This window comes from Oncorhynchus keta, unplaced genomic scaffold (genome assembly GCF_023373465.1).
Source record: "Oncorhynchus keta strain PuntledgeMale-10-30-2019 unplaced genomic scaffold, Oket_V2 Un_scaffold_6846_pilon_pilon, whole genome shotgun sequence".
NCBI lineage: Eukaryota > Metazoa > Chordata > Actinopteri > Salmoniformes > Salmonidae > Oncorhynchus > Oncorhynchus keta.
In genome coordinates this window covers 44,658-188,836 of record NW_026290990.1, presented here as the reverse complement: position 1 = coordinate 188,836, position 144,179 = coordinate 44,658, and the positions used below count along the sequence as shown (strand labels likewise).

The window sequence follows — 144,179 nt, the reverse complement described above, 5'->3', positions numbered from 1 at the left end:
ACATTACTATTACTATAATCTACTGTACCACCTCCATGACATTACTATAATCTACTGTACCACCTCCATGACATTACTATAATCTACTGTACCACCTCCATGACATTACTATAATCTACAGTACCACCTCCATGACATTACGTTGCTATAATCTACAGTACCACCTCCATGACATTACTATAATCTACAGTACCACCTCCATGACATTACTATAATCTACTGTACCACCTCCATGACATTACTATAATCTACTGTACCACCTCCATGACATTACTATAATCTACAGTACCACCTCCATGACATTACTATAATCTACTGTACCACCTCCATGACATTACTATAATCTACTGTACCACCTCCATGACATTACTATAATCTACTGTACCATCTCCATGACATTACTATTACTATAATCTACTGTACCACCTCCATGACATTACTATAATCTACTGTACCACCTCCATGACATTACTATAATCTACTGTACCACCTCCATGACATTACTATAATCTACAATACCACCTCCATGACATTACTATTACTATAATACACTATACCACCTCCATGACATTACTATTACTATAAACTACTATACCACCCCCATGACATTACTATTACTATAAACTACTATACCATCTCCATGACATTACTATTACTATAATCTACAGTACCACCTCCATGACATTACTATAATCTACTGTACCACCTCCATGACATTACTATAATCTACTGTACCATCTCCATGACATTACTATAATCTACAGTACCACCTCCATGACATTACTATAATCTACTGTACCACCTCCATGACATTACTATAATCTACTGTACCACCTCCATGACATTACTATAATCTACTGTACCACCTCCATGACATTACTATTACTATAATCTACAGTACCACCTCCATGACATTACTATAATCTACTGTACCACCTCCATGACATTACTATAATCTACTGTACCACCTCCATGACATTACTATAATCTACTGTACCACCTCCATGACATTACTATAATCTACTGTACCACCTCCATGACATTACTATAATCTACTGTACCACCTCCATGACATTACTATAATCTACTGTACCACCTCCATGACATTACTATAATCTACTGTACCACCTCCATGACATTACTATAATCTACAGTACCACCTCCATGACATTACTATAATCTACAGTACCACCTCCATGACATTACTATAATCTACTGTACCACCTCCATGACATTACTATAATCTACTGTACCACCTCCATGACATTACTATTACTATAATCTACTGTACCACCTCCATGACATTACTATAATCTACAGTACCACCTCCATGACATTACTATAATCTACTGTACCACCTCCATGACATTACTATAATCTACTGTACCACCTCCATGACATTACTATAATCTACTGTACCACCTCCATGACATTACTATAATCTACTGTACCACCTCCATGACATTACTATAATCTACTGTACCACCTCCATGACATTACTATAATCTACAGTACCACCTCCATGACATTACTATAATCTACTGTACCACCTCCATGACATTACTATTACTATAATCTACTGTACCACCTCCATGACATTACTATAATCTACAGTACCACCTCCATGACATTACTATAATCTACAGTACCACCTCCATGACATTACTATAATCTACTGTACCACCTCCATGACATTACTATTACTATAATCTACAGTACCACCTCCATGACATTACTATAATCTACAGTACCACCTCCATGACATTACTATAATCTACAGTACCACCTCCATGACATTACTATAATCTACAGTACCACCTCCATGACATTACTATAATCTACAGTACCACCTCCATGACATTACTATAATCTACAGTACCACCTCCATGACATTACTATAATCTACTGTACCACCTCCATGACATTACTATAATCTACTACCACCTAACATTACTATAATCTACTGTACCACCTCCATGACATTACTATAATCTACAGTACCACCTCCATGACATTACTATAATCTACTGTACCACCTCCATGACATTACTATAATCTACTGTACCACCTCCATGACATTACTATAATCTACTGTACCACCTCCATGACATTACTATAATCTACAGTACCACCTCCATGACATTACTATAATCTACTATACCACCTCCATGACATTACTATAATCTACAGACCATCTCCATGACATTACTATAATCTACAGTACCACCTCCATGACATTACTATAATCTACTGTACCACCTCCATGACATTACTATAATCTACTGTACCACCTCCATGACATTACTATAATCTACTGTACCACCTCCATGACATTACTATAATCTACAGTACCACCTCCATGACATTACTATAATCTACTGTACCACCTCCATGACATTACTATAATCTACTGTACCACCTCCATGACATTACTATAATCTACAGTACCACCTCCATGACATTACTATAATCTACTGTACCACCTCCATGACATTACTATAATCTACTGTACCACCTCCATGACATTACTATAATCTACTGTACCACCTCCATGACATTACTATAATCTACTGTACCACCTCCATGACATTACTATAATCTACTGTACCACCTCCATGACATTACTATAATCTACTGTACCACCTCCATGACATTACTATAATCTACTGTACCACCTCCATGACATTACTATAATCTACTATACCACCTCCATGACATTACTATAATCTACAGTACCACCTCCATGACATTACTATAATCTACAGTACCACCTCCATGACATTACTATAATCTACTGTACCACCTCCATGACATTACTATAATCTACAGTACCACCTCCATGACATTACTATAATCTACAGTACCACCTCCATGACATTACTATAATCTACAGTACCACCTCCATGACATTACTATAATCTACTGTACCACCTCCATGACATTACTATAATCTACTGTACCACCTCCATGACATTACTATAATCTACTGTACCACCTCCATGACATTACTATAATCTACTGTACCACCTCCATGACATTACTATAATCTACTGTACCACCTCCATGACATTACTATAATCTACTGTACCACCTCCATGACATTACTATAATCTACTGTACCATCTCCATGACATTACTATAATCTACAGTACCACCTCCATGACATTACTATAATCTACAGTACCACCTCCATGACATTACTATAATCTACAGTACCACCTCCATGACATTACTATAATCTACTATACCACCTCCATGACATTACTATAATCTACAGTACCACCTCCATGACATTACTATAATCTACAGTACCACCTCCATGACATTACTATAATCTACAGTACCACCTCCATGACATTACTATAATCTACAGTACCACCTCCATGACATTACTATAATCTACTGTACCACCTCCATGACATTACTATAATCTACTGTACCACCTCCATGACATTACTATAATCTACAGTACCACCTCCATGACATTACTATAATCTACTGTACCACCTCCATGACATTACTATTACTATAATCTACAGTACCACCTCCATGACATTACTATAATCTACTGTACCACCTCCATGACATTACTATAATCTACTGTACCACCTCCATGACATTACTATAATCTACTGTACCACCTCCATGACATTACTATAATCTACTGTACCACCTCCATGACATTACTATAATCTACTGTACCACCTCCATGACATTACTATAATCTACTGTACCACCTCCATGACATTACTATAATCTACTGTACCACCTCCATGACATTACTATAATCTACTGTACCACCTCCATGACATTACTATAATCTACTGTACCACCTCCATGACATTACTATAATCTACAGTACCACCTCCATGACATTACTATAATCTACTGTACCACCTCCATGACATTACTATAATCTACTGTACCACCTCCATGACATTACTATAATCTACTGTACCACCTCCATGACATTACTATAATCTACAGTACCACCTCCATGACATTACTATAATCTACTATACCACCTCCATGACATTACTATAATATACAGTACCACCTCCATGACATTACTATTACTATAATCTACTGTACCACCTCCATGACATTACTATAATCTACTGTACCACCTCCATGACATTACTATAATCTACTGTACCACCTCCATGACATTACTATAATCTACAGTACCACCTCCATGACATTACTATAATCTACTGTACCACCTCCATGACATTACTATAATCTACAGTACCACCTCCATGACATTACTATAATCTACAGTACCACCTCCATGACATTACTATAATCTACTGTACCACCTCCATGACATTACTATAATATACAGTACCACCTCCATGACATTACTATAATCTGCTATACCACCTCCATAACATTACTATAATCTACTGTACCACCTCCATGACATTACTGTAATCTACTGTACCACCTCCATGACATTACTATAATCTACTGTACCACCTCCATGACATTACTATAATCTACTGTACCACCTCCATGACATTACTATAATCTACTGTACCACCTCCATGACATTACTATAATCTACTATACCACCTCCATGACATTACTATAATCTACAGTACCACCTCCATGACATTACTATAATCTACTGTACCACCTCCATGACATTACTATAATCTACTGTACCACCTCCATGACATTACTATAATCTACTGTACCACCTCCATGACATTACTATAATCTACTGTACCACCTCCATGACATTACTATAATCTACTGTACCACCTCCATGACATTACTATAATCTACAGTACCACCTCCATGACATTACTATAATCTACAGTACCACCTCCATGACATTACTATAATCTACTGTACCACCTCCATGACATTACTATAATCTACAGTACCACCTCCATGACATTACTATAATCTACTGTACCACCTCCATGACATTACTATAATCTACTGTACCACCTCCATGACATTACTATAATCTACTGTACCACCTCCATGACATTACTATAATCTACTGTACCACCTCCATGACATTACTATAATCTACTGTACCACCTCCATGACATTACTGTAATCTACTGTACCACCTCCATGACATTACTATAATCTACTGTACCACCTCCATGACATTACTATAATCTACTATACCACCTCCATGACATTACTATAATCTACAGTACCACCTCCATGACATTACTATAATCTACTGTACCACCTCCATGACATTACTATAATCTACTGTACCACCTCCATGACATTACTATAATCTACAGTACCAGACTATCAACTCATAAACCAGATGTTCAGTAGCACCTGGTCTGCAGTGCACTACCTGCGACAGTGTTTATTCACCAAGATCTGACTCCTATTAATGATCTATTACATTGGGCGTACCTGTAATGCAGTACAACAATCCATATCACTGTGTTGCCTAAAGATCTGCCCCTGACTGTATTGTGGGTGCAATTCATTATCAGGTAGAACAGAAAAGCAGCAGTAGTCCAGACCTCGTAGGGCCAGATCTGTGTTCCCCTGGACTAGATTATAACTGTAGTTGAGGCTAATGCTGATGCTTCACAAAAGACTAGAAATTGGGTCAGAAATCCATTCATTGGGAACAAGAAGCATCAGCCTCCAGTCTATTGCATGCTGATGCAATGAAGTGTCTGCAACAACGTATCCTCACCAACTCAGACCTGGCAGACCTACATTATCCGTTTCAAAGTAGCCTAACCATTCCTCCATGGTCGTACCAAATGTATCCACCAGCACAAAAAAAAACATCGGGACTCGTTTCAATTGGTTGGTCATTATTAGCCTCTGAACACGCGCTGTATCTTTAAATGGGCCGATAACTTGACAGGAAAACTAAGTTGAAGAAAGACAGGTTCTGGACGGGCCTACTAAAGATAGGTTCGTGCATGGAGGGCTCAGCTCTGACATGGGGATACCTAGTGTGGCCTCGCTACTCGTTTATGGGTCTCTTTCACACTCCCTCCATCCCCCCTCACGACGCCATCGGTTTGTGGCATGGGACATGGAATGTGGAAGTCAAATAAAAGACGACATTTTGGCTACATAGTGGCTGACGTAGACGGGCTTTTTGTTTACAAGCCGATGTTAACCGCCATGAAGAAACAACCGCGTAAACAAGCACATTACACACTGGCGATACACTGAGAGCCATTTCCAAACCGAGGGAAAAGGAAAGAGATAAATGACGCTCGACTAGAAACACTGTCGCCTCTCCGGTCGGTCTACTCTATTCGCTCTGTTGTTTCCTTCCTTTATGTCACCAATTAACAGATATTCAACTCACCTGGTTCCAAAAGAGGTTTATGGTGGCGAAGTGATTGTGGTGGGTGTTAATATGAGAAACCAGTTTGAACGTGGTGTCCCCCGTTGACGTTGTATGTAGAGCAGGACGGAAGGAGGAAGGGATTGAAAGAGGGGTGACGTAAATGAAGAAACAACAGAGACCTCCTCCTCCTCCTCGCTGGCAGACAGGAGAGAAGTGCTGATAAACTGACATGGAGAATAGACACCTCGTTAGTATTGCCATTTCTACTAAGATATAATACATTTATCACCTTTACTTTCTTTTTAGTCATAGAACACATTTCGGTAGGCCAATAGGCTCCAACTCAAGGTCTGCCCCTAGCGGACTAAACCTCATTCCACGGTGAAGGAAGTTTATGGTGAACTTCACCAACAGAGTGGAGCAGAGACCAGGCTTTGCGGAATCTCGCTCCGACTTCATCGATTCGCTCAAGGTCAATAAGTAAAGGGATGACATGACGTGTGCCTTTGTGTCCAATCAAATCACACGCTCTAACAGCTGGTGACAACCATTCAAATGTAGATCATTACAGGCGCCAGTAAACAATACATTTGTTCCATAACTTTATTGACTTGGCACATTTCTGTCCAGACTCGTGTGCTGAGTTGCCACCTTCGAGAAACGTCTATTTATAACTGATAATAATGAATAATATCTCATTAAGTCCTTATTGGGCGTTGGGCCACCAGAGGGCGCTCTAGCACAATATACCCTGCAGACAGGCTTGGTGCAGACCATAGAGAATAATTGAGGCCCTAGTCGCCAAAAGGTTCTATTAATATAGGTTGTATTTAATATAGTTAACTGGGTGGGACTTCCAACTTTATTGGCTGATCCATCCCGATAACCCTGTTGGAGTCATGTCCTATCTGGATCAGCCAATCATGAAGAAAAATTACTACTTCAATATGGAGATTGCCTCAATGGCGCTGCCCATGCTGTTATACTATAATGGGAGAGATTTGATTTGATGCTATAATGGCAACAGATATAAAGATGAGTCCTCTGTCTATCTCTATGGCGCAGGCCCAGACCTGCCTTGTATTTTTGAAGGAGAGTAATTCCTTCATGTTTAAGGTTCAGTTGGATTCAGTTATGACAGATCTATTAGAATTCTTTAGATATTCAGCAGCTATGATTGTTGTGACTGAACACTGAACTCTTGATGTGCATACAGTAGTCTAAAGGCCATTCTATAATGAACTTGATTTAATTTTTTAAAAACATTTATTTATTCAAGGTTTCCCAATTGAGACCAGGGTCTCATTCCCAATGGTGCTCTGATAACAAACACCAGAGTCCTAAACTGCCCTTGTGGTACCAGGGAAACATTTGTTGAGATCGGTGTGGAATAACTTGACTGGCCTGCACAGAGCCCTGACCTCAACCGAATCGAACACCTTTGGAATGAATTGGAATGCCGACTGCGAGCCAGTCATTTCGCCTCACCCGCAATAACATCTGCTAAACACGTTATGTGACCAATAAAAATGTATTTGAATCAAGATGCAAGGAATTTTGTAGGTTATTCCAACTAAGGGCGGCACTAAAACGAATGGATGAATTACCTAAATATGTTGAGACCAGAGGGACCTCAAGAGTTAACCAATCCTGCGAGCAGGTTTCGTAGCTCATTCTTTTATACATTAGCAATGAAGTTCGGTAAGTTGGAAGCTTGTAGTAGGCCTTGGTTAACAAAAAGGGAGTAATTCATGGGACAAGAGTAGTGGCTGCTTCCACTGCTCCAGAGTCCAATGGCGGCGCGCTTTACACCACTCTAGCCGACGCTTGGCATTGCGCATGGTGGTCTTAGGCTTGTGTGTGGCTGCTTGGCCATTGAAACGCATTTCACAAAGCCCCTGACAAACAGTTATTGTGCTGACGTTGCTTCCAGAGGCAGTTTGGAACTCGGTAGTGAGTGTTGCAACCGAGGACAGATGATTTTTATGCTGTACACGCTTCAGCACTTGGAGGTCCCGTTCTGTGAGCTTGTATGGCCTACCACTTCTCGGCTGAGCCGTTGTTGCTCATAGACGTTTCCACTTCACAATAACAGCACATACACGGAACCCAAACCGTCTGCGCACGGCATCATGCATACATTTACTTTGTCCCCCTACACAAAATACGATCATGACACGCAGGTTACAATATCAAAACAAACTCTGAACCAATTACATTAATTATGTTATTATGTTATTCTATAGACCATACTGTATTAATATGATACCAGGGTAGGTTACTGTATGTTATTCTATAGACCATACTGTATTAATGATACCAGGGTAGGTTACTTTATGTTATTCTATAGACCATACTGTATTAATGATACCAGGGTAGGTTACTTTATGTTATTCTATAGACCATACTGTATGATACCAGGGTAGGTTACTGTATGTTATTCTATAGACCATACTGTATTAATGATACCAGGGTAGGTTACTTTATGTTATTCTATAGACCATACTGTATTAATGATACCAGGGTAGGTTACTTTATGTTATTCTATAGACCATACTGTATTAATATGATACCAGGGTAGGTTACTTTATGTTATTCTATAGACCATACTGTATTAATGATACCAGGGTGGGTTACTTTATGTTATTCTATAGACCATACTGTATTAATGATACCAGGGTAGGTTACTTTATGTTATTCTATAGACCATACTGTATTAATGATACCAGGGTGGGTTACTTTATGTTATTCTATAGACCATACTGTATTAATGATACCAGGGTAGGTTACTTTATGTTATTCTATAGACCATACTGTATTAATATGATACCAGGGTAGGTTACTTTATGTTATTCTATAGACCATACTGTATTAATGATACCAGGGTAGGTTACTTTATGTTATTCTATAGACCATACTGTATTAATATGACACCAGGGTAGGTTACTGTATGTTATTCTATAGACCATACTGTATTAATGATACCAGGGTAGGTTACTTTATGTTATTTTATAGACCATACTGTATTAATATGATACCAGGGTAGGTTACTTTATGTTATTCTATAGACCATACTGTATTAATATGACACCAGGGTAGGTTACTGTATGTTATTCTATAGACCATACTGTATTAATGATACCAGGGTAGGTTACTTTATGTTATTTTATAGACCATACTGTATTAATATGATACCAGGGTAGGTTACTTTATGTTATTCTATAGACCATACTGTATTAATGATACCAGGGTAGGTTACTTTATGTTATTCTATAGACCATACTGTATTAATGATACCAGGGTAGGTTACTTTATGTTATTCTATAGACCATACTGTATTAATGATACCAGGGTAGGTTACTTTATGTTATTCTATAGACCATACTGTATTAATGATACCAGGGTGGGTTACTTTATGTTTTTCTATAGACCATACTGTATTAATAATACCAGGGTAGGTTACTTTATGTTATTCTATAGACCATACTGTATTAATGATACAAGGGTAGGTTACTTTATGTTATTCTATAGACCATACTGTATTAATGATACCAGGGTAGGTTACTTTATGTTATTCTATAGACCATACTGTATTAATATGATACCAGGGTAGGTTACTTTATGTTATTCTATAGACCATACTGTATTAATGATACCAGGGTAGGTTACTTTATGTTATTCTATAGACCATACTGTATTAATGATACCAGGGTAGGTTACTGTATGTTATTCTATAGACCATACTGTATTAATGATACCAGGGTAGGTTACTTTATGTTATTCTATAGACCATACTGTATTAATGATACCAGGGTAGGTTACTGTATGTTATTCTATAGACCATACTGTATTAATGATACCAGGGTAGGTTACTGTATGTTATTCTATAGACCATACTGTATTAATAATACCAGGGTAGGTTACTTTATGTTATTCTATAGACCATACTGTATTAATAATACCAGGGTAGGTTACTTTATGTTATTCTATAGACCATACTGTATTAATGATACCAGGGTAGGTTACTTTATGTTATTCTATAGACCATACTGTATTAATGATACCAGGGTAGGTTACTTTGTTATTCTATAGACCATACTGTATTAATAATACCAGGGTAGGTTACTTTATGTTATTCTATAGACCATACTGTATTAATGATACCAGGGTAGGTTCCTTTATGTTATTCTATAGACCATACTGTATTAATATGATACCAGGGTAGGTTACTTTATGTTATTCTATAGACCATACTGTATTAATGATACCAGGGTAGGTTACTTTATGTTATTCTATAGACCATACTGTATTAATGATACCAGGGTAGGTTACTTTATGTTATTCTATAGACCATACTGTATTAATGATACCAGGGTAGGTTACTTTATGTTATTCTATAGACCATACTGTATTAATGATACCAGGGTAGGTTACTGTATGTTATTCTATAGACCATACTGTATTAATGATACCAGGGTGGGTTACTTTATGTTATTCTATAGACCATACTGTATTAATGATACCAGGGTAGGTTACTTTATGTTATTCTATAGACCATACTGTATTAATGATACCAGGGTAGGTTACTTTATGTTATTCTATAGACCATACTGTATTAATGATACCAGGGTGGGTTACTTTATGTTATTCTATAGAACATACTGTATTAATATGATACCAGGGTAGGTTACTTTATGTTATTCTATAGACCATACTGTATTAATGATACCAGGGTAGGTTACTGTATGTTATTCTATAGACCATACTGTATTAATGATACCAGGGTAGGTTACTTTATGTTATTATATAGACCATACTGTATTAATAATACCAGGGTAGGTTACTTTATGTTATTCTATAGACCATACTGTATTAATGATACCAGGGTAGGTTACTTTATGTTATTCTATAGACCATACTGTATTAATGATACCAGGGTAGGTTACTTTATGTTATTCTATAGACCATACTGTATTAATGATACCAGGGTAGGTTACTTTATGTTATTCTATAGACCATACTGTATTAATGATACCAGGGTAGGTTACTTTATGTTATTCTATAGACCATACTGTATTAATATGATACCAGGGTAGGTTACTTTATGTTATTCTATAGACCATACTGTATTAATGATACCAGGGTAGGTTACTTTATGTTATTCTATAGACCATACTGTATTAATATGATACCAGGGTAGGTTACTTTATGTTATTCTATAGACCATACTGTATTAATATGATACCAGGGTAGGTTACTTTGTTATTCTATAGACCATACTGTATTAATGATACCAGGGTAGGTTACTTTGTTATTCTATAGACCATACTGTATTAATGATACCAGGGTAGGTTACTTTATGTTATTCTATAGACCATACTGTATTAATGATACCAGGGTAGGTTACTTTATGTTATTATCTATAGACCATACTGTATTAATGATACCAGGGTGGGTTACTTTATGTTATTCTATAGACCATACTGTATTAATGATACCAGGGTAGGTTACTGTATGTTATTCTATAGACCATACTGTATTAATGATACCAGGGTAGGTTACTGTATGTTATTCTATAGACCATACTGTATTAATGATACCAGGGTAGGTTACTGTATGTTATTCTATAGACCATACTGTATTAATGATACCAGGGTAGGTTACTGTATGTTATTCTATAGACCATACTGTATTAACGAGGAACGTGACACACTCCAGTGTTAATCTGCTGAATTGTAATTACTTTGCTACTATGGCATATTTATTGCCTTACCACCTCATGCCATTTGCACACACTGTATATAGAATTTTTTTATTGTGTTATTGACTGTCGCAGTTGTAAATGAGAACTTGTTCTCAACTTGCCTACCTGGTTAAATAAAGGTGAAATAAAATAAATAAATAAATGAAAGAGCTTGTGTGGCAACTGCGGAGGAGAGCACAGACCTCGCAAGTGCCCAGCATATAGAAACTAGTGTCACAACTGTGGAGGAGAGCACAGACCTCGCTAGTGCCCAGCATATAGAAACTAGTGTCACAACTGTGGAGGAGAGCACAGACCTCGCTAGTGCCCAGCATATAGAAACTAGTGTCACAACTGTGGAGGAGAGCACAGACCTCGCTAGTGCCCAGCATATAGAAACTAGTGTCACAACTGTGGAGGAGAGCACAGACCTCGCTAGTGCCCAGCATATAGAAACTAGTGTCACAACTGTGGAGGAGAGCACAGATCTCGCTAGTGCCCAGCATATAGAAACTAGTGTCACAACTGTGGAGGAGAGCACAGACCTCGCTAGTGCCCAGCATATAGAAACTAGTGTCACAACTGTGGAGGAGAGCACAGACCTCGCTAGTGCCCAGCATATAGAAACTAGTGTCACAACTGTGGAGGAGAGCACAGACCTCGCTAGTGCCCAGCATATAGAAACTAGTGTCACAACTGTGGAGGAGAGCACAGACCTCGCTAGTGCCCAGCATATAGAAACTAGTGTCACAACTGTGGAGGAGAGCACAGACCTCGCTAGTGCCCAGCATATAGAAACTAGTGTCACAACTGTGGAGGAGAGCACAGACCTCGCTAGTGCCCAGCATATAGAAACTAGTGTCACAACTGTGGAGGAGAGCACAGACCTCGCTAGTGCCCAGCATATAGAAACTAGTGTCACAACTGTGGAGGAGAGCACAGACCACATTACACTGTGTCATGAAGAACCATGCAGGCAGAGGAGGCAACACTGTGTCATGAAGAACCATGCAGGCAGAGGAGGCAACACTGTGTCATGAAGAACCATGCAGGCAGCGGAGACAACACTGTGTCATGAAGAACCATGCAGGCAACACATTACACTGTGTCATGAAGAACCATGCAGGCAGCGGAGACAACACATTACACTGTGTCATGAAGAACCATGCAGGCAGAGGAGACAACACATTACACTGTGTCATGAAGAACCATGCAGGCAGCGGAGGCAACACATTACACTGTGTCATGAAGAACTATGCAGGCAGCGGAGACAACACATTACACTGTGTCATGAAGAACCATGCAGGCAGAGGAGACAACACATTACACTGTGTCATGAAGAACTATGCAGGCAGCGGAGACAACACATTACACTGTGTCATGAAGAACCATGCAGGCAGCGGAGGCAACACTGTGTCATGAAGAACCATGCAGGCAGAGGAGACAACACATTACACTGTGTCATGAAGAACCATGCAGGCAGAGGAGACAACACATTACACTGTGTCATGAAGAACCATGCAGGCAGAGGAGACAACACATTACACTGTGTCATGAAGAACTATGCAGGCAGCGGAGGCAACACATTACACTGTGTCATGAAGAACCATGCAGGCAGAGGAGACAACACATTACACTGTGTCATGAAGAACCATGCAGGCAGAGGAGGCAACACATTACACTGTGTCATGAAGAACCATGCAGGCAGCGGAGGCAACACATTACACTGTGTCATGAAGAACTATGCAGGCAGCGGAGGCAACACATTACACTGTGTCATGAAGAACCATGCAGGCAGCGGAGGCAACACTGTGTCATGAAGAACCATGCAGGCAGCGGAGGCAACACTGTGTCATGAAGAACCATGCAGGCAGAGGAGACAACACATTACACTGTGTCATGAAGAACCATGCAGGCAGCGGAGGCAACACTGTGTCATGAAGAACCATGCAGGCAGCGGAGGCAACACTGTGTCATGAAGAACCATGCAGGCAGAGGAGACAACACATTACACTGTGTCATGAAGAACCATGCAGGCAGAGGAGACAACACATTACACTGTGTCATGAAGAACCATGCAGGCAGCGGAGGCAACACTGTGTCATGAAGAACCATGCAGGCAGAGGAGACAACACATTACACTGTGTCATGAAGAACCATGCAGGCAGCGGAGGCAACACTGTGTCATGAAGAACCATGCAGGCAGCGGAGGCAACACTGTGTCATGAAGAACCATGCAGGCAGAGGAGACAACACATTACACTGTGTCATGAAGAACCATGCAGGCAGAGGAGGCAACACATTACACTGTGTCATGAAGAACTATGCAGGCAGCGGAGGCAACACATTACACTGTGTCATGAAGAACCATGCAGGCAACACATTACACTGTGTCATGAAGAACCATGCAGGCAGCGGAGGCAACACATTACACTGTGTCATGAAGAACTATGCAGGCAGCGGAGGCAACACATTACACTGTGTCATGAAGAACTATGCAGGCAGCGGAGGCAACACATTACACTGTGTCATGAAGAACTATGCAGGCAACACATTACACTGTGTCATGAAGAACTATGCAGGCAGCGGAGGCAACACTGTGTCAATGAGGACCAGGACAACAGCAGCGAGTACAGTGAGGGGGCTTTGGGTGACCTCTTTGTAGGAACAGTCGAGCTAGCAGGACCAGACGAGGGGGCTTTGGGTGACCTCTTTGTAGGAACAGTCGAGCTAGCAGGACCAGACGAGGACTGGACTTCTACAAGACTAATGGAACGCACATTGTGTTCAAACTTGACACTGGATCACAGGTCAACATCATTCCACATTAGTGCTGGAGGTAGATGATCAAGGGTCCTTTAGTCATAGTAATTGGAGAAAAAACACCCATCATTGGGTTCAAGTCATGTAACTTACTGGGTCCAGTGAAACAGGTTCAGGATGCTGATGTTTTTCAGGAAATAGGAAACCTCAAGGTGCAGCACAACATGGAGTTAGAGCAGCCAAACAGACCAGTGATCCATGCACCTAGAAAGGTCTCATTATCACTAAGAGACCAGCTAAAAGCAGAGCTACTGTAGACCAGTGATCCATGCACCTAGAAAGGTCTCATTATCACTAAGAGACCAGCTAAAAGCAGAGCTACTGTAGACCAGTGATCCATGCACCTAGAAAGGTCTCATTATCACTAAGAGACCAGCTAAAAGCAGAGCTACTGTAGACCAGTGATCCATGCACCTAGAAAGGTCTCATTATCACTAAGAGACCAGCTAAAAGCAGAGCTACTGTAGACCAGTGATCCATGCACCTAGAAAGGTCTCATTATCACTAAGAGACCAGCTAAAAGCAGAGCTACTGTAGACCAGTGATCCATGCACCTAGAAAGGTCTCATTATCACTAAGAGACCAGCTAAAAGCAGAGCTACTGTAGACCAGTGATCCATGCACCTAGAAAGGTCTCATTATCACTAAGAGACCAGCTAAAAGCAGAGTTACTGTAGACCAGTGATCCATGCACCTAGAAAGGTCTCATTATCACTAAGAGACCAGCTAAAAGCAGAGCTACTGTAGACCAGTGATCCATGCACCTAGAAAGGTCTCATTATCACTAAGAGACCAGCTAAAAGCAGAGTTACTGTAGACCAGTGATCCATGCACCTAGAAATTATCACTAAGGTAAAAGCCTGTAGACCAGTGATCCATGCAGAAAGGTCTCATTATCACTAAGAGACCAGCTAAAAGCAGAGCTACTGTAGACCAGTGATCCATGCACCTAGAAAGGTCTCATTATCACTAAGAGACCAGCTAAAAGCAGAGTTACTGTAGACCAGTGATCCATGCACCTAGAAAGGTCTCATTATCACTAAGAGACCAGCTAAAAGCAGAGCTACTGTAGACCAGTGATCCATGCACCTAGAAAGGTCTCATTATCACTAAGAGACCAGCTAAAAGCAGAGCTACTGTAGACCAGTGATCCATGCACCTAGAAAGGTCTCATTATCACTAAGAGACCAGCTAAAAGCAGAGCTACTGTAGACCAGTGATCCATGCACCTAGAAAGGTCTCATTATCACTAAGAGACCAGCTAAAAGCAGAGCTACTGTAGACCAGTGATCCATGCACCTAGAAAGGTCTCATTATCACTAAGAGACCAGCTAAAAGCAGAGCTACTGTAGACCAGTGATCCATGCACCTAGAAAGGTCTCATTATCACTAAGAGACCACCAGCTAAAAGCAGAGCTACTGTAGACCAGTGATCCATGCACCTAGAAAGGTCTCATTATCACTAAGAGACCAGCTAAAAGCAGAGCTACTGTAGACCAGTGATCCATGCACCTAGAAAGGTCTCATTATCACTAAGAGACCAGCTAAAAGCAGAGCTACTGTAGACCAGTGATCCATGCACCTAGAAAGGTCTCATTATCACTAAGAGACCAGCTAAAAGCAGAGCCATGCACTGAAAGGTCTCAGACCAGTGATCCATGCACCTAGAAAGGTCTCATTATCACTAAGAGACCAGCTAAAAGCAGAGCTACTGTAGACCAGTGATCCATGCACCTAGAAAGGTCTCATTATCACTAAGAGACCAGCTAAAAGCAGAGCTACTGTAGACCAGTGATCCATGCACCTAGAAAGGTCTCATTATCACTAAGAGACCAGCTAAAAGCAGAGTTACTGTAGACCAGTGATCCATGCACCTAGAAAGGTCTCATTATCACTAAGAGACCAGCTAAAAGCAGAGCTACTCTAGACCAGTGATCCATGCACCTAGAAAAGGTCTCATTATCACTAAGAGACCAGCTAAAAGCAGAGCTACTGTAGACCAGTGATCCATGCACCTAGAAAGGTCTCATTATCACTAAGAGACCAGCTAAAAGCAGAGCTACTCTAGACCAGTGATCCATGCACCTAGAAAGGTCTCATTATCACTAAGAGACCAGCTAAAAGCAGAGTTACTGTAGACCAGTGATCCATGCACCTAGAAAGGTCTCATTATCACTAAGAGACCAGCTAAAAGCAGAGCTACTGTAGACCAGTGATCCATGCACCTAGAAAGGTCTCATTATCACTAAGAGACCAGCTAAAAGCAGAGCTACTGTAGACCAGTGATCCATGCACCTAGAAAGGTCTCATTATCACTAAGAGACCAGCTAAAAGCAGAGCTACTGTAGACCAGTGATCCATGCACCTAGAAAGGTCTCATTATCACTAAGAGACCAGCTAAAAGCAGAGCTACTGTAGACCAGTGATCCATGCACCTAGAAAGGTCTCATTATCACTAAGAGACCAGCTAAAAGCAGAGCTACTGTAGACCAGTGATCCATGATCCCTAGAAAGGTCTCATTATCACTAAGAGACCAGCTAAAAGCAGAGCTACTGTAGACCAGTGATCCATGCACCTAGAAAGGTCTCATTATCACTAAGAGACCAGCTAAAAGCAGAGCTACTGTAGACCAGTGATCCATGCACCTAGAAAGGTCTCATTATCACTAAGAGACCAGCTAAAAGCAGAGCTACTGTAGACCAGTGATCCATGCACCTAGAAAGGTCTCATTATCACTAAGAGACCAGCTAAAAGCAGAGTTACTGTAGACCAGTGATCCATGCACCTAGAAAGGTCTCATTATCACTAAGAGACCAGCTAAAAGCAGAGCTACTGTAGACCAGTGATCCATGCACCTAGAAAGGTCTCATTATCACTAAGAGACCAGCTAAAAGCAGAGTTACTGTAGACCAGTGATCCATGCACCTAGAAAGGTCTCATTATCACTAAGAGACCAGCTAAAAGCAGAGCTACTGTAGACCAGTGATCCATGCACCTAGAAAGGTCTCATTATCACTAAGAGACCAGCTAAAAGCAGAGTTACTGTAGACCAGTGATCCATGCACCTAGAAAGGTCTCATTATCACTAAGAGACCAGCTAAAAGCAGAGCTACTGTAGACCAGTGATCCATGCACCTAGAAAGGTCTCATTATCACTAAGAGACCAGCTAAAAGCAGAGCTACTGTAGACCAGTGATCCATGCACCAGAGCTAGAAAGGTCTCATTATCACTAAGAGACCAGCTAAAAGCAGAGCTACTGTAGACCAGTGATCCATGCACCTAGAAAGGTCTCATTATCACTAAGAGACCAGCTAAAAGCAGAGCTACTGTAGACCAGTGATCCATGCACCTAGAAAGGTCTCATTATCACTAAGAGACCAGCTAAAAGCAGAGCTACTGTAGACCAGTGATCCATGCACCTAGAAAGGTCTCATTATCACTAAGAGACCAGCTAAAAGCAGAGCTCATTACACTGACCACCAGTGATCCATGCACCTAGAAAGGTCTCATTATCACTAAGAGACCAGCTAAAAGCAGAGCTACTGTAGACCAGTGATCCATGCACCTAGAAAGGTCTCATTATCACTAAGAGACCAGCTAAAAGCAGAGCTACTGTAGACCAGTGATCCATGCACCTAGAAAGGTCTCATTATCACTAAGAGACCAGCTAAAAGCAGAGCTACTGTAGACCAGTGATCCATGCACCTAGAAAGGTCTCATTATCACTAAGAGACCAGCTAAAAGCAGAGCTACTGTAGACCAGTGATCCATGTACCTAGAAAGGTCTCATTATCACTAAGAGACCAGCTAAAAGCAGAGCTACTGAGGCTAGACCAGTGATCCATGCAACTAGAAAGACCTCTGAATGGGTCATTATCACTAAGAGACCAGCTAGTTGACCAGAAGCACCTAGAGCTCTTATCAGACTGTGCTAATGCACCTGGTTCATTATCAAAGACCAGCTCAACTATGTAAAATTATCACTAAGGGAAAGCTTCAGACCAGCTATTCTGTAGGGACCATGCAGGGGTTACAGACTTCCAAAGCTAGACGCCTCCTCAGGGGTTACAGACTTCTCAAAGCTAGACCCTCCTCAGGGGTTACAGACTTCTCAAAGCTGACGCATTATCCTCAGGGTTACAGACTTCTCAAAGCTAGCAGAGCGCCAGTCCTCAGGGGTTACAGACTTCCTCAAAAAGCTCAGACGCCAGAGCTCCTCAGGGGTTACAGACTTCTCAAAGCTAGACGCCTCCTCAGGGGTTACAGACTTCTCAAAGCTAGACGCCTCCTCAGGGGTTACAGACTTCTCAAAGCTAGACGCCTCCTCAGGGGTTACAGACTTCTCAAAGCTAGACGCCTCCTCAGGGGTTACAGACTTCTCAAAGCTAGACGCCTCCTCAGGGGTTACAGACTTCTCAAAGCTAGACGCCTCCTCAGGGGTTACAGACTTCTCAAAGCTAGACGCCTCCTCAGGGGTTACAGACTTCTCAAAGCTAGACGACCTCCTCAGGGGTTACAGACTTCTCAAAGCTAGACGCCTCCTCAGGGGTTACAGACTTCTCAAAGCTAGACGCCTCCTCAGGGGTTACAGACTTCTCAAAGCTAGACGCCTCCTCAGGGGTTACAGACTTCTCAAAGCTAGACGCCTCCTCAGGGGTTACAGACTTCTCAAAGCTAGACGCCTCCTCAGGGGTTACAGACTTCTCAAAGCTAGACGCCTCCTCAGGGGTTACAGACTTCTCAAAGCTAGACGCCTCCTCAGGGGTTACAGACTTCTCAAAGCTAGACGCCTCCTCAGGGGTTTGGCAGATCAGACAAGGAGAGTACAAGGCTTTGTACTTTCAATACTCCTTTTGGTAGGTACTCATTTAAAAGGCTCCTGTTTGGTCTCACTTCTGCACCAGGAAGTCTTTCATAAGACAGTCTAACAGATATTTGAGAGTAAGCCTGGCACAAAAGTGTACATTGATGATGTGCTAATATGGGGTTAGACTCTTGAAGAGCACAGCACAAGCTTGAAAGCAGCACTTGATCTAGCCAGAGCTAATGGGCTAAAGCTAAACACAGACAAATGTAAATTCAGAAAGACAGAAATAACTTTATTGGGTGAAAAACAAATATGTGAAGATGTTCAGATAGACCAGAGCAAAGTGACAGCCATAAGGAACCGTCTACCGATCAAGAGGGTATATAAAGGTTCTTAGGTGGGATTAACTAGTTTGTCGCTAAGCTGGCAACTCACATGAGTCAGATGAGACGTCTACTGTGTAAAACTAGAGTGGTGTTGGAACAGTAATCATGCATACACTGAGCATGCAAGCACATCTCACCAGATACCTTGGGCTCCTGAGTGGCGCAGCGGTCTAAGGCACTGCATCTCAGTGCAAGAGGTGTCACTACAGTCCCTGGTACAAATCCAGGCTGTATCACATCTGGCTGTGATTGAGAGTCCCATAGGGCGGCGCACAATTGGCCCAGCGTCGTCCGGGTTTGGCCGGGATGGCCGTCATCGTAAATAAGAATTTGTTCTTAATAACTGACTTGCCTAGTTAAGAAAAGGTGCAATGCTGTTACAGCAGTATGCCACTAGTTGGAGCCCAGTTGCATATGCCTCCAGGGCTCTGACAACGTCTGAGTGTAACTATGCCACTAGTTGGAGCCCAGTTGCCTCCAGGGCTCTGACAACGTCTGAGTGTAACTATGCCACTAGTTGGAGCCCAGTTGCCTCCAGGGCTCTAACCACGTCTGAGTGTAACTATGCCACTAGTTGGAGCCCTGTTGCATATGCCTCCAGGGCTCTGACAACGTCTGAGTGTAACTATGCCACTAGTTGGAGCCCAGTTGCCTCCAGGGCTCTGACAACGTCTGAGTGTAACTATGCCACTAGTTGGAGCCCAGTTGCATATGCCTCCAGGGCTCTGACCACGTCTGAGTGTAACTATGCCACTAGTTGGAGCCCAGTTGCCTCCAGGGCTCTGACAACGTCTGAGTGTAACTATGCCACTAGTTGGAGCCCAGTTGCATATGCCTCCAGGGCTCTAACAACGTCTGAGTGTAACTATGCCACTAGTTGGAGCCCAGTTGCCTATGCCTCCAGGGCTCTGACAACGTCTGAGTGTAACTATGCCACTAGTTGGAGCCCAGTTGCCTCCAGGGCTCTGACAACGTCTGAGTGTAACTATGCCACTAGTTGGTGTCCAGTTGCATATGCCTCCAGGGCTCTGACAACGTCTGAGTGTAACTATGCCACTAGTTGGTGTCCAGTTGCATATGCCTCCAGGGCTCTGACAACGTCTGAGTGTAACTATGCCACTAGTTGGAGCCCAGTTGCATATGCCTCCAGGGCTCTGACAACGTCTGAGTGTAACTATGCCACTAGTTGGTGTCCAGTTGCATATGCCTCCAGGGCTCTGACAACGTCTGAGTGTAACTATGCCACTAGTTGGAGCCCAGTTGCCTCCAGGGCTCTGACAACGTCTGAGTGTAACTATGCCACTAGTTGGAGCCCAGTTGCCTCCAGGGCTCTGACAACGTCTGAGTGTAACTATGCCACTAGTTGGTGCCCAGTTGCCTCCAGGGCTCTAAAGTGACCGTCTACGTCTGACAACGTCTGAGTGTAACTATGCCACTAGTTGGTGTCCAGTTGCATATGCCTCCAGGGCTCTGACAACGTCTGAGTGTAACTATGCCACTAGTTGGTGTCCAGTTGCATATGCCTCCAGGGCTCTGACAACGTCTGAGTGTAACTATGCCACTAGTTGGTGTCCAGTTGCATATGCCTCCAGGGCTCTGACAACGTCAGAGTGTAACTATGCCACTAGTTGGTGTCCAGTTGCATATGCCTCCAGGGCTCTGACCACGTCTGAGTGTAACTATGCCACTAGTTGGTGTCCAGTTGCATATGCCTCCAGGGCTCTGACCACGTCTGAGTGTAACTATGCCACTAGTTGGTGCCAGTTGCCTCCAGGGCTCTGACCACGTCTGAGTGTAACTATGCCACTAGTTGGAGCCCAGTTGCATATGCCTCCAGGGCTCTGACCACGTCTGAGTGTAACTATGCCACTAGTTGGAGCCCAGTTGCATATGCCTCCAGGGCTCTGACAACGTCTGAGTGTAACTATGCCACTAGTTGGTGTCCAGTTGCATATGCCTCCAGGGCTCTGACCACGTCTGAGTGTAACTATGCCACTATATATAGCTCTGACCACGTCTGAGTGTAATATGCCATTTAGCTGACGCTTTTATCCAAAGCGACTTACAGTCATGTGTGCATACATTCTACGTATGGGTGGTCCACTAGTTGGAATCGCCCACTCTGACCCTGAAGCGATGCCTCCAACTGAGCCACAGAACTATGCCACTAGTTGGTGTCCAGTTGCATATGCCTCCAGGGCTCTGACCACGTCTGAGTGTAACTATGCCACTAGTTGGTGTCCAGTTGCCTCCAGGGCTCTGACAACGTCTGAGTGTAACTATGCCACTAGTTGGTGTCCAGTTGCATATGCCTCCAGGGCTCTGACAACGTCTGAGTGTAACTATGCCACTAGTTGGAGCCCAGTTGCATATGCCTCCAGGGCTCTAACAACGTCTGAGTGTAACTATGCCACTAGTTGGAGCCCAGTTGCATATGCCTCCAGGGCTCTGACAACGTCTGAGTGTAACTATGCCACTAGTTGGTGTCCAGTTGCATATGCCTCCAGGGCTCTGACAACGTCTGAGTGTAACTATGCCACTAGTTGGTGTCCAGTTGCATATGCCTCCAGGGCTCTGACAATGTCTGAGTGTAACTATGCCACTAGTTGGAGCCCAGGGCTCTGCATATGCCCACTCCCAGGGCTCTAACAACGTCTGAGTGTAACTATGCCACTAGTTGGAGCCCAGTTGCATATGCCTCCAGGGCTCTGACAACGTCTGAGTGTAACTATGCCACTAGTTGGAGCCCTCAGTTGCATATGCCTCCAGGGCTCTGACAACGTCTGAGTGTAACTATGCCACTAGTTGGAGCCCAGTTGCATATGCCTCCAGGGCTCTGACAACGTCTGAGTGTAACTATGCCACTAGTTGGTGCCCAGTTGCATATGCCTCCAGGGCTCTGACAACGTCTGTCCGAGTGTAACTATGCCACTAGTTGGTGCCCAGTTGCATATGCCTCCAGTGTAACTATGCCACTAGTTGGTGTCCAGTTGCATATGCCTCCAGGGCTCTGACAACGTCTGAGTGTAACTATGCCACTAGTTGGAGCCCAGTTGCATATGCCTCCAGGGCTCTGACAACGTCTGAGTGTAACTATGCCACTAGTTGGTGCCCAGTTGCATATGCCTCCAGGGCTCTGACCACGTCTGAGTGTAACTATGCCACTAGTTGGAGCCCAGTTGCATATGCCTCCAGGGCTCTGACCACGTCTGAGTGTAACTATGCCACTAGTTGGTGCCCAGTTGCCTCCAGGGCTCTGACAACGTCTGAGTGTAACTATGCCACTAGTTGGTGTCCAGTTGCATATGCCTCCAGGGCTCTGACAACGTCTGAGTGTAACTATGCCACTAGTTGGAGCCCAGTTGCATATGCCTCCAGGGCTCTGACAACGTCTGAGTGTAACTATGCCACTAGTTGGTGTCCAGTTGCATATGCCTCCAGGGCTCTAACAACGTCTGAGTGTCTACATTTTCCTCCTCTGTCTCTGCTCCCACTCTCTTCTAAATTCCAAGCAGCCCTAACCCTAGGAAGCTTTTGCCACTATGCCACTAGTTGGAGCCCAGTTGCATATGCCTCCAGGGCTCTGACAACGTCAGAGTGTAACTATGCCACTAGTTGGTGTCCAGTTGCCTCCAGGGCTCTGACCACGTCTGAGTGTAACTATGCCACTAGTTGGTGTCCAGTTGCATATGCCTCCAGGGCTCTGACAACGTCTGAGTGTAACTATGCCACTAGTTGGAGCCCAGTTGCATATGCCTCCAGGGCTCTGACCACGTCTGAGTGTAACTATGCCACTAGTTGGTGCCCAGTTGCATATGCCTCCAGGGCTCTGACCACGTCTGAGTGTAACTATGCCACTAGTTGGTGCCCAGTTGCATATGCCTCCAGGGCTCTGACAACGTCTGAGTGTAACTATGCCACTAGTTGGAGCCCAGTTGCCTCCAGGGCTCTGACAACGTCTGAGTGTAACTATGCCACTAGTTGGAGCCCAGTTGCATATGCCTCCAGGGCTCTGACCACGTCTGAGTGTAACTATGCCACTAGTTGGAGCCCAGTTGCATATGCCTCCAGGGCTCTGACAACGTCTGAGTGTAACTATGCCACTAGTTGGAGCCCAGTTGCCTCCAGGGCTCTGACCACGCCTGAGTGTAACTATGCCACTAGTTGGTGCCCAGTTGCATATGCCTCCAGGGCTCTGACCACGTCTGAGTGTAACTATGCCACTAGTTGGAGCCCAGTTGCCTCCAGGGCTCTGACAACGTCTGAGTGTAACTATGCCACTAGTTGGAGCCCAGTTGCCTCCAGGGCTCTGACCACGTCTGAGTGTAACTATGCCACTAGTTGGTGTCCAGTTGCATATGCCTCCAGGGCTCTGACAACGTCTGAGTGTAACTATGCCACTAGTTGGAGCCCAGTTGCCTCCAGGGCTCTGACAACGTCTGAGTGTAACTATGCCACTAGTTGGAGCCCAGTTGCCTCCAGGGCTCTGACAACGTCAGAGTGTAACTATGCCACTAGTTGGTGCCCAGTTGCATATGCCTCCAGGGCTCTGACCACGTCAGAGTGTAACTATGCCACTAGTTGGTGTCCAGTTGCATATGCCTCCAGGGCTCTGACCACGTCAGAGTGTAACTATGCTCAGATTGAGAAAGAGGCATGTGAGAAATCCGATGTGTTTATGTGGTGAAACACATCATAAACCTTTGGTTAATATTGTAAAGACGGGTCTCACATATACACCACCAAGGGTACAGAGACTGTTTCTAAAACTTCAGAAATATTACTTGCAACTCGAGTACAGGCTAGGGAAAGAATTGTTTTGGCAGACACATTGTCCAGAGCTTTTGACAGCTCAGAACCAAACCAAATATAGGAGCAGGACGAGACCATACATGGAAACCTTATCAGAAAGAGTTGCCCTGTCTCAGATGAAACGTGGGCAGTTATTTAACCTGCTACTGCAAAATATGAGTGTTTGCAAAAGGTGATTTAAGCCATAACATGCGGGTGGTGTGGTCAATACAGGATGAGCCATCTGCTTGATGGAATTCTGTTTAAGGGTTCAAGAATTCTGATACCAAGTGTGTTACAGAAAAACATGCTGATCAAAATACTGTGGCAAGAAAACGTATGTGAACCGTTTGGACCTGGACTTCTGCAGAAATAACCTCAACTAAATGGATCAGACCTGCACAACGGTCAGGAGGGATTTTGGACCATTCCTCTTTACAAAACTGTTTCAGTTCAGCAATATTCTTGGGATGTCTGGTGTGAACCGTTCTCTTGTGGTCATGCCACAGCATCTCAAATCGGGTTGAGGTCAGGACTGTGTCTCAGCAGAAGGTGTATTTTCTTCTGTTGAAGCCATTTTGTTGTTGATTTATTTCTGTGTTTTGGGTCGTTGTCCTGTTGCATCACCCAACTTCTGTTGAGTTTCAATTGGCAGACAGCCTAATATTCTCCTACAAAATGTCTTGATAAACTTGGGAATTCATTTTTCCGTCGACGATAGCAAGCTGTCCAGGCCATGAGGCAGCAAATCAGACCCAAACCATGATGCTTTGCAGGATGGCCAGTCCTAGGAAGAGGAGCAACAGTGCTGAACTTTCTCCATTTATAGACCATTTGTCTTACCGTGGACTGGTGAACTTCAAGGCTTTTAGGGATACTTCTGTAACCCTTTCCAGCTTCATGCAAGTCAACAATTCTTCAACTTGGGTCTTCTGAAATCTCTTTTGTTCGAGACATAGTTCACATCAGGCAATGCTTCTTGCAAATAGCAAACTATTTTTTTTTTTTTTTATAGGGCAAGGCAGCTCCAACCAACATCTCCAATCTCGTCTCAATGATTGGACTCTAGGTTAGCTGACTCCAATGATCTTTTGTAGAAGTCATTAGCCTAGGGGTTCACATACTTTTTCCAACCTACACTGAATGTTTAAATGATGTATTCAATATAGACAAGAAAAATACAATTTGTGTGTTATTAGTTTTAGCAGACTGTTTGTTTGTCTGTTGTTGTGACTTAGATGAAGATCAGATCTAATTTTATGACCAAATTATGCAGAAATCCAGTACATTTCAAGAGGTACTTTTTCTTGCCGCTGTACATGAGGGCCATCTAGGGATTGAAAAGTCCAAATAACGTGCAGAAGCAGTGTTATTCTGGCCCAATATGAATGCTGATATAGAGCATACAGTCAGAGCCTGTGAAACATGCCAGAAATACTTTGAGTCAAATATCTAGCAATGTGCATGAAAGATCTGGTCTAATCAACAATCTAATAAGACTTTACCGTGAGATGCTTCCTTACGAGTCCTTTCCCAACAATACAGAGTTCAAAAGTCTGAACATTTGTATTGGTTTAGCCCAGGCCCTTTACCGCTACCAGTCAATGCCAAGGCAGATGGCACAAACGGGGCAGTTTGATTGGGCAGAGCAAGAGTTCAGTCTGTTTCCATCAATAGCAAGCGCGAGGGGGAGGGGACTGAGCTGGTTTTGAAGTTAGAATGGGTAACTGATTCTGAGATGGTTTGAAGTTAGAATGGGTAACTGATTCTGAGCTGGTTTTGAAGTTAGAATGGATAACTGATTCTGAGCTGGTTTTGAAGTTAGAATGGGTAACTGATTCTGAGCTGGTATGGAAGTTAGAATGGATAACTGATTCTGAGTGGTTTGGAAGTTAGAATGGATAACTGATTCTGAGCTGGTTTTGAAGTTAGAATGTAACTGATTCTGAGATGGTTTTGAGTTAGAATGGATAACTGATTCTGAGCTGGTTTTGAAGTTAGAATGGGTAACTGATTCTGAGCTGGTTTTGAAGTTAGAATGGGTAACTGATTCTGAGCTGGTTTTGAAGTTAGAATGGGTAACTGATTCTGAGCTGGTTTTGAAGTTAGAATGGGTAACTGATTCTGAGCTGGTTTTGAAGTTAGAATGGGTAACTGATTCTGAGCTGGTTTTGAAGTTAGAATGGGTAACTGATTCTGAGCTGGTTTTGAAGTTAGAATGGGTAACTGATTCTGAGCTGGTTTGGAAGTTAGAATGGATAACTGATTCTGAGCTGGTTTTGAAGTTAGAATGGGTAACTGATTCTGAGCTGGTTTTGAGCTGCAGTTAATGGCCAACCCAGGAATGGCAGACAGCTGTGACCATTTGCTGGACTGTAAATTACGTGTATGTGTAGAATATAAACTGTGTGGCTAAGAAGAGTTGATCATCGAGTTTCGAGACCAGATCGCAACTCTTGCCACGTTCAAATCAACTGGGAACTCGAAAAAACTCAGACTGGGAAAAATCTAATTGAACATTGGTCATCCAACTCCTACTTTTTCCAGAGTTCCCAGTTGTTTTGAACAAGGCATCTATATACGGGCAATTCTAGTTTCCTCTGGATCTCTGTTGTATCTTCTTGTCTAAGAAATATTCAAGAAAACTGTTCTTTAAAACACAAGTCCTTCTTTATCCAAGGTCACCGGAGCCGTACAAGTATAGTGCTTTGAGCTGGAATCTCCCTCTGTTCCAACTGCTGTACGCGGGCTGCGTGTCCCCGAGGCCGATTCAAGGCGGTCGGACACAATATAATGTATTATTTTACAGAAACATGGTTGTCAGAGAAAGATGACGTTCCATAGCTAAGTGAATGTGAGAAGAGTAGAGGGATAAACTGAAAATCTGATTTTCCTTGGACACAAAGTGTCATGCTCAGCAGAGCGGACTGTGGCATTACCTTCGATAAGGGGCGAAGACAGGGTTAGGTTTTCTCATAAATAAATAGTCGTATTGGAGACTTCTGAGGCATGATACCTCAGAAGGATGTAGATGTTGGGCTAAGACAGAACACCCTGTCAATATAAGGAACGTTTGTTTGGTGTGAGACACTTGGTTGTGACACTGTATTTACAATTTAGTCTTAATCTCCCAATTTATTGAAAGCCCTATCAAAGCAGGGTCCATTCTTCAGTGGATCTAAGAAAGCAGATGTAAGAACCCATACATTATTGCCTGTAACATATGCTAACATCAAACCTAATCATGTAAAACCTTCCATTACCGCTTTTCCTAAAAGTCAAGATGTCAACCTGGAAGAACACAGGTTAAGCTGAGGGAGATGTAGTATTCAATCCATATATCCTGTAGGTTTTCATGTGTCAGTCTATGTAGTGACAGAAGACATGTGGACGTGGTAATGTCCTGCTTGTGGTGGTTCAGTAAGAGGGGAACAGGGTGGTGGTTCATTAAGAGGGGAACAGGGTGTTGGTTCATTAAGTTGTTGGTTCAGAGGGGAACAGGTGTGTTGGTTCATTAAGGGTGTTGGTTCTGGGGGGAACAGGGTGTTGGTTCAACAGGGGTGTTGGTTCAGTAAGAGGGGAACAGGGTGTTGGTTCATTAAGAGGGTAGGTAACAGGGTGTTGGTTCAGTAAGAGGGGAACAGGGTGTTGGTTCTGTAAGAGGGGAACAGGGTGTTGGTTCTGTAAGAGGGGAACAGGGTGTTGGTTCTGTAAGAGGGGAACAGGGTGTTGGTTCAGTAAGAGGGGAACAGGGTGTTGGTTCTGTAAGAGGGGAACAGGGTGTTGGTTCTGTACAGGGGGTGTTGGTTCTGTAAGAGGGGAACAGGGTGTTGGTTCTGTAAGAGGGGAACAGGGTGTTGGTTCTGTAAGAGGGGAACAGGGTGTTGGTTCTGTAAGAGGGGAACAGGGTGTTGGTTCTGTAAGAGGGTAACAGGGTGTTGTCAGTTCTGTTAGATGGTAACAACTTGTTGTCAGTTCTGTTAGATGGTAACAGCTTGTTGTCAGTTCTGTAAGAGCACCATGGCGGCATGCTCTTGGAGCTGGTTCCATGTCTCAGTCATGACTTTGTTTCTCTCCTCCACAGATTGAACCCTGAAACACAATACAGACAAACACACAAAGCCAGAACAATTACAGTATATACAATAGAATACTGTGGAAATCACCAATTACACAATACACAGACACACAACCAGGACAGTTGTACGCAACAGACTACTGTAGAAATCCCCCAGGACTATTACACACAATACAACAGACTACTGTAGAAAACCCCCAGGACTATTACACACAATACAACAGACTACTGTAGAAAACCCCAGGACTATTACACACAATACAACAGACTACTGTAGAAAACCCCCAGGACTATTACACACAATACAACAGACTACTGTAGAAAACCCCCAGGACTATTACACACAATACAACAGGCTACTGTAGAAAACCCCCAGGACTATTACACACAATACAATGGACTACTGTAGAAAACCCCCAGGACTATTAGTTCACAATACAACAGACTACTGTAGAAAACCCCAGGACTATTACACACAATACAACAGACCACTGTAGAAAACCCCAGGACTATTACACACAATACAACAGACTACTGTAGAAAACCCCAGGACTATTACACACAATACAACAGACTACTGTAGAAAACCCCCAGGACTATTACACACAATACAACAGACTACTGTAAAAAAAAACAGGACTATTACAGACATACAATAGACTACTGTAGAAAAACCCCAGGACTATTACACACAATACAACAGACTACTGTAGAAAACCCCCAGGACTATTACAGACAATACAACAGACTACTGTAGAAAACCCCAGGACTATTACACACAATACAACAGACTACTGTAGAAAACCCCCAGGACTATTACACACAATACAACAGACTACTGTAGAAAACCCCCAGGACTATTACACACAATACAATAGACTACTGTAGAAAACCCCCAGGACTATTACACACAATACAATCGACTACTGTAGAAAACCCCCAGGACTATTACACACAATACAACAGACTACTGTAGAAAACCCCAGGACTATTACACACAATACAACAGACTACTGTAGAAAAACCCAGGACTATTACACACAATACAATCAACTACTGTAGAAAACCCCCAGGACTATTACACACAATACAATAGACTACTGTAGAAAACCCCAGGACTATTACACACAATACAACAGACTACTGTAGAAAACCCCCAGGACTATTACACACAATACAACAGACTACTGTAGAAAACCCCCAGGACTATTACACACAATACAATAGACTACTGTAGAAAACCCCCAGGACTATTACACACAATACAACAGACTACTGTAGAAAACCCCAGGACTATTACACACAATACAATAGACTACTGTAGAAAACCCCAGGACTATTACACACAATACAACAGACTACTGTAGAAAACCCCAGGACTATTACACACAATACAACAGACTACTGTAGAAAAACCCCAGGACTATTACACACAATACAACAGACTACTGTAGAATACCCCCAGGACTATTACACACAATACAACAGACTACTGTAGAAACCCCAGGACTATTACACACAATACAATCAACTACTGTAGAAAACCCCAGGACTATTACACACAATACAACAGACTACTGTAGAAAACCCCAGGACTATTACAGACAATACAATAGACTACTGTAGAAAAACCCCAGGACTATTACACACAATACAACAGACTACTGTATAAAAACCCCAAGACTATTCCACACAATACAATAGACTACTGTAGAAAACCCCAGGACTATTACACACAATACAATAGACTACTGTAGAAAACCCCCAGGACTATTACACACAATACAATAGACTACTGTAGAAAACCCCAGGACTATTACACACAATACAACAGACTACTGTAGAAAACCCCAGGACTATTACACACAATACAACAGACTACTGTAGAAAAACCCCAGGACTATTACACATAATACAACAGGCTACTGTAGAAAACCTCCAGGACTATTACACACAATACAGACTACTGTAGAAAACCCCAGGACTATTACACACAATACAACAGACTACTGTAGAAAACCCACAGGACTATTACACACAATACAACAGACTACTGTAGAAAACCCCCAGGACTATTACACACAATACAACAGACTACTGTAGAAAACCCCAGGACTATTACACACAATACAACAGACTACTGTAGAAAACCCCCAGGACTATTACACACAATACAACAGCCTACTGTAGAAAACCCCAGGACTATTACACACAATACAGACTACTGTAGAAAACCCCAGGACTATTACACACAATACAATCAACTACTGTAGAAAACCCCAGGACTATTACACACAATACAACAGACTACTGTAGAAAACCCCCAGGACTATTACAGACAATACAATAGACTACTGTAGAAAAACCCCAGGACTATTACACACAATACAACAGACTACTGTAGAAAACCCCAGGACTATTACACACAATACAACAGGCTACTGTAGAAACCCCCAGGACTATTACACACAATACAACAGGACTACTGTTCATTAAAACCCCAGGACTATTAGACACAATACAACAGACTACTGTAGAAAACCCCAGGACTATTACACACAATACAGACCACTGTAGAAAACCCCAGGACTATTACACACAATACAGACTACTGTAGAAAAACCCAGGACTATTACACACAATACAATAATCAACTACTGTAGAAAACCCCAGGACTATTACACACAATACAACAGACTACTGTAAAAAAAAAAACAGGACTATTACAGACAATACAATAGACTACTGTAGAAAAACCCCAGGACTATTACACACAATACAACAGACTACTGTAGAAAACCCCAGGACTATTACACACAATACAACAGGCTACTGTAGAAAACCCCAGGACTATTACACACAATACAACAGACTACTGTAGAAAACCCCAGGACTATTACACACAATACAACAGACTACTGTAGAAAACCCCAGGACTATTACACACAATACAATAGACTACTGTAGAAAACCCCAGGACTATTACACACAACACAATCGACTACTGTAGAAAACCCCAGGACTATTACACACAATACAACAGACTACTGTAGAAAACCCCAGGACTATTACACACAATACAACAGACTACTGTAGAAAACCCCCATGACTATTACACACAATACAACAGACTACTGTTCAGAAAACCCAACATGTTTTAAACCAGGACTATTACACACAATACAATAGACTACTGTAGAAAACCCCAGGACTATTACACAAATACAACAGACTACTGTTCTGAAAACCCCCAGGACTATTACACACAATACAACAGACTACTGTTTTAAAACCCCCAGGACTATTACACACAATACAATAGACTACTGTAGAAAACCCCCAGGACTATTACACACAATACAACAGACTACTGTAGAAAACCCCCAGGACTATTACACACAATACAATAGACTACTGTAGAAAACCCCAGGACTATTACACACAATACAACAGACTACTGTAGAAAACCCCAGGACTATTACACACAATACAACAGACTACTGTAGAAAAACCCCAGGACTATTACACACAATACAACAGACTACTGTAGAATACCCCCAGGACTATTACACACAATACAACAGACTACTGTAGAAACCCCCAGGACTATTACACACAATACAACAGACTACTGTAGAAAAACCCCAGGACTATTACACATAATACAACAGGCTACTGTAGAAAACCTCCAGGACTATTACACACAATACAGACTACTGTAGAAAACCCCCAGGACTATTACACAATACAACAGACTACTGTAGAAAACCCACAGGACTATTACACACAATACAACAGACTACTGTAGAAAACCCCCAGGACTATTACACACAATACAACAGACTACTGTAGAAAACCCCAGGACTATTACACACAGTACAACAGACTACTGTAGAAAACCCCCAGGACTATTACACACAATACAACAGCCTACTGTAGAAAACCCCAGGACTATTACACACAATACAGACTACTGTAGAAAAACCCAGGACTATTACACACAATACAATCAACTACTGTAGAAAACCCCAGGACTATTACACACAATACAACAGACTACTGTAGAAAACCCCAGGACTATTACAGACAATACAATAGACTACTGTAGAAAAACCCCAGGACTATTACACACAATACAACAGACTACTGTAGAAAACCCCAGGACTATTACACACAATACAACAGGCTACTGTAGAAACCCCCAGGACTATTACACACAATACAACGGACTACTGTAGAAAACCCCCAGGACTATTAGACACAATACAACAGACTACTGTAGAAAACCCCAGGACTATTACACACAATACAGACCACTGTAGAAAACCCCAGGACTATTACACACAATACAGACTACTGTAGAAAAACCCAGGACTATTACACACAATACAATCAACTACTGTAGAAAACCCCCAGGACTATTACACACAATACAACAGACTACTGTAAAAAAAAACAGGACTATTACAGACAATACAATAGACTACTGTAGAAAAACCCCAGGACTATTACACACAATACAACAGACTACTGTAGAAAACCCCCAGGACTATTACACACAATACAACAGGCTACTGTAGAAAACCCCAGGACTATTACACACAATACAACAGACTACTGTAGAAAACCCCCAGGACTATTACACACAATACAACAGACTACTGTAGAAAACCCCAGGACTATTACACACAATACAATAGACTACTGTAGAAAACCCCCAGGACTATTACACACAACACAATCGACTACTGTAGAAAACCCCAGGACTATTACACACAATACAACAGACTACTGTAGAAAACCCCAGGACTATTACACACAATACAACAGACTACTGTAGAAAACCCCCAGGACTATTACACACAATACAACAGACTACTGTAGAAAACCCCCAGGACTATTACACACAATACAACAGACTACTGTAGAAAACCCCAGGACTATTACACACAATACAACAGACTACTGTAGAAAACCCCCAGGACTATTACACACAATACAACAGACTACTGTAGAAAACCCCCAGGACTATTACACACAATACAATAGACTACTGTAGAAAACCCCCAGGACTATTACACACAATACAACAGACTACTGTAGAAAACCCCCAGGACTATTACACACAATACAACAGACTACTGTAGAAAACCCCCAGGACTATTACACACAATACAACAGACTACTGTAGAAAACCCCAGGACTATTACACACAATACAACAGACTACTGTAGAAAAACCCCAGGACTATTACACACAATACAACAGACTACTGTAGAATACCCCCAGGACTATTACACACAATACAACAGACTACTGTAGAAAAACCCAGGACTATTACACACAATACAATCAACTACTGTAGAAAACCCCCAGGACTATTACACACAATACAACAGACTACTGTAGAAAACCCCCAGGACTATTACAGACAATACAATAGACTACTGTAGAAAAACCCCAGGACTATCACACACAATACAACAGACTACTGTAGAAAACCCCCAAGACTATTCCACACAATACAATAGACTACTGTAGAAAACCCCCAGGACTATTACACACAATACAACAGACTACTGTAGAAAACCCCCAAGACTATTACACACAATACAACAGACTACTGTAGAAAACCCCAGGACTATTACACACAATACAACAGACTACTGTAGAAAACCCCAGGACTATTACACACAATACAACAGACTACTGTAGAAAACCCCCAGGACTATTACACATAATACAATAGACTACTGTAGAAAACCCCAGGACTATTACACACAACACAATCGACTACTGTAGAAAACCCCAGGACTATTACACACAATACAACAGACTACTGTAGAAAACCCCAGGACTATTACACACAATACAACAGACTACTGTAGAAAACCCCCAGGACTATTACACACAATACAACAGGCTACTGTAGAAAACCTCCAGGACTATTACACACAATACAGACTACTGTAGAAAACCCCCAGGACTATTACACACAATACAACAGACTACTGTAGAAAACCCACAGGACTATTACACACAATACAACAGACTACTGTAGAAAACCCCCAGGACTATTACACACAATACAACAGACTACTGTAGAAAACCCCAGGACTATTACACACAATACAACAGACTACTGTAGAAAACCCCCAGGACTATTACACACAATACAGACTACTGTAGAAAACCCCCAGGACTATTACACACAATACAACAGACTACTGTAGAAAACCCCCAGGACTATTACACACAATACAGACTACTGTAGAAAACCCCCAGGACTATTACACACAATACAACAGACTACTGTAGAAAACCCCCAGGACTATTACACACAATACAACAGACTACTGTAGAAAACCCCCAGGACTATTACACACAATACAATAGACTACTGTAGAAAACCTCAGGACTATTACACACAATACAGACTACTGTAGAAAACCCCGTGTTAAAACCACGTTTTAAACCTCTCCTTGGGACCCAATACAACAGGCCAACATGTTTTAAACCTCTCCTTGAGACCCAATACAACAGGCCAACATGTTTTAAACCTCTCCTTAGGACCCAATACAACAGGCCAACATGTTTTAAACCTCTCCTTAGGACCCAATACAACAGGCCAACATGTTTTAAACCTCTCCTTAGGACCCAATACAACAGGCCAACATGTTTTAAACCTCTCCTTGGGACCCAATACAACAGGCCAACATGTTTTAAACCTCTCCTTAGGACCCAATACAACAGACTACTGTAGAAAACCCCAGGACTATTACACACAATACAATCGACTACTGTAGAAAACCCCCATGACTATTACACACAATACAACAGACTACTGTAGAAAACCCCAGGACTATTACACACAATACAATCGACTACTGTAGAAAACCCCCAGGACTATTACACACAATACAATAGACTACTGTAGAAAACCCCAGGACTATTACACACAATACAGACTACTGTAGAAAACCCCGTGTTAAAACCACGTTTTAAACCTCTCCTTGAGACCCAATACAACAGGCCAACATGTTTTAAACCTCTCCTTGAGACCCAATACAACAGGCCAACACGTTTTAAACCTCTCCTTAGGACCCAATACAACAGGCCAACATGTTTTAAACCTCTCCTTAGGACCCAATACAACAGGCCAACATGTTTTAAACCTCTCCTTGGGACCCAATACAACAGGCCAAGGCCAACACGTTTTAAACCTCTCCTTGGGAACCAATACAACAGGCCAACATGTTTTAAACCTCTCCTTGGGACCCAATACAACAGGCCAACATGTTTTAAACCTCTCCTTAGGACCCAATACAACAGACTACTGTAGAAAACCCCCAGGACTATTACACACAATACAACAGGCTACTGTAGAAAACCCCAGGACTATTACACACAATACAACAGACTACTGTAGAAAACCCCCAGGACTATTACACACAATACAACAGCCTACTGTAGAAAACCCCCAGGACTATTACACACAATACAATAGACTACTGTAGAAAACCCCCAGGACTATTACACACAATACAATCGACTACTGTAGAGAACCCCAGGACTATTACACACAATACAACAGACTACTGTAGAAAACCCCAGGACTATTACACACAATACAACAGACTACTGTAGAAAACCCCCATGACTATTACACACAATACAACAGACTACTGTAGAAAACCCCCAGGACTATTACACACAATACAATAGACTACTGTAGAAAACCCCAGGACTATTACACACAATACAACAGACTACTGTAGAAAACCCCAGGACTATTACACACAATACAACAGACTACTGTAGAAAACCCCAGGACCATTACACACAATAAAATAGACTACTGTAGAAAACCCCAGGACTATTACACACAATACAACAGACTACTGTAGAAAACCCCAGGACTATTACACACAATACAATAGACTACTGTAGAAAACCCCCAGGACTATTACACACAATACAACAGACTACTGTAGAAAACCCCCAGGACTATTACACACAATACAACAGACTACTGTAGAAAAACCCCAGGACTATTACACACAATACAACAGACTACTGTAGAAAACCCCCAGGACTATTACACACAATACAACAGACTACTGTAGAAAACCCCAGGACTATTACACACAATACAACAGACTACTGTAGAAAAACCCCAGGACTATTACACACAATACAACAGACTACTGTAGAATACCCCCAGGACTATTACACACAATACAACAGACTACTGTAGAAACCCCCAGGACTATTACACACAATACAATCAACTACTGTAGAAAACCCCAGGACTATTACACACAATACAACAGACTACTGTAGAAAACCCCAGGACTATTACAGACAATACAATACACTACTGTAGAAAAACCCCAGGACTATTACACACAATACAACAGACTACTGTATAAAAACCCCAAGACTATTCCACACAATACAATAGACTACTGTAGAAAACCCCAGGACTATTACACACAATACAATAGACTACTGTAGAAAACCCCAGGACTATTACACACAATACAATAGACTACTGTAGAAAACCCCCAGGACTATTACACACAATACAATGAACTACTGTAGAAAACCCCAGGACTATTACACACAATACAACAGACTACTGTAGAAAACCCCAGGACTATTACACACAATACAACAGACTACTGTAGAAAACCCCAAGACTATTACACACAATACAACAGACTACTGTAGAAAACCCCCAGGACTATTACACATAATACAGACTACTGTAGAAAACCCCAGGACTATTACACATAATACAGACTACTGTAGAAAACCCCAGGACTATTACACACAATACAACAGACTACTGTAGAAAACCCCAGGACTATTACACACAATACAACAGGCTACTGTAGAAAACCCCCAGGACTATTACACACAATACAGACTACTGTAGAAAACCCCAGGACTATTACACACAATACAACAGACTACTGTAGAAAACCCACAGGACTATTACACACAATACAACAGACTACTGTAGAAAACCCCCAGGACTATTACACAATACAACAGACTACTGTAGAAAACCCCCAGGACTATTACACACAATACAACAGACTACTGTAGAAAACCCCCAGGACTATTACACACAATACAATCGACCACTGTAGAAAACCCCCAGGACTATTACACACAATACAACAGACTACTGTAGAAAACCCCAGGACTATTACACACAATACAACAGACTACTGTAGAAAACCCCCAGGACTATTACACACAATACAACAGACTACTGTAGAAAAACCCCAGGACTATTACACATAATACAGACTACTGTAGAAAACCCCCAGGACTATTACACACAATACAACAGACTACTGTAGAAAACCCCAGGACTATTACACACAATACAACAGGCTACTGTAGAAAACCTCCAGGACTATTACACACAATACAGACTACTGTAGAAAACCCCCAGGACTATTACACACAATACAACAGACTACTGTAGAAAACCCACAGGACTATTACACACAATACAACAGACTACTGTAGAAAACCCCGAGGACTATTACACACAATACAACAGACTACTGTAGAAAACCCCAGGACTATTACACACAATACAACAGACTACTGTAGAAAACCCCAGGACTATTACACACAATACAACAGCCTACTGTAGAAAACCCCAGGACTATTACACACAATACAGACTACTGTAGAAAACCCCAGGACTATTACACACAATACAATCAACTACTGTAGAAAACCCCAGGACTATTACACACAATACAACAGACTACTGTAGAAAACCCCAGGACTATTACAGACAATACAATAGACTACTGTAGAAAAACCCCAGGACTATTACACACAATACAACAGACTACTGTAGAAAACCCCAGGACTATTACACACAATACAACAGGCTACTGTAGAAACCCCCAGGACTATTACACACAATACAACGGACTACTGTAGAAAACCCCCAGGACTATTAGACACAATACAACAGACTACTGTAGAAAAACCCAGGACTATTACACACAATACAATCAACTACTGTAGAAAACCCCCAGGACTATTACACACAATACAGACTACTGTAGAAAAACCCAGGACTATTACACACAATACAATATACAATCAACTACTGTAGAAAACCCCAGGACTATTACACACAATACAACAGACTACTGTAAAAAAAAAACAGGACTATTACAGACAATACAATAGACTACTGTAGAAAAACCCCAGGACTATTACACACAATACAACAGACTACTGTAGAAAACCCCCAGGACTATTACACACAATACAACAGGCTACTGTAGAAAACCCCAGGACTATTACACACAATACAACAGACTACTGTAGAAACCCCAGGACTATTACACACAATACAACAGACTACTGTAGAAAACCCCAGGACTATTACACACAATACAATAGACTACTGTAGAAAACCCCAGGACTATTACACACAACACAATCGACTACTGTAGAAAACCCCCAGGACTATTACACACAATACAACAGACTACTGTAGAAAACCCCCAGGACTATTACACACAATACAATAGACTACTGTAGAAAACCCCAGGACTATTACACACAATACAACAGACTACTGTAGAAAACCCCCAGGACTATTACACACAATACAACAGTCTACTGTAGAAAAACCCCAGGACTATTACACACAATACAACAGACTACTGTAGAATACCCCCAGGACTATTACACACAATACAACAGACTACTGTAGAAACCCCCAGGACTATTACACACAATACAATCAACTACTGTAGAAAACCCCCAGGACTATTACACACAATACAACAGACTACTGTAGAAAACCCCAGGACTATTACAGACAATACAATAGACTACTGTAGAAAAACCCCAGGACTATTACACACAATACAACAGACTACTGTATAAAAACCCCAAGACTATTCCACACAATACAATAGACTACTGTAGAAAACCCCAGGACTATTACACACAATACAATAGACTACTGTAGAAAACCCCCAGGACTATTACACACAATACAACAGACTACTGTAGAAAACCCCCAAGACTATTACACACAATACAACAGACTACTGTAGAAAACCCCAGGACTATTACACACAATACAACAGACTACTGTACAAAACCCCCAGGACTATTACACACAATACAGACTACTGTAGAAAACCCCCAGGACTATTACACACAATACAACAGACTACTATAGAAAACCCCCAGGACTATTACACACAATACAACAGGCTACTGTAGAAAACCCCCAGGACTATTACACACAATACAGACTACTGTAGAAAACCCCCAGGACTATTACACACAATACAACAGACTACTGTAAAAAACCCCCAGGACTATTACACACAATACAACAGACTACTGTAGAAAACCCCCAGGACTATTACACACAATACAGACTACTGTAGAAAACCCCAGGACTATTACACACAATACAACAGACTACTGTAGAAAACCCCAGGACTATTACACACAATACAATCGACCACTGTAGAAAACCCCCAGGACTATTACACACAATACAACAGACTACTGTAGAAAAACCCCAGGACTATTACACACAATACAATCGACTACTGTAGAAAACCCCATGACTATTACACACAATACAACAGACTACTGTAGAAAACCCCAGGACTATTACACACAATACAATCGACTACTGTAGAAAACCCCAGGACTATTATACACAATACAATAGACTACTGTAGAAAACCCCAGGACTATTACACACAATACAGACTACTGTAGAAAACCCCGTGTTAAAACCAAGTTTTAAACCTCTCCTTGAGACTCAATACAACAGGCCAACACGTTTTAAACCTCTCCTTAGGACCCAATACAACAGGCCAACACGTTTTAAACCTCTCCTTGGGACCCAATACAACAGGCCAACATGTTTTAAACCTCTCCTTGGGACCCAATACAACAGGCCAACATGTTTTAAACCTCTCCTTGGGACCCAATACAACAGGCCAAGGCCAACATGTTTTAAACCTCTCCTTGGGACCCAATACAACAGGCCAACATGTTTTAAACCTCTCCTTAGGACCCAATACAACAGACTACTGTAGAAAACCCCAGGACTATTACACACAATACAATCGACTACTGTAGAAAACCCCATGACTATTACACACAATACAACAGACTACTGTAGAAAACCCCCAGGACTATTACACACAATACAACAGGCTACTGTAGAAACCCCCAGGACTATTACACACAATACAACGGACTACTGTAGAAAACCCCAGGACTATTAGACACAATACAACAGACTACTGTAGAAAAACCCAGGACTATTACACACAATACAATCAACTACTGTAGAAAACCCCAGGACTATTACACACAATACAGACTACTGTAGAAAAACCCAGGACTATTACACACAATACAATCAACTACTGTAGAAAACCCCTAAGGACTATTACACACAATACAACAGACTACTGTAAAAAAAAAAACAGGACTATTACAGACAATACAATAGACTACTGTAGAAAAACCCCAGGACTATTACACACAATACAACAGACTACTGTAGAAAACCCCCAGGACTATTACACACAATACAACAGGCTACTGTAGAAAACCCCAGGACTATTACACACAATACAACAGACTACTGTAGAGAACCCCAGGACTATTACACACAATACAACAGACTACTGTAGAAAACCCCCAGGACTATTACACACAATACAATAGACTACTGTAGAAAACCCCAGGACTATTACACACAACACAATCGACTACTGTAGAAAACCCCAGGACTATTACACACAATACAACAGACTACTGTAGAAAACCCCAGGACTATTACACACAATACAACAGACTACTGTAGAAAACCCCCATGACTATTACACACAATACAACAGACTACTGTAGAAAACCCCAGGACTATTACACACAATACAATAGACTACTGTAGAAAACCCCAGGACTATTACACACAATACAACAGACTACTGTAGAAAACCCCCAGGACTATTACACACAATACAACAGACTACTGTAGAAAACCCCCAGGACTATTACACACAATACAATAGACTACTGTAGAAAACCCCCAGGACTATTACACACAATACAACAGACTACTGTAGAAAACCCCAGGACTATTACACACAATACAACAGACTACTGTAGAAAAACCCAGGACTATTACACACAATACAACAGACTACTGTAGAAAACCCCCAGGACTATTACACACAATACAACAGACTACTGTAGAAACACCCAGGACTATTACACACAATACAATCAACTACTGTAGAAAACCCCCAGGACTATTACACACAATACAACAGACTACTGTAGAAAACCCCCAGGACTATTACAGACAATACAATAGACTACTGTAGAAAAACCCCAGGACTATCACACACAATACAACAGACTACTGTAGAAAACCCCCAAGACTATTCCACACAATACAATAGACTACTGTAGAAAACCCCCAGGACTATTACACACAATACAATAGACTACTGTAGAAAACCCCAGGACTATTACACACAATACAGACTACTGTAGAAAACCCCAGGACTATTACACACAATACAACAGACTACTGTAGAAAACCCCAGGACTATTACACACAATACAACAGACTACTGTAGAAAACCCCAGGACTATTACACATAATACAGACTACTGTAGAAAACCCCAGGACTATTACACACAATACAACAGACTACTATAGAAAACCCCCAGGACTATTACACACAATACAACAGGCTACTGTAGAAAACCCCCAGGACTATTACACACAATACAGACTACTGTAGAAAACCCCCAGGACTATTACACACAATACAACAGACTACTGTAAAAAACCCCCAGGACTATTACACACAATACAACAGACTACTGTAGAAAACCCCAGGACTATTACACACAATACAACAGACTACTGTAGAAAACCCCCAGGACTATTACACACAATACAACAGACTACTGTAGAAAACCCCCAGGACTATTACACACAATACAATCGACCACTGTAGAAAACCCCAGGACTATTACACACAATACAACAGACTACTGTAGAAAAACCCCAGGACTATTACACACAATACAATCGACTACTGTAGAAAACCCCCATGACTATTACACACAATACAACAGACTACTGTAGAAAACCCCCAGGACTATTACACACAATACAATCGACTACTGTAGAAAACCCCAGGACTATTATACACAATACAATAGACTACTGTAGAAAACCCCAGGACTATTACACACAATACAGACTACTGTAGAAAACCCCGTGTTACAACCAAGTTTTAAACCTCTCCTTGAGACTCAATACAACAGGCCAACACGTTTTAAACCTCTCCTTAGGACCCAATACAACAGGCCAACACGTTTTAAACCTCTCCTTGGGACCCAATACAACAGGCCAACATGTTTTAAACCTCTCCTTGGGACCCAATACAACAGGCCAACATGTTTTAAACCTCTCCTTGGGACCCAATACAACAGGCCAAGGCCAACATGTTTTAAACCTCTCCTTGGGACCCAATACAACAGGCCAACATGTTTTAAACCTCTCCTTAGGACCCAATACAACAGACTACTGTAGAAAACCCCCAGGACTATTACACACAATACAATCGACTACTGTAGAAAACCCCATGACTATTACACACAATACAACAGACTACTGTAGAAAACCCCCAGGACTATTACACACAATACAATCGACTACTGTAGAAAACCCCAGGACTATTACACACAATACAATAGACTACTGTAGAAAACCCCAGGACTATTACACACAATACAGACTACTGTAGAAAACCCCGTGTTAAAACCACGTTTTAAACCTCTCCTTGAGACCCAATACAACAGACCAACATGTTTTAAACCTCTCCTTGGGACCCAATACAACAGGCCAACACGTTTTAAACCTCTCCTTAGGAGCCAATACAACAGGCCAACATGTTTTAAACCTCTCCTTAGGACCCAATACAACAGGCCAACATGTTTTAAACCTCTCCTTAGGACCCAATACAACAGGCCAAGGCCAACACGTTTTAAACCTCTCCTTGGGAACCAATACAACAGGCCAACATGTTTTAAACCTCTCCTTGGGACCCAATACAACAGGCCAACATGTTTTAAACCTCTCCTTAGGACCCAATACAACAGACTACTGTAGAAAACCCCAGGACTATTACACACAATACAACAGGCTACTGTAGAAAACCCCAGGACTATTACACACAATACAACAGACTACTGTAGAAAACCCCAGGACTATTACACACAATACAACAGCCTACTGTAGAAAACCCCAGGACTATTACACACAATACAATAGACTACTGTAGAAAACCCCAGGACTATTACACACAATACAATCGACTACTGTAGAGAACCCCCAGGACTATTACACACATACAACAGACTACTGTAGAAAACCCCAGGACTATTACACACAATACAACAGACTACTGTAGAAAACCCCATGACTATTACACACAATACAACAGACTACTGTAGAAAACCCCCAGGACTATTACACACAATACAATAGACTACTGTAGAAAACCCCAGGACTATTACACACAATACAACAGACTACTGTAGAAAACCCCCAGGACTATTACACACAATACAACAGACTACTGTAGAAAACCCCAGGACCATTACACACAATACAATAGACTACTGTAGAAAACCCCAGGACTATTACACACAATACAACAGACTACTGTAGAAAACCCCCAGGACTATTACACACAATACAATAGACTACTGTAGAAAACCCCAGGACTATTACACACAATACAACAGACTACTGTAGAAAACCCCCAGGACTATTACACACAATACAACAGACTACTGTAGAAAAACCCCAGGACTATTACACACAATACAACAGACTACTGTAGAAAACCCCCAGGACTATTACACACAATACAATAGACTACTGTAGAAAACCCCCAGGACTATTACACACAATACAATCGACTACTGTAGAAAACCCCCAGGACTATTACACACAATACAACAGACTACTGTAGAAAACCCCAGGACTATTACACACAATACAACAGACTACTGTAGAAAAACCCAGGACTATTACACACAATACAATCAACTACTGTAGAAAACCCCCAGGACTATTACACACAATACAACAGACTACTGTAGAAAACCCCCAGGACTATTACAGACAATACAATAGACTACTGTAGAAAAACCCCAGGACTATCACACACAATACAACAGACTACTGTAGAAAACCCCCAAGACTATTCCACACAATACAATAGACTACTGTAGAAAACCCCCAGGACTATTACACACAATACAATAGACTACTGTAGAAAACCCCCAGGACTATTACACACAATACAATGAACTACTGTAGAAAACCCCAGGACTATTACACACAATACAACAGACTACTGTAGAAAACCCCAGGACTATTACACACAATACAACAGACTACTGTAGAAAACCCCAAGACTATTACACACAATACAACAGACTACTGTAGAAAACCCCAGGACTATTACACATAATACAGACTACTGTAGAAAACCCCCAGGACTATTACACATAATACAGACTACTGTAGAAAACCCCAGGACTATTACACACAATACAACAGACTACTGTAGAAAACCCCAGGACTATTACACACAATACAACAGGCTACTGTAGAAAACCCCAGGACTATTACACACAATACAGACTACTGTAGAAAACCCCCAGGACTATTACACACAATACAACAGACTACTGTAGAAAACCCACAGGACTATTACACACAATACAACAGACTACTGTAGAAAACCCCCAGGACTATTACACACAATACAACAGACTACTGTAGAAAACCCCAGGACTATTACACACAATACAACAGACTACTGTAGAAAACCCCAGGACTATTACACACAATACAATCGACCACTGTAGAAAACCCCAGGACTATTACACACAATACAACAGACTACTGTAGAAAAACCCCAGGACTATTACACACAATACAATCGACTACTGTAGAAAACCCCCATGACTATTACACACAATACAACAGACTACTGTAGAAAACCCCCAAGACTATTCCACACAATACAATAGACTACTGTAGAAAACCCCCAGGACTATTACACACAATACAATAGACTACTGTAGAAAACCCCAGGACTATTACACACAATACAGACTACTGTAGAAAACCCCGTGTTAAAACCACGTTTTAAACCTCTCCTTGAGACCCAATACAACAGACCAACATGTTTTAAACCTCTCCTTGGGACCCAATACAACAGGCCAACATGTTTTAAACCTCTCCTTAGGACCCAATACAACAGGCCAACATGTTTTAAACCTCTCCTTGGGACCCAATACAACAGGCCAAGGCCAACACGTTTTAAACCTCTCCTTGGGACCCAATACAACAGGCCAACATGTTTTAAACCTCTCCTTGGGACCCAATACAACAGGCCAACATGTTTTAAACCTCTCCTTAGGACCCAATACAACAGACTACTGTAGAAAACCCCAGGACTATTACAGACAATACAATAGACTACTGTAGAAAACCCCAGGACTATTACACACAATACAACAGACTACTGTAGAAAACCCCAGGACTATTACACACAATACAACAGGCTACTGTAGAAACCCCCAGGACTATTACACACAATACAACGGACTACTGTAGAAAACCCCCAGGACTATTAGACACAATACAACAGACTACTGTAGAAAACCCCAGGACTATTACACACAATACAGACTACTGTAGAAAACCCCCAGGACTATTACACACAATACAGACTACTGTAGAAAAACCCAGGACTATTACACACAATACAACAGACTACTGTAGAAAACCCCAGGACTATTACACACAATACAATCGACTACTGTAGAAAACCCCAGGACTATTACACACAATACAATAGACTACTGTAGAAAACCCCAGGACTATTACACACAATACAGACTACTGTAGAAAACCCCGTGTTAAAACCAAGTTTTAAACCTCTCCTTGAGACTCAATACAACAGGCCAACACGTTTTAAACCTCTCCTTGGGACCCAATACAACAGGCCAACATGTTTTAAACCTCTCCTTGGGACCCAATACAACAGGCCAACATGTTTTAAACCTCTCCTTGGGACCCAATACAACAGGCCAAGGCCAACACGTTTTAAACCTCTCCTTGGGACCCAATACAACAGGCCAACATGTTTTAAACCTCTCCTTGGGACCCAATACAACAGGCCAACATGTTTTAAACCTCTCCTTAGGACCCAATACAACAGACTACTGTAGAAAACCCCAGGACTATTACAGACAATACAATAGACTACTGTAGAAAAACCCCAGGACTATTACACACAATACAACAGACTACTGTAGAAAACCCCCAGGACTATTACACACAATACAACAGGCTACTGTAGAAACCCCCAGGACTATTACACACAATACAACGGACTACTGTAGAAAACCCCAGGACTATTAGACACAATACAACAGACTACTGTAGAAAACCCCAGGACTATTACACACAATACAGACTACTGTAGAAAACCCCCAGGACTATTACACACAATACAGACTACTGTAGAAAAACCCAGGACTATTACACACAATACAACAGACTACTGTAGAAAACCCCAGGACTATTACACACAATACAACAGGCTACTGTAGAAAACCCCAGGACTATTACACACAATACAATAGACTACTGTAGAAAACCCCAGGACTATTACACACAATACAACAGACTACTGTAGAAAACCCCCAGGACTATTACACACAATACAATAGACTACTGTAGAAAACCCCAGGACTACACACACAATACAACAGACTACTGTAGAAAACCCCCAGGACTATTACACACAATACAATAGACTACTGTAGAAAACCCCCAGGACTATTACACACAATACAACAGACTACTGTAGAAAACCCCCAGGACTATTACACACAATACAACAGACTACTGTAGAAAACCCCAGGACTATTACACACAATACAACAGACTACTGTAGAAAACCCCCAGGACTATTACACACAATACAACAGACTACTGTAGAAAACCCCCAGGACTATTACACACAATACAATAGACTACTGTAGAAAACCCCCAGGACTATTACACAAATACAATCGACTACTGTAGAAAACCCCAGGACTATTACACACAATACAACAGACTACTGTAGAAAACCCCAGGACTATTACACACAATACAACAGACTACTGTAGAAAACCCCCATGACTATTACACACAATACAACAGACTACTGTAGAAAACCCCAGGACTATTACACACAATACAATAGACTACTGTAGAAAACCCCAGGACTATTACACACAATACAACAGACTACTGTAGAAAACCCCAGGACTATTACACACAATACAACAGACTACTGTAGAAAACCCCCAAGACTATTACACACAATACAACAGGCTACTGTAGAAAACCCCCAGGACTATTACACACAATACAATCGACCACTGTAGAAAACCCCCAGGACTATTACACACAATACAACAGACTACTGTAGAAAAACCCCAGGACTATTACACACAATACAATCGACTACTGTAGAAAACCCCCATGACTATTACACACAATACAACAGACTACTGTAGAAAACCCCAGGACTATTACACACAATACAATCGACTACTGTAGAAAACCCCAGGACTATTACACACAATACAATAGACTACTGTAGAAAACCCCAGGACTATTACACACAATACAGACTACTGTAGAAAACCCCGTGTTAAAACCAAGTTTTAAACCTCTCCTTGAGACTCAATACAACAGGCCAACACGTTTTAAACCTCTCCTTGGGACCCAATACAACAGGCCAACATGTTTTAAACCTCTCCTTGGGACCCAATACAACAGGCCAACATGTTTTAAACCTCTCCTTGGGACCCAATACAACAGGCCAAGGCCAACACGTTTTAAACCTCTCCTTGGGACCCAATACAACAGGCCAACATGTTTTAAACCTCTCCTTGGGACCCAATACAACAGGCCAACATGTTTTAAACCTCTCCTTAGGACCCAATACAACAGACTACTGTAGAAAACCCCAGGACTATTACAGACAATACAATAGACTACTGTAGAAAAACCCCAGGACTATTACACACAATACAACAGACTACTGTAGAAAACCCCAGGACTATTACACACAATACAACAGGCTACTGTAGAAACCCCCAGGACTATTACACACAATACAACGGACTACTGTAGAAAACCCCAGGACTATTAGACACAATACAACAGACTACTGTAGAAAACCCCAGGACTATTACACACAATACAGACTACTGTAGAAAACCCCCAGGACTATTACACACAATACAGACTACTGTAGAAAAACCCAGGACTATTACACACAATACAACAGACTACTGTAGAAAACCCCAGGACTATTACACACAATACAATCGACTACTGTAGAAAACCCCAGGACTATTACACACAATACAATAGACTACTGTAGAAAACCCCAGGACTATTACACACAATACAGACTACTGTAGAAAACCCCGTGTTAAAACCAAGTTTTAAACCTCTCCTTGAGACTCAATACAACAGGCCAACACGTTTTAAACCTCTCCTTGGGACCCAATACAACAGGCCAACATGTTTTAAACCTCTCCTTGGGACCCAATACAACAGGCCAACATGTTTTAAACCTCTCCTTGGGACCCAATACAACAGGCCAAGGCCAACACGTTTTAAACCTCTCCTTGGGACCCAATACAACAGGCCAACATGTTTTAAACCTCTCCTTGGGACCCAATACAACAGGCCAACATGTTTTAAACCTCTCCTTAGGACCCAATACAACAGACTACTGTAGAAAACCCCCAGGACTATTACAGACAATACAATAGACTACTGTAGAAAAACCCCAGGACTATTACACACAATACAACAGACTACTGTAGAAAACCCCAGGACTATTACACACAATACAACAGGCTACTGTAGAAACCCCCAGGACTATTACACACAATACAACGGACTACTGTAGAAAACCCCAGGACTATTAGACACAATACAACAGACTACTGTAGAAAACCCCAGGACTATTACACACAATACAGACTACTGTAGAAAACCCCAGGACTATTACACACAATACAGACTACTGTAGAAAAACCCAGGACTATTACACACAATACAACAGACTACTGTAGAAAACCCCAGGACTATTACACACAATACAACAGGCTACTGTAGAAAACCCCAGGACTATTACACACAATACAATAGACTACTGTAGAAAACCCCAGGACTATTACACACAATACAACAGACTACTGTAGAAAACCCCCAGGACTATTACACACAATACAATAGACTACTGTAGAAAACCCCAGGACTATTACACACAATACAACAGACTACTGTAGAAAACCCCAGGACTATTACACACAATACAATAGACTACTGTAGAAAAACCCCAGGACTATTACACACAATACAACAGACTACTGTAGAAAACCCCCAGGACTATTACACACAATACAACAGGCTACTGTAGAAAACCCCAGGACTATTACACACAATACAACAGACTACTGTAGAAAACCCCCAGGACTATTACACACAATACAACAGACTACTGTAGAAAACCCCAGGACTATTACACACAATACAATAGACTACTGTAGAAAACCCCAGGACTATTACACACAATACAATCGACTACTGTAGAAAACCCCAGGACTATTACACACAATACAACAGACTACTGTAGAAAACCCCAGGACTATTACACACAATACAACAGACTACTGTAGAAAACCCCATGACTATTACACACAATACAACAGACTACTGTAGAAAACCCCAGGACTATTACACACAATACAATAGACTACTGTAGAAAACCCCAGGACTATTACACACAATACAACAGACTACTGTAGAAAACCCCAGGACTATTACACACAATACAACAGACTACTGTAGAAAACCCCCAAGACTATTACACACAATACAACAGACTACTGTAGAAAACCCCAGGACTATTACACACAATACAGACTACTGTAGAAAACCCCCAGGACTATTACACACAATACAACAGACTACTGTAGAAAACCCACAGGACTATTACACACAATACAACAGACTACTGTAGAAAACCCCAGGACTATTACACACAATACAACAGACTACTGTAGAAAACCCCAGGACTATTACACACAATACAACAGACTACTGTAGAAAACCCCCAGGACTATTACACACAATACAATCGACCACTGTAGAAAACCCCCAGGACTATTACACACAATACAACAGACTACTGTAGAAAAACCCCAGGACTATTACACACAATACAATCGACTACTGTAGAAAACCCCCATGACTATTACACACAATACAACAGACTACTGTAGAAAACCCCAGGACTATTACACACAATACAATCGACTACTGTAGAAAACCCCAGGACTATTACACACAATACAATAGACTACTGTAGAAAACCCCAGGACTATTACACACAATACAGACTACTGTAGAAAACCCCGTGTTAAAACCAAGTTTTAAACCTCTCCTTGAGACTCAATACAACAGGCCAACACGTTTTAAACCTCTCCTTAGGACCCAATACAACAGGCCAACACGTTTTAAACCTCTCCTTGGGACCCAATACAACAGGCCAACATGTTTTAAACCTCTCCTTGGGACCCAATACAACAGGCCAACATGTTTTAAACCCCTCCTTGGGACCCAATACAACAGGCCAAGGCCAACACGTTTTAAACCTCTCCTTGGGACCCAATACAACAGGCCAACATGTTTTAAACCTCTCCTTGTGACCCAATACAACAGGCCAACATGTTTTAAACCTCTCCTTGGGACCCAATACAACAGGCCAACATGTTTTAAACCTCTCCTTAGGACCCAATACAACAGGCCAACATGTTTTAAACCTCTCCTTAGGAACCAATACAACAGGCCAACATGTTTTAAACCTCTCCTTGGGACCCAATACAACAGGCCAAAGCCAACATGTTTTAAACCTCTCCTTAGGACCCAATACAACAGGCCAACATGTTTTAAACCTCTCCTTAGGACCCAATACAACAGGCCAACACGTTTTAAACCTCTCCTTAGGACCCAATACAACAGGCCAAGGCCAACATGTTTTAAACCTCTCCTTGGGACCCAATACAACAGACCAACATGTTTTAAACCTCTCCTTGGGACCCAATACAACAGGCCAAGGCCAACATGTTTTAAACCTCTCCTTGGGACCCAATACAACAGGCCAACATGTTTTAAACCTCTCCTTGGGACCCAATACAACAGGCCAACATGTTTTAAACCTCTCCTTAGGACCCAATACAACAGGCCAACATGTTTTAAACCTCTCCTTGGGACCCAATACAACAGGCCAACACGTTTTAAACCTCTCCTTAGGACCCAATACAACAGGCCAACACGTTTTAAACCTCTCCTTGGGACCCAATACAACAGGCCAACATGTTTTAAACCTCTCCTTGGGACCCAATATAACAGGCCAACATGTTTTAAACCTCTCCTTGGGACCCAATACAACAGGCCAAGGCCAACACGTTTTAAACCTCTCCTTGGGACCCAATACAACAGGCCAACATGTTTTAAACCTCTCCTTGTGACCCAATACAACAGGCCAACATGTTTTAAACCTCTCCTTGGGACCCAATACAACAGGCCAACATGTTTTAAACCTCTCCTTAGGACCCAATACAACAGGCCAACATGTTTTAAACCTCTCCTTAGGAACCAATACAACAGGCCAACATGTTTTAAACCTCTCCTTGGGACCCAATACAACAGGCCAAAGCCAACATGTTTTAAACCTCTCCTTAGGACCCAATACAACAGGCCAACATGTTTTAAACCTCTCCTTAGGACCCAATACAACAGGCCAACACGTTTTAAACCTCTCCTTAGGACCCAATACAACAGGCCAAGGACAACATGTTTTAAACCTCTCCTTGGGACCCAATACAACAGGCCAACATGTTTTAAACCTCTCCTTGGGACCCAATACAACAGGCCAAGGCCAACATGTTTTAAACCTCTCCTTGGGACCCAATACAACAGGCCAACATGTTTTAAACCTCTCCTTGGGACCCAATACAACAGGCCAACATGTTTTAAACCTCTCCTTGGGACCCAATACAACAGGCCAACATGTTTTAAACCTCTCCTTGGGACCCAATACAACAGGCCAACATGTTTTAAACCTCTCCTTGGGACCCAATACAACAGGCCAAGGCCAACATGTTTTAAACCTCTCCTTGGGACCCAATACAACAGGCCAACATGTTTTAAACCTCTCCTTGGGACCCAATACAACAGGCCAACATGTTTTAAACCTCTCCTTGGGACCCAATACAACAGGCCAACATGTTTTAAACCTCTCCTTAGGACCCAATACAACAGGCCAACATGTTTTAAACCTCTCCTTGGGACCCAATACAACAGGCCAAGGCCAACATGTTTTAAACCTCTCCTTGGGACCCAATACAACAGGCCAACATGTTTTAAACCTCTCCTTGGGACCCAATACAACAGGCCAACATGTTTTAAATCTCTCCTTGGGACCAAATACAACAGGCCAAGGCCAACATGTTTTAAACCTCTCCTTAGGACCCAATACAAAAGGCCAACACATTTTAAACCTCTCCTTAGGACCCAATACAACAGGCCAACATGTTTTAAACCTCTCCTTGAGACCCAATACAACAGGCCAACACGTTTTAAACCTCTCCTTGGGACCCAATACAACAGGCCAACATGTTTTAAACCTCTCCTTGGGACCCAATACAACAGGCCAACATGTTTTAAACCTCTCCTTGGGACCCAATACAACAGGCCAACATGTTTTAAACCTCTCCTTGGGACCCAATACAACAGGCCAACATGTTTTAAACCTCTCCTTGGGACCCAATACAACAGGCCAAGGCCAACATGTTTTAAACCTCTCCTTAGGACCCAATACAACAGGCCAACATGTTTTAAACCTCTCCTTGAGACCCAATACAACAGGCCAACACGTTTTAAACCTCTCCTTGGGACCCAATACAACAGGCCAACATGTTTTAAACCTCTCCTTGGGACCCAATACAACAGGCCAACACGTTTTAAACCTCTCCTTGGGACCCAATACAACAGGCCAACACGTTTTAAACCTCTCCTTGGGACCCAATACAACAGGCCAACATGTTTTAAACCTCTCCTTGGGACCCAATACAACAGGCCAACACGGCCAACATTTTAAACCTCTCCTTGGGACCCAATACAACAGGCCAACATGTTTTAAACCTCTCCTTAGGACCCAATACAACAGGCCAACATGTTTTAAACCTCTCCTTGGGACCCAATACAACAGGCCAACATGTTTTAAACCTCTCCTTGGGACCCAATACAACAGGCCAACATGTTTTAAACCTCTCCTTAGGACCCAATACAACAGGCCAACATGTTTTAAACCTCTCCCAATACAACAGGCCAACATGTTTTAAACCTCTCCTTGGGACCCAATACAACAGGCCAACATGTTTTAAACCTCTCCTTGGGACCCAATACAACAGGCCAACATGTTTTAAACCTCTCCTTGGGACCCAATACAACAGGCCAACACGTTTTAAACCTCTCCTTAGGACCCAATACAACAGGCCAACATGTTTTAAACCTCTCCTTGGAACCCAATACAACAGGCCAACATGTTTTAAACCTCTCCTTGGGACCCAATACAACAGGCCAACATGTTTTAAACCTCTCCTTGGGACCCAATACAACAGGCCAACATGTTTTAAACCTCTCCTTGGGACCCAATACAACAGGCCAACATGTTTTAAACCTCTCCTTGGGACCCAATACAACAGGCCAACAAGTTTTAAACCTCTCCTTGGGACCCAATACAACAGGCCAACATGTTTTAAACCTCTCCTTGGGACCCAATACAACAGGCCAAGGCCAACATGTTTTAAACCTCTCCCTGGGACCCAATACAACAGGCCAACACGTTTTAAACCTCTACTTGGGACCCAATACAACAGGCCAACACGTTTTAAACCTCTCCTTGGGACCCAATACAACAGGCCAACATGTTTTAAACCTCTCCTTGGGACCCAATACAACAGGCCAAGGCCAACATGTTTTAAACCTCTCCTTGGGACCCAATACAACAGGCCAAGGCCAACATGTTTTAAACCTCTCCTTGGGACCCAATACAACAGGCCAACATGTTTTAAACCTCTCCTTGGGACCCAATACAACAGGCCAACATGTTTTAAACCTCTCCTTGGGACCCAATACAACAGGCCAACATGTTTTAAACCTCTCCTTGGGACCCAATACAACAGGCCAACATGTTTTAAACCTCTCCTTGGGACCCAATACAACAGGCCAACATGTTTTAAACCTCTCCTTGGGACCCAATACAACAGGCCAACATTTTTAAACCTCTCCTTAGGACCCAATACAACAGGCCAACACGTTTTAAACCTCTCCTTGGGACCCAATACAACAGGCCAACATGTTTTAAACCTCTCCTTGGGACCCAATACAACAGGCCAACATGTTTTAAACCTCTCCTTGGGACGCAATACAACAGGCCAACATGTTTTAAACCTCTCCTTGGGACCCAATACAACAGGCCAACATGTTTTAAACCTCTCCTTGGGACCCAATACAACAGGCCAACATGTTTTAAACCTCTCCTTGGGACCCAATACAACAGGCCAACATGTTTTAAACCTCTCCTTAGGACCCAATACAACAGGCCAACATGTTTTAAACCTCTCCTTAGGACCCAATACAACAGGCCAAGGCCAACATGTTTTAAACCTCTCCTTAGGACCCAATACAACAGGCCAACATGTTTTAAACCTCTCCTTGGGACCCAATACAACAGGCCAACATGTTTTAAACCTCTCCTTGGGACCCAATACAACAGGCCAACATGTTTTAAACCTCTCCTTGGGACCCAATACAACAGGCCAACATGTTTTAAACCTCTCCTTAGGACCCAATACAACAGGCCAACATGTTTTAAACCTCTCCTTGGGACCCAATACAACAGGCCAACATGTTTTAAACCTCTCCTTGTGACCCAATACAACAGGCCAAGGTCAACATGTTTTAAACCTCTCCTTGGGACCCAATACAACAGGCCAACATGTTTTAAACCTCTCCTTGGGACCCAATACAACAGGCCAACATGTTTTAAACCTCTCCTTGGGACCCAATACAACAGGCCAACATGTTTTAAACCTCTCCTTGGGACCCAATACAACAGGCCAACATGTTTTAAACCTCTCCTTAGGACCCAATACAACAGGCCAAGGCCAACATGTTTTAAACCTCTCCTTGGGACCCAATACAACAGGCCAACACGTTTTAAACCTCTCCTTAGGACCCAATACAACAGGCCAACATGTTTTAAACCTCTCCTTGGGACCCAATACAACAGGCCAACATGTTTTAAACCTCTCCTTGAGACCCAATACAACAGACCAACATGTTTTAAACCTCTCCTTGGGACCCAATACAACAGGCCAACATGTTTTAAACCTCTCCTTGTGACCCAATACAACAGGCCAAGGCCAACATGTTTTAAACCTCTCCTTGTGACCCAATACAACAGGCCAACATGTTTTAAACCTCTCCTTAGGACCCAATACAACAGGCCAACATGTTTTAAACCTCTCCTTGGGACCCAATACAACAGGCCAAGGCCAACATGTTTTAAACCTCTCCTTAGGACCCAATACAACAGGCCAACATGTTTTAAACCTCTCCTTGGGACCCAATACAACAGGCCAACATGTTTTAAACCTCTCCTTGGGACCCAATACAACAGGCCAACATGTTTTAAACCTCTCCTTGGGACCCAATACAACAGGCCAACATGTTTTAAACCTCTCCTTGGACCCAATACAACAGGCCAACATGTTTTAAACCTCTCCTTGGGACCCAATACAACAGGCCAACATCCTCTCCTTGGGACCCAATACAACAGGCCAACATGTTTTAAACCTCTCCTTGGGACCCAATACAACAGGCCAACATGTTTTAAACCTCTCCTTGGGACCCAATACAACAGGCCAACATGTTTTAAACCTCTCCTTGGGACCCAATACAACAGGCCAACATGTTTTAAACCTCTCCTTGGGACCCAATACAACAGGCCAACATGTTTTAAACCTCTCCTTGGGACCCAATACAACAGGCCAACAAGTTTTAAACCTCTCCTTGGGACCCAATACAACAGGCCAACATGTTTTAAACCTCTCCTTGGGACCCAATACAACAGGCCAAGGCCAACATGTTTTAAACCTCTCCCTGGGACCCAACCCAATACAACAGGCCAACACGTTTTAAACCTCTCTTGGGACCCAATACAACAGGCCAACATGTTTTAAACCTCTCCTTGGGACCCAATACAACAGGCCAACATGTTTTAAACCTCTCCTTGGGACCCAATACAACAGGCCAAGGCCAACATGTTTTAAACCTCTCCTTGGGACCCAATACAACAGGCCAACATGTTTTAAACCTCTCCTTGGGACCCAATACAACAGGCCAACATGTTTTAAACCTCTCCTTGGGACCCAATACAACAGGCCAACATGTTTTAAACCTCTCCTTGGGACCCAATACAACAGGCCAACATGTTTTAAACCTCTCCTTGGGACCCAATACAACAGGCCAACATGTTTTAAACCTCTCCTTGGGACCCAATACAACAGGCCAACATTTTTAAACCTCTCCTTAGGACCCAATACAACAGGCCAACACGTTTTAAACCTCTCCTTGGGACCCAATACAACAGGCCAACATGTTTTAAACCTCTCCTTGGGACCCAATACAACAGGCCAACATGTTTTAAACCTCTCCTTGGGACGCAATACAACAGGCCAACATGTTTTAAACCTCTCCTTAGGACCCAATACAACAGGCCAACATGTTTTAAACCTCTCCTTGGGACCCAATACAACAGGCCAACATGTTTTAAACCTCTCCTTGGGACCCAATACAACAGGCCAACATGTTTTAAACCTCTCCTTAGGACCCAATACAACAGGCCAACATGTTTTAAACCTCTCCTTGGGACCCAATACAACAGGCCAAGGCCAACATGTTTTAAACCTCTCCTTAGGACCCAATACAACAGGCCAACATGTTTTAAACCTCTCCTTGGGACCCAATACAACAGGCCAACATGTTTTAAACCTCTCCTTGGGACCCAATACAACAGGCCAACATGTTTTAAACCTCTCCTTGGGACCCAATACAACAGGCCAACATGTTTTAAACCTCTCCTTAGGACCCAATACAACAGGCCAACATGTTTTAAACCTCTCCTTGGGACCCAATACAACAGGCCAACATGTTTTAAACCTCTCCTTGTGACCCAATACAACAGGCCAAGGTCAACATGTTTTAAACCTCTCCTTGGGACCCAATACAACAACATGTTTTAAACCTCTCCTTGCCCAATACAACAGGCCAACATGTTTTAAACCTCTCCTTGGGACCCAATACAACAGGCCAACATGTTTTAAACCTCTCCTTGGGACCCAATACAACAGGCCAACATGTTTTAAACCTCTCCTTAGGACCCAATACAACAGGCCAACAACATGTTTTAAACCTCTCCTTGGGACCCAATACAACAGGCCAACATGTTTTAAACCTCTCCTTAGGACCCAATACAACAGGCCAACATGTTTTAAACCTCTCCTTGGGACCCAATACAACAGGCCAACATGTTTTAAACCTCTCCTTGAGACCCAATACAACAGACCAACATGTTTTAAACCTCTCCTTGGGACCCAATACAACAGGCCAACATGTTTTAAACCTCTCCTTGTGACCCAATACAACAGGCCAAGGCCAACATGTTTTAAACCTCTCCTTGTGACCCAATACAACAGGCCAACATGTTTTAAACCTCTCCTTAGGACCCAATACAACAGGCCAACATGTTTTAAACCTCTCCTTGGGACCCAATACAACAGGCCAAGGCCAACATGTTTTAAACCTCTCCTTAGGACCCAATACAACAGGCCAACATGTTTTAAACCTCTCCTTGGGACCCAATACAACAGGCCAACACGTTTTAAACCTCTCCTTGGGACCCAATACAACAGGCCAACATGTTTTAAACCTCTCCTTAGGACCCAATACAACAGGCCAACATGTTTTAAACCTCTCCTTAGGACCCAATACAACAGGCCAACATGTTTTAAACCTCTCCTTGGGACCCAATACAACAGGCCAACATGTTTTAAACCTCTCCTTAGGACCCAATACAACAGGCCAAGGCCAACATGTTTTAAACCTCTCCTTGGGACCCAATACAACAGGCCAACACGTTTTAAACCTCTCCTTAGGACCCAATACAACAGGCCAACATGTTTTAAACCTCTCCTTGAGACCCAATACAACAGGCCAACATGTTTTAAACCTCTCCTTGGGACCCAATACAACAGGCCAACATGTTTTAAACCTCTCCTTGTGACCCAATACAACAGGCCAACATGTTTTAAACCTCTCCTTAGGACCCAATACAACAGGCCAAGGCCAACATGTTTTAAACCTCCTCCCAATACAACAGGCCAACATGGACCCAATACAACAGGCCAAGGCCAACATGTTTTAAACCTCTCCTTGTGACCCAATACAACAGGCCAACATGTTTTAAACCTCTCCTTAGGACCCAATACATGTTTTAAACCTCTCCTTGGGACCCAATACAACAGGCCAACCATGTTTTAAACCTCTCCTTGGGACCCAATACAACAGGCCAACATGTTTTAAACCTCTCCTTGGGACCCAATACAACAGGCCAACATGTTTTAAACCTCTCCTTGGGACCCAATACAACAGGCCAACATGTTTTAAACCTCTCCTTGGGACCCAATACAACAGGCCAACATGTTTTAAACCTCTCCTTGGGACCCAATACAACAGGCCAACATGTTTTAAACCTCTCCTTGGGACCCAATACAACAGGCCAACATGTTTTAAACCTCTCCTTGGGACCCAATACAACAGGCCAACATGTTTTAAACCTCTCCTTGGGACCCAATACAACAGGCCAACATGTTTTAAACCTCTCCTTGGGACCCAATACAACAGGCCAACATGTTTTAAACCTCTCCTTGGGACCCAATACAACAGGCCAACATGTTTTAAACCTCTCCTTGGGACCCAATACAACAGGCCAACATGTTTTAAACCTCTCCTTGGGACCCAATACAACAGGCCAACATGTTTTAAACCTCTCCTTAGGACCCAATACAACAGGCCAACATGTTTTAAACCTCTCCTTGGGACCCAATACAACAGGCCAAGGACAACATGTTTTAAACCTCTCCTTAGGACCCAATACAACAGGCCAACATGTTTTAAACCTCTCCTTGGGACCCAATACAACAGGCCAACATGTTTTAAACCTCTCCTTGGGACCCAATACAACAGGCCAACATGTTTTAAACCTCTCCTTGGGACCCAATACAACAGGCCAACATGTTTTAAACCTCTCCTTAGGACCCAATACAACAGGCCAACATGTTTTAAACCTCTCCTTGGGACCCAATACAACAGGCCAACATGTTTTAAACCTCTCCTTGTGACCCAATACAACAGGCCAAGGTCAACATGTTTTAAACCTCTCCTTGGGACCCAATACAACAGGCCAACATGTTTTAAACCTCTCCTTGGGACCCAATACAACAGGCCAACATGTTTTAAACCTCTCCTTGGGACCCAATACAACAGGCCAACATGTTTTAAACCTCTCCTTGGGACCCAATACAACAGGCCAACATGTTTTAAACCTCTCCTTAGGACCCAATACAACAGGCCAAGGCCAACATGTTTTAAACCTCTCCTTGGGACCCAATACAACAGGCCAACACGTTTTAAACCTCTCCTTAGGACCCAATACAACAGGCCAACATGTTTTAAACCTCTCCTTGGGACCCAATACAACAGGCCAACATGTTTTAAACCTCTCCTTGAGACCCAATACAACAGACCAACATGTTTTAAACCTCTCCTTGGGACCCAATACAACAGGCCAACATGTTTTAAACCTCTCCTTGTGACCCAATACAACAGGCCAAGGCCAACATGTTTTAAACCTCTCCTTGTGACCCAATACAACAGGCCAACATGTTTTAAACCTCTCCTTAGGACCCAATACAACAGGCCAACATGTTTTAAACCTCTCCTTGGGACCCAATACAACAGGCCAAGGCCAACATGTTTTAAACCTCTCCTTAGGACCCAATACAACAGGCCAACATGTTTTAAACCTCTCCTTGGGACCCAATACAACAGGCCAACACGTTTTAAACCTCTCCTTGGGACCCAATACAACAGGCCAACATGTTTTAAACCTCTCCTTGGGACCCAATACAACAGGCCAACATGTTTTAAACCTCTCCTTAGGACCCAATACAACAGGCCAACATGTTTTAAACCTCTCCTTGGGACCCAATACAACAGGCCAACATGTTTTAAACCTCTCCTTAGGACCCAATACAACAGGCCAAGGCCAACATGTTTTAAACCTCTCCTTGGGACCCAATACAACAGGCCAACACGTTTTAAACCTCTCCTTAGGACCCAATACAACAGGCCAACATGTTTTAAACCTCTCCTTGAGACCCAATACAACAGACCAACATGTTTTAAACCTCTCCTTGGGACCCAATACAACAGGCCAACATGTTTTAAACCTCTCCTTGTGACCCAATACAACAGGCCAACATGTTTTAAACCTCTCCTTAGGACCCAATACAACAGGCCAAGGCCAACATGTTTTAAACCTCTCCTTAGGACCCAATACAACAGGCCAACATGTTTTAAACCTCTCCTTAGGACCCAATACAACAGGCCAAGGCCAACATGTTTTAAACCTCTCCTTGGGACCCAATACAACAGGCCAACATGTTTTAAACCTCTCCTTAGGACCCAATACAACAGACCAACATGTTTTAAACCTCTCCTTGGGACCCAATACAACAGGCCAACATGTTTTAAACCTCTCCTTGGGACCCAATACAACAGGCCAACATGTTTTAAACCTCTCCTTGGGACCCAATACAACAGGCCAACATGTTTTAAACCTCTCCTTGAGACCCAATACAACAGGCCAACATGTTTTAAACCTCTCCTTGGGACCCAATACAACAGGCCAACATGTTTTAAACCTCTCCTTGGGACCCAATACAACAGGCCAACATGTTTTAAACCTCTCCTTGGGACCCAATACAACAGGCCAACATGTTTTAAACCTCTCCTTAGGACCCAATACAACAGGCCAACATGTTTTAAACCTCTCCTTGAGACCCAATACAACAGGCCAACATGTTTTAAACCTCTCCTTGGGACCCAATACAACAGGCCAACATGTTTTAAACCTCTCCTTGTGACCCAATACAACAGGCCAACATGTTTTAAACCTCTCCTTGAGACCCAATACAACAGGCCAACATGTTTTAAACCTCTCCTTGGGACCCAATACAACAGGCCAAGGCCAACATGTTTTAAACCTCTCCTTGGGACCCAATACAACAGGTCAACATGTTTTAAACCTCTCCTTGGGACCCAATACAACAGGTCAACATGTTTTAAACCTCTCCTTAGGACCCAATACAACAGGCCAACATGTTTTAAACCTCTCCTTAGGACCCAATACAACAGGCCAACATGTTTTAAACCTCTCCTTGGGACCCAATACAACAGGCCAAGGCCAACATGTTTTAAACCTCTCCTTGGGACCCAATACAACAGGCCAACATGTTTTAAACCTCTCCTTGGGACCCAATACAACAGGCCAACATGTTTTAAACCTCTCCTTGGGACCCAATACAACAGGCCAACATGTTTTAAACCTCTCCTTGGGACCCAATACAACAGGCCAACAAGTTTTAAACCTCTCCTTGGGACCCAATACAACAGGCCAACATGTTTTAAACCTCTCCTTAGGACCCAATACAACAGGCCAACATGTTTTAAACCTCTCCTTAGGACCCAATACAACAGGCCAACATGTTTTAAACCTCTCCTTGGGACCCAATACAACAGGCCAACATGTTTTAAACCTCTCCTTGAGACCCAATACAACAGACCAACATGTTTTAAACCTCTCCTTAGGACCCAATACAACAGGCCAAGGCCAACATGTTTTAAACCTCTCCTTGTGACCCAATACAACAGGCCAACATGTTTTAAACCTCTCCTTGTGACCCAATACAACAGGCCAACATGTTTTAAACCTCTCCTTGGGACCCAATACAACAGGCCAACATGTTTTAAACCTCTCCTTGTGACCCAATACAACAGGCCAACATGTTTTAAACCTCTCCTTAGGACCCAATACAACAGGCCAACATGTTTTAAACCTCTCCTTAGGACCCAATACAACAGGCCAAGGCCAACATGTTTTAAACCTCTCCTTGTGACCCAATACAACAGGCCAACATGTTTTAAACCTCTCCTTAGGACCCAATACAACAGACCAACATGTTTTAAACCTCTCCTTGGGACCCAATACAACAGGCCAACATGTTTTAAACCTCTCCTTGGGACCCAATACAACAGGCCAACATGTTTTAAACCTCTCCTTGGGACCCAATACAACAGGCCAACATGTTTTAAACCTCTCCTTGGGACCCAATACAACAGGCCAACATGTTTTAAACCTCTCCTTGGGACCCAATACAACAGGCCAACATGTTTTAAACCTCTCCTTGGGACCCAATACAACAGGCCAACATGTTTTAAACCTCTCCTTGGGACCCAATACAACAGGCCAACATGTTTTAAACCTCTCCTTGGGACCCAATACAACAGGCCAACATGTTTTAAACCTCTCCTTGGGACCCAATACAACAGGCCAACATGTTTTAAACCTCTCCTTAGGACCCAATACAACAGGCCAACATGTTTTAAACCTCTCCTTGTGACCCAATACAACAGGCCAAGGCCAACATGTTTTAAACCTCTCCTTGTGACCCAATACAACAGGCCAACATGTTTTAAACCTCTCCTTGGGACCCAATACAACAGGCCAACATGTTTTAAACCTCTCCTTGAGACCCAATACAACAGGTCAACATGTTTTAAACCTCTCCTTGGGACCCAATACAACAGGCCAAGGCCAACATGTTTTAAACCTCTCCTTGGGACCCAATACAACAGGTCAACATGTTTTAAACCTCTCCTTGGGACCCAATACAACAGGTCAACATGTTTTAAACCTCTCCTTAGGACCCAATACAACAGGCCAACATGTTTTAAACCTCTCCTTAGGACCCAATACAACAGGCCAACATGTTTTAAACCTCTCCTTGGGACCCAATACAACAGGCCAAGGCCAACATGTTTTAAACCTCTCCTTGGGACCCAATACAACAGGCCAACATGTTTTAAACCTCTCCTTGGGACCCAATACAACAGGCCAACATGTTTTAAACCTCTCCTTGGGACCCAATACAACAGGCCAACATGTTTTAAACCTCTCCTTGGGACCCAATACAACAGGCCAACAAGTTTTAAACCTCTCCTTGGGACCCAATACAACAGGCCAACATGTTTTAAACCTCTCCTTAGGACCCAATACAACAGGCCAACATGTTTTAAACCTCTCCTTGGGACCCAATACAACAGGCCAACATGTTTTAAACCTCTCCTTGGGACCCAATACAACAGGCCAACATGTTTTAAACCTCTCCTTGAGACCCAATACAACAGACCAACATGTTTTAAACCTCTCCTTAGGACCCAATACAACAGGCCAAGGCCAACATGTTTTAAACCTCTCCTTGTGACCCAATACAACAGGCCAACATGTTTTAAACCTCTCCTTGTGACCCAATACAACAGGCCAACATGTTTTAAACCTCTCCTTGGGACCCAATACAACAGGCCAACATGTTTTAAACCTCTCCTTGTGACCCAATACAACAGGCCAACATGTTTTAAACCTCTCCTTAGGACCCAATACAACAGGCCAACATGTTTTAAACCTCTCCTTAGGACCCAATACAACAGGCCAAGGCCAACATGTTTTAAACCTCTCCTTGTGACCCAATACAACAGGCCAACATGTTTTAAACCTCTCCTTAGGACCCAATACAACAGACCAACATGTTTTAAACCTCTCCTTGGGACCCAATACAACAGGCCAACATGTTTTAAACCTCTCCTTGGGACCCAATACAACAGGCCAACATGTTTTAAACCTCTCCTTGGGACCCAATACAACAGGCCAACATGTTTTAAACCTCTCCTTGGGACCCAATACAACAGGCCAACACGTTTTAAACCTCTCCTTGGGACCCAATACAACAGGCCAACACGTTTTAAACCTCTCCTTGGGACCCAATACAACAGGCCAACATGTTTTAAACCTCTCCTTGGGACCCAATACAACAGGCCAACATGTTTTAAACCTCTCCTTGGGACCCAATACAACAGGCCAACATGTTTTAAACCTCTCCTTGGGACCCAATACAACAGGCCAACATGTTTTAAACCTCTCCTTGGGACCCAATACAACAGGCCAAGGCCAACATGTTTTAAACCTCTCCTTGAGACCCAATACAACAGGCCAACATGTTTTAAACCTCTCCTTAGGACCCAATACAACAGGCCAACATGTTTTAAACCTCTCCTTAGGACCCAATACAACAGGCCAACATGTTTTAAACCTCTCCTTAGGACCCAATACAACAGGCCAACATGTTTTAAACCTCTCCTTGGGACCCAATACAACAGGCCAACATGTTTTAAACCTCTCCTTGGGACCCAATACAACAGGCCAACATTTTTAAACCTCTCCTTAGGACCCAATACAACAGGCCAACACGTTTTAAACCTCTCCTTGGGACCCAATACAACAGGCCAACATGTTTTAAACCTCTCCTTGGGACCCAATACAACAGGCCAACATGTTTTAAACCTCTCCTTGGGACGCAATACAACAGGCCAACATGTTTTAAACCTCTCCTTGGGACCCAATACAACAGGCCAACATGTTTTAAACCTCTCCTTGGGACCCAATACAACAGGCCAACATGTTTTAAACCTCTCCTTAGGACCCAATACAACAGGCCAACATGTTTTAAACCTCTCCTTGGGACCCAATACAACAGGCCAACATGTTTTAAACCTCTCCTTGGGACCCAATACAACAGGCCAACATGTTTTAAACCTCTCCTTGGGACCCAATACAACAGGCCAACATGTTTTAAACCTCTCCTTAGGACCCAATACAACAGGCCAACATGTTTTAAACCTCTCCTTGGGACCCAATACAACAGGCCAACATGTTTTAAACCTCTCCTTGGGACCCAATACAACAGGCCAACATGTTTTAAACCTCTCCTTGGGACCCAATACAACAGGCCAAGGCCAACATGTTTTAAACCTCTCCTTAGGACCCAATACAACAGGCCAACATGTTTTAAACCTCTCCTTGGGACCCAATACAACAGGCCAACATGTTTTAAACCTCTCCTTGGGACCCAATACAACAGGCCAACATGTTTTAAACCTCTCCTTGGGACCCAATACAACAGGCCAACATGTTTTAAACCTCTCCTTGGGACCCAATACAACAGGCCAACATGTTTTAAACCTCTCCTTGGGACCCAATACAACAGGCCAACATGTTTTAAACCTCTCCTTGGGACCCAATACAACAGGCCAACATGTTTTAAACCTCTCCTTGGGACCCAATACAACAGGCCAACATGTTTTAAACCTCTCCTTGGGACCCAATACAACAGGCCAACACGTTTTAAACCTCTCCTTGGGACCCAATACAACAGGCCAACATGTTTTAAACCTCTCCTTGGGACCCAATACAACAGGCCAACACGTTTTAAACCTCTCCTTAGGACCCAATACAACAGGCCAAGGACAACATGTTTTAAACCTCTCCTTGGGACCCAATACAACAGGCCAACATGTTTTAAACCTCTCCTTGGGACCCAATACAACAGGCCAACATGTTTTAAACCTCTCCTTGGGACCCAATACAACAGGCCAAGGCCAACATGTTTTAAACCTCTCCTTGGGACCCAATACAACAGGCCAACATGTTTTAAACCTCTCCTTGAGACCCAATACAACAGGCCAACATGTTTTAAACCTCTCCTTGGGACCCAATACAACAGGCCAACATGTTTTAAACCTCTCCTTGGGACCCAATACAACAGGCCAACATGTTTTAAACCTCTCCTTAGGACCCAATACAACAGGCCAACATGTTTTAAACCTCTCCTTGTGACCCAATACAACAGGCCAAGGCCAACATGTTTTAAACCTCTCCTTGTGACCCAATACAACAGGCCAACATGTTTTAAACCTCTCCTTAGGACCCAATACAACAGGCCAACATGTTTTAAACCTCTCCTTGTGACCCAATACAACAGGCCAACATGTTTTAAACCTCTCCTTAGGACCCAATACAACAGGCCAACATGTTTTAAACCTCTCCTTAGGACCCAATACAACAGGCCAACATGTTTTAAACCTCTCCTTGGGACCCAATACAACAGGCCAACATGTTTTAAACCTCTCCTTGGGACCCAATACAACAGGCCAACATGTTTTAAACCTCTCCTTGGGACCCAATACAACAGGCCAACATTTTTAAACCTCTCCTTGGGACCCAATACAACAGGCCAACACGTTTTAAACCTCTCCTTGGGACCCAATACAACAGGCCAACATGTTTTAAACCTCTCCTTGGGACCCAATACAACAGGCCAACATGTTTTAAACCTCTCCTTGGGACGCAATACAACAGGCCAACATGTTTTAAACCTCTCCTTGGGACCCAATACAACAGGCCAACATGTTTTAAACCTCTCCTTGGGACCCAATACAACAGGCCAAGGCCAACATGTTTTAAACCTCTCCTTGAGACCCAATACAACAGGCCAACATGTTTTAAACCTCTCCTTAGGACCCAATACAACAGGCCAACATGTTTTAAACCTCTCCTTAGGACCCAATACAACAGGCCAACATGTTTTAAACCTCTCCTTGGGACCCAATACAACAGGCCAACATGTTTTAAACCTCTCCTTGGGACCCAATACAACAGGCCAACATGTTTTAAACCTCTCCTTGGGACCCAATACAACAGGCCAACATGTTTTAAACCTCTCCTTGGGACCCAATACAACAGGCCAACATTTTTAAACATCTCCTTAGGACCCAATACAACAGGCCAACACGTTTTAAACCTCTCCTTGGGACCCAATACAACAGGCCAACATGTTTTAAACCTCTCCTTGGGACCCAATACAACAGGCCAACATGTTTTAAACCTCTCCTTGGGACCCAATACAACAGGCCAACATGTTTTAAACCTCTCCTTGGGACCCAATACAACAGGCCAACATGTTTTAAACCTCTCCTTGGGACCCAATACAACAGGCCAACATGTTTTAAACCTCTCCTTAGGACCCAATACAACAGGCCAACATGTTTTAAACCTCTCCTTGGGACCCAATACAACAGGCCAACATGTTTTAAACCTCTCCTTGGGACCCAATACAACAGGCCAACATGTTTTAAACCTCTCCTTGGGACCCAATACAACAGGCCAACATGTTTTAAACCTCTCCTTAGGACCCAATACAACAGGCCAACATGTTTTAAACCTCTCCTTGGGACCCAATACAACAGGCCAACATGTTTTAAACCTCTCCTTGGGACCCAATACAACAGGCCAACATGTTTTAAACCTCTCCTTGGGACCCAATACAACAGGCCAAGGCCAACATGTTTTAAACCTCTCCTTAGGACCCAATACAACAGGCCAACATGTTTTAAACCTCTCCTTGGGACCCAATACAACAGGCCAACATGTTTTAAACCTCTCCTTGGGACCCAATACAACAGGCCAACATGTTTTAAACCTCTCCTTGGGACCCAATACAACAGGCCAACATGTTTTAAACCTCTCCTTGGGACCCAATACAACAGGCCAACATGTTTTAAACCTCTCCTTGGGACCCAATACAACAGGCCAACATGTTTTAAACCTCTCCTTGGGACCCAATACAACAGGCCAACATGTTTTAAACCTCTCCTTGGGACCCAATACAACAGGCCAACATGTTTTAAACCTCTCCTTGGGACCCAATACAACAGGCCAACACGTTTTAAACCTCTCCTTGGGACCCAATACAACAGGCCAACATGTTTTAAACCTCTCCTTGGGACCCAATACAACAGGCCAACATGTTTTAAACCTCTCCTTAGGACCCAATACAACAGGCCAAGGCCAACATGTTTTAAACCTCTCCTTGGGACCCAATACAACAGGCCAACACGTTTTAAACCTCTCCTTAGGACCCAATACAACAGGCCAACATGTTTTAAACCTCTCCTTGAGACCCAATACAACAGGCCAAGGCCAACATGTTTTAAACCTCTCCTTGGGACCCAATACAACAGGCCAACATGTTTTAAACCTCTCCTTGAGACCCAATACAACAGGCCAACACGTTTTAAACCTCTCCTTGGGACCCAATACAACAGGCCAACATGTTTTAAACCTCTCCTTGGGACCCAATACAACAGGCCAACATGTTTTAAACCTCTCCTTAGGACCCAATACAACAGGCCAACATGTTTTAAACCTCTCCTTGGGACCCAATACAACAGGCCAAGGCCAACATGTTTTAAACCTCTCCTTGAGACCCAATACAACAGGCCAACATGTTTTAAACCTCTCCTTAGGACCCAATACAACAGGCCAACATGTTTTAAACCTCTCCTTGGGACCCAATACAACAGGCCAACATGTTTTAAACCTCTCCTTAGGACCCAATACAACAGGCCAACATGTTTTAAACCTCTCCTTAGGACCCAATACAACAGGCCAACATGTTTTAAACCTCTCCTTGGGACCCAATACAACAGGCCAACATGTTTTAAACCTCTCCTTGGGACCCAATACAACAGGCCAACATGTTTTAAACCTCTCCTTGGGACCCAATACAACAGGCCAACATTTTTAAACCTCTCCTTGGGACCCAATACAACAGGCCAACACGTTTTAAACCTCTCCTTGGGACCCAATACAACAGGCCAACATGTTTTAAACCTCTCCTTGGGACCCAATACAACAGACCAACATGTTTTAAACCTCTCCTTGGGACCCAATACAACAGGCCAACACGTTTTAAACCTCTCCTTGGGACCCAATACAACAGGCCAACACGTTTTAAACCTCTCCTTGGGACCCAATACAACAGGCCAACATGTTTTAAACCTCTCCTTGGGACCCAATACAACAGGCCAACACGTTTTAAACCTCTCCTTGGGACCCAATACAACAGGCCAACATGTTTTAAACCTCTCCTTGGGACCCAATACAACAGGCCAAGGCCAACATGTTTTAAACCTCTCCTTGGGACCCAATACAACAGGCCAAGGCCAACATGTTTTAAACCTCTCCTTGTGACCCAATACAACAGACCAACATGTTTTAAACCTCTCCTTGGGACCCAATACAACAGGCCAACATGTTTTAAACCTCTCCTTGGGACCCAATACAACAGGCCAACATGTTTTAAACCTCTCCTTAGGACCCAATACAACAGGCCAACATGTTTTAAACCTCTCCTTGGGACCCAATACAACAGGCCAACATGTTTTAAACCTCTCCTTGGGACCCAATACAACAGGCCAACATGTTTTAAACCTCTCCTTGGGACCCAATACAACAGGCCAAGGCCAACATGTTTTAAACCTCTCCTTGGGACCCAATACAACAGGCCAACATGTTTTAAACCTCTCCTTGGGACCCAATACAACAGGCCAAGGCCAACATGTTTTAAACCTCTCCTTGGGACCCAATACAACAGGCCAACATGTTTTAAACCTCTCCTTAGGACCCAATACAACAGGCCAACATGTTTTAAACCTCTCCTTGGGACCCAATACAACAGGCCAAGGCCAACATGTTTTAAACCTCTCCTTGTGACCCAATACAACAGGCCAACACGTTTTAAACCTCTCCTTAGGACCCAATACAACAGGCCAACATGTTTTAAACCTCTCCTTGGGACCCAATACAACAGGCCAACATGTTTTAAACCTCTCCTTGGGACCCAATACAACAGGTCAACATGTTTTAAACCTCTCCTTGGGACCCAATACAACAGGCCAACATGTTTTAAACCTCTCCTTGGGACCCAATACAACAGGCCAACATGTTTTAAACCTCTCCTTGGGACCCAATACAACAGGCCAACATGTTTTAAACCTCTCCTTGGGACCCAATACAACAGGCCAACACGTTTTAAACCTCTCCTTGGGACCCAATACAACAGGCCAACACGTTTTAAACCTCTCCTTGGGACCCAATACAACAGGCCAACATGTTTTAAACCTCTCCTTGGGACCCAATACAACAGGCCAACATGTTTTAAACCTCTCCTTGAGACCCAATACAACAGACCAACATGTTTTAAACCTCTCCTTGGGACCCAATACAACAGGCCAACATGTTTTAAACCTCTCCTTGTGACCCAATACAACAGGCCAAGGCCAACATGTTTTAAACCTCTCCTTGTGACCCAATACAACAGGCCAACATGTTTTAAACCTCTCCTTAGGACCCAATACAACAGGCCAACATGTTTTAAACCTCTCCTTAGGACCCAATACAACAGGCCAAGGCCAACATGTTTTAAACCTCTCCTTGTGACCCAATACAACAGGCCAACATGTTTTAAACCTCTCCTTGTGACCCAATACAACAGGCCAACATGTTTTAAACCTCTCCTTGTGACCCAATACAACAGGCCAACATGTTTTAAACCTCTCCTTGTGACCCAATACAACAGGCCAACATGTTTTAAACCTCTCCTTAGGACCCAATACAACAGACCAACATGTTTTAAACCTCTCCTTGGGACCCAATACAACAGACCAACATGTTTTAAACCTCTCCTTGGGACCCAATACAACAGGCCAACACGTTTTAAACCTCTCCTTGGGACCCAATACAACAGGTCAACATGTTTTAAACCTCTCCTTAGGACCCAATACAACAGGCCAAGGCCAACATGTTTTAAACCTCTCCTTGGGACCCAATACAACAGGCCAAGGCCAACATGTTTTAAACCTCTCCTTGGGACCCAATACAACAGGCCAACATGTTTTAAACCTCTCCTTGGGACCCAATACAACAGGCCAAGGCCAACATGTTTTAAACCTCTCCTTGGGACCCAATACAACAGGCCAACATGTTTTAAACCTCTCCTTGGGACCCAATACAACAGGCCAACATGTTTTAAACCTCTCCTTGGGACCCAATACAACAGGCCAACATGTTTTAAACCTCTCCTTGGGCCCCAATACAACAGGCCAACACGTTTTAAACCTCTCCTTGAGACCCAATACAACAGGCCAACATGTTTTAAACCTCTCCTTGGGACCCAATACAACAGGCCAACATGTTTTAAACCTCTCCTTGGGACCCAATACAACAGGCCAACATGTTTTAAACCTCTCCTTAGGACCCAATACAACAGGCCAACATGTTTTAAACCTCTCCTTGGGACCCAATACAACAGGCCAACATGTTTTAAACCTCTCCTTGGGACCCAATACAACAGGCCAACATGTTTTAAACCTCTCCTTGGGACCCAATACAACAGGCCAACACGTTTTAAACCTCTCCTTGGGACCCAATACAACAGGCCAACATGTTTTAAACCTCTCCTTGGGACCCAATACAACAGGCCAACATGTTTTAAACCTCTCCTTAGGACCCAATACAACAGGCCAACATGTTTTAAACCTCTCCTTGGGACCCAATACAACAGGCCAACATGTTTTAAACCTCTCCTTAGGACCCAATACAACAGGCCAACACGTTTTAAACCTCTCCTTGGGACCCAATACAACAGGCCAACATGTTTTAAACCTCTCCTTACCTCTCAGCCATTCAAGGTATTTGGACTATTCCAGAGCTAATACAGCTGATTTAACTTGAGTTAACTTGTCAACTAATCATCAAGCCCTTGACTAGGTCAATCATTGAGTTAACTTGTCAACTAATCATCAAGCCCTTGACTAGGTCAATCATTGAGTTAACTTGGCAACTAATCATCAAGCCCTTGACTAGGTCAATCATCGAGTTAACTTGTAAACTAATAATCAAGCCCTTGACTAGGTCAATCATTGAGTTAACTTGTAAACTAATAATCAAGCCCTTGACTAGGTCAATCATTGAGTTAACTTGTCAACTAATAATCAAGCCCTTGACTAGGTCAATCATTGAGTTAACTTGTCAACTAATCATCAAGCCCTTGACTAGGTCAATCATTGAGTTAACTTGTTAACTAATCATCAAGCCCTTGACTAGGTCAATCATTGAGTTAACTTGTCAACTAATCATCAAGCCCTTGACTAGGTCAATCATTGAGTTAACTTGTCAACTAATCATCAAGCCCTTGACTAGGTCAATCATTGAGTTAACTTGTCAACTAATCATCAAGCCCTTGACTAGGTCAATCATTGAGTTAACTTGTCAACTAATCATCAAGCCCTTGACTAGGTCAATCATTGAGTTAACTTGTCAACTAATCATCAAGCCCTTGACTAGGTCAATCATTGAGTTAACTTGTCAACTAATCATCAAGCCCTTGACTAGGTCAATCATTGAGTTAACTTGTCAACTAATCATCAAGCCCTTGACTCGGTCAATCATTGAGCTAGTTCAGGTCTACAACAACATTGTGAAATAACCCTAACCACCGAGGAGCTTTGAAAAACACTGACCCAAGTCATACTGGTAAAAGCAGTGTGTGTGCCTCTCTATTCATTAGACTTTCTGATTATTCCCCAAGTCATACTGGTAAAAGCAGTGTGTGTGGCTCTCTATTCATTAGACTTTCTGATTATTCCCCAAGTCATACTGGTTAAAGCAGTGTGTTTCTGGCTCTCTATTCATTAGACTTTCTGATTATTCCCCAAGTCATACTGGTAAAAGCAGTGTGTGTGGCTCTCTTTTCATTAGACTTTCTGATTATTCCCCAAGTCATACTGGTAAAAGCAGTGTGTGTGGCTCTCTTTTCATTAGACTTTCTGATTATTCCCCAAGTCATACTGGTAAAAGCAGTGTGTTTCTGGCTCTCTATTCATTAGACTTTCTGATTATTCCCCAAGTCATACTGGTAAAAGCAGTGTGTTTCTGGCTCTCTATTCATTAGACTTTCTGATTATTCCCCAAGTCATACTGGTAAAAGCAGTGTGTTTCTGGCTCTCTATTCATTAGACTTTCTGATTATTCCCCAAGTCATACTGGTAAAAGCAGTGTGTGTGGCTCTCTATTCATTAGACTTTCTGATTATTCCCCAAGTCATACTGGTAAAAGCAGTGTGTTTCTGGCTCTCTATTCATTAGACTTTCTGATTATTCCCCAAGTCATACTGGTAAAAGCAGTGTGTTTCTGGCTCTCTATTCATTAGACTTTCTGATTATTCCCCAAGTCATACTGGTAAAAGCAGTGTGTGTGGGTCTCTTTTCATTAGACTTTCTGATTATTCCCCAAGTCATACTGGTAAAAGCAGTGTGTGTGCCTCTCTATTCATTAGACTTTCTGATTATTCCCCAAGTCATACTGGTAAAAGCAGTGTGTGTGGCTCTCTATTCATTAGACTTTCTGATTATCCCCCAAGTCATACTGGTAAAAGCAGTGTGTTTCTGGCTCTCTATTCATTGGACTTTCTGATTATCCCCCAAGTCATACTGGTAAAAGCAGTGTGTGTGCCTCTCTATTCATTAGACTTTCTGATTATTCCCCAAGTCATACTGGTAAAAGCAGTGTGTTTCTGGCTCTCTATTCATTAGACTTTCTGATTATTCCCCAAGTCATACTGGTAAAAGCAGTGTGTGTGGCTCTCTATTCATTAGACTTTCTGATTATCCCCCAGGCACCTGCAACAAGCCCATTCAGATGTGCCACAGCTTTTCCTAGTTTCATGTTATATCAGACCAATTCCATATGACGCCACCATGTTATAACTAGACCACTGACATACTGTTGATGGGTTCTGACTTCAAAACTTGAAATATGCTTCCACATGTTACTGGGGGAGAGAGAGGGGGGAATGCAGAACATTGCTTCCACATGTTACTGGGGGAGAGAGAGGGGGAATGCAGAACATTGCTTCCACATGTTACTGGGGGAGAGAGAGAGGGGGAATGCAGAACATTGCTTCCACATGTTACTGGGGGAGAGAGAGGGGGAATGCAGAACATTGCTTCCACATGTTACTGGGGGAGAGAGAGGGGGAATGCAGAACATTGCTTCCACATGTTACTGGGGGAGAGAGAGGGGGAATGCAGAACATTGCTTCCACATGTTACTGGGGAGAGAGAGGGGGAATGCAGAACATTGCTTCCACATGTTACTGGGGAGAGAGAGGGGGAATGCAGAACATTGCTTCCACATGTTACTGGGGGAGAGAGAGGGGGAATGCAGAACATTGCTTCCACATGTTACTGGGGGAGAGAGAGGGGGAATGCAGAACATTGCTTCCACATGTTACTGGGGGAGAGAGAGGGGGGAATGCAGAACATTGCTTCCACATGTTACTGGGGGAGAGAGAGGGGGAATGCAGAACATTGCTTCCACATGTTACTGGGGGAGAGAGAGGGGGAATGCAGAACATTGCTTCCACATGTTACTGGGGGAGAGAGAGGGGGAATGCAGAACATTGCTTCCACATGTTACTGGGGGAGAGAGAGGGGGAATGCAGAACATTGCTTCCACATGTTACTGGGGGAGAGAGGGGGGAATGCAGAACATTGCTTCCACATGTTACTGGGGGAGAGAGGGGGAATGCAGAACATTGCTTCCACATGTTACTGGGGGAGAGAGAGGGGGAATGCAGAACATTGCTTCCACATGTTACTGGGAGAGAGAGAGGGGGGAATGCAGAACATTGCTTCCACATGTTACTGGGGGAGAGAGAGGGGGGGAATGCAGAACATTGCTTCCACATGTTACTGGGGGAGAGAGAGGGGGAATGCAGAACATTGCTTCCACATGTTACTGGGGGGGGGAATGCAGAACATTACTTCCAGTTAGGGGGAGAGGGGGAATGCAGAACATTGCTTCCACATGTTACTGGGGGAGAGAGAGGGGGAATGCAGAACATTGCTTCCACATGTTACTGGGGGAGAGAGGGGGAATGCAGAACATTGCTTCCACATGTTACTGGGGGAGAGAGAGGGGAATGCAGAACATTGCTTCCACATGTTACTGGGGAGAGAGAGGGGGAATGCAGAACATTGCTTCCACATGTTACTGGGGAGAGAGAGGGGAATGCAGAACATTGCTTCCACATGTTACTGGGGGAGAGAGAGGGGGAATGCAGAACATTGCTTCCACATGTTACTGGGGGAGAGAGGGGGGAATGCAGAACATTGCTTCCACATGTTACTGGGGGAGAGAGAGGGGGAATGCAGAACATTGCTTCCACATGTTACTGGGGGAGAGAGAGGGGGAATGCAGAACATTGCTTCCACATGTTACTGGGGGAGAGAGAGGGGGGAATGCAGAACATTGCTTCCACATGTTACTGGGGGAGAGAGGGGGAATGCAGAACATTGCTTCCACATGTTACTGGGGAGAGAGAGGGGGAATGCAGAACATTGCTTCCACATGTTACTGGGGGAGAGAGGGGGAATGCAGAACATTGCTTCCACATGTTACTGGGGGAGAGAGAGGGGAATGCAGAACATTGCTTCCACATGTTACTGGGGAGAGAGGGGAGAGGGGGGAATGCAGAACATTGCTTCCACATGTTACTGGGGGAGAGAGAGGGGGAATGCAGAACATTGCTTCCACATGTTACTGGGGAGAGAGAGGGGGAATGCAGAACATTGCTTCCACATGTTACTGGGGGAGAGAGAGGGGAATGCAGAACATTGCTTCCACATGTTACTGGGGGAGAGAGAGGGGGAATGCAGAACATTGCTTCCACATGTTACTGGGGAGAGAGAGGGGGAATGCAGAACATTGCTTCCACATGTTACTGGGGGAGAGAGAGGGGGAATGCAGAACATTGCTTCCACATGTTACTGGGGGAGAGAGAGGGGAATGCAGAACATTGCTTCCACATGTTACTGGGGAGAGAGAGGGGGAATGCAGAACATTGCTTCCACATGTTACTGGGGAGAGAGGGGGAATGCAGAACATTGCTTCCACATGTTACTGGGGGAGAGAGAGGGGAATGCAGAACATTGCTTCCACATGTTACTGGGGGAGAGAGAGGGGGAATGCAGAACATTGCTTCCACATGTTACTGGGGGAGAGAGAGGGGGAATGCAGAACATTGCTTCCACATGTTACTGGGGGAGAGAGAGGGGGAATGCAGAACATTGCTTCCACATGTTACTGGGGGAGAGAGGGGGGAATGCAGAACATTACTTCCACATGTTACTGGGGGAGAGAGAGGGGGGAATGCAGAACATTGCTTCCACATGTTACTGGGGGAGAGAGGGGGGGGAATGCAGAACATTGCTTCCACATGTTACTGGGGGAGAGAGGGGGGAATGCAGAACATTGCTTCCACATGTTACTGGGGGAGAGAGAGGGGGAATGCAGAACATTGCTTCCACATGTTACTGGGGGAGAGAGAGGGGAATGCAGAACATTTACATTCTGTCATAACATGTTCTTGTTAGACACCAGGAATACTATGGAAATGAGAAGGGCCTCAGTCTGGGACGAGTCAACAGGACGGCCGTGAGTTGGGGAGGAGTGAGGGATTTGGGCCGAGGTCAGATGAAGTGAGAAAGAACAGGCATCACTAAAGTCCTGTCCAGCAACAGAGATGTTTTGGCTGTCCAGATGTGCAAGGAGGAGACTCAGCATAGGAGGAAGGGTAAATTCCAGTGCTTGTTTAAATACGTTTTTGTCTGTTCAGCTGTCTGACCCATTGGGTGAATACATTTGGTTTGAGCTTTTCCTACCGTTAGTTTGTACTCTGTTTATTTAGAACCGAACACAGTATTAAATAGCGGTTGTTTCACACTCGGATGTCATCAACTCTGTTTCAGCAACTAGTGTTTAACAGGAACAAACTATCAGAGATTCATTTTGCCGTGTCTGGATGAGTCCAAACTGATCTGGGAAGACAACATATTATTGTGATAATGGCGTTTAGCTGTAGGTACAGTAATAGCAGTTGGACTGACAGTTGTTCCTGCACCTAGAAAGGCTAAATGAATCAGTTCTTAAACAGAGCTGAGCCTGTAAACAAACCTTTGTTGGAAATAGAGGTTGCATGTTTCCTCCAAGTTAGAGGTGGCTGTCCCTGATTGGCCCTGGGGTGATGATGCCCTGCCAACATATTCGTGTCTGTACGGCTTGACGACAGCAGCATCTCGGAGACGGAACACAAAGAGTCGACTCCCTCTGTCCTCCCCCTCCTCCCCACTGTCAGGACCGGGACGCTGATCACCTGGGGGGGAAGGAATTGCTTAATATCCCACCATTAAAACTGAATTGAGTTATTTTATATAATAGTTAAAGGCTATGTTGATATCCTGTAGGTCAGTAACTACCAGCAACATTACTAACTACCAGCAACTTTACTAACTACCAGCAACATTACTAACTACCAGAGCTGTTACTATCTACCAGCAACATTACTAACTACCAGCAATATTACTATCTACCAGCAACATTACTAACTACCAGCAACATTACTATCTACCAGCAACATTACTAACTACCAGCAACATTACTAACTACCAGAGCCGTTACTATCTACCAGCAACATTACTTTCTACCAGAGCCGTTACTATCTACCAGCAACATTACTAACTACCAGAGCCGTTACTATCTACCAGCAACATTACTAACTACCAGAGCCTTTACTATCTACCAGCAACATTACTAACTACCAGCAACATTACTAACTACCAGCAACATTACTATCTACCAGAGCCTTTACTATCTACCAGCAACATTACTAACTACCAGCAACATTACTAACTACCAGCAACATTACTAACTACCAGCAACATTACTAACTACCAGAGCATTACTATCTACCAGCAACATTACTATCTACCAGCAACATTACTAACTACCAGAGCTGTTACTATCTACCAGCAACATTACTAACTACCAGCAATATTACTATCTACCAGCAACATTACTAACTACCAGCAACATTACTATCTACCAGCAACATTACTAACTACCAGCAACATTACTAACTACCAGAGCCGTTACTATCTACCAGCAACATTACTTTCTACCAGAGCCGTTACTATCTACCAGCAACATTACTAACTACCAGCAACATTACTAACTACCAGCAACATTACTAACTACCAGAGCCTTTACTATCTACCAGCAACATTACTAACTACCAGCAACATTACTAACTACCAGCAACATTACTATCTACCAGAGCCTTACTATCTACCAGCAACATTACTAACTACCAGCAACATTACTAACTACCAGCAACATTACTAACTACCAGCAACATTACTATCTACCAGAGCCGTTACTATCTACCAGCAACATTACTATCTACCAGCAACATTACTAACTACCAGCAACATTACTATCTACCAGCAACATTACTATGTACCAGCAACATTACTATCTACCAGCAACATTACTATCTACCAGAGCCGTTACTATCTACCAGCAACATTACTATCTACCAGAGCCGTTACTATCTACCAGCAACATTACTATCTACCAGAGCCGTTACTATCTACCACCAACATTACTATGTACCAGCAACATTACTATATATCAGCAACATTACTATCTACCAGCAACATTACTATCTACCACCAACATTGCTAACTACCAGAAACATTACTAACTACCAGCAACATTACTATCTACCAGAGCAGTTACTATCTACCAGAGCCTTTACTATCTACCACCAACATTGCTAACTACCAGCAACATTACTATCTACCAGCAACAGTACTATGTACCAGCAACATTACTATGTACCAGCAACTTTACTATCTACCAGCAGCATTACTATCTACCAGAGCCGTTACTATCTACCAGCAACATTACTAACTACCAGCAACATTACTATCTACCAGAGCTGTTACTATCTACCAGAGCTGTTACTATCTACCAGCAACATTACTAACTACCAGAGCTGTTACTATCTACCAGAGCCGTTACTATCTACCAGAGCCGTTACTATCTACCAGCAACATTACTATCTACCAGCAACATTACTATCTACCATAGCTGTTACTATCTACCTGCAACAATACTATCTACCAGAGCCGTTACTATCTACCAGCAACATTACTAACTACCAGAGCTGTTACTATCTACTAGCAACTTTACTATCTACCAGAGCTGTTACTATGTACCAGCAACATTACTATCTACCAGCAACATTACTATCTACCATAGCTGTTACTATCTACCTGCAACAATACTATCTACCAGAGCCGTTACTATCTACCAGCAACATTACTATCTACCAGAGCCGTTACTATCTACCAGCAACATTACTATCTACCAGCAACATTACTATCTACCAGAGCCGTTACTATCTACCACCAACATTACTATGTACCAGCAACATTACTATCTATCAGCAACATTACTATCTACCATCAACATTACTATCTACCACCAACATTGCTAACTACCAGCAACATTACTATCTACCAGAGCAGTTACTATCTACCAGAGCCTTTACTATCTACCACCAACATTGCTAACTACCAGCAACATTACTATCTACCAGCAACAGTACTATGTACCAGCAACATTACTATGTACCAGCAACTTTACTATCTACCAGCAGCATTACTATCTACCAGAGCCGTTACTATCTACCAGCAACATTACTAACTACCAGCAACATTACTATCTACCAGAGCTGTTACTATCTACCAGAGCTGTTACTATTTACCAGCAACATTACTAACTACCAGAGCTGTTACTATCTACCAGAGCCGTTACTATCTACCAGAGCCGTTACTATCTACCAGCAACATTACTATCTACCATAGCTGTTACTATCTACCTGCAACAATACTATCTACCAGAGCCGTTACTATCTACCAGCAACATTACTAACTACCAGAGCTGTTACTATCTACTAGCAACTTTACTATCTACCAGAGCTGTTACTATGTACCAGCAACATTACTAACTACCAGCAACATTACTATCTACCAGCAACATTACTATCTACCAGAGCTGTTACTATGTACCAGCAACATTGCTATCTACCAGCAACATTACTATCTACCAGAGCTGTTACTATCTACCAGCAACATTACTAACTACCAGCAACATTACTATCTACCAGAGCCGTTACTATCTACCAGCAACATTACTAACTACCAGCAACATTACTATCTACCAGAGCCGTTACTATCTACCAGCAACTTTACTAACTACCAGCAACATTACTATCTACCAGCAACATTACTATCTACAGAGCCGTTACTATCTACCAGCAACATTACTATCTACCAGAGCTGTTACTATGTACCAGCAACATTACTATCTACCAGCAACATTACTATCTACCAGAGCTGTTACTATCTACCAGAGCCGTTACTATCTACCAGCAACATTACTATGTACCAGAGCCGTTACTATCTACCAGCAACATTACTATGTACCAGAGCCGTTACTATCTACCAGAGCTGTTACTATGTACCAGCAACATTGCTATCTACCAGCAACATTACTATCTACCAGCAACATTACTATCTACCAGAGCTGTTACTATCTACCAGCAACATTACTAACTACCAGCAACATTACTATCTACCAGAGCCGTTACTATCTACCAGCAACTTTACTAACTACCAGCAACTTTACTAACTACCAGCAACATTACTATCTACCAGCAACATTACTATCTACAGAGCCGTTACTATCTACCAGCAACATTACTATCTACCAGAGCTGTTACTATGTACCAGCAACATTACTATCTACCAGCAACATTACTATCTACCAGAGCTGTTACTATCTACCAGAGCCGTTACTATCTACCAGCAACATTACTATGTACCAGAGCCGTTACTATCTACCAGCAACATTACTATGTACCAGAGCCGTTACTATCTACCAGCAACATTACTATCTACCAGCAACATTACTATCTACCAGAGCCGTTACTATCTACCAGAGCCGTTACTATCCACCAGAGCCGTTACTATCTACCAGCAACATTACTATCTACCAGCAACATTACTAACTACCAGAGCCGTTACTATCTACCAGAGCCGTTACTATCTACCAGCAACATTACTATCTACCAGCAACATTACTAACTACCAGCAACATTACTATCTACCAGCAACATTACTAACTACCAGCAACATTACTATCTACCAGCAACATTACTAACTACCAGCAACATTACTATCTACCAGAGCCGTTACTATCTACCAGAACCGTTACTATCTACCAGCAACATGACTATCTACCAGCAACATTACTATATACCAGCAACATTACTATCTACCAGCAACATTACTAACTACCAGAGCCGTTACTATCTACCAGAGCCGTTACTATCTACCAGCAACATTACTAACTACCAGAGCCGTTACTATCTACCAGCAACATTACTATCTACCAGAGCCGTTACTATCTACCAGAGCCGTTACTATCTACCAGCAACATTACTATCTACCAGAGCCTACCAGAGCCGTTACTATCTACCAGAGCCGTTACTATCTACCAGAGCCGTTACTATCTACCAGCAACATTACTATCTACCAGAGCCGTTACTATCTACCACCAACATTGCTAACTACCAGCAACATTACTATCTACCAGCAACAATACTAACTACAGAGCCACTACTAACTACCAGCAACATGACTAACTACCACCAACATTGCTAACTATCAGCAACATTACTATCTACAGAGCCACTACTAACTACCAGCAACATTACTAAATAGCAGCAACATTACTAACTACAGAGCCACTACTAACTACCAGCAACATTACTAACTACAGAGCCACTACTAACTACCAGCAACATTACTAACTACAGAGCCACTACTAACTACCAGCAACATTACTAACTACCAGCAACATTACTAACTACCATCAACATTACTAACTACAGAGCCATTACTATCTACCAGCAACATTACTAACTACCAGCAACATTACTAACTACCAGCAACATTACTAACAACCAGCAACATTACTAACTACCAGCAACATTACTAACTACCAGCAACATTACTAACTACCAGTCACATTACTATCTACCAGCAACATTACTAACTATCAGCAACATTACTAACTACCAGCAACATAACTTACTACCATAACTGATCATATTGTTGCAAAGAGTTCTGGGATATTAGAATCCTGTTGTCTTAAACGTTGTCATCCTCAACTCAGCACTAAACTAAATCCAGAAATAATCTAGATTAAAATATGTATAAAATATGCTTTCAAGATACACTATTGGCCATTGTTCCAGAACCTCTTATGAACAGAGGCTTCAGAACCATGCAACACGAACGTTGGTTTAGTATAATTGGTCCATGTCATATAAATCTAAGCAGAGTATGAAATTAAATGTTTATCTTTTTTGTCTTGCAAGACGTTCCAGTACCTGGTATGAGCAGAGACTGCTGTGTGGGGTCCAGTAGAAACACAGGATTCCAGGGATTGGCCAGGAGATGAGTGTCTGGGAGGGAGAAGCAGCACACTACTCTCCTGTCTACCATGTCTTGGAGGAGGATCTTCCCATTCCTCTGCATGATCAGAGCCTGTTAACCAGGGACCATCAGAAACATGATCAGAGCCTGTTAACCAGGGACCATCAGAAACATGATCAGAGCCTGTTAACCAGGGACCATCAGAAACACGATCAGAGCCTGTTAACCAGGGACCATCAGAAACACGATCAGAGCCTGTTAACCAGGGACCATCAGAAACACGATCAGAGCCTGTTAACCAGGGACCATCAGAAACATGATCAGAGCCTGTTAACCAGGGACCATCAGAAACATGATCAGAGCCTGTTAACCAGGGACCATCAGAAACACGATCAGAGCCTGTTAACCAGGGACCATCAGAAACATGATCAGAGCCTGTTAACCAGGGACCATCAGAAACATGATCAGAGCCTGTTAACCAGGGACCATCAGAAACATGATCAGAGCCTGTTAACCAGGGACCATCAGAAACATGATCAGAGCCTGTTAACCAGGGACCATCAGAAACATGATCAGAGCCTGTTAACCAGGGACCATCAGAAACATGATCAGAGCCTGTTAACCAGGGACCATCAGAAACATGATCAGAGCCTGTTAACCAGGGACCATCAGAAACATGATCAGAGCCTGTTAACCAGGGACCATCAGAAACATGATCAGAGCCTGTTAACCAGGGACCATCAGAAACATGATCAGAGCCTGTTAACCAGGGACCATCAGAAACATGATCAGAGCCTGTTAACCAGGGACCATCAGAAACATGATCAGAGCCTGTTAACCAGGGACCATCAGAAACATGATCAGAGCCTGTTAACCAGGGACCATCAGAAACATGATCAGAGCCTGTTAACCAGGGACCATCAGAAACACGATCAGAGCCTGTTAACCAGGGACCATCAGAAACATGATCAGAGCCTGTTAACCAGGGACCATCAGAAACATGATCAGAGCCTGTTAACCAGGGACCATCAGAAACATGATCAGAGCCTGTTAACCAGGGACCATCAGAAACATGATCAGAGCCTGTTAACCAGGGACCATCAGAAACATGATCAGAGCCTGTTAACCAGGGACCATCAGAAACATGATCAGAGCCTGTTAACCAGGGACCATCAGAAACATGATCAGAGCCTGTTAACCAGGGACCATCAGAAACATGATCAGAGCCTGTTAACCAGGGACCATCAGAAACATGATCAGAGCCTGTTAACCAGGGACCATCAGAAACATGATCAGAGCCTGTTAACCAGGGACCATCAGAAACATGATCAGAGCCTGTTAACCAGGGACCATCAGAAACATGATCAGAGCCTGTTAACCAGGGACCATCAGAAACATGATCAGAGCCTGTTAACCAGGGACCATCAGAAACATGATCAGAGCCTGTTAACCAGGGACCATCAGAAACATGATCAGAGCCTGTTAACCAGGGACCATCAGAAACATGATCAGAGCCTGTTAACCAGGGACCATCAGAAACACGATCAGAGCCTGTTAACCAGGGACCATCAGAAACATGATCAGAGCCTGTTAACCAGGGACCATCAGAAACATGATCAGAGCCTGTTAACCAGGGACCATCAGAAACATGATCAGAGCCTGTTAACCAGGGACCATCAGAAACATGATCAGAGCCTGTTAACCAGGGACCATCAGAAACTGATCAGAGCCTGTTAACCAGGGACCATCAGAAACATGATCAGAGCCTGTTAACCAGGGACCATCAGAAACATGATCAGAGCCTGTTAACCAGGGACCATCAGAAACATGATCAGAGCCTGTTAACCAGGGACCATCAGAAACATGATCAGAGCCTGTTAACCAGGGACCATCAGAAACATGATCAGAGCCTGTTAACCAGGGACCATCAGAAACATGATCAGAGCCTGTTAACCAGGGACCATCAGAAACATGATCAGAGCCTGTTAACCAGGGACCATCAGAAACATGATCAGACCATCAGCCTGTTAACCAGGGACCATCAGAAACATGATCAGAGCCTGTTAACCAGGGACCATCAGAAACATGATCAGAGCCTGTTAACCAGGGACCATCAGAAACATGATCAGAGCCTGTTAACCAGGGACCATCAGAAACACGATCAGAGCCTGTTAACCAGGGACCATCAGAAACATGATCAGAGCCTGTTAACCAGGGACCATCAGAAACATGATCAGAGCCTGTTAACCAGGGACCATCAGAAACATGATCAGAGCCTGTTAACCAGGGACCATCAGAAACATGATCAGAGCCTGTTAACCAGGGACCATCAGAAACATGATCAGAGCCTGTTAACCAGGGACCATCAGAAACACGATCAGAGCCTGTTAACCAGGGACCATCAGAAACATGATCAGAGCCTGTTAACCAGGGACCATCAGAAACAACAGCAGTCAGATCTGTTCTGTCAGATAGAGGAATGTATTTAAGTGTCACTCCACAATGATCCAAACCCCAGATGTTTTGTCTCCACATTGTGGACCACTAACAGGGAGTTATGAGACTGTAAAAGTCGCTCCAGTTCCATATCAGAAGATTATTCTAGAAGATGCAGAATAAGTGGACCTATTAGGACACGTACCCATTAAGCCCACTTCAAACTTTGGATAACAAAATTATCATAAATCATTCTGCTGTTGAAATGCAACTTAATTACTTAAAAATCATACAATGTGATTTTCTGGATTTTTGTTTTAGATTCCGTCTCTGACAGATGAAGTGCACCTCTGATAAAAATTACAGACCTCTACATGCTTTGTAAGTAGGAAAACCTGCAAAATCATCAGTGTATCAAATACTTGTTCTTCCCACTGTAGTCTCCACATTGACTCTGTACCGGTACCCCCTGTATATAGTCTCCACATTGACTCTGTACCGGTACCCCCTGTATATAGCCTCCACATTGACTCTGTACCGGTACACCCTGTATATAGTCTCCACATTGACTCTGTACCGGTGCCCCCTGTATATAGCCTCCACATTGACTCTGTACTGGTACCCCCTGTATATAGCCTCCACATTGACTCTGTACCGGTACCCCCTGTATATAGCCTCCACATTGACTCTGTACCGGTACACCCTGTATATAGCCTCCACATTGACTCTGTACCGGTATCCCCTGTATATAGCCTCCACATTGACTCTGTACTCCCCCCCCACCCTGTATATAGCCTCCACATTGACTCTGTACTCCCCCCCCACCCTGTATATAGTCTCCACATTGACTCTGTACCGGTACCCCCTGTATATAGTCTCCACATTGACTCTGTACCGGTACACCCTGTATATAGTCTCCACATTGACTCTGTACCGGTACACCCTGTATATAGCCTCCACATTGACTCTGTACCGGTATCCCCTGTATATAGCCTCCACATTGACTCTGTACTCCCCCCCCCACCCTGTATATAGCCTCCACATTGACTCTGTACTCCCCCCACCCTGTATATAGCCTCCACATTGACTCTGTACTGGTACCCCCTGTATATAGTCTCCACATTGACTCTGTACCGGTACCCCCTGTATATAGTCTCCACATTGACTCTGTACCGGTACCCCCTGTATATAGCCTCCACATTGACTCTGTACCGGTATATAGCCTCCACATTTACTCCGTAACGGTACCCCCTGTATATAGCCTCCACATTGACTCTGTACCGGTACCCCCTGTATATAGCCTCCACATTGACGCTGTACCGGTACCCCCTGTATATAGACTCCACATTGACTCTGTACTCCCCCCCCCATGGATAGACAACAGCGAAACAGAGAAACACACTAGTCCAGCATCACAACATCTAATGAGACTGAGAGATGGACCTGGTGGCCAGAGAGAGTAATAATATCATAACATGATAAAGCTGGTTTACCAGGCGCTGGAGGAACGGAACAGCAGCAGTCACCACAGGGAAACAGCCTGGATCTGATGGTCTGAAACATAGTAGACAGGAAGTTATAGAGGGAGGGGAAACAGCCTGGATCTGATGGTCTGAAAGATAGTAGACAGGAAGTTATAGAGGGAGGGAAACAGCCTGGATCTGATGGTCTGAAAGATAGTAGACAGGAAGTTATAGAGGGAGGGGAAACAGCCTGGATCTGATGGTCTGAAACATAGTAGACAGGAAGTTATAGAGGGAGGGGAAACAGCCTGGATCTGATGGTCTGACAGGAGAGACAGGAAGTTATAGAGGGAGGGGAAACAGCCTGGATCTGATGGTCTGAAACATAGTAGACAGGAAGTTATAGAGGGAGGGGAAACAGCCTGGATCTGATGGTCTGACAGGAGAGACAGGAAGTTATAGAGGGAGGGGAAACAGCCTGGACCTGATGGTCTGAAAGATAGTAGACAGGAAGTTATAGAGGGAGAGGAAACAGCCTGGATCTGATGGTCTGACAGGAGAGACAGGAAGTTATAGAGGGAGGGGAAACAGCCTGGATCTGATGGTCTGACAGGAGAGACAGGAAGTTATAGAGGGAGGGGAAACAGCCTGGATCTGATGGTCTGAAACATAGTAGACAGGAAGTTATAGAGGGAGAGGAAACAGCCTGGATCTGATGGTCTGACAGGAGAGACAGGAAGTTATAGAGGGAGGGGAAACAGCCTGGATCTGATGGTCTGAAACATAGTAGACAGGAAGTTATAGAGGGAGGGGAAACAGCCTGGATCTGATGGTCTGAAACATAGTAGACAGGAAGTTATAAACCCCACCTCTTTAAGGAATACCTAGGATAGGATAAGTAATCCTTCTCACCCCCCCTCCTTTTAAGATTTAGATGCACTATTGTAAAGTGACTGTTCCACTGGATCTCATAAGGTGAATGCACCAATTTGTAAGTCGCTCTGGATAAGAGCGTCTGCTAAATGACTTAAATGTAAATGTAGGAGAAACAGCCTGGATCTGATGGTCTGAAACATAGTAGACAGGAAGTTATAGAGGGAGGAGAAACAGCCTGGATCTGATGGTCTGAAAGATAGTAGACAGGAAGTTATAGAGGGAGGAGAAACAGCCTGGATCTGATGGTCTGAAACATAGTAGACAGGAAGTTATAGAGGGAGAGGAAACAGACTGGATCTGATGGTCTGAAAGGAGAGACAGGAAGTTATAGAGGGAGGGGAAACAGCCTGGATCTGATGGTCTGACAGATAGTAGACAGGAAGTTATAGAGGGAGGGGAAACAGCCTGGATCTGATGGTCTGAAAGATAGTAGACAGGAAGTTATAGAGGGAGGGGAAACAGCCTGGATCTGATGGTCTGAAACATAGTAGACAGGAAGTTATAGAGGGAGGAGAAACAGCCTGGATCTGATGGTCTGACAGGAGAGACAGGAAGTTATAGAGGGAGGGGAAACAGCCTGGATCTGAGGGTCTGAAACATAGTAGACAGGAAGTTATAGAGGGAGGGGAAACAGCCTGGATCTGATGGTCTGAAAGATAGTAGACAGGAAGTTATAGAGGGAGGGGAAACAGCCTGGATCTGATGGTCTGAAAGATAGTAGACAGGAAGTTATAGAGGGAGGGGAAACAGCCTGGATCTGATGGTCTGAAAGATAGTAGACAGGAAGTTATAGAGCTCTGCATCATGTTTCTATCAATGCTTATGTAATGTAACTTGGTATGGGTTATTCAAGTTAACCTTGTGTAGAACAGAATACTGTAAACCTTTCTGATAGTTGTGTGACATTATGAGAGTCCAGTCCTCTTCCTGCGTCGACTCGATGACATGCTCCACTCTTACAGGTGACCAGTAGATGGACCTGTGTGCTGCTGTGGTTCGGAGCCTGGCTGTGTAGGGTATCCTCAGTAGCCGTACTAGGCCAGTAATCCACAAATATTATGCTGCTGAACACACTGTCTGCTTCCACTGAGACAACAGACAGAGGTAGACCTACATAATGGAGGAGAGAGATGAGAGACTTACTGCACATAGTCATTCACTTAATCCAATTAGGAAATAAATCCATACAGCGCAGCTAGGTCCTTACACAGATAACAAATAGGCTCCAGGGTCTGTACATATTAAATGGAAACTTATAACTGAGGTAAACAAAACAAAGAAATAAGAAAACATTTACTTTGAAATATTATGGTTGTGTGGTTTTTACCAAGGGCCTCATTTATAAACGTTGCGTATGCATCAACATGACATTTACATTTAAGTCATTTAGCAGACGCTCTTATCCAGAGCGACTTACAAATTGGTGCATTCATCAAAATATATCCCAAAACATGCACTGGTTCAGGCACAAGTTGGCATTCATAAAAACTGAACTTGATATTAAATAAAGGTTCAATAAAAAATAAAATATGAGAATGTGCTTATCCTCACGCAAACTTTAGACCAATGGTCACCAACCGGTCAATCGACTGGCCGATCTTCAAGGCATTCCTAGTCGACCACCAAACATTTCAGTAGAAAAGCCAACGATAAAGACTGGCACTCCTTTTTGTTTTTATTCATATAGGTGCACTTGATTCATAAGCCCTGTTGACGGTAGGTGCACTTGATTCAGAAGCCCTGTTGACGGTAGGTGCACTTGATTCAGAAGCCCTGTTGACGGTAGGTGCACTTGATTCAGAAGCCCTGTTGACGGTAGGTGCACTTGATTCAGAAGCCCTGTTGACGGTAGGTGCACTTGATTCAGAAGCCCTGTTGACGGTAGGTGCACTTGATTCAGAAGCCCTGTTGACGGTAGGTGCACTTGATTCAGAAGCCCTGTTGACGGTAGGTGCACTTGATTCAGAAGTCCTGTTGACGGTAGGTGCACTTGATTCAGAAGTCCTGTTGACGGTAGGTGCACTTGATTCAGAAGTCCTGTTGACGGTAGGTGCACTTGATTCAGAAGCCCTGTTGACGGTAGGTGCACTTGATTCAGAAGCCCTGTTGGAGGTAGGTGCACTTGATTCAGAAGTCCTGTTGACGGTAGGTGCACTTGATTCAGAAGTCCTGTTGACGGTAGGTGCACTTGATTCAGAAGCCCTGTTGACGGTAGGTGCACTTGATTCAGAAGTCCTGTTGACGGTAGGTGCACTTGATTCAGAAGCCCTGTTGAAGGTAGGTGCACTTGATTCAGAAGCTCTGTTGACGGTAGGTGCACTTGATTCAGAAGTCCTGTTGACGGTAGTGCACTTGATTCAGAAGCCCTGTTGACGGTAGGTGCACTTGATTCAGAAGCCCTGTTGACGGTAGGTGCACTTGATTCAGAAGCCCTGTTGACGGTAGGTGCACTTGATTCAGAAGTCCTGTTGACGGTAGGTGCACTTGATTCAGAAGTCCTGTTGACGGTAGGTGCACTTGATTCAGAAGCCCTGTTGACGGTAGGTGCACTTGATTCAGAAGTCCTGTTGACGGTAGGTGCACTTGATTCAGAAGTCCTGTTGACGGTAGGTGCACTTGATTCAGAAGCCCTGTTGACGGTAGGTGCACTTGATTCAGAAGTCCTGTTGACGGTAGGTGCACTTGATTCAGAAGCCCTGTTGACGGTAGGTGCACTTGATTCAGAAGCCCTGTTGACGGTAGGTGCACTTGATTCAGAAGCCCTGTTGACGGTAGGTGCACTTGATTCAGAAGTCCTGTTGACGGTAGGTGCACTTGATTCAGAAGTCCTGTTGACGGTAGGTGCACTTGATTCAGAAGCCCTGTTGACGGTAGGTGCACTTGATTCAGAAGTCCTGTTGACGGTAGGTGCACTTGATTCAGAAGCCCTGTTGACGGTAGGTGCACTTGATTCAGAAGCTCTGTTGACGGTAGGTCTGTAGCTAAATTGAGTGCCGCTGGCCAATCGGATAGCTCAAATCACTGTGTGATACTAGCCTACAGCTTCCACGATCCCTGCCACAGCAAGGTTTGATACTAGCCTACAGCTTCCACGATCTCGGCCACAGCAAGGTTTGATACTAGCCTACAGCTTCCACGATCCCTGCCACAGCAAAGTTTGATACTAGCCTACAGCTTCCACGATCCCTGCCACAGCAAGGTTTGATACTAGCCTAAAGCTTCCACGATCCCTGCCACAGCAAGGTCTGATACCAGCCTACAGCTTCCACGATCCCTGCCACAGCAAGGTCTGATACCAGCCTAAAGCTTCCACGATCCCAGGCCACAGCAAGGTTTGATACTAGCCTACAGCTTCCACGATCCCGGCCACAGCAAGGTTTGATACTAGCCTACAGCTTCCACGATCCCTGCCACAGCAAGGTTTGATACTAGCCTACATAAGATCTCATAACTTTTAAACCATGATCAGAGAACGGACTACAGCAAAGAGCTGCTGTTTTTATGAGTGAATTCATGTTTAAGTTTTTATTCACTACTGTCAACACTGTTTTAATTCATTACTGTCAACACTGTTTTTATTCACTACTGTCAACACTGTTTATATTCATTACTGTCAACACTGTTTTATATTCACTACTGTCAACACTGTTTTTATTCACTACTGTCAACACTGTTTTTATTCACTACTGTCAACACTGTTTTTATTCACTACTGTCAACACTGTTTTTATTCACTACTGTTTTTATTCACTACTGTCAACACTGTTTTTATTCACTACTGTCAACACTGTTTTTATTCACTACTGTCAACACTGTTTTTATTCACTACTGTCAACACTGTTTTTATTCACTACTGTCAACACTGTTTTTATTCACTACTGTCAACACTGTTTTTATTCACTACTGTCAACACTGTTTTAATTCACTACTGTCAACACTGTTTTTATTCACTACTGTCAACACTGTTTTTATTCACTACTGTCAACACTGTTTTTATTCACTACTGTCAACACTGTTTTTATTCACTACTGTCAACACTGTTTTTATTCATTACTGTCAACACTGTTTTTATTCATTACTGTCAACACTGTTTTTATTCACTACTGTCAACACTGTTTTTATTCACTACTGTCAACACTGTTTTTATTCACTACTGTCAACACTGTTTTAATTCACTACTGTCAACACTGTTTTTATTCACTACTGTCAACACTGTTTTTATTCACTACTGTCAACACTGTTTTTATTCACTACTGTCAACACTGTTTTTATTCATTACTGTCAACACTGTTTTTATTCACTACTGTCAACACTGTTTTTATTCACTACTGTCAACACTGTTTTTATTCACTACTGTCAACACTGTTTTTATTCACTACTGTCAACACTGTTTTTATTCACTACTGTCAACACTGTTTTTATTCACTACTGTCAACACTGTTTTTATTCACTACTGTCAACACTGTTTTTATTCACTACTGTCAACACTGTTTTTATTCACTACTGTCAACACTGTTTTTCACTACTTCAACACTGTTTTTATTCACTACTGTCAACACTGTTTTTATTCACTACTGTCAACACTGTTTTTATTCACTACTGTCAACACTGTTTTTATTCACTACTGTCAACACTGTTTTTATTCACTACTGTCAACACTGTTTTTATTCACTACTGTCAACACTGTTTTTATTCACTACTGTCAACACTGTTTTTATTCATTACTGTCAACACTGTTTTTATTCACTACTGTCAACACTGTTTTTATTCACTACTGTCAACACTGTTTTTATTCACTACTGTCAACACTGTTTTTATTCATTACTGTCAACACTGTTTTTATTCACTACTGTCAACACTGTTTTTATTCACTACTGTCAACACTGTTTTTATTCACTACTGTCAACACTGTTTTTATTCATTACTGTCAACACTGTTTTTATTCACTACTGTCAACACTGTTTTTATTCATTACTGTCAACACTGTTTTTATTCACTACTGTCAACACTGTTTTTATTCACTACTGTCAACACTGTTTTTATTCATTACTGTCAACACTGTTTTTATTCACTACTGTCAACACTGTTTTAATTCATTACTGTCAACACTGTTTTTATTCACTACTGTCAACACTGTTTTAATTCATTACTGTCAACACTGTTTATATTCACTACTGTCAACACTGTTTTTATTCACTACTGTCAACACTGTTTTTATTCACTACTGTCAACACTGTTTTAATTCACTACTGTCAACACTGTTTTTATTCACTACTGTCAACACTGTTTTTATTCACTACTGTCAACACTGTTTTTATTCACTACTGTCAACACTGTTTTTATTCACTACTGTCAACACTGTTTTTATTCACTACTGTCAACACTGTTTTTATTCACTACTGTCAACACTGTTTTTATTCACTACTGTCAACACTGTTTTTATTCACTACTGTCAACACTGTTTTTATTCACTACTGTCAACACTGTTTTTATTCACTACTGTCAACACTGTTTTTATTCACTACTGTCAACACTGTTTTTATTCACTACTGTCAACACTGTTTTTATTCACTACTGTCAACACTGTTTTTATTCACTACTGTCAACACTGTTTTTATTCACTACTGTCAACACTGTTTTTATTCACTACTGTCAACACTGTTTTAATTCACTACTGTCAACACTGTTTATATTCACTACTGTCAACACTGTTTTAATTCACTACTGTCAACACTGTTTTTATTCACTACTGTCAACACTGTTTTAATTCACTACTGTCAACACTGTTTTTATTCACTACTGTCAACACTGTTTTAATTCACTACTGTCAACACTGTTTTTATTCACTACTGTCAACACTGTTTATATTCATTACTGTCAACACTGTTTTTATTCACTACTGTCAACACTGTTTTTATTCACTACTGTCAACAAGAAAGGAGATCACTGCCTGGGCACCCGGATGACAGAAGACCTTGTGGTTCCACGTCAGTTGAGATGTGAGGTTTACCAGTTGAGGTTTACCAGGATCTCAGGGAGGTTTTGTCCAAGACCCGCGCCACCTGTCTCCCTCCTCATCGCATCTGGGACTGTTCCATCAACCTGCTTCCAGACTCTGCGCAGCCGCATCTACCCCCTGTCAGGGGCTCAAACCAAGGCTATGGAGGCCCTCCAACAGGGTTTCATCAGCCCATCCACCTGCCCTGTGTCGGCAGGTTTCTTCTTCGTGGCCAAGAAGGAGGGGGGTCTTTCTCTGTGTATTGTCTACAGAGGTCTCACTGCCATCACCACCAAGTACCGTTAGCCCCTCCTGTTTTTGCCGGCCGACCAAACTGCTCCGTGGGGCCCATTTTTTTGTTAAGTTGGACCTGCGGAGGCCTACAATTTCAGCCTCATCCGGGAGGGGGATGAATGGAAGACGGCCTTCAGCATGATGTCTGGGCACTCCGTCGGTGTTCCAGGCATTTGTTAACGAGGTGTTCTGGGACATGCCTGGGCATCAGGTGGTCGTGTATATCGATGACATCCTGATCTACTCAGCCAACTTGGATGATCACGTCGCCCACATCCAGGACGTCCTGGAACGCCTCCCGGAGAACCATCTGTGTATCAAAGCGGAGAAGTGCCAGTTCCTTCTTGGGATATCGGATCAGCCCGCAGGGTTCTGGAGGAGAGGAAGGTCGATGCAGTCAGGTCATGGCCAGTCCCAACCACCATAAAGGGACTACAGAAATGTTGGGGGTTTGCCAACTTCCACCACCGCTTCATCAGGAAGCTCCATCACCTCTGCTCTCAACTCTCTCCTTAAAGGTGGTCCCCCGGAAGTTGGTGTGGAGTTCTGCAGCTGATGAGGCCTTACGCCTACTGAAGGGGCGTTTCACCTGCCCCGTTGCTGAAACCCCCAGATCCTACATTGCCCTTCGTGGTGGAGGTGGACACCTCAGAAGTGGCCGTGGGGGCTGTCCTGTCACACCATCAAGGTAATCCACAAAAATTGTATCCATGTGCATACTACTCTAAAAAACTGTCTCCTGCAGAAAGGAACTATGACGTCGGTGACAGGGAGCTCCTGGTGGGGAAGTTGCATTAGAGGAGTGGAGACACTGGCTGGAGGGAACCACGGACCCGTTTCTCATCCTCCTTGACCATTTGAACCTGGAGTACATAAGGAGTACGTATGGAGAGCCTTCATGGAGAAGTTGGGGGTCACAGTCAACGTACCGGCCTCAGTCCAAAGAGCAGGTGGAGAGGACCAATCAGGAGCTGGGGAGGTTCCTGAGGAGTCACTGACAGAACCGACAGGGGTAGTGGCCCGGTTCCCTGGGCGGAGTACAGTTGGTCGGAAGTTTACACCGCTCCGGTGCTCGGCGTTGCCTGTCTCCTAACCCCCGGCCCTGGCAACAATCATTACGCACAACTGCGACCCATCCATGAGGCATACCTGGACTTCATCACACAATGATTACTTCCTCTTTATCTTACTCTGCTGTATCACCCATTAGGGAGTATTGTTTCCTTTCATGTTTAGACGCGTTCCTTTTAAACACACCAACTGCACCTGCTTCCTGACTCCCTGCGTCTCCATTACAATAATAATAGCCAATCAGTGTTGAGCTGAACTGTGAATGGTCCTGGCACACCAAAAACATATAGAGAGAAAAGTGTCAAGGGAAGCCAGTTTGGTTTTGGCTTCACTCCAATTACATCACATCGAGAGCAATACGTCATTGACAGAACCAACTTGAATTGTTGTATCTCGTTGCCTTGTTGTCCTCCGGTGGCTAGTGTTTGGTTAACCAAGTTTAATTCTTCCCAGAGTGTATTTACAGCTGTAATTCAGACAACCCAACATTTCTCCCATCACAGGTATATATATATTCCCCTTAAGACACTCCTCCTTCTCTCCAATCCTTCTTATGGTTCCACAGGAAGAGGGTAACAGGATACTAAACCCTTATTACTCCCTTCAGGGGATCTGACCTGACCTCTTGACCTCTACTCCTCCTTCTCTCCAATCCTTCTTATGGTTCCACAGGAAGAGGGTAACAGGATACTAAACCCTTATTACTCCCTTCAGGGGATCTGACCTGACCTCTTGACCTCTACCCCTCCTTCTCTCCAATCCTTACATCTTATGGTTCCACAGGAAGAGGGTAACAGGATACTAAACCCTTATTACTCCCTTCAGGGGATATGACCTGACCTCTTGACCTCTACTCCTCCTTCTCTCCAATCCTTCTTATGGTTCCACAGGAAGAGGGTAACAGGATACTAAACCCTTATTACTCCCTTCAGGGGATATGACCTGACCTCTTGACCTCTACTCCTCCTTCTCTCCAATCCTTCTTATGGTTCCACAGGAAGAGGGTAACAGGATACTAAACCCTTATTACTCCCTTCAGGGGATCTGACCTGACCTCTTGACCTCTACTCCTCCTTCTCTCCAATCCTTCTTATGGTTCCACAGGAAGAGGGTAACAGGATACTAAACCCTTATTACTCCCTTCAGGGGATATGACCCTACCTCCTGACCTCTACCTCTCCTTCTGTCTCCCTTATAGCAATCCTTTGATCTCCTCCCGTCCACCCAGTACATTACACAGCCACTCTGTTTTTCTACAGATCTCACTTCTTAATAGACTATGCGTCTGATCTATCATGTCTTTAATAGCTCAATGTTCAAAATTTCGAATCCAAAACTAGCTAGCAAAAATTGTCCCTTTCCTAAATTAGCTATGGATGGTGATAGCGAATTGGACTTGTGGTTTTACTTAATTTTCCGTACTGGCCAATGATTATAAGGACGATTCAGATCCAACTATTAATTCATACATTGTTTTTGCCCCTGGACTGAGAGGATGGAAGTTGAATATGCAGAAGGCTAATGTTAACTAGCTAACGTTAGCTATCAAAACAAAGAGTTGCACACTCTATATAACCTCCCAGTAATTTATTGGGTAAAAAAACACCAATGTTGTTTCAGCATCACTGTGACTTCTTCTGACCCTGAAGAAAGCAGTGATGCCGAAACATTTTCATTTTTAAATAAACCTTCGGGATAGACGAAGGTCGAAAGCCATGCGTCCTCCGAAACACAACCCAACCAAGCCGCACTGCTTCTTAACTTCTTCGATATAGGGGGCGCTCTTCTAATTTTTGGATGAAAAACGTTCCCGTTTTAAACAAGATATTTTGTCATGAAAAGATGCTCGACTAAGCTTATAATTGACAGCTATGGAAAGAAAACACTCTGACGTTTCCAAAACTGCAAAGATATTGTCTGTGAGTTCCACAGAACTGATGTTACAGAAAAAAAACAGATAAAAATACAATCAGGAAGTGCCGCATTTTTTAAAACCGCCTCATGGCAATGACTTATATGGCTGTGGAGGAGCTAGGAGTCAGCTTACCTTTTCCACGTTTTCCCCAAGGTGTCTGCAGCATTGTGACGTATTTGTAGGCATATCATTGGAAGATTGACCATAAGAGACTACATTTACATTACATTTAAGTCATTTAGCAGACGCTCTTATCCAGAGCGACTTACAAATTGGTGCAAACACCTATGACAACCAGTGGAACAGCCACTTGCATCTAAATCTTGTTGGGGGTGAGAAGGATTACTTGCCCTTACTTACCCTATCCTAGGTATTCCTTGAAGAGGTGGGGTTTCAGGTGTCTCCGGAAGGTGGTGATTGACTCCGCTGTCCTGGCGTCGTGAGGGAGTTTGTTCCACCATTGGGGGCCAGAGCAGCTTACAGTTTTGACTGGGCTGAGCGGGAACTGTACTTCCTCAGTGGTAGGGAGGCGAGCAGGCCAGAGGTGGATGAACGCAGTGTCCTTGTTTGGGTGTAGGGCCTGATCAGAGCCTGGAGGTACTGAGGTGCCGTTCCCCTCACAGCTCCGTTCGAGCACCATGGTCTTGTAGCGGATGCGAGCTTCAACTGGAAGCCAGTGGAGGTTCCAGGAGCGGGGTGACGTGAGAGAACTTGGGAAGGTTGAACACCAGACGGGCTGCGGCGTTCTGGATGAGTTGTAGGGTTTAATGGCACAGGCAGGGAGCCCAGCCAACAGCGAGTTGCAGTAATCAAGACGGGAGATGACAAGTGCCTGGATTAGGACCTGCGCCTCCTTCCTGTGTGAGGCAGGGTCTTACTCTGCGGATGTTGTAGAGCATGAACCTACAGGAACGGGACACCGCCTTGATGTTAGTTGAGAACGTCAGGGTGTTCCTCCTTCTCTCCAATCCTTACATCTTATGTCCAGGATCACGCCAAGGTTCTTAGCGCTCTGGGAGGAGGACACAATGGAGTTGTCAACCGTGATGGCGAGATCATGGAACTTAGTCCTTCCCCAGGGAGGAAGAGGAGCTCCATCTTGCTGAGGTTCAGCTTGAGGTGGTGATCCGTCATCCACACTGATATGTCTGCCAGACATGCAGAGATGCGATCCCACCTGGTCACAGAAGGGGGAAAGGAGAAGATTAATTGTGTGTCGTCTGCATAGCAATGATAGGAGAGACCATGTGAGGTTATGACAGAGCCAAGTGACTTGGTGTATAGCGAGAATAAGAGAGGGCCTAGAACAGAGCCCTGGGGACACCAGTGGTGAGAGCGCGTGGTGAGGAGACAGATTCTCGCCACGCCACCTGGTAGGAGCGACCTGTCAGGTAGGACGCAATCTCAAGCGTGGGCCGCGCCGGAGATGCCCAACTCGGAGAGGGTGGAGAGGAGGATCTGATGGTTCAAAGTATCAAAAATTGATCAGGCAGCCGATAAGTCTAGAAGGATGAGAGCAGAGGAGAGAGAGTTAGCTTTAGCAGTGCGGAGCGCCTCCGTGATACAGAGAAGAGCAGTCTCAGTTGAATGACTAGTCTTGAAACCTGACTGATTTGGATCAAGAAGGTCATTCTGAGAGAGATTAGAGCTGGCCAAGGACGGCACGCTCAAGAGTTTTGGAGAGAAAAACTAGAAGGGATACTGGTCTGTTTGCCCCTGACATGGAGGGATGGAAGTGAATAGGTTTTTTCAGAAGGGGTGTTAACTCTCGCTCTCTATGAAGACAAGGGCACACCAGCGGTCCCAGGGAAGTTGATGGGTAGGTGAGGTAAGGGAGAAGGTCTCAAATGGTCTGAGAAGAGAGGAGGATAGGGTCAAGCGGGCAGGTTTTTATTTCATCTGGAGAGAGAGGGAGAAAGAGGTCAGAGCACAGGGTAGGGCAGTGTGAGCAGAACCAGCGGTGTCGTTTGACTTAGCAAACGAGGATCGGATGTCATCGACCTTCTTTTCAAAATGGTTGACGAAGTCATCTGCAGAGAGGGAGGACTCTGAGGATTCAGGAGGGAGGAGAAGGTGGCAAAGAGTTCCTAGGGTTAGAGAACAGATGCTTGGAAAAATAGAATGGTAGAAAGTGGCTTTTTTAAAGACAGAGGAGGAAAATGTAGAGAGGAGGGAGTGAAAAGATGCCAGGTCCGCAGGGAGGCGAGTTTTCCTCCATTTGCGCTCGGCTGCCCGGAGCCCTGACTACATTTACCAGGTGGTCGCTTGGTGTCCTCCGTCGCAATTATTGCGTAATCTCCAGCTGCAGTATTTTTCCGTTGTCTTCTGATGAGAAGCCAGCTGCCACCACTGATAGATTATCGAATAGATATGTGAAAAACACCTTGAGGATTGATTCTAAACAACGTTTGCCATGTTTCTGTCGATATTATGGAGCTAATTTGGAAAAAAGTTTGGCGTTGCAAGTGACTGCATTTTCGTTTATTTTCTTAGCCAAACGTGATGAACAAAAAGGAGCTATTTCTCTTACACAAATAATCTTTTTGGAAAAAATGAACATTTGCTATCTAACTGAGAATCTCGTCATTGAAAACATCCGAAGTTCTTCAAAGTTAAATTATTTTATTTGAATGCTTTTCTTGTTTTTGTGAAAATGTTGCCTGCTGAATGCTAGGCTTAATGCTATGCTAGGCTATCAATACTCTTACACAAATGCTTGTGTAGCTTTGGTTAAAGCATATTTTGAAAATCTGAGATGACAGTGTTTTTAACAAAAGGCTAAGCTTGTGTTTCAATATATTTATTTAATTTAATTTGCGATTTTCATGAATAGGAAACGTTGCGTTGTGGTAATGAGCTTGAGGCTATGATTACGCTCCCGGATACGGGATTGCTCGACGCTAGAGGTTAACACAGCGCGCATCCAACCTGGAAGCCAGCCACACCAATGTGTCGGGAAAAACACAGTGCACCTGGCGACCTTAGTTAGCATGCACTGCCACAGGAGTCGCTGGTGCACGATGAGACAAGGATATCCCTACCGGCCAAGCCCTCCCTAACCCGGATGACGCTAGGCCAATTGTGCGTCGCCCCACGGACCTCCCGGTCGCGGCCGGCTGCAACAGAGCCTGGCGCAAACCCAGAGTCTCTGGTGGCACAGCTAGTGCTAGGATGCAGTCCCCACGGGCCTCCCGGTCGCGGCCGGCTGCGTCAGAGCCTGGGCTGAACCCAGAGTCTCTGGTGGCACAGCTAGCGCTAGGATGCAGTCCCCTAGACCACCCGGGAGGCCCCATCTATTTTATTTTAACCCCTTTTTCATGGTACCCAATTGGAAGTTACAGTCGTGTCTCATCGCTGCAACTCCCGTACGGCTCAGGAGAAGCAAAGTTCGAGAGCCGTGCATCCTCCGAAACACAACCAAACTAGGCCGCACTGCTTCTTGACACAATGCCAACTCAAACCGGAAGCCAGCCGCACCAATGTGTCGGAGGAAACACAGTGCACCTGGCGACCTTAGTTAACATGCACAACGCCTGGCCCGCCACAGGAGTCGCTGGTGCACGATGAGACAAGGATATCCCTACCGGCCAAGCCCTCCCTAACCCGGACGACGCTAGGCCATTTGTGCGTCGCCCCAAGGATCTCCCGGTCGTGGCCGGCTGCGACAGCCTGGGCGCGAACCCAGAGTCTCTGGTGGCACAGCTAGCGCTAGGATGCAGTCCCCACGGACCTCCCGGTCGCGGCAGGCTGCGACAGAGCCTGGACTGAACCCAGAGTCTCTGGTGGCACAGCTAGCGCTGTGATGCAGTCCCCTAGACCACCCGGGAGGCCCCATCTATTTTATTTTAACCCCTTTTTCATGGTACACAATTGGAAGTTACAGTCGTGTCTCATCGCTGCAACTCCCGTACGGCTCAGGAGAGGCAAAGGTCGAGAGCCGTGCATCCTCCGAAACACAACCAAACTAGGCCGCACTGCTTCTTGACACAATGCCAACTTAACCCGGAAGCCAGCCGCACCAATGTGTCGGAGGAAACACCGTGCACCTGGCAACCCGTCTCAGCGTGCACTGCGTCACTCTGGAGGCCCTACTTTGGTTGTTTTTTACCCAAAAAGTTACTGGGAGGTTTTATATATACAGTGGGGAGAACAAATATTTGATACACTGCCGATTTTGCAGGTTTTCCTACTTACAAAGCATGTAGAGGTCTGTAATTTTTATCAGAGGTACACTTCAACTGTGAGAGATGGAATCTAAAACAAAAATCCAGAAAATCACATTGTATGATTTCTAAGTAATTAATTTGCATTTTATTGTATGACATAAGTATTTGATCACCTACCAACCAGTAAGAATTACGGCTCTCACAGACCTGTTAGTTTTTCTTTAAGAAGCCCTCCTGTTCTCCACTCATTAGCTGCAAAAGGAAACATGCCAACCCCTCCAAAGATGTGATCAAGTTCACCATGAATTGATATTTCCTTAGATACTGTCTTGGCCTAATTCCAATACTTTCAAAGCACACAGCAAATGAGGGTGTTTTCCAAGCGGAGTTTTAATGCTCGTTCACGCCTACCCAGGTTTACCACAGGTCTGATTTAGAACTGAACACTTCATCAATCTCAACATTATTGTCTTTTCAGAAAGGGCCACACAGATATTTAGTGTAACATTTAGGTAACTATGTGCACAGTGAACTCACCTAAGTGTCTGTCCCAGACAGTGACCAGTCCAGTAACCAGTCCCAGAGTTATGTGTCTAGTACAGCTGCTAACAGCAGAACACAGGATCTCCTGGGCATTAGGCCACAACGCATCAGGCTTGGGCTCCGGGTCTGGAACAAAGAGACAACATGATGAGAAGCTACTTTTGGGGCGGCAGGTAGCTTAGCGGTTAGAGCGTTGGGCCAGTAACTGAAAGGTTGCTGGATTGAATCCCCGAGCTGACAAGGTAAAAATCGTTCTGTCGTTCTGCCCCTGAACAAGGCAATAAACCCACTGTTCCCTGGTAGGCTGTCATTGTAAATAAGAATGTGTTCTTATTAACTGACTTGTCTAGTTAAATAAAGGTAAAAACATTTTTTTTAATAAACATTTTTAAAGCTGCAACACTGCTGGCCTCCTGCTGGTCATGAACATATACTACACCCAGAACATTCTGGTAATATACTGAAATACAGTAGAAGGGCCTGTATTCATAAAGCCTTTCGGATTCTAGGATCAGTTCCCCCCTGTCCATGTAATTATATTTGTAATAATCTCAATAATAAAACTGATCCTAGATCAGACACTTGAATACAAACTCAGGATCTTTTTTTAACATCACAGATCCTATTGTTATCGCATAGTACATGTGACTAAATGACCCCCAACCGACCTGGTTTGTCTCTGGGAGCTTTACACAGTAAGTAGTGCAGCAGATTGTGTCTGGCGCTCCACCACAGACACACAGCTACAGCCACTCCACCTGGAGAGAGAGACAGACAGGCCACATGGAATCAGTTGTCCTGAGTCTGCTCTGAACTGCCAGGACCTCACTGAACTGGGGTGGCAGGTAGCCTAGTGGTTAGAGCATTGGGCCAGTAACCGAAAGGTTGCTCGATCAAATCCCCGAGCTTACAAGGTAAAACTCTGTCGTTCTGCCCCTGAACAAGGCAGTTAACCCACTACTCCTAGGCTGTCACTGTAAATAAGAATGTGTTCTTAACTGACTTGCCTAGTGAAATAAAAATAAACTGCCAGGACCTAGGAACAATAGTATCTCTTGACCAATTCATGAAAATAGTCATACCTTCTAGCTGCATTGTGGACCCTATTCAAACTAAACCACTGAAAGAGCTGCTTCCTGTGCTTGGCCCTCCTCTGTTGAACATAATAAATGGCTCCCTAACTGTCGGATGGGAACCAAACTCACTAAAAAGTGGCGGTAATAAAGCCTCTCTTGAAAAAGTCAAACTTTTACCTGGAAAATGTTTTTAAAACTATCGGCCTACAGTAACCAGTCAAAAGTCCTACTTTTACCTGGAAAATGTTTTTAAACTATCGGCCTACAGAACCAGTCAAAAGTTGACACACCTACTCATTCAAGGTTTACCCTTATTTTTACTATTTTCTACAGTGAAAAATAATAGTGAAGATTTGACATGTTCCTGTCCAAGTGTGTTTTTTTGTTTGTTTCTTTGCGTTGTTTGTAATGTATTTTTTAAACGTATTTTGTACATAATGTTGCTGCTACCATTTCTTATGACCAAAAATAACTTCTGGACATCAGAACTGCGATTACTGACCACGAACTGGCAGAATACCTTTCCTTTAACGAGCCGGCCCAGATCCGTCATTTGCATGACGAGAAGGCAGAGAAAAATAAAATCGATGACCTACGCATAATAATATAAGAATTAAAGCAGGAAGCACCAGTGACTCGGTCTATGAAAAAGTGGTCAGATGAAGCAGATGCTAAGCTACAGGACTGTTTTGCTAGTACAGACAGGAGGAATATGTTCCGGGATTCCTCCGATGGCATTGAGGAGTATACCACCACAGACATTGGCTTCATCAATAAGTGCATTGATGACGTCGTCCCCACAGTGACAGTACGTACATACCCCAACCAGAAGCCATGGATTACAGGCAACATCCGCACTGAGCTAAAGGCTAGAGCTGCTGCTTTCAAGGAGCGGGACTAACCCTGAAGCTGATAACAAATCCCAATATGCCCTCCGACAACCATCAAACAGGCAAAGCGTCAATACAGGACTAAGATTGAATCGTACGACACCGGCTCTGACGCTCGTGGGATGTGGCAAACCATTACAGACTACAAAGGGAAAACTACTTCTATGCTCGCTTGCTCGCTTCGAGGCAAATAATACGTTGGAAGTTTACATACACTGAGGTTGGAATCATTAAAACTCGTTTTTCATCCACCACAAATGTCTTGTTAACAAACTATCGTTTTGACAAGTCGGTTAGGACATCTACTTGTGTATGACACAAGTAATTTTTCCAACATGTCACGTTCTGATCTTAGTTCTTTTATTATGTCTTTGTTTTAGTATGGTCAGGGCGTGAGTTGGGTGGGTTGTCTATGTTCGTTTTTCTATGTTGTGTTTTGCGTTTGGCCTGGTATGGTTCTAAATAATATAATATATATGATAATATATGCCATTTAGCAGACGCTTTTATCCAAAGCGACTTACAGTCATGTGTGCATACATTCTATGTATGGGTGGTCCCGGGGATCGAACCCACTACCCTGGCGTTACAAGCGCCATGCTCTACCAACTGAGCTACAGAAGGACCACAAATCAGAGGCAAGTGTCGTTAGTTGTCTCTGATTGAGAATCATACTTAGGTAGCCTTTTTTCACCTGTGTTTGGCCTGGTATGGTTCTCAATCAGAGGCAGGTGTTGTTACTTGTCTCTGATTGAGATTCATACTAAGGCAGCCTTTTTTCACCTGTGTTTCGTGGTGATTATTTTCTGCTCTGTGTTTTGTATTTCACCGTTCAGGACTGTTTCGTTCTCGTTTTTGTTTTGTGTTCATATAATAAATACAATATGGACACTTACCACGCTGCACATTGGTCCTCCGATCCTTCTTACTACTCCTCCTCAGAAGAGGAGGACGAGAATCGTTACACAACAATTGTTTATAGACAGATTATTTCACTGTATCACAATTCCAGTGGGTCAGAAGTTACATACACTAAGTTGACTATGCCTTTAAAAAGCTTGGAAAATTCCAGAAAATGATGTCATGGCTGTAGAAGCTTCTGATAGGCTAATTGACATCATTTGAGTCAATTGGAGGTGTACCTGTGGATATATTTCAAGGCCTACCTTCAAACTCAGTGCCTCTTTGCTTGACATCATGGGAAAATCAAAATAAATCATAAATCAGCCAAGACCTCAGAAAAAACTATTGTAGACTTCCACAAGTCTGGTTCATCCTTGGGAGCAATTTCCAAACGCCTGAAGGTACCACGTTCATAAGTACAAACAATAGTACGCAAGTATAAACACCATGGGACCACGCAGCCGTCATACCACTCAGGAAGGAGAGGCGTTCTGTCTCCGAGAGATGAACGTACTTCTGTGCAAAAAGTGCAAATCAATCCCAGAACAACAGCAAAGGACCTTGTGGAGATGCTGGAGGAAACAGGTACAAATGTACAAAAGTATCTATATCCACAGTAAAACAAGTCCTATATCGACATAGCATGAAAGGCTGCTCAGCAAGGAAGAAGCCGCTGCTTCAAAACCGCCATAAAAAAAGCTAGACTACGGTTAGCAACTGCACATGAGGACAAATATTTTTTTCTCCCCAATTTCGTGGTATTCAATTGTTTTTAGTAGCTACTATCTTGTCTCATCGCTACAACTCCCGTACGGGCTCGGGAGAGACGAAGGTTGAAAGTCATGCGTTCTCCGATACACAACCCAACCAAGCCGCACTGCTTCTTAACACAGCGCGCATCCAACCCGGAAGCCAGCCGTGTCGGAGGAAACACAGGAGTCGCTGGTGCAAGCCCTCCCTAACCCGGACGATGCTAGGCCAATTGTGCGTCGCCCCCACGGACCTCCCGGTCGCGGCCGGTTACGACAGAGCCTGGGCGCGAAAAGATTGTACTTTTTGGAGAAATGTCCTCTGGTCTGATGAAACAAAAATAGAACTGTTTGGCCATAATGACCATCGGTGTGTTTGGAGGAAAAAGGGAGAGGCTTGCAAGCCGAAGAACACCATCCCAACCGTGAAGCATGGGGGTGGCAGCATCATGTTGTGGGGGTGCTTTGCTGCAGGAGGGACTGGTGCACTTCACAAAATAGATGGCTTCATGAGGCAGGAAAATTATGTGGATATATTGAAGCAACATCTCAAGACATCCCAACCGTGAAGCACGGGGATGGCAGCATCATGTTGTCCTGTCTCAGCCTCCAGTATTTATGCTGCAGTAGTTTATGTGTCGGGGGGCTAGGGTCAGTTTGTTATATCTGGAGTACTTCTCCTGTCCTATTCGGTGTCCTGTGTGAATCTAAGTGTGCGTTCTCTAATTCTCTCCTTCTTTCTCACTCTCGGAGGACCTGATCCCTAGGACCATGCCCCAGGACTACCAGACATGATGACTCCTTGCTGTCCCCAGTCCACCTGACCGTGCTGCTGCTCCAGTTTCAACTGTCCTGCCTTATTATTATTTGACCATGCTGGTCATTTATGAACATTTGAACATCTTGGCCATGTTCTGTTATAATCACAGCCAGAAGAGGACTGGCCACCCCACATAGCCTGGTTCCTCTCTAGGTTTCTTCCTAGGTTTTGGCCTTTCTAGGGAGTTTTTCCTCGCCACCGTGCTTCTACACCTGCATTGCTTGCTGTTTGGGGTTTTAGGCTGGGTTTCTGTACAGCACTTTGAGATATCAGCTGATGTACGAAGGGCTATATAAATACATTTGATTTGATTTGTGGGGGTGTTTGCTGTAGGAGGGACTAGTGCACGTCACAAAATAGATGATAAAGGACAAAGTATAAGTCAAGGTATTGGAGTGGCCATCACAAAACACTGACCTCAATCTTATAGAAAATGTGTCGGTCAGAACTGAAAAAGTGTGTGCGACCAAGGATGCCTATAAACCTGACTCAGTTACACCAGCTCTGTCAGGAGGAATGGGCCAAAATTCACCCAACTTATTGTAGGAAGCTTGTGGAAGGCTACCTGAAAGTTTTGACCCAAGTTATACAATTTAAAGGCAATGCTGTCAAATACTAATTGAGTGTATGTAAACTTCTGACCCACTGGGAATGTGATGAAAGAAATAAAAGCTGAAATAAGTCATTCTCTCTACTATTATTCTGACATTTCACATTCTTAAAATAAAGTGGTGATCCGAACTGACCTGAAACAGGGAATTTATACTAGGATCAAATGTCAGGAATTGTGAAAAACTGAGTTTAAACGTATTTGACTAAGGTGTATGTAAACTTCCGACTTCAACTGTATATATATATATATATATCCAACTACCTCAGCCCGGTGAGATTTGAAATACCATTTCAAATCTCACCGGGCTGAGGTAGTTGGATGGGCTATTTACAGATGGGCTATGTACAGGTGCAGTGATCTTTGAGCTGATCTGACAGCTGGTGCTTAACGTTAGTGAGAGAGATATGAGTCTCCAGCTTCAGTGATATTTGCAATTCGTTCCAGTCATTGGCAGCAGAGAACTGGAAGGAAAGGCGGCCAAAGGAGGATTTGGCTTTGGGGGGGGACCAGTGAAATATACCTGCTGGAGTGTGTGCTACGGGCGGGTGCTGCTATGGTGACCAGTGAGCTTAGATAAGGCGGGGCTTTACCAAGCAGAGACTTATAGATGACCCGGAGCCAGTGGGTTTGCTGACGAATATGAAGTGAGTGCCAGCCAACGAGAGCATACAGGTCGCAGCGGTGGGTAGTGTCATGACGTTGGCCTGTGGGTAAGGTTTATGATACCCCCCCATAAATACCTTTCTCCCTTCCCTCTCTCTCCAACTCTACTGAGGGACTCTTGAATAGCCTTTGTTAAACATAGAGAGTCTGGGAACATCAAACAAGTGGAAGGAAAGGAACCATATTTCGGTAATAGAACCAGTTGAAAATATGCGTTGGTACTTAATGAATATGATGTCAGTTCGGTTGTCATCTGAGACATTATGACTGATGACAGGACCACATAAACTGTATCTGGGAAAGTCTACACATTATAGTTATCAGATTCACATGGAATTGTTGTGCAATTTAAATGCAATTTAAATTAAACTATTTGTGAAAAGATTAAATGTAATTTTAGCTTCAAATGAGAGAATTGGGTTTTCATAAGATTAGAGCTCTGCTCAATCAGTGGCCTGCCCCTGTGAAGAGACAAACTATGAAACACACCTTTCTCTCCCTCCACTATATAAGCCCTTGACGAAAATGTAACCTCCTGTTCCGAGAACGATGGTTCATATGTTTAAAAGGACTAACTCAACGCTGTAAACGTGGGCTAGGAGAGGACAGACAGAGTATCCCGTCTACCACCCAATGACGACAATACAACGTAGTGGACTCTGTTGGCCAACACGGCCTTCCATCTACCACCAACCTATTGAAGCTCAGAGTAAATATTTATTGCATTTTCCTTTTCCAAATAGGCGGTAATTTAGAATGCATAGGATACTGTATTTACGATAGCACAGCTTCTCCCTTTGTTCCTCAGTCTTCCCACTCTTTTGCTCAAACCCAACCCCTTTTCCTTTGTGTAACCAGCTATCATGTCTGCTCCATCCGCAAGGGACGTTTTCCTTTATGACGTCATTTGTAATCAATGTATGTTCGATTTTGTGTATATGTAATTCTGTATGATTAGTAAATAGGTATTTTATTTATTTATTTATTTTTATTTTACATTTATTTAACTAGGCAAGTCAGTTAAGAACACATTCTTATTTTCAATGATGGCCTAGGAACAGTGGGTTAACTGCCTGTTCAGGGGCAGAACAACAGATTTGTAACTAAATAGTTAACAAATAAACCCAATTTTGTATTGCTGATTCAACTTGTTAGCCAGGGTTCATGAAGATAACCAAGAATTTACAACTTTCAGATGAGACTGAAATAAGGTGACGATTTATATTGACTGCTATTGATGTAAAATATTACTAGGTCTTTAAGAGTTTATTCGGAAGATAACAGCTCTATAAATATTATGTTGTGGTGCCCCGACTTTCTAGTTAATTACATTTACATGATTACGTCAATCAGGTAATATTAATTACAGAGAAAATATTTTATAGAATAGCATTTCATATCACTTAATCCGGCATAGCCAAAGACATGACAGTAGTATATGGGGCTTTGGTGACAAAACGGGTGGCACTGTGATAGACTGCATCCAATTTGCTGAGTAGAGTGTTGGAAGCTATTTTGTAAATGACATCGCCGAAGTCTAGGATCGGTAGGATAGTCCGTTTTACGAGGGTGTGTGTGGCAGTATGAGTGAAGGATGCTTTTTTGCGAAATAGGATGCCGATCCTAGATTTAATTTTGGATTGGAGATGCTTAATGTGAGTCTGGACGGAGAGTTTACAGACTAACCAGACACCTAGGTATTTGTAGATGTCCACATATTCTAAGTCAGAACCCTCCAGAGTAGTGATGCTGGACGGGCGGGCAGGTGCTGGTAGCGATCGGTTGAAGAGCATGCATTTAGTTTTACTAGCATTTAAGAGCAGTTGGAGGCCACGGAAGGAGAGTTGTGTGGCATTGAAGCTCATTTGGAGGTTAGTTAACATAGTGTCCAAAGAAGGGACAGAAGTATACAGAATGGTGTCGTCTGCGTAGAGGTGGATCAGAGAATCACCAGCAGCAAGAGCGACATCATTGATGTACACAGAGAAAAGAGTCGGCCCGAGAATTGAACCCTGTGGCACCCCCATAGAGACTGCCAGAGGTCCGGACAACAGGCCCTCCAATTTGACACACTGAACTCTGTACTGAGTAAATGGACTTTTAAATGCCGTCAGACCGAGGCTCTGCATCTGTCCTCATGCTCCTAGACCTCAGTGCTGCTTTTGACACCATCGATCACCACATTCTTTTGGAAAGCATAATTGATCTGCAGGGACAAGTTCTTGTCTGGTTTAGATGTTATCAGTTTGTCGCTGTGGATGGTTTGTCCTCTGACAAATCAATGGTAAGTTTCGGTGTTCCTCAAGGTTACATTTTAGGACTACTATTGTTTTCACTATATATTCTACCTCTTGGTGATGTCATTCAGAAACACAATGTCAACATTTACTGCTATACGGATGACACACAGCTGGACATTTCGATGAAACATGGTTAAGCACCAAAATTGCCTACCCTGGAAGCCTGTGTTTCAAACATAAGGAAGTGAATGGCGGCAAATGTTTTACTTTTAAACTTGGTCAAAATAGTTGGCGAACTGGTCAGCGTGCACTGCGCCCGGCCCGCCACAGGAGTCGCTAGTGCGCGATGAGACAAGGATATTCCTGCCAGCCAAACCCTCCCTAACTCGGATAACGCTGGGCCAATTGTGCACCGCCCAATGGGCTTGAACCCAGAATCTCTGGTGGCACTGCGATGTAGTGCCTTAGACCACTGCGCCACCGAGGAGGCCAAAATTCAGAAACTTTTTTTCCAAAAATGATGCAGCTAATTCATGCTTTTGTCATTTCTAGATTATACTACTGCAATGCTCTACTCTCCTGCTACCCAGATAAATCACTAAATAAACTTCAGTTATTGCTAAACACGGCTGCTAGAATCTTCACGAGAACCAGAAAATGTGATCATATTACTCTAGTGCTCGCCTGGACTACCTGGCCCGATGACTCCTGGCTGTCCCCAGTCCATCTGGCCGTGCTGCTGCTCCAGTTTCAACTGTTCTGCCTGCGGCTATGGAACCCTGACCTGTTTCAACAGGCGTGTTACCTTGTTCCAGACCTGCTGTCTCAACCTCTGAATGTTCGGCTATGAAAAGCCAACTCACATTTACTCCTGAGGTACTGAGATGTTGAACACTCTACAACCACTGTGATTATTATTTGACCCTGCTGGTCATCTATGAATGTTTGAACATCTTGAAGAACAATCTGGCCTTAATGGCCATGTACTCTTATAATCTCCACCCAGCACAGCCAGAAGAGGACTGGCCACACCTCAGAGCCTGGATCCTCTCTAGGTTTCTAATCTCCACCCGGCACAGCCAGAAGAGGACTGGCCACCCCTCAGAACCTGGTTCCTCTCCACCCGGCACAGCCAGAAGATGACTGGCCACACCTCAGACCCTGGATCCTCTCCACCCGGCACAGCCAGAAGAGGACTGGCCACCCCTCAGAGCCTGGATCCTCTCTAGGTTTCTAATCTCCACCCGGCACAGCCAGAAGATGACTGGCCACACCTCAGAGCCTGGTTCCTCTCCACCCGGCACAGCCAGAAGATGACTGACCACCCCTCAGAGCCTGGATCCTCTCTAGGTTTCTAATCTCCACCCGGCACAGCCAGAAGATGACTGGCCACACCTCAGAACCTGGATCCTCTCTAGGTTTCTAATCTCCACCCGGCACAGCCAGGAGAGGACTGGCCACCCCACAGAGCCTGGATCCTCTCTAGGTTTCTAATCTCCACCCGGCACAGCCAGAAGAGAACTGGCCACCCCTCAGAGCCTGGTTCCTCTCTAGGTTTCTAATCTCCACCCGGCACAGCCAGAAGAGGACTGGCCACCCCTCAGAGCCTGGATCCTCTCTAGGTTTCTAATCTCCACCCGGCACAGCCAGAAGAGAACTGGCCACCCCTCAGAGCCTGGATCCTCTCTAGGTTTCTTCCTAGGTTCCTGCCTTTCTAGGAAGTGTTTCCAAGCCACAGTGCTTCTACATCTGCATTACTTGTTGTTTTAGGCAGGGTTTCTGTATAGCACCTAGTGACATCTGCTGATGTAAAGAGTGATTTATAAATACATTTGATTTTAATTTGATAAAGGGGATGTATTTTACTACATATAGAAGGGATGCTTCTAAGAAGAGAGTAAGATAAAAACATTTGATTTAAGAGTGGATAAAATAGATATTTTATGTGTTGTCGATCTCAATCTGCAACAGGACCCATGGCATCAATTCAAGATTTAAATACAGAACTGATGGCATCAATTCAATATTTAAATACAGAACCCATGGCATCAATTCAAGATTTAAATACAGAACTGATGGCATCAATTCAAGATTTAAATACAGAACCCATGGCATCAATTCAAGATTTAAATACAGAACCCATGGCATCAATTCAAGATTTAAATACAGAACCCATGGCATCAATTCAAGATTTAAATACAGAACTGATGGCATCAATTCAAGATTTAAATACAGAACCCATGGCATCAATTCAAGATTTAAATACAGAACTGATGGCATCAATTCAAGATTTAAATACAGAACTGATGGCATCAATTCAAGATTTAAATACAGAACTGATGGCATCAATTCAAGATTTAAATACAGAACTGATGGCATCAATTCAATATTTAAATACAGAACCCATGGCATCAATTCAATATTTAAATACAGAACCCATGGCATCAATTCAAGATTTAAATACAGAACCCATGGCATCAATTCAAGATTTAAATACAGAACCCATGGCATCAATTCAAGATTTAAATACAGAACCCATGGCATCAATTCAAGATTTAAATACAGAACCCATGGCATCAATTAAAGATTTAAATACAGAACCCATGGCATCAATTCAAGATTTAAATACAGAACTGATGGCATCAATTCAAGATTTAAATACAGAACCCATGGCATCAATTCAAGATTTAAATACAGAACTGATGGCATCAATTCAATATTTAAATACAGAACCCATGGCATCAATTCAAGATTTAAATACAGAACCAATGGCATCAATTCAAGATTTAAATACAGAACCCATGGCATCAATTCAATATTTAAATACAGAACCCATGGCATCAATTCAAGATTTAAATACAGAACTGATGGCATCAATAAAATATTTAAAAACAAATTCATGATATTCAAATGTAATGAAAAAACATTTGTTAAATTGTCTTAACCCACCTGTCTGAGGCTTAACTCCTCCCAGGACAGGAAACAGACCTCCAGGAAGCAGGAAGTGACTGGTCACACAGCTTCAAACACAGCATCTCCATGGTTACAACACTAACATGTCATCTCCACGGTTACAACACTAGTGCACCTTTCATTTCCAAGTCTAAAGTCGATGTCAACATGAGCTCATGATGGAGTGATTGAAGTCCAAAGGCAAGCAATGGGCGGATTCCATTATGCTGAGCCGAGGCTCACCGGTCGGTGGCCCTTCTCAAATGGAACAGTAATCTGCATCACTCGGTCATGTTGTCAACAGGGCAGCATGATGCATCATCCAGAAACATACATCTCTTTTGCATTAAATACATGTTTGGATTTTAGAACTAGTTTTCAGTGGAAAGGCAGATAAAGTGTTGTTATCAAAATAAATAACTTTTGTAATGTGAAAACACAGAATCATACTAATAACTACAGTGGTTAATTACATCACTTGTGTTTTGATCTGACTCCGCTGTGGGACAGAGCAGGGCACCTGGCTCACACCCGGGAGGCAGCCTGGTTCCAAAACTAATCAACTTCACCAGGTGCAAAACACGCTTACACGGTCCGCCCAGGCCAGATTAATCCTCTCATTATCAATCAACAACTTCCTGACACGGCCGCCCAGGCCAGATTAATCCTCTCATTATCAATCAACAACTTCCTGACACGGCCGCCCAGGCCAGATTAATCCTCTCATTATCAATCAACAACTTCCTGACACGGCCGCCCAGGCCAGATTAATCCTCTCATTATCAATCAACAACTTCCTGACACGGCCGCCCAGGCCAGATTAATCCTCTCATTATCAATCAACAACTTCCTGACACGGCCGCCCAGGCCAGATTAATCCTCTCATTATCAATCAACAACTTCCTGACACGGCCGCCCAGGCCAGATTAATCCTCTCATTATCAATCAACAACTTCCTGACACGGCCGCCCAGGCCAGATTAATCCTCTCATTATCAATCAACAACTTCCTGACACGGCCGCCCAGGCCAGATTAATCCTCTCATTATCAATCAACAACTTCCTGACACGGCCGCCCAGGCCAGATTAATCCTCTCATTATCAATCAACAACTTCCTGACACGGCCGCCCAGGCCAGATTAATCCTCTCATTATCAATCAACAACTTCCTGACACGGCCGCCCAGGCCAGATTAATCCTCTCATTATCAATCAACAACTTCCTGACACGGCCGCCCAGGCCAGATTAATCCTCTCATTATCAATCAACAACTTAATCCTGATTATCAATCAACAACGCCCAGGCCAGATTAATCCTCTCATTAGCAATCAACAACTTCCTGACACGGCCGCCCAGGCCAGATTAATCCTCTCATTATCAATCAACAACTTCCTGACACGGCCGCCCAGGCCAGATTAATCCTCTCATTATCAATCAACAACTTCCTGACACGGCCGCCCAGGCCAGATTAATCCTCTCATTATCAATCAACAACTTCCTGACACGGCCGCCCAGGCCAGATTAATCCTCTCATTATCAATCAACAACTTCCTGACACGGCCGCCCAGGCCAGATTAATCCTCTCATTATCAATCAACAACTTCCTGAATCAACTTCCTTACACGGCCCTCTCATTATCAATCAACAACTTCCTGGCCAGGCCAGATTAATCCTCAATCATTATCAATCAACAACTTCCTGACACGGCCGCCCAGGCCAGATTAATCCTCTCATTATCAATCAACAACTTCCTGACACGGCCGCCCAGGCCAGATTAATCCTCTCATTATCAATCAACAACTTCCTGACACGGCCGCCCAGGCCAGATTAATCCTCTCATTAGCAATCAACAACTTCCTGACACGGCCAACCCAGGCCAGATTAATCCTCTCATTAGCAATCAACAACTTCCTGATTCACGGCCAGCCCAGGCCAGATTAATCCTCTCATTAGCAATCAACAACTTCCTCATCACGGTCGACCAGGCCAGATTAATCCTCTCATTATCAATCAACAACTTCCTAGACACAGTAGCTGTCTGGGTATAGTCTGATTCAGACTGAGGACACAGGGCCCTAACAGATCATCAGTGTCTGGTGCATCAGTAGCTGTCCAGAGGCCCTAACAGATCATCAGCCAGATTAATCACAGGGCCCTCAGATCATTATCAATCAACAACTTCCTTATTGTCCAATTTTGAAAAGGGCCCTAACAGATCATCAGTAGCTGTCTGGGTTTCCCTGAGGACACCCTGGATACCTCACTGATATGAGAGGCTGGAAAAACAAGAGGCTCACTAGGAAATCATGATTCAACTGACTAGATGATTCAACTGATCATCAGTAGCTGTCTGGGTATAGTCTGATTCAGACTGAGGACACAGGGCCCTAACAGATCATCAGTAGCTGTCTGGGTATAGTCTGATTCAGACTGAGGACACAGGGCCCTAACAGATCATCAGTAGCTGTCTGGGTATAGTCTGATTCAGACTGAGGACACAGGGCCCTAACAGATCATCAGTAGCTGTCTGGGTATAGTCTGATTCAGACTGAGGACACAGGGCCCTAACAGATCATCAGTAGCTGTCTGGGTATAGTCTGATTCAGACTGAGGACACAGGGCCCTAACAGATCATCAGTAGCTGTCTGGGTATAGTCTGATTCAGACTGAGGACACAGGGCCCTAACAGATCATCAGTAGCTGTCTGGGTATAGTCTGATTCAGACTGAGGACACAGGGCCCTAACAGATCATCAGTAGCTGTCTGGGTATAGTCTGATTCAGACTGAGGACACAGGGCCCTAACAGATCATCAGTAGCTGTCTGGGTATAGTCTGATTCAGACTGAGGACACAGGGCCCTAACAGATCATCAGTAGCTGTCTGGGTATAGTCTGATTCAGACTGAGGACACAGGGCCCTAACAGATCATCAGTAGCTGTCTGGGTATAGTCTGATTCAGACTGAGGACACAGGGCCCTAACAGATCATCAGTAGCTGTCTGGGTATAGTCTGATTCAGACTGAGGACACAGGGCCCTAACAGATCATCAGTAGCTGTCTGGGTATAGTCTGATTCAGACTGAGGACACAGGGCCCTAACAGATCATCAGTAGCTGTCTGGGTATAGTCTGATTCAGACTGAGGACACAGGGCCCTAGATCTGATTCAGACTGAGGACACAGGGCCCTAACAGATCATCAGTAGCTGTCTGGGTATAGTCTGATTCAGACTGAGGACACAGGGCCCTAACAGATCATCAGTAGCTGTCTGGGTATAGTCTGATTCAGACTGAGGACACAGGGCCCTAACAGATCATCAGTAGCTGTCTGGGTATAGTCTGATTCAAACTGAGGACACAGGGCCCTAACAGATCATCAGTAGCTGTCTGGGTATAGTCTGATTCAGACTGAGGACACAGGGCCCTAACAGATCATCAGTAGCTGTCTGGGTATAGTCTGATTCAGACTGAGGACACAGGGCCCTAACAGATCATCAGTAGCTGTCTGGGTATAGTCTGATTCAGACTGAGGACACAGGGCCCTAACAGATCATCAGTAGCTGTCTGGGTATAGTCTGATTCAGACTGAGGACACAGGGCCCTAACAGATCATCAGTAGCTGTCTGGGTATAGTCTGATTCAGACTGAGGACACAGGGCCCTAACAGATCATCAGTAGCTGTCTGGGTATAGTCTGATTCAGACTGAGGACACAGGGCCCTAACAGATCATCAGTAGCTGTCTGGGTATAGTCTGATTCAGACTGAGGACACAGGGCCCTAACAGATCATCAGTAGCTGTCTGGGTATAGTCTGATTCAAACTGAGGACACAGGGCCCTAACAGATCATCAGTAGCTGTCTGGGTATAGTCTGATTCAGACTGAGGACACAGGGCCTGATTCAGACTAACAGATCATCAGTAGCTGTCTGGGTATAGTCTGATTCAGACTGAGGACACAGGGCCCTAACAGATCATCAGTAGCTGTCTGGGTATAGTCTGATTCAGACTGAGGACACAGGGCCCTAACAGATCATCAGTAGCTGTCTGGGTATAGTCTGATTCAGACTGAGGACACAGGGCCCTAACAGATCATCAGTAGCTGTCTGGGTATAGTCTGATTCAGACTGAGGACACAGGGCCCTGTCAGGTCTTATTTTCTGTTATCATTACAATCTGAGGATTTTAAGACTAACCACTCTCATTCAACTGTTGTGTTTACCTGGGTCTGTCCTCTGGGTCTGTAGTGTTGCTGGGGTTAGTAACCATGTACTTCCTGTATACAGACTTAAACACAGCGTCCTGGTCCTCCCATTGGCGACTGCTGATCAGGTGGTTCTGTCCTGAGCCAATCACATTGCCATCCTCGGTCTTCTGCAACACCTCAAATGGACTCTTCATGGTAGAGCCTATCAAATATGACAGACATTTTGCCTTCCTGTAATTCTCATGTTGATACAATGTATATCTGTTATTCTCATGTTGATACAATGTCTTCCTGTTATTCTCATCTTGATACAATGTCTTTACAATATATTTTTTTTAACTACTGTTTGGTTACCGGGTCATTCCACCTCAAAAAGCACAAAGAGGATTTTGACACCCACCATCTCAGATCGATCTGAAATCATTTCTGTTGTCAGAAACAGATGAGATTAGCATTCCTGCAACATTTTTTTTGTTGAAATATAATTTGACATCTGAGAAATTAAGATAATTGATTGCAGCCAAATTGGCATTTTTAATTTATAGGATTAATATAATATTCAATAAATATAGTACCTAACATCCAATTTGGACCAAACTTTTTCTACCAATGAGTCCGACATGAGGAATCCAAAGGAATGGTGAGTAGCCACCCAGACCCACAACACCCCAACAACAACAATACAGGTTCTGACCACTAGATGGTGCTGTTCATGCTATTAGGTGGGAAAGTTTGAAGACCCCCCCAATGTTAAAGGGATTGTTCACCTAAATTGCAAAATGACATTGGTTGTCTACAGACAGCAGGGTGTGACAGCAACCCATGCTTGGGTTTTTCAGCCACTGTCTCAAGAGCTAACTTCTTAGCATTTGTGGCACAAATTCAATGCAAGTCAATGGTACGTATAGTAGCATTTTCATGCTTCATGTTCATCAGAACACTATATAGGTAATAGGGTGCCATTTGGAAGGCAGCCATGTTGTACAAACCGTGAGACAAGAGGTCCACAAGAGGTCTCTGCACAGTCCCCAGAACAGACTATGGACTGTAGATATGTGTTAGTGGAGTATGGGCCTGAGGACACAGTGTGTTGTGAATTCTGTAATGAATGTATTGTAATGTTTAAAAGTTCTATAACTACCTTTTGCCAGACCCCAGGAAGAGTAATGGGGATCCATAATAAATACAAATCATCCTAAAGTATCAAAACATGGATTGTGTAACTGTATTATCTTACTTAGATACAAAGCACAAAAAGGCTAATATATGTACCGTTGACTCGCATGGGATTTGTGCCACAAATGCTAAAACAGCATTTGAAACAGTGGCCAGGTAAACAAAACCAAAGCAAGGGTTGCCATCATACCTCTCCTTCTCTCCCTGGACCTCCTCCTCCTCCTCTCCCTGGACCTCCTCCTCCTCCTCTCCCTGGACCTCCTCCTCCTCCTCCTCTTCTCCCTGGACCTCCTCCTCCCCCTCCTCCTCCCTCCTCCTCTCCCTAGACCTCCTCCTCCTCTCCCTGGACCTCCTCCTCCTCTCCCTGGACCTCCTCCTCTTCTCCCTGGACCTCCTCTTCCCCCTCCTCTCCCTGGACCTCCTCCTCCTCTTCTCCCTGGACCTCCTCCTCCTCCTCTTCTCCCTGGACCTCCTCCTCCTCCTCTCCCTGGACCTCCTCCTCCTCCTCTTCTCCCTGGACCTCCTCCTCCTCTCCCTGGACCTCCTCCTCCTCCTCTCCCTTGACCTCCTCCTCCTCTCCCTAGACCTCCTCCTCTCCCTGGACCTCCTCCTCCCCCCTGGACCTCCTCCTCCTACTCCTCTCCCTGGAACTCCTCCTCCCCCTCCTCTCCCTAGACCTCCTCCTCCTCTCCCTGGACCTCCTCCTCCCTGGACCCCCCTCCCCCTGGACCTCCTCCTACTCCTCTCCCTGGACCTCCTCCTCCTCCCCTGGACCTCCTCCTCCTGGACCCTCCTCTCCCCTGGAACCTCCTCCTCCTCCCTCTCCTCCTCCCCCTCCCTCTCCTCCCTCCTCCTCCTCTCCCTGGACCTCCTCCTCTCCCTGGACCTCCTCCTCCTACTCCTCTCCCTGGCCCTCTGATGGTATATACCTCCCTCCTGTCCTCCTCTCCCTGGTGGGACCTCCTGGTGTGGGGGCGGTCATGGGGTGGGTCATGGGGGCGGTCGGTAATGGGGGCGGTCATGGGGGCGGTCGGTAATGGGGGCAGTCATGGGGGCGGTCGGTCATGGGGGCAGTCATGGGGGCGGCGGGGGGGAAGTCATGGGGGCAGTCATGGGGGAGTCATGGGGGCGGTCGGTAATAGGGGGCAGTCATGGGGGGTGGTCATAGGGGAGCGGTCGGTCATGGGGTGCGGTCATGGGGGCGATCATTGGGGGCAGTCATGGGGGGAAGTCATGGGGGGCGGTCCGTGGATGGATTTTGACCATTTATTTAGATTTCTCATGTCGGACTCATTGTTAGAAATAAAGTTGGGTCCAAATTGGATGTTAGATAATATATTTATTGAATATTATATGAATCCTATAAATGAAAATAAAATCAATAAGCTTAATTTCTTAGAGATCAAATTATATTTAAACGAAATAATGATTCAGGAATGCTGAACTTATCTGTTTCTACAACAGAAACTATTTCAGATCGATCTGAGATGGTGGGGGTCATGTCTTGCTGACATGGAATGACCCGACCGTGATCTGTTAAAGTTTGGTAGGACAGTATGACATGGAACGACCCGACCGTGATCTGTTAAGGTTTGGTAGGACAGTATGACATGGAACAACCCGACCGTGATCTGTTAAGGTTTGGTAGGACAGTATGACATGGAACGACCCGACCGTGATCTGTTAAGGTTTGGTAGGACAGTATGACATGGAACGACCCGACCGTGATCTGTTAAAGTTTGGTAGGACAGTATGACATGGAACGACCCGACTGTGATCTGTTAAAGTTTGGTAGGACAGTATGACATGGAACGACCCGACCGTGATCTGTTAAAGTTTGGTAGGACAGTATGACATGGAACGACCCGACCGTGATCTGTTAAGGTTTGGTAGGACAGTATGACATGGAACGACCCGACCGTGATCTGTTAAGGTTTGGTAGGACAGTATGACATGGAACGACCCGACCGTGATCTGTTAAGGTTTGGTAGGACAGTATGACATGGAACGACCCGACCGTGATCTGTTAAGGTTTGGTAGGACAGTATGACATGGAACGACCCGACCGTGATCTGTTAAGGTTTGGTAGGACAGTATGACATGGAACGACCCGACCGTGATCTGTTAAAGTTTGGTAGGACAGTATGACATGGAACGACCCGACCGTGATCTGTTAAGGTTTGGTAGGACAGTATGACATGGAACGACCCGACCGTGATCTGTTAAAGTTTGGGAGGACAGTATGACATGGAACGACCCGACCGTGATCTGTTAAGGTTTGGTAGGACAGTATGACATGGAACGACCCGACCGTGATCTGTTAAGGTTTGGTAGGACAGTATGACATGGAACGACCCGACCGTGATCTGTTAAGGTTTGGTAGGACAGTATGACATGGAACGACCCGACCGTGATCTGTTAAGGTTTGGTAGGACAGTATGACATGGAACGACCCGACCGTGATCTGTTAAGGTTTGGGAGGACAGTATGACATGGAACGACCCGACCGTGATCTGTTAAGGTTTGGTAGGACAGTATGACATGGAACGACCCGACCGTGATCTGTTAAGGTTTGGTAGGACAGTATGACATGGAACGACCCGACCGTGATCTGTTAAGGTTTGGGTAGGACAGTATGACATGGAACGACCCGACCGTGATCTGTTAAGGTTTGGTAGGACAGTATGACATGGAACGACCCGACCGTGATCTGTTAAGGTTTGGTAGGACAGTATGACATGGAACGACCCGACCGTGATCTGTTAAGGTTTGGGAGGACAGTATGACATGGAACGACCCGACCGTGATCTGTTAAGGTTTGGTAGGACAGTATGACATGGAACGACCCGACCGTGATCTGTTAAGGTTTGGTAGGACAGTATGACATGGAACGACCCGACCGTGATCTGTTAAGGTTTGGTAGGACAGTATGACATGGAACGACCCGACCGTGATCTGTTAAGGTTTGGTAGGACAGTATGACATGGAACGACCCGACCGTGATCTGTTAAAGTTTGGTAGGACAGTATGACATGGAACGACCCGACTGTGATCTGTTAAGGTTTGGTAGGACAGTATGACATGGAACGACCCGACTGTGATCTGTTAAGGTTTGGTAGGACAGTATGACATGGAACGACCCGACTGTGATCTGTTAAGGTTTGGTAGGACAGTATGACATGGGAAGTACCTGTGTGAGGTTTAGGTGGTTTGATCTTCATCAGCATGGCGACAGGAGACAGTTTGCCTGTATCTCCTACTCCAGGTGCATGCTGGGACAGCTCTTTCAGCCAGGAGTCTTTAGGGAATCTGTACACCTCTAAACACTGACAACCATTACCTGGTGGGAGACATGAAAATAATATGAGGATTGAATGAAATATTCTAGATGCATACTTAGGACTGGACTAAACAGATGGAAAGGCCTGCATACTGTACTTAGGACTGGACTAAACAGATGAAAAGGCCTGCATACTGTACTTAGGACTGGACTAAACAGATGGAAAGGCCTGCATATTGTACTTAGGACTGGACTAAACAGATGGAAAGGCCTGCATACTGTACTTAGGACTGGACTAAACAGATGGAAAGGCCTGCATACTGTACTTAGGACTGGACTAAACAGATGGAAAGGCTGGACTAAACAAACAGATGAAAAGGCCTGCATACTTAGGACTGGACTAAACAGATGAAAAGGCCTGCATACTTAGGACTGGACTAAACAGATGAAAAGGCCTGCATACTTGGTACTTAGGACTGGACTAAACAGATGGAAAGGCCTGCATACTGTACTTAGGACTGGACTAAACAGATGAAAAGGCCTGCATACTGTACTTAGGACTGGACTAAACAGATGAAAAGGCCTGCATACTTAGGACTGGACTAAACAGATGAAAAGGCCTGCATACTGTAGGACTGGACTAAACAGATGGAAAGGCCTGCATACTGTACTTAGGACTGGACTAAACAGATGGAAAGGCCTGCATACTGTACTTAGGACTGGACTAAACAGATGAAAAGGCCTGCATACTTAGGACTGGACTAAACAGATGAAAAGGCCTGCATACTGTACTTAGGACTGGACTAAACAGATGGAAAGGCCTGCATACTGTACTTAGGACTGGACTAAACAGATGAAAAGGCCTGCATACTTAGGACTGGACTAAACAGATGAAAAGGCCTGCATACTGTACTTAGGACTGGACTAAACAGATGAAAAGGCCTGCATACTGTACTTAGGACTGGACTAAACAGATGAAAAGGCCTGCATACTGTACTTAGGACTGGACTAAACAGATGAAAAGGCCTGCATACTGTGGACTAAACAGATGAAAAGGACTGGACTGGACTAAACAGATGAAAAGGCCTGCATACTTAGGACTGGACTAAACAGATGAAAAGGCCTGCATACTTAGGACTGGACTAAACAGATGAAAAGGCCTGCATACTTAGGACTGGACTAAACAGATGGAAAGGCCTGCATACTGTACTTAGGACTGGACTAAATAGATGAAAAGGCCTGCATACTGTACTTAGGACTGGACTAAACAGATGAAAAGGCCTGCATACTTAGGACTGTACTAAACAGATGAAAAGGCCTGCATACTGTACTTAGGACTGGACTAAACAGATGAAAAGGCCTGCATACTTAGGACTGGACTAAACAGATGAAAAGGCCTGCATACTTAGGACTGGACTAAACAGATGGAAAGGCCTGCATACTGTACTTAGGACTGGACTAAACAGATGGAAAGGCCTGCATACTGTACTTAGGACTGGACTAAACAGATGAAAAGGCCTGCATACTGTACTTAGGACTGGACTAAACAGATGAAAAGGCCTGCATACTGTACTTAGGACTAAACAGATGAAAAGGTCTGCATACTTAGGACTGGACTAAACAGATGAAAAGGCCTGCATACTGTGGACTAAACAGATAGGACTGTGACTAAACAGATGAAAAGGCCTGCATACTGTACTTAGGACTGGACTAAACAGATGAAAAGGCCTGCATACTGTACTTAGGACTGGACTAAACAGATGAAAAGGCCTGCATACTGTACTTAGGACTGGACTAAACAGATGGAAAGGCCTGCATACTGTACTTAGGACTGGACTAAACAGATGGAAAGGGTCCTTTTCAATCTCAGGCGATCACTTCCGTCACTCGTCAATCTTTTCAACTGTTGTGAAGCCAGGTGCCAGGACACTTTTGTGAAGCCAGGTGCCAGGACACTGTTGTGCCAGGACACTGTTGTGAAGCCAGGTGCCAGGACACTGTTGTGAAGCCAGGTTCCAGGACACTGTTGTGCCAGGACACTGTTGTGAAGCCAGGTTCCAGGACACTGTTGTGCCAGGACACTGTTGTGAAGCCAGGTGCCAGGACACTGTTGTGCCAGGACACTGTTGTGCCAGGACACTGTTGTGCCAGGACACTGTTGTGCCAGGACACTGTTGTACCAGGACACTGTTGTGAAGCCAGGTGCCAGGACACTGTTGTGCCAGGACACTGTTGTGAAGCCAGGTGCCAGGACACTGTTGTGCCAGGACACTGTTGTGAAACCAGGTGCCAGGACACTGTTGTGAAGCCAGGTGCCAGGACACTGTTGTGCCAGGACACTGTTGTGAAGCCAGGTGCCAGGACACTGTTGTGAAGCCAGGTGCCAGGACACTGTTGTGAAGCCAGGTGCCAGGACACTGTTGTGAAGCCAGGTGCCAGGACACTGTTGTGCCAGGACACTGTTGTGAAGCCAGGTGCCAGGACACTGTTGTGCCAGGACACTGTTGTGAAGCCAGGTGCCAGGACACTGTTGTGAAGCCAGGTGCCAGGACACTGCCAGGTGCCAGGACACTTGACATGTAACTAACCTCCACTAGAAACAATATTGTTTATACACATACCACAGATAATCAATAAATTACTGTGTTGTCTAATTGTTATAGTGAACCACTGACATTTTAAGTCAGTTTAATATTCAGGATGATGTATTCATCATTATGCAGATGAGATGTGACCATGATCTATGTAATTTAATATTCAGGATGATGTATTCATCATTATGCAGATGAGATGTGACCATGATCTGTGTAATTTAATATTCAGGATGATGTATTCATCATTATGCAGATGAGATGTGACCATGATCTGTGTTGTGTAATAAACCTTACAGCTGATGGTAGCAGCTCCGTAGTCTCCTCCTCTGGACAGTTCAAACTTCACACAGACACTTCTCTGGTTGAGGTCATCCTGGTCACATTAAAAGGTGCATGGTAAGATATAATGATATAATCTAATGATAACTGGGATGAAACCAACTAGACAAACTATGTCCATTGCCTTCCACCTCAGACTCTGCAATCACCCGCCAATCACTGACAGGGATCTTGATGGCCTGGTACTCAGGGCTCTATTGTCCCTCCAACAGGTCCTAATGGCCTGGTACTAAGGGCTCTATTGTCCCTCCAACAGGACGATAATGGCCTGGTACTCAGGGCTATATTGTCCCTCCAACAGGACCTAATGGCCTGGTACTCAGGGCTATATTGTCCCTCCATCAGGTCCCTAATGGTCTGGTACTCAGGGCTCTCTCGTCCCTCCATCAGGTCCTAATGGCCTGGTACTCAGGGCTCTATTGTCCCTCCAACAGGACGATAATGGCCTGGTACTCAGGGCTCTATTGTCCCTCCAACAGGACGATAATGGCCTGGTACTCAGGGCTCTATTGTCCCTCCAACTGGACGATAATGGCCTGGTACTCAGGGTTCTCTTGTCCCTACAACAGGACGATAATGGCCTGGTACTCAGGGCTCTCTCGTCCCTCCATCAGGTCCTAATGGCCTCGTACTCAGGGCTCTCTTGTCCCTCCATCAGGTCCTAATGGCCTGGTACTCAGGGCTCTATTGTCCCTCCATCAGGTCCTAGCGGCCTGGTACTCAGGGCTCTATTGTCCCTCCATCAGGTCCTAGCGGCCTGGTACTCAGGGCTCTATTGTCCCTCCATCAGGTCCTAACGGCCTGGTACTCAGGGCTCTATTGTCCCTCCATCAGGTCCTAATGGCCTGGTACTCAGGGCTCTATTGTCCCTCCAACAGGTCCTAATGGCCTGGTACTCAAGGCTCTATTGTCCCTCCAACAGGTCCTAATGGCCTGGTACTCAGGGCTCTATTGTCCCTCCAACAGGTCCTAACGGCCTGGTACTCAGGGCTCTATTGTCCCTCCAACAGGTCCTAATGGCCTGGTACTCAGGGCTCTATTGTCCCTCCATCAGGTCCTAATGGCCTGGTACTCAGGGCTCTATTGTCCCTCCAACAGGTCCTAATGGCCTGGTACTCAGGGCTCTATTGTCCCTCCAACAGGTCCTAACGGCCTGGTACTCAGGGCTCTATTGTCCCTCCAACAGGTCCTAATGGCCTGGTACTCAGGGCTCTATTGTCCCTCCAACAGGTCCTAACGGCCTGGTACTCAGGGCTCTATTGTCCCTCCATCAGGTCCTAATGGCCTGGTACTCAGGGCTCTATTGTCCCTCCAACAGGTCCTAACGGCCTGGTACTCAGGGCTTTATTGTCCCTCCAACAGGTCCTACCGGCCTGGTACTCAGGGCTCTATTGTCCCAGTAATCACTCTGACATCAATTCAAATGCAATCGAAAAATTGCATCAAACCCGTCATCAAAACAGTATCATACTTAATCATACATAATTCAATTAGGCTACATTGTTTGACCTCACTGTAATTGATAAAGGTGATTGATAAAGGTGATTGATCAATTTGAAGAAATAACTTCAACAGGTTGAAACTGAGTGGAAAACATGGTCATTGGATGTTGTTTCAAAGGCAAACAACTAAATGGACAGCCTTTCTAAGGTGCTGATTCATTCAAAGCATTTAAGATGCTGCATGTAGAACACCAACCAAAAAAAGGTGCACATCAGCGGCCTGGAGATGCTACATGTGTTTATGTTAATTAAAGGTTCATTACCGTAAGACCGGCAGCCATTTGCATGACAGTTACCGGCTGACAAAATGTAATGACTGCCACAGCCCTAGTCCCAAGGATTCCAGATAGCACTGACCTCACTCACACCTATGAGCTACATACTCCTTTATGCAGCCTTGCTGGTGCTCAAAGTACCTTCTGAATGCTGCCCCCTAATGGTGGGATGTTATAATGGAAAACTGACTAACTGAATTCCTAACAATAACATATTGTGATAAAAACAAAACTGAATCAAAATGGTAATTAAATTATGATTTATTTTTCACTTAACCCTTATTTTACCAGATCAGTTGACTGAGAACACACTCATTTCCAGCAAGGACCTGGGAAACATGTACAGGGGAGAGGATAGAGGATAGAGGGGGGATGAATGAGCCAATGGAAAAATAAAGACCAAACTTACTGTTTCATTCATGACTTTTATCAGGTGGCTGGTTTCTGAGGAATAAGCAAACAGTCTGGCAACACCTACAGTCAGATGAGGAGGTGTAAGAGGAAGAAGTAGAGGAAGAGGGGAAGGAGGTGAGGAGTTGGAGGAAGAGGATGAGGGAAAGGAGGAGGATAAGGGAGAGGAGGAGGTGGGTGAGGAGTTGGAGGAAGAGGAGGTGGATGAGGGAGAGGAGGAGGATAAGGGAGAGGAGGAGGTGGGTGAGGAGATAGAAAGAACAACTAGAATAGTTTGTGTTATCCATAGACATACGATATAATAGTGTAATTCTGTGGTGTTACCATAGACATATGATATAATAGTGTAATTTTGTGGTGTTACCCAGACATATGATATAATAGTGTTCTGTTTAAATGTGTGGTGTTACCCATATCATCCAGGGATGCCAGCAGGTAGACCATCTCCCCCAGACAGGTGGTCTGAAGAGAGGTGATCTCTACCTGGTCCTCCTGCCATACTGGCACACAGTAGGGAGAGGAAGAGGAGGAGGTGGTGATACCCTGGGGCTGAGCCATAACAGACAGGCCGTGGGGGTGACCCAGGAAGATGTACCTGCCATCCTCAGAGCAGGCCACGCAGTTGGTCCTCACAGGGAGCTGGGAACAAACACAGGATATGTGTTGGACTATCATGTGGTGAACACAATTAGACTGGGTTTTATGCATCAAGTTTCATCATGTCAATAACATAACAGAAGTTTATAAGGCTAAAAGAAGATACATGAGAAAATATATGGGTTTGTACCTTTACGTCCCCTGAGGCCTGCATAATGGGTATAGTTTTAATAGCTTGCTCTGTGACCCTGACAGTTTCTCTCTGTGAGATGAAGTCCCATGCCCTGTCTACAAGTCTGTCCAGGACCTTGTCTATCATTCTGAACGGCTGGGGGAGCTGGTCCTGGAGTTGATCAGGGTCACTCAGGAACAACTCCTCCTCGTCATCACCGTGGCCGCTGTCGGGGGGCTCGGGGATATCTGCAGGCCCTTTTCTGATGTATACTGGCATCCTGTTGAGAAAGCGGATATGTCGTAATGTCATCAATACCTGGGAAGGTTAAATACTGATGTCATCATACCCCTTTTGATCGATCAACCAATCAAGAGTGTTCTGCCTCAACACTGATTGGAAAGTTTTCTTACCCGAGTTGCTAGCTCGTGTCGTGTGTCTCCTTATTAGCTAACGTTACGTTAGCATCAGTGGCATTGGAAACAAACATTGTGAAGCTTTACACACAGACTTTTCTCAAAACTCTTCTAACAAGAGACACAGAAGTACTTGCTAGTTAATATACTGTCGACACAAAAGAAAATTACATTTGGCTTCATTGTTCTCTTTGAAGTTACTATTACCTTTTACGTCAGAAAGTGGCTAACCAAAGCCCGTCCTTAACATATGATCCTTGCTCATCTGGATCTTTGGGACATCCCCAGTTGAAGTTGAAACTGATCCCGTAAAGCACTGACCTCGCGACACATTTCCTTCCGGTGAGTTGTGTAGCGTCGTCATGACAACAACGCCTCCCTTTACTCTGCTGCTTGGAACCAACCGTCATGCGCTCAAGCGAACTGGATACAGAGAGAGGTAACTGGATACCGAGAGAGATAACCGGCTACCGAGAGAGATTACTGGCTACCGAGAGAGGTAACTGGATACCGAGAGAGATTACTGGCTACCGAGAGAGATTACTGGCTACCGAGAGAGATTACTGGCTACCGAGAGAGATTACTGGCTAACGATAGAGATAACTGGCTACAGAGAGAGATTACTGGCTACCGAGAGAGATTACTGGCTACCGATAGAGATTACTGGCTACCGAGAGAGATAACTGGCTACCGTGAGACAACCGTTCACTGACCATTTTACTCGCCCTAGCAGAGCTGGTTCGGCTGGTTTCATGTTATCCAGAGCGTAGGTGACTGCAGCTGTGATGCTGGCAACAATGTATGTTTTGCCAACGTTTACTGACACCGGCCGTATTCAACAGGTGTTGAGAGACCGAGGTAAAGACAGTTTCAGGTCGGATAATCGGAGGATATTCGCCTGTAGTTTTCCTTACGTTCACCAACAGCAGTTAGGGACCGTCAACATAGTGACAAATCACATTTTTCAAATTTCAATAGCTCTTTAACCATTACTCCAAACACTTTCAAAACTGGTTGTAGCTAACCCGATGGCCTAGACACACATTGCACACCCTTAAGTTTGTCCATTTTCATCTCACAGGGGTTTACATGCATTGCATAGCTCCTTGGTCATGTGACCTAATGTCTGCTGACTACCCTTCTATTTTGCACACTCTTGTTTGTGTACTGTAAAATCACGAGGTGTAACATACATTTTTCATAGTTTCAAATTTGCAAAAGCCCCTTGGTCATGTCAATTGCACACCTAAGAAAGAAAGTCATATCACAAAGATCACAGATGACAGTGCCCACCCTACTCACGTCCTGACCAACTAAAACAAAGAAATAACACAAGAACTAGGGTCAGAACGTGACAAGTTGAGTAATATTCCATGTACCAACACTACATGTAGGACGGACATAAGACATTCCCACATACAGTATTTATTTTTCACCTTTATTTAACCATGTTCTCATTTACAACTGCGACCTGGCCAAAATAAAGCAAAGCAGTGTGACACAAACAACAACACAGAGTTACACATAGAATAAACAAACGTACAGTCAATAACACAATACAAAAGTCTATATACATTGTGTGCAAATGAGGTAAGATTAGGGAGGTAAGGCAAGAAATAGGCCGTAGTGCGAAATAATTACAATTTCGCAAATAAACACTGGGGTGAGATGTGCAGAAGATGAATGTGCAAGTAGAGATACTAGTGGTGCAAAGGAGCAAAACAAATTATAATAATTACAATATGGGGATGAGGTAGTTGGATGGGCTATTTACAGATGGGTTACAGTGGTGCAAAAAAGTATTTAGTCAGCCACCAATTGTGCAAGTTCTCCCACTTAAAAAGATGAGAGAGGCCTGTAATTTTCATCATAGGTACACTTCAACTATGACAGACAAAATTAGAAAAAAAAATCCAGAAAATCACATTGTAGAATTTTTAATGAATTTATTTGCAAATTATGGTGGAAAATAAGTATTTGGTCAATAGCAAAAGTTTATCTCAATACTTAGTTATATACCCTTTGTTGGCAATGACCTCTGTAGTCACTGTGTCATTAGGCCTCTGTAGTCACTGTGTCATTAGACCTCTGTAGTCACTGTGTCATTAGGCCTCTGTAGTCACTGTGTCATTAGGCCTCTGTAGTCACTGTGTCATTAGGCCTCTGTAGTCACTGTGTCATTAGGCCTCTGTAGTCACTGTGTCATTAGGCCTCTGTAGTCACTGTGTCATTAGGCCTCTGTAGTCACTGTGTCATTAGGCCTCTGTAGTCACTGTGTCATTAGGCCTCTGTAGTCACTGTGTCATTAGACCTCTGTAGTCACTGTGTCATTAGGCCTCTGTAGTCACTGTGTCATTAGGCCTCTGTAGTCACTGTGTCATTAGGCCTCTGTAGTCACTGTGTCATTAGGCCTCTGTAGTCACTGTGTCATTAGGCCTCTGTAGTCACTGTGTCATTAGGCCTCTGTAGTCACTGTGTCACTGTGTCATTAGGCCTCTGTAGTCACTGTGTCATTAGGCCTCTGTAGTCACTGTGTCATTCTGTAGTCACTGTGTCATTAGACCTCTGTAGTCACTGTGTCATTAGACCTCTGTAGTCACTGTGTCATTAGGCCTCTGTAGTCACTGTGTCATTAGGCCTCTGTAGTCACTGTGTTTATTAGACCTCTGTAGTCACTGTGTCATTAGGCATTATTAGGCCTCTGTAGTCACTGTGTCATTAGGCCTCTGTAGTCACTGTGTCATTAGGCCTCTGTAGTCACTGTGTCTGTATTAGGCCTCTGTAGTCACTGTGTCATTAGACCTCTGTAGTCACTGTGTCATTAGTAGTCACTGTGTCATTAGGCCTCTGTAGTCACTGTGTCATTAGGCCTCTGTAGTCACTGTGTCATTAGGCCTCTGTAGTCACTGTGTCATTAGGCCTCTGTAGTCACTCTGTAGTCACTGTGTCATTAGGCCTCTGTCACTGTGTCATTAGGCCTCTGTAGTCACTTAGACCTCTGTAGTCACTGTGTCATTAGACCTCTGTAGTCACTGTGTCATTAGGCCTCTGTAGTCACTGTGTCATTAGGCCTCTGTAGTCACTGTGTCATTAGGCCTCTGTAGTCACTGTGTCATTAGGCCTCTGTAGTCACTGTGTCATTAGGCCTCTGTAGTCACTGTGTCATTAGACCTCTGTAGTCACTGTGTCATTAGACCTCTGTAGTCACTGTGTCATTAGGCCTCTGTAGTCACTGTGTCATTAGACCTCTGTAGTCACTGTGTCATTAGGCCTCTGTAGTCACTGTGTCATTAGGCCTCTGTAGTCACTGTGTCTTAGTCACCTCTGTGTAGTCACTGTGTCATTAGGCCTCTGTAGTCACTGTGTCATTAGGCCTCTGTAGTCACTGTGTCATTAGGCCTCTGTAGTCACTGTGTCATTAGACCTCTGTAGTCACTGTGTCATTAGGCCTCTGTAGTCACTGTGTCATTAGACCTCTGTAGTCACTGTGTCATTAGGCCTCTGTAGTCACTGTGTCATTAGACCTCTGTAGTCACTGTGTCATTAGACCTCTGTAGTCACTGTGTCATTAGACCTCTGTAGTCACTGTGTCAGACTAGTCAACCAGGCTATTAGACCAGTCACTGTGTCATTAGAACCAGGCTACTGGTCATTAGACAGGCTAGAACCAGACTACCTGTAGTCACTGTGTCATTAGAACCAGGCTAGTCACTGTGTCATTAGACAGGCATTAGAAGTCACTGGTCATAGGCCTCTGTAGTCACAGACTAGAACCAGGCTAACAGCATGCCTCTGTAGAACCAGGCTACTCTGTAGTCAGGTCATTAGAACACTGTGTCATTAGCTACCAGCATTAGGGTAGAACCATCACTGTGTCATTAGCTACTTAGCAGGCTTAGAACCAGTCATTACCTCTGTAGTCCAGGCTGGAACCAGGCTACCAGCAGGCTTAGAACCAGGTTACCACCAGACTGTGAACCAGACTATCTGCAGTCACTAGAACCATGCTACCAGCAGACTAGAACCAAGCTACCAGCAGGCTAGAACCAGGCTACCACCAGGCTAGAACCAAGCTACCAGCAGGCTAGAACCATGCTACCAGCAGGCAAGAACCAAGCTACCTGCAGACTGGAACCAGTCTACCGCCAGGCTGGAACCAGGCTACCAGCAGGCTAGAACCAGGTTACCACCAGACTAGAACCAGGCTACCTGCAGGCTTAAACCAGGCTACCAGCAGACTAGAACCAAGCTACCAGCAGGCTAGAACCAGGCTACCACCAGGCTAGAACCAAGCTACCAGCAGGCTAGAACCATGCTACCAGCAGGCTAGAACCAAGCTACCTGCAGGCTAGAACCAGGCTACCGCCAGGCTAGAACTAGGTTACCCCCAGACTAGATCTAGGTTACCAGCAGGCTAGAACTAGGTTACCCCCAGACTAGATCCAGGTTACCAGCAGGCTAGAACCAGGTTACCCCTGCAGACTAGAACCAGGTTACCAGCAGGCTAGAACCAGGCTACCGGCAGACCCAGGTTACCAGCAGGCTAGAACTAGCCTACCGCTACCCGGCTAGAACCAGGCTACCAGCAGGCTAGAACCAAGCTACCTGCAGGCTAGAACCAGGCTACCGCCAGGCTAGAACTAGGTTACCCCCAGACTAGATCTAGGTTACCAGCAGGCTAGAACTAGGTTACCCCCAGACTAGATCCAGGTTACCAGCAGGCTAGAACTAGGTTACCCCCAGACTAGATCCAGGTTACCAGCAGGCTAGAACCAGGCTACCGGCAGACTAGAACCAGGTTACCAGCAGGCTAGAACTAGCCTACCGCCCGGCTAGAACCAGGCTACCAGCAGGCTAGAACCAGGCTACCAGCAGGCTAGAACCAGGCTACCAGCAGGCTAGAACCAGGCTACCAGCAGGCTAGAACCAGGCTACCAGCAGGCTAGAACCAGGCTACCAGCAGGCTAGAACCAGGCTACCAGCAGGCTAGAACCAGGCTACCAGCAGGCTAGAACCAGGCTACCAGCAGGCTAGAACCAGGCTACCAGCAGGCTAGAACCAGGCTACCAGCAGGCTAGAACCAGGCTACCAGCAGGCTAGAATCAGGCTACAGCATCTTCCGGAAACATTGGAGGATACATTGTCAACATATATACAGCACCATAGTGTCATCAGAGAAACACATGAAGATTCAATAATGTTGTTTCAAATGCTTTTATTTCTATGTTTCAATCCAAAGTGATACAGAAAACCACATTGTTCTGTACTACAAAATATTTATTTGATCTAAATCCGATAAGGCAATAAGACATGAGAAGCCGTGAATTATTGTGAATAACACACGGCTGATGATTTGAATGAACAGGACACTGGATAATGTGTCAGATGTATTGTAGACATCTTCACCTTTACTCTCCTCCTGTGACTTGATGTCTTCCTCTCAGCAGCCGTAGAGTCGGTTGATCCTCAGGATGTCAGTGGTGGACATCCCCTGTCTCTGGCCGATGGACACGTCAGGGTTGGGGATGGGGGTGATGGTGTCCTTCCCGTTGATAGAGAAGGCTGTTTTTCCATAGTGCATGACAGAGCTGTAGTCATAGGGAGTGTTCAGGTTGTTGGTGTTTTGTTTATCGAAGTTATTGGCCATGTAAGAGTCGATGTTACTCCAGTTGATGGTGACGTACTGGTCACGGTCGCTCCTGGTTTGCTCGTGCTGGAATCCCAGAGCGTGGAGGGTCTCGTGCTGAATGATGCCGAGAAAGATGCAGCCAACGCTGTTAACAGAGACCGTCTGTTTCCCTCCAATTCTCCCGAGAGAAGAGTAGCAGCCGCTCAAACTCTCAAAGCTGATGTAGTCTTTCTGGTTGCCACGTGGCACAAAGCGAATGCAGGTCTTGCTGTGGAACGACTGGACGGCATGCTCAATCTCCTTCATGTCGGAGGGAGTGAATCTGCTGTCTTCTATTGTGTAGGGCACTTCAATGTATCCGCTAGAGGCTTTGTTCCACAGGCAGCTGTTTCCTCCTTGCATGCACTGCATGGCGTTTCTGGTTCTTGGTACCACCAGGTCTCCCTCCATCAGCATCTCATCAGAGCCGTTATTAGCGGTCAGAATTCTCTCAGTGATGTCTACAGCCTCAAGGTGGTCTATCCACATGGCTGGTCCACTGTGGTCCTTTTGGGCCTGAGAGATGCCCAGTACCAGCAGCAGGATGGTGAGAGAGGGGCTTTGCTCCATCTTCAGTGTGTGGACAGATTCTGGATGGCTCCTTGGATCTGGCAGTGGAGATACTCTGGATGGCTCCTTGGATCTGGTAGTGGACAGATTCTGGATGGCTCCTTGGATCTGGCAGTGGACAGACTCTGGATGGCTCCTTGGATCTGGCAGTGGACAGACTCTGGATGGCTCCTTGGATCTGGTAGTGGACAGACTCTGGATGTCTTGGTCTTTGAGATGCTTTGGAGAGGCTCCTTGGATCTGGCAGTGGAGATACTCTAGATGGCTCCTTGGATCTGGCAGACTCTAGATGTCTTGGTCTTTGAGATGCTTTGGAGAGGCTCCTTGGATCTGAGTCTTGATGTGTGATTCTGTCTGGTCAGTCCTGGGCTTTTATACAGACCTCTACAGGTGTGTCTGCAGGAGGATTAAGGGTTGGGGTCCATGTTGTTAGTTCTAAATAAACTTCTGAAGGGAGGACTCCATCTACAGTTTACACAAGGATTCATTTACTAGGCTGGAGTTCTTGTTTAAAACCACCATTAGGACTACTGGGCTCCAGGTATAAGCGACATGAGCGGTCGCCGACCCCAAAAATGTAATCATATCATTTTTGGGGGAAACCCAGTCAGGGTCTCAACTTACTGTTGAGAGTTAAATTAGTAGAATACACAAGGTGCAAGTTTGAAATGTGGTTGTGCATCAGCTGTTTTTCACTTGTTATGTCAGTCACTGACCCTCAATCAGCCAGATAACAATGTTTAGATTTTATTCATCTGTATCACTCAGATATCATTAACATGGCAAAATGTGTAGAACTGCAGGGCATGTACTTTAACGTTCAAGAGAGGGGCCACAATATTTTTTGATCCCTTGGTGGGGGGCCCCAAAAATGTTAGAACCGGGCCTGCAACACACACACACACACACACACACACACACACACACACACACACACACACACACACACACACACACACACACACACACACACACACACACACACACACACACACACACACACACACACACACACACACACAGGTCGGTTTCCAGCTGGTCCAGTCTCCAGCTCATCCATTAGGGCTATTCTGGGTGGGGCTAGCTCACTGATGCACCTCTCTTAGCCATGTTGTCTTAAACAGTCCTCACTAAGGGTTAAAGCTGCTTTGTTTGCAGGAAACACCCCACCCTGTTCTCATAGTTTATAAAATAGCTATCCTATTACCCAAATATACTGTTGTATCTTCATTAAAGTTACATGTGATGAATGAAAAGCACATCCATTTGTCCATCCAGATGATAATAAAGTTGATGAGATCCGCCATATGTCCCCCAGTCAGTAGTATGATGAGATCAGCCATATGTCCCTCAGTATGATGAGATCAGCCATATGTCCCTCAGTTAGTAGTATGATGAGATCAGCCATATGTCCCTCAGTCAGTAGTATGATGAGATCAGCCATATGTCCCCCAGTTAGTAGTATGATGAGATCAGCCATATGTCCCTCAGTCAGTAGTATGATGAGATCAGCCATATGTCCCTCAGTCAGTAGTATGATATGGAGATCAGCCATATGTCCCTCAGTCAGTAGTATGATGAGATCAGCCATATGTCCCCCAGTCAGTAGTATGATATGGAGATCAGCCATATGTCCCTCAGTCAGTAGTATGATATGGAGATCAGCCATATGTCCCTCAGTCAGTAGTATGATATGGAGATCAGCCATATGTCCCCCAGTCAGTAGTATGATATGGAGATCAGCCATATGTCCCCAGTCAGTAGTATGATGAGATCAGCCATATGTCCCCCAGTCAGTAGTATGATATGGAGATCAGCCATATGTCCCCCAGTCAGTAGTATGATATGGAGATCAGCCATATGTCCCTCAGTTAGTAGTATGATGAGATCAGCCATATGTCCCTCAGTATGATGAGATCAGCTGTATGTCCCTCAGTCAGTAGTATGATGAGATCAGCCATATGTCCCTCAGTATGATGAGATCAGCTGTATGTCCCTCAGTTAGTAGTATGATGAGATCAGCCATATGTCCCCCAGTATGATGAGATCAGCCATATGTCCCTCAGTTAGTAGTATAATATGGAGATCAGCCATATGTCCCAGTCAGTCAGTGAGATCAGTAGTCCCTCAGTGATGAGATCAGCCATATGTCCCTCAGTATTATTAAGATCAGCCATATGTCCCTCAGTTAGTAGTATGATGAGATCAGCCATATGTCCCTCAGTTAGTAGTATGATGAGATCAGCCATATGTCCCTCAGTCAGTATGATGAGATCAGCCATATGTCCCTCAGTCAGTAGTATGATGATGAGATCAGCCATATGTCCCTCAGTCAGTATGATGAGATCAGCCATATGTCCCTCTCAGTTCCCTCAGTAGTATGATGAGATCAGCCATATGTCCCCCAGTCAGTAGTATGATGAGATCAGCCATATGTCCCCAGTCAGTAGTATGATATGGAGATCAGCCATATGTCCCCCAGTCAGTAGTATGATATGAGATCAGCCATATGTCCCCCAGTCAGTAGTATGATATGGAGATCAGCCATATGTCCCCCAGTCAGTAGTATGATATGAGGATCAGCCATATGTCCCTCAGTATTATTAAGATCAGCCATATGTCCCTCAGTTAGTAGTATGATGAGATCAGCCATATGTCCCTCAGTTAGTAGTATGATATGGACATCAGCCATATGTCCCCCAGTATTATTAAGATCAAATCAAATCAAATTTATTTATATAGCCCTTCGTACATCAGCTGATATCTCAAAGTGCTGTACAGAAACCCAGCCTAAAACCCCAAACAGCAAACAATGCAGGTGTAAAAGCACGGTGGCTAGGAAAAACTCCCTAGAAAGGCCAAAACCTAGGAAGAAACCTAGAGAGGAACCGGGCTATGTGGGGTGGAGTCCTCTTCTGGCTGTGGGGTAGAGATTATAACAGAACATGACCAAGATGTTCAAATGTTCATAAATGACCAGCATGGTCGAATAATAATAAGGCAGAACAGTTGAAACTGGAGCAGCAGCACAGTCAGGTGGACTGGGGACAGCAAGGAGCCATCATGTCAGGTAGTCCCGGGGCATGGTCCTAGGGCTCACGTCCTCCGAGAGAGAGAAAGAAAGAGAGAAGGAGAGAATTAGAGAACGCACACTTAGATTCACAGGACACCGAATAGGACAGGAGAAGTACTCCATAGTATGAGATCATAACAAACTGCCCTAGCCCCCCACACATAAACTACTGCAGCATAAATACTGGAGGCTGAGACAGGAGGGGTCAGGAGATGATGAGATCACTGTGGCCCCATCCGAGGACACCCCGGACAGGGCCAAACAGGAAGGATATAACCCCACCCACTTTGCCAAAGCACAGCCCCCACACCACTAGAGGGAAATCTTCAACCACCAACTTACCATCCTGAGACAAGGCCGGGCAGTATAGCCCACAAAGATCTCCGCCACGCCTAACTGAAGTTTATTTAGTGCTTTATCCGGGTAGCCGGAAAATAGAGCATTGCAGTAGTCTAACCTAGAAGTGACAAAAGCATGGATTAATTTTTCTGCATCATTTTTGGACAGAAAGTTTCTGATTTTTGCAATGTTAAGTAGATGGAAAAAGCTGTCCTCGGATGGAAATGGTCTTGATATGTTCTTCAAAAGAGAGATCAGGGTCCAGAGTAACGCCTCAGGTCCTTCACAGTTTTATTTGAGACGAGATGTACATACTGACCATTAAGATTAATTGTCAGATTCAACAGAAGATCTCTTTGTTTCTTGGGACCTAGAACAAGCATCTCTGTTTTGTCCGAGCGCCATTTAATAGTAGAAAGTTTGCAGCCATCCACTTCCTTTATGTCTGAAACACATGCTTCTAGCGAGGGCAATTTGGGGCTTCACCATGTTTCATTGAAATGTACAGCTGTGTGTCATCCGCATAGCAGTGAAAGTTTACATTATGTTTTCGAATAACATCCCCAAGAGGTAAAATATATAGTGAAAACAATAGTGGTCCTAAAACAGAACCTTGAGATGAACACCGAAATTTACAGTTGATTTGTCAGGGACAAACCATTCACAGAGACAAACTGATATCTTTCCGACAGATAAGACCTAAACCAGGCCAGAACATGTCCATGTAGACCAATTTGGGTTTCCAATCTCTCCAAAGAATGTGGTGATCGATGGTATCAAAAGCAGCACTAAGGTCTAGAGAGCACGAGGACAGATGCAGAGCCTCGGTCCGATGCCATTAAAATGTCATTTACCACCTTCACAAGTGCCGTCTCAGTGCTATGATGGGGTCTAAAACCAGACTGAAGCATTTCGTATACATTGTTTGTCTTCAGGAAGGCAGTGAGTTGCTGCGCAACAGCCTTCTCTAAAATCTTTGAGAGGAATGGAAGAGTCGATATAGGCCGATAGTTTTTTATATTTTCTGGGTCAAGGTTTGGCTTTTTCAAGAGAGGCTTTAGACTGCCACTTTTAGTGAGTTTGGTAGACAGCCATTGTCCCCCAGTCAGTGGATAGAGAGCCGTTTATTATGTTCAACATAGGAGGGCCAAGCACAGGAAGCAGCTCTTTCAGTAGTTTAGTTGGAATAGGGTCCAGTATACAGCTTGAAGGTTTAGAGGCCATGATTATTTTCATCATTGTGTCAAGAGATATAGTACTAAAACACTTGAGCGTCTCTCTTGATCCTAGGTCCTGGCAGAGTTGTGCAGACTCAGGACAACTGAGGTTTGGAGGAATACGCAGGTTTAAAGAGGAGTCCGTAATTTGCTTTCTAATAATCATAATCTTTTCCTCAAAGAAGTTCATGAATTTATCACTGCTAAAGTGAAAGTCATCCTCTCTTGGGGAATGCTGCTTTTTAGTTAGCTTTGCCACAGTATCAAAAAGGAATTTCGGATTGTTCTTATTTTCCCTCAATTAGGAGTTAGAAAAATAGGACGCAGGGAGCAGCAGTAAGGGCTCTTCGGTAGATGCAGGTACCGTCCTTCCAAGCTAGTCGGAAGACTTCCAGTTTGGTGTGGCGCCATTTCCGTTCCAATTTTCTGTGAAGATTGCTTCAGAGCTCGGGTATTTTCTGTGTACCAGGGAGCTAGTTTCTTATGAGACAGTTTTTTAGTTTTTAGGGGTGCATCTAGGGTATTGCGCAGTAGTAGGTTAAATTGAGATGTCCCCCAGTCAGTTAGGTGGTTAACGGATTTTTGTCCTCTGGCAGTCCTTGATGGATCAGGCAGAGGGTCAGTCTGTAAGATGATCAGCCAGGAATCTTTGTTGTATGATGAGATAGCACGACTTTTGATGTTCCTTGGTATGGAGATCTGAGCAGATTATTTGTCCCAATTGCAAACGTAGTAAAATGGTGGTCCGATAGTCCAGGATTATGAGGAAAACATTAAGATCCACAACATTTATTCTATGGGACAAAACTATGTCCAGCGTATGACTGTGACAGTGAGTATGTCCAGAGACATGTTGGATCAAAACCCACTGAGTAGTATGATGGCTCAGCAAAGCCTTTTGTAGTATGATGGGTCTGTTGACTTTTCCATGTGAATATTAAAGTCACCAAAGATTAGAATATTATCTGCAATGACTACAAGGTCTGATAGATCAGAATGTCCCCAACTCAGTGAGAAACGCTGTATATGGCCCAGGAGGCCTGTAAACAGTAGCTATAAAAAGTGATTGAGTAGGCTGCATAGATTTCATGACTAGAAGCTCAAAAGACGAAAACGCCATTTCCCTTTTTGTAAATTGAAATTTGTCTATCGTAAATGTTGAGAACACCTCCGCCCTTTGTAGGATGCATCAGGGATATGGTCACTAGTGTAGCCAGGAGGTGAAGCCTCATTTAACACAGTAAATTCATCAGGCTTAAGCCATGTTTCCCCCTCAGTCAGGCCAATCACATCAAGATTATGATCAGTGATTAGTTCATTGACTATAATTGCCTTTGAAGTAAGGGATCTAACATTAAGTAGCCCTATTTTGAGATGTGAGGTATCATGATCTCCCTCAGTCAGTAATGACAGGAATGGATGAGATCAGCCTTTGTCCTAGTGAGATTGCTAAGGCGAACACCGCCATGTTTGAGTTTTGCCCAACCTAGTCAGTAGTATGAGGCACAGACACGTCTCAATGGTGATGAGCTGAGCTGACTATGTCCTGAGTATGATAGTGGCAGACCATATGCTGGCAGGCTGGCTAATAGCCTGCTGCCTGGCCTGCACCCTATTTCATTGTGGAGCTAGAGGAGTTAGAGCCCTGTCTATGTTGGTAGATATGATGAGAGCACCCATATGTCCCCCAGCTAGGATGGAGTCCGCCACTCCTCAGTATGATGAGATCAGGCATATGTCCTGTTTAGTATGGTGAGATCCCAGAAAGAGGGCCAATTATCTACAAATGTCTATCTTTTGGGAGGGGCAGAAAACAGTTTTCAACCAGCGATTGAGTTGTGAGACTCTGCCATATGTCCTCATCACTCCCCCTAACTGGGAGGGGGCCAGAGACAAGTAGTACTGATGCCGACAGCCATCTTTCCCCAGCTGATATGCACGCAGAAGCTATGTCCCCTCAGTCAGTAGTGGTGATCTCTGACTGTTTCATCCTAACATCGTTGGTGCCGACGTGATAACAATATCTCTATACTCTCTACACTCGCCAGTTTTAGCTTTAGCCAGCACCATCTTCAGATTAGCCTTAACGATGGTAGCCCTATGCCCCTGGTAAACAGTGTATGATCGTTGGATGATTCCCTCAGTCAGCTTAGATCAGTCTAATACTGCGGGTAATGGAGATCAGCCAATGACCCTAGAGTTTTCAATTTGTCAGAGCTAATGGTGGGAAGCAGCCATCAGCCATATGTCCCTCAGTCTCAGATCAGCCATATGGGAGGAGTAGAGACCAGAGAAGACTCAGCCTCTGTCACCGACCCAGCTGTATGATGGGATCAGAATGTCCCCCAGTTGAAAGTTTCTGAGATCAGCTGATATGAGCGACACCAGTAGTATGAGCGATCCTACAGCATTTCCTTCCAGAAACCGTGAGAAAGTTGTCCGGCAGTCAGTAGTACTGTGCCAGGGATTTATACTACTATGTCCCTGTACTTACTGGTGAGATCAGACGCTGTTTCATCCTTTCCTACACTGAAATTACCCTATGCCTAACGTTATGAGCGTCTGAAGCTGGGCTTGCAGTACAGCTATCCTCCTCGTAAGTAGTATGACAGATCAGCTGCAATTATGAAGGCATCATGTTAATGTTACTAGCTTAGCTTCGGCTGTTGGAGGTCCTGACGAATCAGCCAGATAAAGCGTCCGGAGTGAAAAGTTGAGGAAAAAATAAATAAATATATGAACGGTAATTAAAAAGTGAAACCCGTAAAGTTGTCAGGTAGCAAAATAGGTTGGCAACAAAACGCACAGCAATTCGAAGATCAGCCATATGTCCCTCAGTTAGTAGTATGATGAGATCAGCCATATGTCCCCCAGTCAGTAGTATGATGAGATCAGCCATATGTCCCTCAGTTAGTAGTATGATGAGATCAGCTGTATGTCCCTCAGTTAGTAGTATGATATGGAGATCAGCTGTATGTCCCTCAGTCAGTAGTATGATGAGATCAGCCATATGTCCCCCAGTTAGTAGTATGATGAGATCAGCCATATGTCCCCCAGTTAGTAGTATGATATGGAGATCAACCATATGTCCCCCAGTTAGTAGTATGATGAGATCAGCCATATGTCCCCCAGTCAGTAGTATGATGAGATCAGCCATATGTCCCTCAGTTAGTAGTATGATATGGAGATCAGCTGTATGTCCCTCAGTCAGTAGTATGATGAGATCAGCCATATGTCCCTCAGTATGATGAGATCAGCCATATGTCCCTCAGTTAGTAGTATGATATGGAGATCAGCTGTATGTCCCTCAGTCAGTAGTATGATGAGATCAGCCATATGTCCCCCAGTATTATTAAGATCAGCCATATGTCCCTCAGTTAGTAGTATGATATGGAGATCAGCCATATGTCCCTCAGTCAGTAGTATGATGAGATCAGCCATATGTCCCTCAGTCAGTAGTATGATGAGATCAGCCATATGTCCCCAGTCAGTAGTATGATGAGATCAGCCATATGTCCCTCAGTCAGTAGTATGATGAGATCAGCCATATGTCCCTCAGTATGATGAGATCAGCCATATGTCCCTCAGTATGATGAGATCAGCCATATGTCCCCAGTCAGTAGTATGATATGGAGATCAGCCATATGTCCCTCAGTCAGTAGTATGATGAGATCAGCCATATGTCCCTCAGTCAGTAGTATGATATGAGATCAGCCATATGTCCCTCAGTCAGTAGTATGATGGAGATCAGCCATATGTCCCTCAGTCAGTAGTATGATGGAGATCAGCCATATGTCCCTCAGTTAGTAGTATGATATGGAGATCAGCCATATGTCCCTCAGTTAGTAGTATGATGAGATCAGCCATATGTCCCTCAGTCAGTAGTATGATGGAGATCAGCCGTATGTCCCCCAGTCAGTAGTATGATGAGATCAGCCATATGTCCCCCAGTCAGTATGATGAGATCAGCCATATGTCCCTCAGTCAGTAGTATGATGGAGATCAGCCATATGTCCCTCAGTCAGTAGTATGATGGAGATCAGCCGTATGTCCCTCAGTTAGTAGTATGATATGGAGATCAGCCATATGTCCCTCAGTTAGTAGTATGATGAGATCAGCCATATGTCCCCCAGTCAGTCAGTAGTATGATGAGATCAGCCATATGTCCCTCAGTATTATGATGAGATCAGCCATATGTCCCTCAGTATGATGAGATCAGCCATATGTCCCTCAGTCAGTAGTATGATGAGATCAGCCATATGTCCCTCAGTCAGTAGTATGATGAGATCAGCCATATGTCCCTCAGTATGATGAGATCAGCCATATGTCCCTCAGTTAGTAGTATGATGAGATCAGCCATATGTCCCTCAGTATGATGAGATCAGCCATATGTCCCTCAGTTAGTAGTATGATGTGGAGATCAGCCATATGTCCCTCAGTTAGTAGTATGATGGAGATCAGCCGTATGTCCCCCAGTCAGTAGTATGATGAGATCAGCCACATGTCCCTCAGTCAGTAGTATGATGGAGATCAGCCGTATGTCCCCCAGTCAGTAGTATGATGAGATCAGCCATATGTCCCTCAGTCAGTAGTATGATGAGATCAGCCATATGTCCCTCAGTCAGTAGTATGATGAGATCAGCTGTATGTCCCTCAGTTAGTAACAGTCTATATGACTTGGGTGGCTGGCTCTGGTACCACTTAGCAGAGAGAACAGTCTATATGACTTGGGTGGCTGGCTCCGGTACCGCTTGCCGTGCGGTAGCAGAGAGAACAGTCTATATGACTTGGGTGGCTGGCTCCGGTACCGCTTGCCGTGCGGTAGCATTGATAACAGTCTATATGACTTGGGTGGCTGGCT

General features: G+C 43.9%; 2 protein-coding genes and 3 long non-coding RNA genes across 61 annotated transcripts in view; 1 reads left to right on the top strand and 4 right to left on the bottom strand.

Annotated features, from left to right (window-relative positions):
- The window catches only part of LOC127929360 (uncharacterized), a 9,811-nt gene extending 3,062 nt beyond the window's left edge, over nucleotides 1-6,749 (bottom strand). Inside the window, exons 1-3 of one of the 8 annotated variants that reach the window (XR_008134658.1) lie at nucleotides 2,676-6,749; nucleotides 1,097-1,550; nucleotides 707-738 (exon numbers count right to left, since the gene is read on the bottom strand). This is a non-coding gene — a long non-coding RNA (uncharacterized LOC127929360). Of the gene's footprint in view, nucleotides 1-262; nucleotides 389-706; nucleotides 1,551-1,974; nucleotides 2,165-2,675 lie in introns of those variants that run through there. The other 7 variants (XR_008134656.1, XR_008134657.1, XR_008134660.1 and 4 more) reach the window with 7 other exon arrangements.
- A 22,074-nt stretch (nucleotides 6,750-28,823) lies between these two features.
- On the bottom strand, nucleotides 28,824-128,783 carry wdr93 (WD repeat domain 93). 3 transcript variants are annotated; one of them, XM_052517324.1, is made up of 15 exons: nucleotides 128,659-128,780; nucleotides 128,054-128,315; nucleotides 127,677-127,905; nucleotides 127,265-127,329; nucleotides 125,034-125,112; nucleotides 122,056-122,205; nucleotides 117,705-117,891; nucleotides 113,485-113,555; nucleotides 103,250-103,339; nucleotides 102,576-102,707; nucleotides 89,480-89,705; nucleotides 87,690-87,750; nucleotides 83,715-83,871; nucleotides 78,368-78,566; nucleotides 28,824-28,945 (listed from the first exon to the last, which is right to left on the bottom strand). In XM_052517324.1, exons 2-15 carry the CDS (start codon nucleotides 128,312-128,314, stop codon nucleotides 28,855-28,857), a joined length of 1,998 nt encoding a protein of 665 aa, XP_052373284.1. In that variant the 5' UTR covers nucleotide 128,315; nucleotides 128,659-128,780; the 3' UTR covers nucleotides 28,824-28,854. The 3 variants fall into 3 exon arrangements, with proteins under 3 accessions (XP_052373284.1, XP_052373285.1, XP_052373286.1); XM_052517325.1 differs by lacking the exon at nucleotides 103,250-103,339; XM_052517326.1 differs by lacking the exon at nucleotides 28,824-28,945 and having other exon boundaries at nucleotides 78,417-78,566; nucleotides 87,690-87,808; nucleotides 128,659-128,783.
- LOC127929356 (uncharacterized) lies at nucleotides 90,293-92,215 on the top strand. 43 transcript variants are annotated; one of them, XR_008134646.1, is made up of 5 exons: nucleotides 90,293-90,843; nucleotides 90,975-91,073; nucleotides 91,305-91,337; nucleotides 91,404-91,838; nucleotides 91,928-92,215. It is a non-coding gene; the product is annotated as an uncharacterized LOC127929356 (long non-coding RNA). The 43 variants fall into 43 exon arrangements; XR_008134630.1 differs by having other exon boundaries at nucleotides 90,293-90,513; nucleotides 90,811-90,843; nucleotides 90,975-91,838; XR_008134641.1 differs by lacking the exon at nucleotides 90,975-91,073 and adding an exon at nucleotides 91,107-91,172 and having other exon boundaries at nucleotides 90,293-90,546; nucleotides 91,206-91,838.
- Nucleotides 128,784-130,676: 1,893 nt separating the features above from the next.
- On the bottom strand, nucleotides 130,677-132,034 carry LOC127929358 (uncharacterized). Of its 6 annotated transcripts, none has more exons than XR_008134649.1 (5): nucleotides 131,876-132,034; nucleotides 131,623-131,722; nucleotides 131,448-131,522; nucleotides 131,015-131,089; nucleotides 130,677-130,812 (listed from the first exon to the last, which is right to left on the bottom strand). It is a non-coding gene; the product is annotated as an uncharacterized LOC127929358 (long non-coding RNA). The 6 variants fall into 6 exon arrangements; XR_008134647.1 differs by having other exon boundaries at nucleotides 130,677-130,787; XR_008134648.1 differs by having other exon boundaries at nucleotides 131,015-131,064.
- A 1,615-nt stretch (nucleotides 132,035-133,649) lies between these two features.
- LOC118381805 (hatching enzyme 1.2-like) lies at nucleotides 133,650-136,591 on the bottom strand. Its single transcript, XM_035768704.2, has one exon. It carries the CDS (start codon nucleotides 134,687-134,689, stop codon nucleotides 133,892-133,894), a length of 798 nt encoding a protein of 265 aa, XP_035624597.2. The 5' UTR covers nucleotides 134,690-136,591; the 3' UTR covers nucleotides 133,650-133,891.
- Nucleotides 136,592-144,179: the final 7,588 nt, after the last annotated feature.

Bases quoted from the DNA above. Each gene is read 5' to 3' on its own strand.
- wdr93 (XM_052517324.1), bottom strand. From the start codon at position 128,314: ATGCCAGTATACATCAGAAAAGGGCCTGCAGATATCCCCGAGCCCCCC. The intron at 125,113-127,264 runs GTAAGTTTGGTC...TAATGTGACCAG, and splicing joins TAAAAGTCATGAATGAAACA to GATGACCTCAACCAGAGAAG. The intron at 103,340-113,484 runs GTGGGTTAAGAC...CTCTCTCTCCAG, and splicing joins AGGAGTTAAGCCTCAGACAG to GTGGAGTGGCTGTAGCTGTG.
- LOC118381805 (XM_035768704.2), bottom strand. From the start codon at position 134,689: ATGGAGCAAAGCCCCTCTCTCACCATCCTGCTGCTGGTACTGGGCATC.